Source organism: Chiloscyllium punctatum, chromosome 15, assembly GCF_047496795.1.
Source record: "Chiloscyllium punctatum isolate Juve2018m chromosome 15, sChiPun1.3, whole genome shotgun sequence".
Classification (NCBI taxonomy): Eukaryota; Metazoa; Chordata; class Chondrichthyes; order Orectolobiformes; family Hemiscylliidae; genus Chiloscyllium; species Chiloscyllium punctatum.
In genome coordinates, this window is record NC_092753.1 from 62,178,505 (window position 1) to 62,286,570 (window position 108,066).

The 108,066-nt window shown below is 39.1% G+C and overlaps 2 protein-coding genes across 8 annotated transcripts; one reads left to right on the top strand and one right to left on the bottom strand.

Annotated features, from left to right (window-relative positions):
- Positions 1-9,082: 9,082 nt before the first annotated feature.
- rabl3 (RAB, member of RAS oncogene family-like 3) lies at positions 9,083-29,518 on the bottom strand. The gene is made up of 8 exons (XM_072585291.1): positions 29,288-29,518; positions 24,260-24,351; positions 21,434-21,563; positions 20,086-20,200; positions 19,122-19,272; positions 17,998-18,069; positions 14,508-14,546; positions 9,083-11,708 (listed from the first exon to the last, which is right to left on the bottom strand). The coding sequence occupies exons 1-8, from the start codon at positions 29,331-29,333 to the stop codon at positions 11,640-11,642; spliced, it is 714 nt and encodes a 237-aa protein (XP_072441392.1). The 5' UTR covers positions 29,334-29,518; the 3' UTR covers positions 9,083-11,639.
- A 28-nt stretch (positions 29,519-29,546) lies between these two features.
- On the top strand, positions 29,547-80,077 carry gtf2e1 (general transcription factor IIE, polypeptide 1, alpha). 7 transcript variants are annotated; one of them, XM_072585285.1, is made up of 8 exons: positions 29,548-29,665; positions 32,487-32,585; positions 34,197-34,353; positions 42,116-42,425; positions 47,257-47,711; positions 68,188-68,389; positions 70,854-71,083; positions 76,992-80,077. In XM_072585285.1, the coding sequence occupies exons 5-8, from the start codon at positions 47,264-47,266 to the stop codon at positions 77,405-77,407; spliced, it is 1,296 nt and encodes a 431-aa protein (XP_072441386.1). In that variant the 5' UTR covers positions 29,548-29,665; positions 32,487-32,585; positions 34,197-34,353; positions 42,116-42,425; positions 47,257-47,263; the 3' UTR covers positions 77,408-80,077. The 7 variants fall into 7 exon arrangements, with proteins under 7 accessions (XP_072441387.1, XP_072441386.1, XP_072441391.1 ...); XM_072585290.1 differs by lacking the exon at positions 42,116-42,425; XM_072585284.1 differs by lacking the exon at positions 34,197-34,353.
- The last annotated feature ends 27,989 nt before the right edge of the window (positions 80,078-108,066 follow it).

The following is a 108,066-nucleotide window of genomic DNA, read 5'->3' on the forward strand; positions in this document are numbered from 1 at the left end:
CTTGTGTCCCTTCCATCTACCTTTCATAGTACAGCATCCACCACAAACTCTGAACATTTAGCACTAATCTCATTACACTCCCTAACCACAATCTCTGACAAAATCACTGCCTCAGTATTCCATTTGATGCCAAACTGATCTTCAGGTGCATACTTTGTCTTTACAAAAACTGTCTAAAACAAACCCTGTAAATTATTCTTCTATGAACCTACCTTATACCATCTGCAGCTGAAATCTTTACCGTGTCTTCTACATTCACACATGGTCATTTCCTTGCTATATAGGATCTTATTTTTCACCCTCTGCAAACTCATCCTATGTCACACAGTACCCTTGTGTTCATAGACCTGCAATGGTTCAATTTTCCCAAGCTCCTCACATTTTAAATTCTCAACCTTTTGTTTAAACCTTCTCCCTACCCTCTATATCACCATTTCTATCCTCTGACTGTAGTTTTCTGTTCATTCCCTACCTTGCACACGTTCAATAGGCCATTATCCATTTAAGCTGTCTGTTCTGGTGTTATTGTTTCAATGGGACTGGAGAAGGTTATCTGAAATGAAAACTATGAAGCATCTTCAACCAGCGAATGGACAGACTGGAGGTAATCTCATCTGTTAGGGAACCACGCACACGTAGAAGTTGCAGATTGTGTCAAAGCACTACAGATAAATGTCAAGGACATTGAGGATAGCAATAAGGACAAGTGGGGAGCTAGGGCCTGGATTGTCTATTTGTGCACCTTATGAGAGTGATGACTCAGTCTATCATGTGCTTATGTCTCCTAGAGGGAGATGTCTTTCCAAAGGTATTCAGACACAACCTGATTATTAAGGTGGATAGAGACCAACATGTTGTACTCAATCATGTTAGGCAATGGACACCAACCGAGAAGTGGGTGATCAATTATTTTTATCTACTTCTTTTACAAACAATAAATCCAGAATGAGTTCATGAAGACTATGTTTGGCAAGTGGCCAGTTTGTGAAGCAAGGTAATGAGACAGCAAGCTTATATGTTGTGTTATAAATCTGCTTTTCCAGAGCCAGAGGCAGAATGAATGTGCAGGTGCCTGAGTGAGGAGAGGGCACATTCCTTGTTTCTCTCCAACGATTCTTTTACCTTGCCTGCACGAACATTGATGAAGGGCTCTTGCCCGAAACATCGTTTCTCCTGCTCCTCAGATGCTGCCTGACATGCTGTGCTTTTCCAGCACCACACTCTCGACTCTGATCTCCAGCATCTGCAATCCTCACTTTTTCCTAGTTGATTCTAACCTTACTGCACAAACACCAGACAGCGCCTTCAATATAAACCAAGCAGTTGCTGAAGCATAAAGTTAGAGATCATCTACTGACATTTTAAATTGTCTCAAGTCAGAATCTCGAAGAAACCAGCATGAAATTGTCCGAGTCATCAACTTTCAGGATCTGCTTCTGATTCATGTTCTTTAGGGATGCTTAAATGATTCTGTATTTGTGACTTTCTTCTGTGTTTTGGAACTGTTGAATACTGGTATGAGTTAGAGCAATTATTATATTTATTAATCAGGTGTTAACTACAATAAATAATATTCTTTTTTATGTAAATATTAGAAGAAAACTTGTGTCATTTTCACAGCACTTAAGCATCCATTGAATTGATAATTGAATCCTTTAATTAGCAATCTCTTGTTTCAACGAGATGGGCAGAGAGAGGAACCATTGAGGAAAAACCAATGAGGTTCTGGGAACAACGGTGTCAGAGCAGGAAATAGCTCATTGTCGATATTCTTATGCCAGAATTGAACAGCTAAGACTTGAACCAGTCAGGGCAGTCTCAATCAATCAATTGCATCATAGAAACATTGAAGTTAGGTATAGGACAAGGCTATTCAACCCTTTGAACCTGCTCCATCATTCATTATGATCATGGCTGCTCATTGAGTGCAATACCCTAATCCTGCCCTCCCCCCTTCTCCCTTGAGCTGCAAGAGCTGTATCTACCTCCTTCTTGAAAGTACATAGCGTTTTGGCCTCAGTCACTTTCTGTGGTGGCGAATCCCAAAAGCTCACCATTCTCAAGAAGAAACTTCTCATGCCAATCCTAAAAGGTTGGCCCCTTATTCTTAAGCTTTGACCCCCTAGTTCAGGACTCCCCCACCATTGGGAATATCCTTCCTGTTTTTAACCTGTCAAGTCCCATTTGGACTTTATAAGCTTCTATGCAAATTTCCCCCAAACTCTAGTGAATACAATCAAACTCTCCTCCCAAGAATAAGTCCAGTAAACCTTCACTGTATTCACTCCAGCAAGAACATTCTCTCTCAGGTAAGGAGATGCAATATTCCAGATGTGGCCTCAGCAATGCCCTGTATCATTGCAGCAATACATCCTTGTTCCTGTACTCCGATTCTCTCATTATAAGAGCCAGCATACAATTTGCTTTCTTAACTGACTGCTGCACTTGTGCTTACTTTCAGCGATTGGTACAGGAGGACATCCAGGTCTCATTAAACATTCCCCCTCTGAATTTACATTATTCAGATAATAATGTGTCTTCTTATTTTTGCTAACAAAATGGATAGCTGCATATTCATCCACCCTATACTGCACATGCCATGCATTTGCCCACTCACTCAGCCTGTCCAAATCACATTGCAATATTTCTGCACCCTCCTCATGACTCTCACTTCCACCCAGTTTTATGGCACATGCAAACTTTGAGATGTTCCATTCAGTTCCCTCATCTAAACTTTTAACATATATTGTGAATAGCTGGGGTCCTAGTACTGATCTGTGCAGTACCCCAATTGTCACTGCTATTCAGAAAAAGACCCATCTATTGCTACTCTTTGCTTCCTGTCTGCTAACCAATTTTTATCCATCTCAATGCATTGGTCTAAATCCCATGCACTTTACATTTTACACTTTAATCTCTTATGCTGAAGTTTGTCAAAAAAACCTTCTGAAAGACCAAATAAGCCACATCATCAACCAGCACCTCTGATCAACTCTACTAGGTATATCTTTGAAGAATTCCAGTAGATTTGTCAACATGATTTCCCTTTTAGAGTCATAGAGATGTACAGCATGAAAACAGTCCCTTCGGTCCAACATGTCTATGCCGACCAGATATCCTAACCCAATCTAGTCCCTCCAAACCCTTCCTATTCATATACCCATCCAAATGCCTCTTAAATGTTGCAATTGTATCAGCCTCCACTACATCCTCTGGCAGCTCATTCCATACACATACCACCCTCTGCGTGAAAACAGCCCCAGCCTGTTCAGCCTCTTCCCTGTAGCTCAGATCTTCCAACCCTGGAAACATCCTTGTAAATCTTTTCTGAACCCTTTCAAGTTTCACAACATCTTTCCGATAGGAAGGAGACCAGAATTGCATGCAATATTCCAACAGTGGCCTAACCAATGTCCTGTATAGCTGTGACATGACCTCCCAACTCCTGTACTCAATACTCTGACCAATAAAGGAAAGCATACCAAACACCTTCTTCACTATCCTATCTAACTGCCACTCCACTTTTAAGGAGCTATAAACCTGCACTCCAAGGTCTCTTTGTTCAGCAACACTCCCCAGGACCTTACCATTAAGTGTAGAAGTCCTGCTAAGATTTGCTTTCCCAAAATGCAGCACCTTGCATTTATCTGAATGAAACTCCATCTGCCACTTCTCAGCCCATTGGCCCATCTGGTCAAGATCCTGTTGTAATCTGAGGTACCCCTCTTCGCTGTCCACCACACCTCCAATTTTGGTGTCATCTGCAAACTTACTAACTGTACCTCTTATGCTCACATCCAAATCATTTGTGTAAATGACAAAAAGTAAAGGGCCCAGCACCAACCCTTGTGGCACTCCACTGGTCACAGACCTCCGGTCTGAAAAACAACCCTGCACCATTACCCTTTGTCTTCTACCTTTGAGCCTGTTCTGTATCCAAATGGCTAGTTGTCCCTGTATTCCATGAGATCTAACCTTGCTAATCAGTCTCCCATGGGGAACCTTGTCGAACGCCTTACTGAAGTCTATATAGATGACATCTACTGCTCTGCCCTCATCAATCTTCTTTGTTTTTGTAAATCCATGCTGACTGTGTCTGATTCTACCACTGGTTTTGAAGTGCCGTGCTAGAAAATCCTTGATAATTGACTCCAGCATTTTCTCCACCACTGATGTCAGACTCATTGGTCTATAATTCCCCATTTTCTCTGTTAATTTAAATAGTGGGGTTACATTAGCTGTCCTCCAATCTGTAGGAACTGTTCTAAAGAACCTTGGATGGTTAGCACCAGCACATTCACTATTTCTAGGGCCATTTGCTTAAGTAGCCTGGTAGATTATCAGGACCTGGGGATTTGTCAACTTTCAATGTATCAATTTCTCCAGCATCGTTATTTTACTGCTACAGATATCAATCTTTTTCTCTTTACATTCCTATAGAAACTTTTAGTCAGTTCTTTCATTCACTACAAGCTTACTCTCATACTCTATTTTCCCCTTCTCAATCAATTCCTTGGTCCTTCTTTGCTGATTTCTGAACTGTCCCCAATCCTCAGGCCTATCCTGCCAATTTATAACACTTCCCTCCTAAGCCATGGCTTGGCTATTGCTCCCTATGCACTCGCTCACTGGACAGGAATAATCCACATAAGCTCACTCATTCACCGTTTGAATGCTGCCATTTACAACTACTGTCATTCCTTTCAGTAAACTTTAAATTATGTTATAAAAATAGAAAAATTAAGCCTTCATTCTCTAGATTTCAAAGATTAATGGATGATCTACTCAAGGCCTTCAGGATATTAAATAGGGAAAGACAGGGTAGATAAAGACAAACTATTTCCACTGGTTGTGGAACCAAGAGATACAGACTAAAAATTAGGGCCAGGCCATACAGGAAAGATGTTCGAAAGCAGTTCTGCATGTAAAGAATACTGGAGGTTTAGACCAGTTTTCCTTAAATGACAGTTGATGCAAATTCAATTGTTAGATTTAAATCTGAGATAGACAAATTTTTATTAAGCAAGGACATCAAGGTATATGGGCCCAAGGCAGCCTTATGGAACTAGACCACAGATCAGCAACGATCTTATTGAATGGCATTGCAGGCTTGAGAGGCTAAATGGCCTACTCCTGTTCCTATTTTCAAACACACTTCAGCCAACTCATTCCTCATACGATTGTTGTTTCCTGTATTAAGATTCATGTTCCTAGTTTCAGAATCAACGACCTCATTCTCCATATTGATGAAGAATTCTATCATTTTATGGCCGCTCATCCGCAAGGGGTCACTCACAACTATGTTACCAATTATTCCTTTCTCATTGCATATAATAACCAGAGATGGACTGTTCTTGATACATTGGTCAAGAAAAGCATCCTAATCTCCTTTACCATATTACGATTAATCTAATTCACCCAAGCTATATGCAGATTAAAGTCTCACATAATTACAAAGAGTCTTTTACCTTATGCATCCGATTTCCCATTTAGTGCCATTCACCACTACAGTTTGGCTCTCTATATACTACCCCTACTAATTTTTTTAACTCCTTAGCATATCTCAATTCTACATTGTCTGAGCGAATACCTCAATATTTATATTTTTTTTAGCCAATAATGCAACTCCCCCTCTCCGCAATCCCCCCCCCCCCCAACTTTTCCTTTTTGTTTGTCCTTCCTTAATATTGAATGTTCAGTTTCCATCCCTGGTCACTCTGCATCTCCATAATCCCAACTCATACCTGTTTACAACTATTTAGAATAATTGAATCCCTACAGTGCTGAAAGACACTATTCAGCCGATCAACTCTGCATCAACCCTGCAAAGAGCATCCCACCCAAACTCAGCCCCCTTCCCTACCTCTGTATAACCTGTATTTGCCAAGGCTAGTCCGCCTAGCCTGCACATTCCTACAGACAATTTATCTTGGCCAATCCACATAAGCTGCTCATGTTTGGACTGTGGGAAGACTCTTGACCACCCAGTAGAAACCTACATCGGCATGGGGAGAACGTACAGAATCGACAAATGCACCCAAGGCTGGAATTGAACCAGAATCCTGACACGGTGAGCCTCCTTTGTGTGCTTGATTCATTCACTTTTTGTTGAACTCTTCATGTGTCAGCCACAAAGCCTAAAGGCTTACCTTTTTAATGTTCCCTTCTCATGTGACCTTGTTCCCTAACTCCCTATATTGTGCTTTTTGAACCTCACTCCTGTTTTACCTATATCACTGGTACCAATGCGTACCATGGCTGCTGGCTGTTCGCCAACCTCCTTCAAAATGTCCTGTAATCACTGGACCCTAGCACTAGAGAGGCAACATACCATCCTGGAGCCTCATCTGTTGCCACAATGTGTTTACCCTAAAATTGAATTCCCTAAGACTACTGCATTCCCATATTTGTTGCGTGGGTTTCCTCCGGGTGCTCCGGTTTCCTCCCACAGTCCAAAAGATGTGCAGGTTAGGTGAATTGGCTATGCTAAATTGCCTGTAGTGTTAGGTAAGGGGTAGGGGTATGGGTGGGTTGCGCTTCGACGGGGCGGTGTGGACTTGTTGGGCTGAAGGACCTGCTTCCACACTGTAAGTAATCTAATCTAATCTAATCTATTGTGCAGCAGAGCCAGCCAATTTGGTTGTTGCTATTTTCCCCAAGAGGCCCTTCTACTCAACAGTATCCAAAGTAATAGATTGGTTTTTCAGGGGAATGACCACAGGGAATTCTTGCAATGACTGTTTAATTCTCTTACTCTACCTGGTGGTCACCCATTCCCTTTCTGCGTGTGGAGTCTTTCCTTGAATTGTGACCACCTCTGTATACATGCTATCCATAATTCTTACAGCTTTGTGGATGTTCCAGTGATCCAGTTGCTGCTCCAGCTCTGAAACCTGGGCTTCCAGGACCTGCAACTGGCGACACTGGAAATATTTCTGGCTTCCCACATGGACCAGAAAGAGCATACCATGACTTACCCCTTTAAATTAACTATTTGAGAAGATGTTCAATATCAGTTTCTCAAGGGCCTTTCGATCCTGTTCTTCGTTACTACAGAATGTAACTCTTAGAAACTAAACCCCAAAAAAGAAACTAGAAGTGATAAAAGTTGCAAATATTTAGTTGACCTTATCTACTACTTACCAGTCAGCTCTCTCCCTTACAGCCTCTATTCCTGCAACATGGCAAGACCACTCTGGCTTTCCTTAAAAGGTTGGAAACAAGAGGAGGAGGTACATTGTACCAAGACTGCAGTCATTGTACGATGACATTGGTGACTGTCAATAAGATTTGTGGATTTGGCAAGGAACAAAGGAAAAAGGTGGAGATGAAACCTTAGGGTAAAGATGTTGATAGCAATATTCAAGAGTATGTGAGAAGCAAAAAGAGAATAGTTCACTCTTTACAGTGTAATCTATTATCAGCACAAGGAATGAAGTTTGAATAGTTAGCAACTTAGTGATAGATTTAAGAGCAGGTGGTGTTTCTCAAGGAGGTGGGCCCAGACAGCAGAAGCAGATAGGGGGAAATGTGAAAAAGAAGGTTCACAGATGGGAGTGGATATTTTAACATGTCAGCAAGGGGAGGGGCTTGAAGAATGGTCTCCATGTACATTGTTGTCATGATTGGAAGACACAGGGAAGAATTTTTCATTTTGTTAAGTTTATTTCAAGGGGCTAGATTAGAGTGGTGCTGGAAAAGCACAGCAGTTCAGGCAGCATCTGAGGAGCAGTAAAATCAACGCTTCAGGCAAAAGCCCTTATTCAGGAATACAGGCAGAGTGCCTGAAGGGTGAAGAGATAAATGAGAAGAGGGTGGGGGTGGGGAGAAAGTAGCATAGAGTACAATAGATGAATGGGGGAGGGATGAAGGTGATAGGTCGGGGGATGGGGGGGAGGGGGGGAAAAAAGAGGGTGGAGTGGATAGGTGGAAAAGAAGATAGGCAGGTAGGACAGGTCATGGGGACAGTGCTGAGCTGGCGAGTCTGTTTCAGAACATGGTTGAAGATGTTTATTTCAAGATCATTCTTAGATATCAAATTGCCTTCAGGCTTTTAAATAGCTTTTTTTTGTTTATTTTCTTCCCAGTGGTTGAAATAGCTCTCTTATTTAAATCAGGATTTTTATTAAGAAATTGGAACAGGAGGACTTCATTCAGCCCATTTAGTCTGGTTGACCATTCGATAAGATTATGGATGATCTGACTGTGGCCTAATTCCACTTTCCTATCCCTTTAGATTAGATTAGATTACTTACAGTGTGGAAACAGGCCCTTCGGCCCAACAAGTCCACACCGCCCCGCCGAAGCGCAACCCACCCATACCCCTACCTTTACCCCTTACCTAACACTACGGGCAATTTAGCATGGCCAATTCACCTGACCTGCACATCTTTGGACTGTGGGAGGAAACCGGAGCACCCGGAGGAAACCCACGCAGACACGGGGAGAACGTGCAAACTCCACACAGTTAGTCGCCTGAGGCGGGAATTGAACCCGGATCTCTGGCGCTGTGAGGCAGCAGTGCTAACCACTGTGCCACCGTGCTGCCCTTCCTTGCAGATCGACCCCAAATGAGATCTAGCCACCTTCATCTTTTAGGTGATTTTGAAGTTCTCATATTATTGGTATCTCTAGATTTAACTATGATCTGTTTGTACACTGCTTTGAGAATTACCTGCTTCTGTTGCATGCAAATCTTCTAAGATTGGTTCAGACTAAATTAGGAGAAAGTGAGGACGGCAGATGCTGGAGATCAGAGAGTCGGGTGTGGTGCTGGAAAAGCGCAGCAGGTCAGGCAGCATCCAAGGAGCAGGAGAATCGACGTTTCGGGCATAAGCCGTTCAGAAATGATTAAGAGCTTATGCTCTTCGGATGCTGCCTGACCTGCTGTGCTTTTCCAGCACCATATTCTCAACTCAGACCAAATTAGTATGGCCCAAATCAGCTTCCAGTAGTCTTAATTCATTGTTTATCACTTTCTGTCAAATCAGATTTCAGAAAAATGGCTAATCAATTTATCAATACTGGTTTGCATCTAGTATATTAGAAATAATAAAATACAAATGACTTATCTAGTTCATAGTTGAGGTTAGTAAGTTTAATTTTAATGTCAGTTCAGAAACCAACGAACTGGTGTTTTGCAGCTGCTTTGGTCTCATTCCTCTGAGAATACCAGGTTCAACAAAAATATAATGCTGTAAGAACAAAGCAGTCATTTCATGCTTCTGTTGGCAATGCTTTCTCAACTGTTAACGTAGACATGATTAAAATTCACTTTCCCGCCTGGTCACAAGTAAAGCAGAGGGCATGAAGGAGAAACACGGGGAGCATCATATTAATATCTGATCATTGCCTAAACAATATTCAAAGCTGTATGGCAGTTGCTTTGTCCTGCTGGCTGACCTAGGAATGTTTGATACTAATAACTGGGTAGCTAAAATGGAAAATGATTCATCCCCCAGTGTATAAATACACACAAACACTCTAGCTATTTGTTGGAGAAATGAACCTGATTTGTTTCAAATGAGTATATTTTGCAGATTTAAAACCATATAAATTTCAAGTTAGCAACTTAGCTTTTCAAGAAGTTTAATTATAGAACTCCAGAATGTGCATTACAAACAATAGTTAATAAATAATTTTCTTACAATGTGCTGTTAGAAAACAGCATCAAGTTTTAATTTTCTTTTCTATAAACCATAACTCAAAAATCATACTCCAGATTTAGAAATAGAATAAATCTCAATTCCACACTGTGCATTCTAAGAGATTTCTAGAGGTATTATAAACAAATTTACAATATATATTTATGCCTGGTTTTGTAAGAGAAAGGGAAAACTTTAGAAACCATACATAGTCAACAAAAAAAACTGCACCATCAGTTTATCCAATTACAACAGATACACAGGATCTCTTAAATTTTGAATTGTTGGTATGAACTTCAAAACATAGGCATCCAAATATTACTTCTATACTTAAGCAGCCACTACAAGATGTTTTGGAGTTTGTTATATTAAACATTGGACAATTAAAGTTATTCAAAGTAAAGGAGAACCTGCATAGACACAACAGGCCAGATGGCGTCCTTGTGTGGTATAACAATTCTATTGTCAAAATATTTCTCCACCAGTTTTAGTCACAGGAATAGATAGTTAAAATCAGTTTTGGGAAAGAAATCATGACAAGCATGGAGAAGATCCTTCAATAATACCATACTAATAATCCAGTTCTGATGGGGATTGGGATAATATCCATCCTCCAAATACCTTTAGGCAATGATGGAGGTACAGTAATTGGGAAAAGCAGCGGAAAATATACAATTGCAAAGTTCAAAGAAATTCATCGGTTTTTCCTTTGTTTTTGAAATTTTCAAAACGCTAAATAATGGCTAAAGATACTAACCTACAGGCCGTTTAATCACTGACAATTTGTAAACATAATATTGAAGACATTGTTACTCAGAAAGAGCAATTACTCCAGATGATGCTGTGCTCCATGTCTAAGAAGGTAGTTAGCTGATTAAGTGATTGTCTATTGCCGAAGGCAAGATTTAAAACTATATTTGTGCACATGTTTACATACAGCATGCTTCAAATAATATTGAATCCACCACTCTAAAAAGCTTTGGTTGCTTATTAGAGATCTCTAATAAATGTTTACCCCTTTTTTCAGCCTGCAAACACCTGAGGAACATGTATTTTGAGTGTCACTGGTCCCTGGGAATTATGACTGAAGAGGTCTCAAGACAATTCTGGATAAATACAGAAACAGTTTCAGGCAGATACTTCCAGAACCGCATTAATTTTTGCAAATTTAACTTAAGGTAGCTATACGTGAAAAGGATCGGAACAGTTAACTTGGTGCTCTTCGCATTTGTGTAACTTCATAAAAGCTTCCAGAGCTCAATTTAACTTGAATAATTTGAATACGACCTTTATACTGCATATAATTTCATACTGCTGTTCGTTTGATTGTTAAAATGTTCTCACCATATCAACACATACAATATTTCAAGGACAAGTGTAATTTACAGATTGAAGGGGATACTTGAAACATGCACCTTTTCAGCAATATAGTGAAGAATTCAAATAATGCAAGATAGTTTTGCTGAAAAACATAACATTTGTCAATGCTTTTCATCCTGCACTCATCAGAATATTCACAAGATCACCAATATATGGGGGGGGGGGGGGAAAAGAGGGGATAACACATTATACTGAATTAGCAGAAACTACCAATTGGTTAGCAAATGAATGACTCTGATTGGTAGATGTTGTGCCATGGAGATGCACGCATTAGATGATGATTGACAGTTAACTGTCAAACCTTGTTTTAAATTTAAATCAAGCAGTTTGATTCTGGTCAATGCATTGCCGTCCCAGGGCAATGACAAAAAGCTTCAAAAATGCCTTCTTTCAGCAAGACCTGATTTCTGTGCCAACAAATGTATGAAAGCATACTTATGTTTCAACTATCCTCATATTGCTTAATTTTCATTGTCTTTTATAAAAAGCAAAAGTAGTAAACCATTCCTTAAAGAAAATTCTCTCCCAAATATTTAACTATACAATAAGTGTGAGATGTTAGGAGCTGAGCAGAAGGCATTTGCTGTTACACTTGCAAATTACTGACAATTATGCTCAATCGTAATGAAGAGTCTTCAAAGTGCCTGCTGTTCCAAATCGCTTTCTGTCTGCAAAACCAGGAATCTGAAAAAATACATTTTTAAAAAAATTATAATTGCAGTACTCTCCTGGTTTCTGTCCACTTTGAATTCAGTTGCCAATTTCAATTATTAAAACTGAACTTCCTCTGACATGACCAAGAAGAAACAAACATTCAGTAATGCAGAGGCTTCTGTTTCATGCAATCTTATCTATTGGCAAAGAAAGATTTTCCTCTTTAAGTAACTTTGGGTTGAATAATTCAGTTCTGGTGAGGCACTGGCACTGTTCAAGTGTGAACCACACCAGTGCAAGAATGAGCTGAACTTGTCTGATAAGTCAAGACATTTTCATGATAAACCAGGAACACCAGCAGGATGGGAAGTGAAACACAAAGGCTGATTTTTGAGTATTGTCTGTTTTTCCACTGAGGGAAGGTGTAGGAAGCATGAGTGGGAAGAAACCCACTGCACTAAAACACTGCCTTTAATGACCTCAGGACATCTTGATGCACTTTACATGAAGTCACTGATGCAGAGAACGTAGCATCAATTTATTTAAGACAAGCTCCCATAATGCCCATCTTTGTTTAAATGATTATGATTGAGATATAGGCTAGGACATCAAACAGAACTCTCCTGCTCCTAAGGAAGATTGTCACTATAGTACTATGGCAGCAAACAGGCAAATTTTCTAGGCACAAATGTCAAAAAGAAAAACACAGTAATTAGAGTAAATAAAATAGAGCCCTGCTTATACCATGATTAATATTCAACACACTTTCCTTCATAGTTTAACCTTTGATCTGATAAAGTACTTCATATTTTCTGCAGTCAGTACAGCATTCAGTAAGACAGAGCAACATGTCAAGGGTTTCCTGATAAATACTTGCATCTTGATACATTCAGCAAGCTATTGGATATGTGAAAGTATATGCTGGTTCACAGGAGTAATCAGTCTAATTAAATTCAAGCCAAATTCCTCAAATTATGAGGCAGCTTTCAATTAAGTTCAATGAACCTTGCCAGTGGTTTCTATGCCGATTCCCTGAACTCTGGCTTCCTTCACTGGGAATTTTGCTGATTACCCAAGGGCAGTATATATATATAAAACACATTATTTGCCTGTCTAGATAGAAGCAAAATCATTTGTAATAAAGTAAGTAATGTTTTGCTGAATTAAAAGGGCCAAGATGCAAAAAACACCATAGAGATAGGACAAAAAAACCAAATCACCATTGTTGAAAGTTAATAATTGTTTGATTATGATCAAATCAATCACATAAATAATATATTGGTTTAGTTGCTGAGAAGGTTGGAGGGCTAATTTACTTAGGAAATTGTAGCTTTCCTGAGCTGTTGATTAAACATATGTGATTACCACTCTTATCAAGTTAATGATCAACAAAAGCATTGTTGAGCTGCTCATAATTATAGAGGAAAGTGAGGACTGCAGATGCTGGAGAGTCAGAGTCAAAAAGTGTGGTGCAGGAAAGGCACAGCAGGTCAGGCAGCATCTGAGGAGCAGGAGAATTGACATTTCAGGAATAAGCCCTTCATTCTTGGTCAAGGGCTTGTGCCCGAAACGTTGATTCTCCTGCTCCTCGGATGCTGTCTGACCTGTTGTGCTTTTCCAGCGCCACACTTTTCGACACTGTTCATGATTACAGCAAAACGTAGTTATATTAAGATAAGCTTATTATACAAAGTAGAAAAATCATAACATGTTGCAAGAAAGAATATTCTGATACAGGAGTTTAGGAATATTGCTGGGGCATAGGACTGTCTGCTTTGCATCTAACCTGTGAGTGCCGCACTAGCAGTAATGTACTATAGTTCTATAATGTTGCAATTTAAGTTTCAGGAATTTTCATCCAATAAACAATTTCATATTGGTTAGAAAGTAGGGAGAGAGAGATGGGGGGGGGGATGAAGGTAAGAATGACAGGGAAAGAATGGTGCTCTATTGTTGACTTTAAAACAAAGAAAAACCTAAAATAAATTATTTTATTTTAGCATTCAAAATTTCTTTGCACAGTATAGCTTTCTGGCTCTTTGTTTTTCAGACATGCATTGATATCCAGCTAGACGGACTGACAAATTGCAGGATTCCCCAAGTTACTGCTGGGCACAGGCAAAACTATTTACTGACTTTAATCAAGTAAATTACAGAAGAGCTGATAAAGTATCAGGAAATGCAGACAGAACCTGCATTTGTATAGCAACTTATCCTCATCAGGAGGTTCAAAAGTGCTTCACAAGTAAATTACTTGACAAGTACTATGGTGTATATAAAACCAGCTGCCAATCTGCATGTAAGATTCTGCAAATGGCAAATGAGTAGAGTGACCAATTACTTGAAAAAAATGGATGATAGCTAGTATACCTAAAACATAGATTTTATTTGAAAAGTGGCACAGGGTCTTTTCATGCACTTGAACAGGTAGACTTGGATTCATACCTTAACTGACAGAAGTTACTGTAAGAGTGCAACCTTCATTAAGCACTGAAATGTAAGTGTAGATTATATGCTCAAAACCTGAATCATGCACTTAACAATATTCTAGCACGTAGTTAAATACGTGACTGGGCATGCCAAAGCATAGAATGTGACCTAGCACTGGATGCTATTCAGAAACTGAGGTACACTGCTGAAGCTTGCTCTGAAAGACTATGCTGAGCAGATTGGTTTGATCCTGGGGTTGGTACTGATTGTTTTTCAAATTCCCGTATTTTATTTGCTAGAATTACTTATTTGGCTGAACCACTATACTGGGGAGGAAATAAAGCAGGTAGAGTCTGGCTTGGCAGAGAATACAGTATAAACCTTAAAAGGTGTACAAACCTGGTTACCGTCACGTGAAAAATATCTCCTTTCTATTACCTGAAAATATGAAACACAGCAATTAAAATTACACATGACAATGATAAATGGAAATATGAAATGGAGGCAATAATGTGCTTCAATCACTTGAGAAAAAAAAGAGATGCAGCATTATGTGACAGCTTCAGAAAATTGTTTGCAGTGTGTGATTAAATTATTCATTACTTATATAGACACTTATCCTCACGATACTGTTTCTCCCAGAAAGAAACACATTTTTCATTACAGTGCATTGAACACCGCAAATGATTTGATGCAGAATTACAAATTGTAACAAATCCTACAAATTTGCATATTCATTTTAACATTACATCATTGCGACAGTGAAATTCAGAGACAGGAATAATAACAGATCACTGATCATAATGACTAACATCCAGATTATTAATACAAAATGGGGCATTTCCATAAATGTAATGAAAAGGAATTTCATACAGCTATTAAAAAATCAAACTTTTACTTTTGAAAAACATTTTACTTCCATCTTAACCTAATCAAATCATTTGTTTCACGAGCTGAAAACCTAAAATTAAATGAAATTGCTGCATGGTTAATCCAATGACACATTGCCCATACTATGTATTTATTGAAACTGGCTGCAAGATAGATGTTCCCAGTCATACCACATGATCGCATGGCTACTATAAGGCAGGAGGTACATTGGTATAGTATACGCATCTATCCCAAACACCACCTTTTTCATATAACAAACCATTTGGATGTATTATCGTTTGCATTTATAGTTATCCAAGTTACCAGCAAAGCAGTGCTCTCATACAACAAAAACGCTTTCAGAATGTTGTTGCCATTGGACCTGTTGATGGGGTTATATGGACCTCAAGGACAAATATATGTTCCTGAATGATCACCTGCATTCAAGGTACAGCTGCTCAAGTTTTGCATATGCACCTGCAATTTCTAGTATACCTGGTCATTCACTTCCATCAAGTACAACTGTGGTGGCAATACTCTACACTGGCCCAAACTGCCACTGGAGCTGACTCTTGTTGAGAGCATTGAAGGTTTAACACTGGCTCCCTCATGATCAAATCTGACCATGATTTTGTCAAAATGAAATTTCGCTTTTTGCTGTTTCACCTTGATTTTGTCACTCACATTTGCTACTAATTCTGGTTCCAGTAGATTTAATGCTATTGAAAGAGCAATTGAGATGCTACGTGACAATAATCTTTATACTGGATTACCTTACATGCTTTCAGTAGTTACATTTATCGACTGGAGGATTGCCTTGTATACATGTGTGCTGGATTTGCTCAATTTCCTTGATTCATTTGGTGCTTTCATTGCTGCCTTTCCATTTGACTTGGGATGATGTGGAGATGAAATATCCTGTTGAATTTCCCAAACCATTATGAAGTGGCTGAATTCTTCATTTGTGAACTGAGGTCTACTGATGTTCATCACAATGTTAGGAATGTTGCAACAGCTAAAGATGCTTTCAGGTATTCTACAATCTTACCAATGCTTGTTAAAGTCAGGTGGCCCACCTCCCAGTTGTCAGAATAGCTGTATAAGGTCATAGATAATCAGTCTCTAAGAGTAAACAAATCAACTTCCAGCTTCATCTATCATTTGTCTGAGATGTCCTATGGCATCAGCTGCTCTATACTATATTTAGCTTGGTACTGAGTGCAAACAGTTCACTGGCTGATATGGTGCTGGATTTAATTGCTATGTTTGGCTAGTAGTGTACATTTCTTGACTCAATTCCTTGGTGGCTTGCATGGATGCACTTTATAATGTCTTCTTTCAACTCCTTAGGATTCCTTTATACACCGTTTTGAGTTATCAGTCATCGGTTGATGCCCAATGATATTCCTATCACCATAGGAGTGCCCTTGATGGTCACCATTTCATCATTATATCGAGTCGTACATGGCGAATGGACAGTTTATAGTGTGTGGCTGCATCCTTTGCTTTTTCCTAACGGATTGCTGCTCTTGGCAACATATCTTATTAACACAGCAATATACAACTGTTTCCTTTGCTTATATGTAACATCGAGATGATATTTCTGAAATAGGAGTAGTATTCTTTGCAGATACTTTGCAGGCAGTAGCAACATGAGAAAAATGATTTGAAATAGCTTATGGTTGGGCTTAACTGTCATTCTGTCTAACAGGTTTTCATGAAAATGTTCACAAACAAAAGACAATGACACTCTTGATCACAGAGTAGTATTATTCCATTTGTGTTAACATCCTCTAAGCAAATGCAACCAGTTGTTGCTGCTTTGGGACAATTCGACTCCTGTCTCACTGGCGCAACATTGCAGGATGACTTCTTCATTTAGATTATAGAATTTCAAGATTGGCACAGTCACCTTTAATTGTTTGATATTAGTGAAAACAACTTCTAATGTCCTAATACTACTGGCAGTGAGTTTGCATGATGGTTCACACTCAGATGACAAATTAGGTAAGAATATTGGTAAATAGCTGATTAAGACAAACTATCGCAGTGCTATTACATCTGTTGGTTACAGCATCATTACTAGAGCTCTCACTGTTTTGGAATTTGAGTGAAGATCTTTCACTGTCAGTATATGAGCTATGTACTAGACTTCATTTGCAAATTTTTCTCGTTCAACTTCAGACTCACCTGACACCTATGGCTAGCAGTCATGCTAGACTTTGGTTGTGGTCAGTGGCTCCACATTCATAAATTAGAACCTTATCAATTATAGTTTGCACAATGTGGGAAGCTCCCATAAGGTAATTTCAATCTTACAACAAGTAACTCACCTCAAATTTCTAAAGCCTGTTCATCATTTACAAAGCACAAGTCAGGAGTGTGATGGAATACTCTGCAGTTACCTCATGTGTGCAGCTTCAACAATACTCAAGAATTTGACACCATCCAGGTCAAAACAGCCTGTTTGACAGGTACCACATTCACAATATTTACTGTCTCCATCATTGACACTTAGTTCTAGTGGTATGTGCTAACTTCAAGATGTACTGCAGAAATTCACAAAGTGTCCTTTGACAGCACTTTCCAAACTTACAACCACTACCACCGAGAAGCACAAGAGCAGTAGATACATGGGAACACCATCACTGCAAGTACCCCTCCATGCCACTCACCATCTTGACTTGGAAATATATCTCTATTTGTCCATATCACTGAATCAGTCCTGGAAACCCCACCATCATAGCACCATGACTGCCTACAACAAATGGTCTGCAGTAGTTCAAAGCAGTTTGTGACCATCTTCTCAAGAGCAACTAGGGACGGCTAAGAAATGTTTACCCTGACAGCAGCACCTACATCATGAAGGAAAAAAATATGGTTCTTAGGGCTGAGACTTCCTAAAGAATATGAATAACTTCATTGGAATGTCCAGCAAATAATAACGGCTCAACAAGCATTGATGCATTAAATAGGAACTATGAAATTAGTTCCAGCAAGAACTGGGAAAGAAACTTACTTTATCAAAAAAGCGGCTCAGTTTCACAGCATTAGAAGAACCTGCAGCCAAATACCGTGGATTGGTACAATCCTAAAACAAATAGTAGGAAATACATGAATATAACAGCAGTCCAACAGTAATAATTTAAGTAAAACCAAAGTACTTTGGATGCTAGAAATTTAAAGTAAAAACAAAACAAAGTAAAACATGACAGGCTTAGCAACATCTGTGGAGAGAGAAACCATAATGTTTCTAGTCAGCGACCTTTAATCAAGCTTCTCATGCAAGGTTAACAGACCCGAAACATTAACTCTGTCTCTTTGTCTCCACTGATTCTGCCAGCAATTAATTATCCAACTTTATACAAGTTAGTTTACATTATATTCTCACTTCTCACTTTAATAACACTATTTTTTTTTCGGGAGCACTTAGAGAGTAGCTATAGTTCTTTACCACTTCTTTTAAAAAAAACTATTTTGATCATAGTATATTAATTCAACAGATGCAAAAACACATTTCTATATGAAATTGCTGACAACTACAATGTCCTGATGCAATCCAGCATGTGATACTGAGTTTTCTTGAATGATATAGGCCCATGGTTAGCTGATTTCAACTGGGACAACAGCAAGGTCTGTAAAGTTGGCCTCAGTCAGAGGAAGAGTAAACAAAATCAAGCAGGGTATCTAATACAAAACACAATGCTGGGAAATATATAGATGGCCAGGAGCAGGCAGGTGGGACTAGTTTAGTTTGGGATTATGTTTGGCATGAACCAGTTGGACCAAACTGTCTGTTTCTGTGCTGTATGACCCTATGACACTTCCCTGAAATGCATTTTTATTTTATTAGTGTTATAAATTTTAGATTTGAAATCATTTACTGTAATGAAAGCCTTTATTAAGAAATCAAACACAACTCTAATCTTTACACCATATCAGAGCACTCTCATTCCAATTTCTTAACTGAAGACCTAACAAACTATTTACAGCTTTCTTGGACACAATGTCAGAGACCCAATTTAATCTAACCCATCCGTTACTATATCATAATTACATGATTTTGTTAAACATAGAATCATGGAATACATTTTTATCTTCACTCCTATAAGAATCTGAATCAAAAGCATAAAAAGGACACACCAGATTAATTTCTTCAGCATTGAAATCTTCTGCCAAGAATGCAGTCCTTGTCAAAACTTCATTCCTTTTAGTTTCATGAATTTGGTCCAACTTAGTACCAATGACCAATAATGGAATCTGATTATCTGCAAACTGTTCACGATCATAGTCCCTTTGAAAACAAAAGATAAAATTTTGACTTCTATATGACTCATGTAAACTTGAAACTATAAAATTAAAAAACTAATTTGATGCTGAGTAAAAACTGTGAAAGGATTACATTCAGCTTTTCCCACATCCCACACTGGTTCAACTTTACTTTCATATATGACTGAGTGCACTTTTATCTATCCAATGATTGCACTTCTTATTTTAATTCGCCAGCTGACGACAAGTCCCTTCTTCCAACACTCTACACTGGCTGTAGATTCCTCTAATGTATGGTTACTCACTTTATATCCCCCTTCAACACAAATCACCTTCCAATCTAGTCTCTGCAATAATAAATAGTTTCCATGCCTCAACCTCCATAGCTCCACTGATCAGAATCACTTCTGTCATCGTTTGCTCAGTTGTCTGAATTTTCTTATCATTGGCAATCCTCATCCTTTTGCAGGATTTCCTAGGCAAGGGATGTAATTCCCTTAGGCACTGTCCTCTCTCCATTCATGTTTCCTCCTCCTACTCATGCTTCCCTTTTTCCCCAATTCCATATCCTCAATTCCATTCTGCCTTCCCAACCTCTCCCCTCAAACAGATTCCAGATTCCCCCAAATCCAACTGACCTGAAAATAACTAATGTAACTGTGATTATCCATATGCAAAGCAAGATCAACCTAGGATTTATTAGGTTACTCCTTATCAAGCTGTAGTTTAATTCAACAGTACACTTAAACTCTTAAAGTCATCAAAAAGAATTATTTCAGTAGATCTACTGATTTTGCTTGAAGAACAGAGAGAGATTATAACAGAAATAGCAACCTACCCATTCGTCACTATAACTCCAGTAGGAGAGGAATCCTTATTTAAAGCTTCTAATGACCATCTGTAGAGATTCTGGGATGACTTTTTATTTGTACAGTCGTGCACTAATATTACACCTACAAAAACCAAAAAAGATAAAACATCAAAACCCTTCTGCTAATTAAACCAAACACACAGAAAAACAGACCTCGCCTTGTAATCTGTTAAAGTATGACTATTTAACAAAAAATATTAATTTATTCTTTAACTCTAAAAGTGAACATTAATTAACAAGTATTTACAACTCTAAGTGTCCTTTCTCTTAAAAGGTTTATTATCCACCTCTAACTCTATAACAAGATCCTAATTCAATAAAACCCCTATTAAAATTTACAGCAACTTAATTTTCAAAACCAGATAGCAGGTTTCAAAACCAGACAGTGGCTGTCGTCTCTGGTGTCAATCTTCCTCTGTTTATAGATCTCCCTGGGTCGTCTTCGGTCTTCTGCTGCAAAGATGTTTCATATGAGAAAGGTACCTTTGACAGAGTGTGGTGAATAGCAGTCTTTCAATGGCAATTGGTGCTCTTTCTAGCTAACTGTCCAAAATGCCTGCTGTTGTTATACCTAAATATCAGATTGTCTCATTCGTTCGACGTTGTCAAAACAGTAAAACTCAAATTCAACTGGGTTTCAGTATCTTGGGGCATAATTTACCTGATTGGTTAAATTCAAACTGCTGTGAAAACAACTGAGGTATCTAGGTTACAGCAAAATATTACATCTTTCAATTATCCAGCATATTCTGTGACTGCTAGTTAGTCACATGACAGATGCTTGCCAGCTTTCACACTCTCACAGGTACAGTACATGCCTTCAACTTCATAACAATAAAAAAAAAGGGCTAGGTTGGAGTTAGATGAAAATATTTCAAAACATTGATATAACTGAATGGTTCATAACATATTTCAGGACAAAAGAAAGCAGTCCTAATTTGAACCAACATCTAAAACAGATTTGACTCCAAAATATATAGTAAAGGTCCATTTATAGCCAATTTCAAAATAACAAAATAATTGCATCACTAAAGGATTTGTACAATAGGGCTGAAATGTAACAAATTGGAGTTTCCATCTGGTATTGATGGAAACTTTTGGTCTAAAATACAACTGGTTCACCAGAATCCACATATTAATTTGAACATTTTTAGTTAAAGATAACATCAAGGATTTGATGGACAATATTGCTTCTTTGGTGAATATCCTATAATTTTAAGACAAACAGTTTATGCAGCACAATGCAGATTAATAGAAGATTGAGGTTACACATAATTACAGACAAAAGTACAAAAAGCAAAACTTGCTTCCATACCATTCACAGAGTTGTAAAACACAGCTCTAGTGCTTTTAATACTGCTGGCATTGCCCACAGATCCACCAACATCCCAAAGTTCAATGTAATAGGTTTTCTCAGCTGGAGTGCCTTCTTTATAATCATGAACCTGAGTTATAGAAAGAGAATAAAATGTATACAAACTCCATAAAAGTCACCAATTTCTAGATCTGAAAAGAATTCATTAAAATCAGCTAATATAACTAGCTTCATAACCACAAAATACTTTTTAATGAATATTCCATGAAAACATGATACAGTCCAGGTATAGTAACATTTGATAGTACGTCACCATTCTGAGGAAACAATTCTTAAAAAATGACAGTAAAATAATTATATAAAAATCTTAGCAGATTTTGAAAAATTTGACAAACATCTGTCCTTAAATACAGAGCTGGCAAAGGATCAGAGGATTGCAAATGTTACATACACTTATTCAAAACAGGGGAGAAGAACAAACTTGGCTATTATGGGCCAGATTAACAATTGATGGTAGGGAAACTTTAAAAGTATCCAGGATTAAGTTAATTCCACCTGAACAAGCATGGATTAATGAAGGAGCTCCATCACAAAGGACAAGATATGTCTGACTGACTAAATTAGTATCCTTGTGAAGATAACAGAGAGGAAAAATAAAGCAAGTGAAGTTAATATTGTATAAATGGGCTTTCAACAAATTTTTGTTGATATATCAAAGATTAGCATACAAAAAGTCTGTCTTCACTTCTAATTCTGCAACTGACTTTCAAAATATGGGTTTCCTTAGAGGTCCCTCCCTTTAGCCAAAGCTAAGCAAATCTTACAACTTTGCTTAAGCTGTCATGATCATGGTCTTCTCAATTTGAACATGAGCTCCTTCTGCATTTTGTGCGGTGAACAATAACAACATGCTGCCCTCTCTTTTCTCTTTCTTGGATCTTTGCAGACTGACCTTCTTTGAGGGGTTAAGTGATACTTAGGGAGAATCTGCCACCCAATCCTACAATGGCTTCCAAAGGACTCTTCCCCTCTCAGGAGGCAGCATGTGGCTCAGTGGTTAGCACTGCTGCTTCACAGCACCAGGCACCCCGGTTCGATTCAAGCTTCGGGAGACTATCTGTGTGGAGTTTGCACATTCTCCCCGTGTCTGCGTGGGTTTCCTCTGGGTGTTCCAGTTTCCTCCCACAATCCAAAGGTGAATCGGCCATGCTAAATTGCCCACTGTGTTAGGTGCATTAGTCAGGGGTAAATATAGGGTGGGGGATTGGGTCTGGGTGGGTTACTCTTCGGAGGGTCGGTGTGGACTTGTTGGGCTAAAGAGCCTGTTTTCATACTGTAGGGGATCTAATCTAATCCTCTGAAGTCCATCTTCATGGGAAAGTGAATCATATGGATCTTGTGTCGAAGTAGACATGCTGAGTAACTATCTTATGGACCTCAACTCTATTTGATGTTGGGAATTAAATAGATAATTTAAAGTATAATCATTTATGACACCTGACATTCTAAACAATACCCCTGTTTCCATGTATCTTGGAGACCAAAAAGCTATCTGCCTTCAGCAAAACAGTTGAGGAGCTCAGGTCATTGTACCTTCTTCCTAGTAAAACAACCTAGTCCCTCAGTTAATCTTTAACAAATAAGCTACCAGGCTTCTCGTTAGCAGAGTTCAGAACAAGTTACATGGCCTCTTTCATTCCTCCAATTTACCCTAAGTTAAAGACAGCCCCAAAACATTACAACAAAACATTAGAAAACTTTGAATTTGTAACAGCTCTCTTTCTTTGTTCTTTTAGTCCTTCTCTCCAAGTCATTCCTTGCTGAATGCTAGCTTTTGACAGTCTCCACCACCAAGTGTTATGTATTGAGATGCTTCCAAGTTCAACAAACTGCTACTCAAACATTAACTACTTGATTAGTTTAAAAGGTATTTCTCTCTGTAGTATTCAGGTATGCATACATTCTGCATATGCCACATTTCAATGTTTCAACTATTTTTAGAAGAGTGTGCTTCTTTATCTTTCTAAAAGAGTTTTGTATCTCAAGTCTAGCTTTTCTTCCATTGATTTCTAGATAATTATATGTAAGCTGTTTTACGTGAGTAAGACTTGTTAGACCTTGACAGCAAACAAAACCCTTCACTTACGTTTACTGCCCTCTAAACAATCTAATTTCTGAATTCAAACTGAGAATGAGTCATGTTAGGGAATATTTCCAACATTCATCCACACGTTTACTCCAAGTTGGCAAATGAAACCTGAGCCAAGAACATTCCCATTATAAATGTTTTCTTTCTCTCTTCATTCACGGGATGAGAGGATCTCTGGTCAGGCCAGCATTTATTGCCCAGGGGTCTGGCTCCTGACAGAATAGTCGATTTTTCTGCTCCTTGGATGCTGCTTGACCTTCTTTTTCTTGCACCATTCTAATGTGCAGCATCTTTCGCTCAGTTGTGAGTCAACCTAAGGATGGCAGTTTCCTTCTTTAAAAGGACATTAGTGAACCAGATATGTTTTTCCGATAATGGATTCATGGTCATCATTGCACTTAATTCCAGATGTTTTAAAACAAACTCAAATTCAAATTCTACCAACTGGCATGGCAGGATTTAAACATTATCTGAGTCTCTAGTTTAACAGTCCACTAGGCCACTGCCTCGTCTTATGCAATCAGTCAGTCAGTGAGAATGCACACCTGCATCCAGGACATGTGAATCAAGGCAGTTTTCTTTGTTAAAAAGAGTTAAGCCTGTGAACCAATAACTTACTTGAAAAAAAAAATCAACTTTCAAATTTATGAGCAAACTCTGTCCTCTCTCAGACGTACCCTCACATCAACTGAGCATCCAACTGTCCATGATGGATTTCCCAACACCTGGTTGTGGCACAATAAATGGACAAGAGATGACTTTCCAACTCCTGAAAAATTAACAGAGTTAATACTGAAATCAGAAGTCAAATAGTTCAGTCTATGGCGGTCAGAGTTATGTTTAACAATAGTGCTAGGTAATACTCTACCAACATTTCAATCAAGTGAAAACTTTTACTGACAAATGCAGTTAAAGGTGTAGAACAGACACTATCTCCAAATAAAACAATTATGAATACAGTTTTATTTCTTAAAAATAGGGGTAATTAACCAAGGATTCTTAGACAGCACATTCCAGGTTTATGACCACAACCATCTAGAAAGACTAGAACAGCAGATAGATAGGGAAAGATAAAGTCAACATTGTCCTAATGGATCATAGGCTGCTCTCTTCTTTACAGATGGATGACTCGTGGTGAGTTTAACCTGGTGACACCATGCTTCGGGGAGGTTGTGAAGATGAGATTTTCATGGTGACCTCAGCCAGTATGGGAATTAAACCTGTGCTGTTGGTGTCACAAACCAGATGTCGAGCCAACTAAACCAATGGGAAAACCATCACCATCTCACCATCCTGACGTGGAAATATATCGCTGATCCTGGAATTTACTCCCCAGTGGCATTATGGGGGTACCTATACACAAGGACTGCAGTCGTTCAGATGGCAATTTACTACCACTTTCTCAAGGGCAACAAGAGACGGGCAATAATTGCTGGCCCAGCCAGTGACACCAAATTCCTTGAATAAGGAAAAAGTATCCTTTATCGTCTTTAAGAAAAAGCAATCAACGCTCCTTATTGTTTGCTTCACCTGCATGTTTACTTTCAATGTCTTGAGAATAAGAACACCCTGGTCCCTTCAGATATCAGCACTCTCCAATCTCTTGCCATTTAAAAATATTCTGCATTTCTAATTTTCCCACAAAAATGAATAACTTCACATTTTCCTGCACTATATTCAACTGGACTTATCTTGCCCATCATTTAATGTTGAAATTAATTTTGCACCTCTTTGTATCCGGTCACATTCCATCTAGCTGTCTCATCACATTTGGAAATATTATTCAAAATTATTGTTTTGGATAGTACACAGATCAGATCCAAGTGTTGATCTTGGTACCCCACCAGTCATGGAACGGGTATGTTTCTGGAGTTCCCCCGCCCAAAACCCCATCTCGTTAGGTGCTTAATTGTTCACTAACATTTAAGGCTTGATATGGGAGGGCTGCAGAGCTTAGATCAGATCTGTTGATTGTGAGTTTGCAAAGCTCTGTTATTGCATGTTGCTTATGCTGTTTGGCACATAAGTAGTTCTATAACTTCACCAGGGTTGAAGTCTCACTTTTAGGTATACTTGAAGCTGTTCCTTGCACGTCATCCTCCATTACTTATTGAAGCAGGATTGACCCCTCTTAGCTTGACAATAATGGTAGAGGGGGGGATATTCTAGGCCACTTCGCCACAGATTGTGGAGTTGCATACAGCCCTAATGCTGATAACTCAATTGGTTGCCCTGTTTTATGTTGCTAGATCTGTTCAAAATCCATCTCACTTAATGTGCCAGTATTAAACAAAAGGTATTGTCAACGTAAAAGACTTTTGTCTCCTTTAGGACTGTGTATTAGTTGCTCGTACCAAGACTGCCATGGAAAATACATCTGTGACAGGTAATTTAGTGCAGATGAGGTCAAGTAAACATTTCCCTCACCACCAGCTGCAGACCTAGTTTTGCAGTTACATCCTCTAGGATTTAACCATCACTTTGTATTGGTGCTGCTGAATCACTCTTGTTGACAGGCATGCGAAGTGCAAATATTAAAACAAAAAAATGTAGATGATGGAAATCTGAAGCAAAAACAGAAATTGCTTGAGAAACTCAACACCATCAGGTAGCATCTGTGGAGAGAAAGCAGTGTTCATGTTTCAGGTCCAGCAATCCTCCTTCAGAAGTCTATGCTTATGCCTACCACATGAAGGACTTAGATTGGCGGGGAGAGGTTTAATTGGCAGGAGGTTTCTTTCCCATGTTTGACCTGATGCCATAAGACTTCATAGGGGTCTGGTCTTGCTTTTGAAGATTCCGACAGCATCCCCCACCCATCACTGTGTTGCCACATGTAGGCCAGATCAGGGAAGGATGTCAGATTACATTAGCCCCAAAATCTCACTGTTCTAATACTGGAAAGTAGTTATTGTGCTCATGTTTCTCCTCAATTACATCAAAGCAAGGGCTCTCAAACATTATAATGACCAAATAACATTTTTGGTGGCGTTTAAGAGGACTGGTTATCTCAGTGGACCAGATATAGCATGTTGTTCTGGACAGTGTCAACAGCACAATTTTGATTTTCTTTTTGGCTGAAGTAGAGGTGGGAACTGTCTCAGAGTGGAAGGCAGGGACAGTCACTTACAAAAACTACCAGGAAATCAGCTCAGAATGAACCATTAGGAGACACTGAACCATACACCTGCCGACTGGCTGAGCACACATGAATGAATGATATTGATTGAGCAATAATTTTTGGCCATAGCACAAGGAAAAGCTCCTAATTCTTTTTTCAACAGTGGATTTTCCTATGTTGATGTACAGCAGTACAGAAGCGTAAAGGTTTCAATTGAAAGTCTAAAGTTCTATCAATACCACAATCTCGTCTAAGGTTTTCTACTCAAGTTTTTGAAGTTGAACTTGAATCTTTGATTTTCTATTCACGATGCGTGTGCCAGGATTTGGCCAAGACGGATATCAGGGTTTAGTTATTTTAGTTTGTTGAAAAGGTACTGAATTTGAATACCATAAAACACTACATTGGTGAGAGATACTGGATTTTACTGTTGCTTCAGAATACCTCAAGATTTATCAACTTCCATGGTATTCAAGAATTCTTAAATCCTTACTATTAGATTATCCAGTTGTAAACAAATTAAACTCAGCTTCTCTTACATTATAGCACTGATCATAGTTCAGAATGCCACACGTTGTAAATGTTTTGGGATGGCAGGAGGTACATAAATATAATTATTTTCTCTTTGGTTCCAGATTAAGTTTATCAAATAAAAATAAGCTTCCACTGCATAACCCATTTAAGCAATTTGAAACATTGTACAACAATTCTTAACTGACTGTGAAGTACAAGTATATAACTTAAGCAAATTAGAGAATGCTCGAAAGATGAACATTCCTGATGAAGGGCTTTTGCCCAAAGTGTTGATTTTCCTGCTCCTCGGATGCTACCCGACCTGCTGTGCCTTCTTGACTTGAAAGATGTATGGCCTACTCCTAAAGTGTATATTCGTTAGATTTAAATATTTCCATATTGGACATAGAATTGCAGAAAATAGGTCAGGTTATAGAGCTAGTGTCATTAGAGTTGAACCTAATGTAGAAGATCTCAAACACAGAAAAGGATATGGTCAATCTTTGTGGATCATGAAGATCAGAAATTCATTTAAAAATGAATTTGCATTTATTGAAGAGTCAATTCTACTTCTAAAACAAAGTGAGAGAGCATGGCTCCTAAGATATATTTGAAAGACTTGTAAATGAGATATCATTCACAATATCAATATTCCAGCAATGGTACCAAGGGTTTAACAAGCAGTTCTGATATATTGATAACATAAGAGTCATTCTTGATTACTGGAAACACCACACTTTATTAAGAGTGCTTTTGACATTAGAGATTAGATAATAAAACAGAAAATATTGGAGAATCTTAGCTGGTCTGCCAGCGTGTGTGAATAGAGAAAGAGTTAACATTTTGAGTCCAATGTATTGTTTCAGAATTGAAGGAAACTGGAAAAGAGTCAGGTGGTATGCTGCAGAAAAAAGGAGCAAGGAAGAGCCAGTGGAATAAATAGTAAAGGTGCCCCAGGGTAAAAGACAAAGGGAGTGCTAATAGTAGAGAAGATTTATAGATGAACAGTACGTATTGATGGTCGCGGTTAATAGCAGAAATCAGGTCAGATCTACTTAGAGTAAATCCATGCCAGAGCAGACTTGGGAGTGGTAAATCAAAATGGAAGGTAAAGTTCATGGTCTGAAACTGGTGAATTCAATGTTGAATCCTGAAGGCTCCAAAGTGCTCAAGTGGAAAATATGGTGCTATTCCTTCAACTTGTGTTAAGTCTTACCGGAACACTGCAGCAAATCTAGGACAGAAATTTTAGCTTGAGGGGACAGTGCTGCATTGAAAACAAGCAACCAGAATGGTAGGACCATTCCTGTTGAAAAGATGGAGGTGTTTTAAAAAGTTACCTTGTCCACTCTTGGTCTCACAATTGTAAAGGAGATAGCAATGTGAAAAGTCATTACAGTAAACAGGTTCAAAGCAAGTACAAATAAATCGCTGGTCCACTGGGAAAGTGTGTTTCAGGACTTCGATAGTGAGGAAGGAAGAGGTAAAGGAATTAGTGTTACATCTGCAATTACATGCAAAAGGGGTCGTTAAGAGTGTTCCGAGTGAATGCTGACAAAAGAGGGGAAACAAAGATGTTTTTGGTAGAAGCATCTCATCAGAGGTGACGGATATAGCAGAAGGTGATGCTTTTCATGCAGAAGTGATGGGTGGTAGGAAGTGGAAAGTTAGGACTAGGGAAATCTGTTTGTTTTGGGAGTGAGGGGGAGGGGTGGAAGCAAAACTGCGGGAGACAGATTGGACATGTAGTCCTGATGAAGGGCTTTTGCCCGAAACGTCGATTTTACTGCTCCTCGGATGCTGCCTGAACTGCTGTGCTCTTCCAGCACCACTAATCCAGAAACAACTCAGGGCCTGTAACCCAGGAGCGAGGAATCTTTGATTAAGGAATAAGGAAAGCATTTTGAGTCACACTGGAGACATTTCTCTCTCCACAGTTGCTGCCAGATCGGAGTTTCTCCAGCACTTTTTGTTTTCATTAAAACATGTTTATTGCTTTGTTTGAGGATGTGCCACGTTGAGTCCCAGATCCAGGCCACTGTTAGAGAGTTAATGGAGTGTAAACCTTTACCTGAATCCCCCAAAACCAGCACCTTCACCCGCTCCAAGGACGCCATCGCACAAACACGTTCAACCCAGACCAACCCTCAGGTTACCGTTAAAAACTTTAAACAAATACTCGCTTGGGTATCTCTGGAGCAGAAGGTAATCGGTCAGCTTTCGCCAGCCGCCACCTGAACCTGACGACGGAGCTCCACCCGGAGCCAATCACCCACTGACCTCGGCCCACAACGGGCCCTGCGTACTGGCGTCACCACGCACCAGGCCCTACGCGGCGACGTAACATCCGGGACCGCGGTACGCGTTGACGTAAGCCCTTCCTGCTGCCGAACGTGAGCCGGTTAACGTGGTAATGCGAGTGCTCGAGAGTGTCTATTTGTAACCGACAGTAAGTATTTATTTAAATATTAAAATTATTTTAATAGTTCCTGTCATTAATATATTGTAATGTGATCGTCAGAATTGCTCGGCTTCGTTCACACTGCTGTGAACGGTCAATGTGTGGTTCTTTAGTTGACCTACATTATTGGTCATTAAGGTTTGTTGAAAGATACTGGTTTTATTTATTTCATAAATTTAATTTTTTTTACATGAGGGCACCGTCTTGGAGACGATTCTGTAATGTGAGATACTGTTAAGGCATTGATATTTATACAAGTTTCAATTTGGACTTGGATGAGATGGCTGTGGTATACAGTAATTTCTGGGGAGTAAACTATTTTTAAGGATTGGAACACTCGGGGGGGCTGGAAGATCTCCTAAACAACCACAGCAAATACCCAGTGGATTATACAGCTTTTGAATGAACCTTGAGTGCAACTCACCTGGAACTTTAAAAGTAAATTTGAATGTCCCTATTTACTTTAAAGTAGACAAACACGATAGGAATCACTTTGTAATCTTGTGTCTTACGATCTTATACTCCACAACCACCTGATGAAGGAGCAGCACTCCGAAAGCGAGTGCTTCCAAATAAACCTGTTGGGTTATAACCTGGTGTTGTGTGATTTTTAAGTCCCATACTGGCGCCTCCAAATCATTTGTAATCTTCATACACGTGCAGAGATCTGTTCTGATTGTGCCTGATTTAAATGGTTGGAAGGGAGTAAATTCTATCTTATATTAACAAAGTTTTCAAAGTGTAGTTCTATGTTGTTCTGGAGTAGTATTAATTCTGATGTGAGGTGATCTAGGCCAACTTTCCATAAATACTTTGCATCAATCTTCACAGTACTAATAGCATTCCAACATCATTAAATATTCAAGGGACAAAAGGACTAGAAGAAAAAGTGTTCGGAAAACCCATGGGACTAAAGAGTGATAAGCATCCTGAATCTGACAGGATAGATCCTCAGATATTAAAGGAAATAGTTACAGAGATAATGGATATATTTGATAGTAAATGTCCAGGAATCCTTACATACTGGAGAAGTCCCAGAGGATTAGGAAACTGCCAATCTTTATCTAGAAAGGGAAGAAGTCAAAACCAGGTAATTGTAGGCCAGTTAGCTTGATGTCTGTTATTGTGAAAATGTTAGAATTTATTACGAAGGATGTGGTAACAGAGCATTTAGAAATGCACAAGATGATCAAGCGAAGTCAGCATGGCTTCATGGAGAAATAACTAGCTGCCTCTGTGGAGAAAAATAGATATTATTTCAGGTCAACATGGGTGGAAGATTCTGATTAAAGGCCACAAATGGTAACTCAGTTTCTCTTCCACAGTTGATGTTTAACCTATTGAGAATTTCTGTTCTTTTCTCTTTTATTGGGACTTTATTAAATTTTAAGTTTTTTTAAAGCATTTACCTTATATTTATGCTTCTTGATCTAATGACTTGTAGACCAGTTCTGATCAATCATATTCTAACAATTCATTCTATCTCTCTGATTCTCACTTTCACTTTTCCATTTCCACTGAAGTCTCAAATATAACCTCCGCAATCCCTATTATCTTTTCATTGAACTGACGGTACATTTTTGGAACTGCTTTATTACTTTTCCTAAAGTAGGATGCTTGAAATTGCAACTGTCACAATTTTTGCTTAAAATGTCAAAATTTGTTTATACAATTTGAGAAAGAAATATTGAAATTGTCCAGTCATTTCAAGAGTAGGAGAAGACCATCTGCTTATTTAAGTTCAAAGCAATTTGGGGCGGCACGGTGGCACAGTGGTTAGCACTGCTGCCTCACAGCGCCGGAGACCTGGGTTCAATTCCCGCCTCAGGCGACTGACTGTGTGGAGTTTGCACGTTCTCCCCGTGTCTGCGTGGGTTTCCTCCGGGTGCTCCAGTTTCCTCCCACAGTCCAAAGATGTGCAGGTCAGGTGAATTGGCCATGCTAAATTGCCCGTAGTGTTAGGTAAGGGGTAGATGTAGATGTAGGGGTATGGGTGGGTTACGCTTCGGCGGGGTGGTGTGGACTTGTTGGGCCGAAGGGCCTGTTTCCACACTGTAAGTAATCTAAAAAAAATTTAGAGGCAATTAAGAGCATGAGAGCTGAGAATTTAATAAAAGCTGTACAGTCCTTTTATAAAATTTTAAAAGTTAAAGTAGAAAAAGAGTCCTATTGTAATTGAGCATTCAAGGTTACCTCTGAAGAGAGACAGTTTTTGTGTATTTCCAAAGTGAGATGAGAGTTGAAAGAAGACAACTTACAAAATATTCTTATTTCGCGCACAGGTCCTAAAATTTTAAAGCGTTACTTGACCTATGCAAATTTAATGCAACCACTTGAGTTTCTGAAAATGAATCAATTATATAATGTTAAGTCGAAAAATACACATTTACATGAATTGTTAATTTGCTAAGCACTTAAATTCCGCAGGGTCTGAAAGACTACTGCTATGATGCTTTTGGCCTTTTAAGCCCCATAAAAGTAAATTTAACTAGTTCCAGTGCAATACTTGCATTTGGTTTAGTTTACTTGACAAAAAGAGATGGTAGCTTCTTATTAGTGTGGCAAACCTCACATTTTATTATCCTGTGTTGTAGTTTAACTAAAAATAAATACTAACTTCTTTATTACTATACAAAATAATATTGGGTTCTAAAGTCATAAAACTCTATTAAGGTGGTCTTACATGTATAGAAATTAACAATTCTTTAATTATGTATTTTGTGCCTCTGCTTTTGTACTTTTTTAAGTATTTCTAAAATTTTTGCTTTTCAGTATTGTCAAAGGAACAATATTATCTTAATTTCCTCAGGTGAATTAACATTGTGCTGGTCTGCTGGATCAATCCTTGATGCAACCTTTTGTCTGAAAATTGTACCAATCTGTGAAGTGGCACGACCCTAAAACAGGGGTGGGTTGAAGGATAATTTCTTCCTTTAGTTATTTGTTGCATTCATTATATTAAAGATTGTCTGTTTGCTACCCGTAGGAAATAAACTTTGGGTTGAAAGAAGTCCTCCTATGTCCACATATTGATAATGGGATGAACCTTCATTTGTTGCCAAAGCCTTGCATGAACCTTCTCTGGAATATACAGTCTAAGTCGATAGAATCTGCATTATCCGCTGTTTATCTTGTTATGGATTTTGTTGGACTGCATTTGACTTTGTACCATTTACAATTTTTATGTATGTCTATTTAGATAAATACATTGTTATGATGCATTGAAAGTTTGTTGATTCCATTTAGGGGGAGGTGAAGACCTTGTGGTATTATCACGAGACTTATTAACCCAAAGACCCCAGGTAATGTTTGGGATCCAGGCTTGACAGAAAATGGCATTTAAATTCAGTAAAAGTCTGGATTCAAGTGTCTAATGATGACCATGAAACATTGTTGATTGTCAGAAAGGCCATCTGGTTCACTGATGTCTTTTAGGAAAGGAAACCACCATTTTAGACCATTAGACATAGGAGTGGAAGTAAGGCCATTGGGCCCATCGAGTCCACTCCACTATTCGGTCATGGCTGATGGCATTTCAATGCCACTTACCTGCACTCTCCCCATAGCCCTTAATTCCTTGAGAGGTCAAGAATTTATCAATCTCTGTCTTGAAGACATTTAACATCCTGGCTTCTACTGCGCTCCGTGGTGATGAATCCCACAGGCCCACCACTCTCAGGCTAAAGAAGTATCTTCTCATTTCCATTCTAAATTGACCCCCTCTAATTCTAAGGCTGTGCCCACAGTTCCTAGTATTCCCGCCTAATGGAAGCAAATTCTCAGTGTCCATCCTTTCTAAGCCGTGCATTATCTTGTAAGTTTCTGTTAGATCTCTCCTCAACCTTCTAAACGCTAATGATTGTAATCCCAGGATCCTCAGCCACTTATCGTATGTTAGGCCTACCATTCCAGGGATCGTGTGTGTCAATCTCCGCTGGACAGTAATTTTACCTGGTCTGGTGTACATGTGACTCAATAGCAATTTGGTTGAATCTTAAATGTCCTCAGGGATGGGCTATAAATACTGGCCTAGCCAGTGACACCCACATTTTATGAAATGATTCCAAACTAATATGGTATACATATGTAGAGGAAACCCTGTTACTAATGCACCCATATGGTGTATAAACTCATTCAAAATTAATTATGCCACATTTTAATAATAATCAAAATTTAATTGTATTAATAAGAATTGTATTTTGTGGCTAAGTATTGATGAACTTTGTTTTTAAAATTTAGAATCTGTGGCATGCCTTGATTAGATCTGTGTAAGATTAGCTGTTATTCTACATATTACTATATGTATTGGCATTTGCTACATTGCTCCCCTGGAGATAATTTTATTGATGGCTGAGAAGCAAGGCATTTTTTTCTTCTAATAATTATTTTTTGTGTTGAGTACTGAAGCAGTGTCTGCCCAAGGATGTTCAATGCTTATAGCTTTCAAAGCAGTCTCTGTGATTTCTAGGGGTTTGTCTTCCCTGATGGCTTTGGCATCCTGATTTTAGTTTGTTTTTAGGTGGATTTTCTGCTCCTGATGGCGTTGAGCTTGAAAATGAAAATTGCACTTAAGCACAGTGGCATATCTCAAATCCTTTGACCAGAATTCAATTTTGGACAGGGGGTTCATGATCTAGCTCCTGCCTCACCATCAGTTGAGATGCTTAAGTGACCAGGTAAGAACCACTTAAACGCTTTAGTCCACTACTGCATGGATTAACCCAGGCACAGTGTCCCCTTTGTCATCTGCTTTTGGGTTGCTGTGGGCAGTTCATCGCCTCTGGGAGGGGTCGTTTGATCAAAGGCGATCATTGTCTGGACAAAGGAGTGGCGGTCTGGCAAGGGACTGCTTGCTGAGCATCACACCCAGCTGTTGCTTCTGATCATTGCATGGTGGGTCCATGATTCAGTGGACCTTCTTTGAAAGTGATAGTGCAGGTTTCTTGCTGGCTTTCCAGGATCTTGTGAGTCTCCCAACACCTAGCAAGAGTCCATTCAACATTTATGACTTTACTTTTGCATTTTTATAAAAAGTCCCCCTTTCTTGAATTATGATTTTGCTGGCTGGGCAAGCATTTGTTGCCCATCTCTGTCGCCCCTGAGAATATGTTGGTGAGCTGCTTCTTGAAACACTGCAGTAGGTTTGGAATAAGTAGATCCACAATGCTGTTAGATAGGAAGTTCTAGGAGTTTGACCCAGCAACTCTGAAGGAACGGCAATATATTTCCAAATTAGGGTAGTGAGCAGTGTTCATATGTATCTGCTGTCCTTGACCTCTCGCTGATGGTGGTTTGGGAGGTTACTATCGAAGGACTTTTCATGAATTTCAACAGTACATCTTGAGGTTGATACACACTGCTGGTACTGTGTGTCGGTAGTGGATGGAATGAATGTTTGTGGATGTAATATCAACTGTATAGTTTGTCCTGATGAAGGGCTTTTGCCCGAAACATCGATTTCGCTGCTCATTGGATGCTGCCTGAACTGCTGTGCTCTTCCAGCACCACTAATCCAGTATTTGGTTTTCAGCATCTGCAGTCATTGTTTTTACCCTGTCATGAACAGTGTTGAGCTTCTTGAGAATTTTCAGAACAGTGCACATCCAAGCAAGTGGAGGTTATTATATCATATTCCTGACTTGAACCTTGAAGATGGTGGTCAGATTGTGGGCAATCAGGGAGGAAGTTAGGCACCACAATATCCTGTTGTGATGCTGCTGGACTGAGATGATTGGCCTCCGATATCCACAGACTGATATGGCTCCAACCAATGCAATGTTTTCCACAATTCCCGTTGAATTTTGGTCTCCTAAGACTCATGATACTCTTGGTCAAAAGGTGCCTTGATTTCAAAGGTAATTGCAGTTGTCTAAATGAAGTATGTAATAAGTTCTGCAATCAGGTAGTCCAGGCAGAACTCAAAATGAATGTTGATGAGCAACTTGATGCATAAGTGTGCTTGACAGCACTATCAATTTTAACAGTTATTTCTTAACTGATAATTGAGAGTAATCTGATGTGTGATATTTGACTGGGTTGGATTTGCTAAGCTTTTTTGGTCTGAGTGTGCATATGCAATTTACCACTAGTGTGGGTAGGTTGCTACAACTTGGCTAATAGTGAAAAAGGTTCTGGAGCTCAAGACTTCAGCTGTTGGTAGTGCAGATAACCTCATTATATTCATTCTTGGATGTGGGTGTTGCTGGCTAGGCTAGCATTTATTGCTCATCCTTAATTGCCCAGATGGTAGTTAAAAGTCAAATGTAGGCCACAACAGGTAAGGACAGCAGGTTCCTTCCCTAAAGGGCATTAATAAAACAAATACATTTTTCCAACAATCAGCAATAGGTTCTTAATCATTATTAGACTGTTAAATTCCAGATTTTCTTTTGTCAAATTCATATTCTATGATTTGCCAATGTGAGATTTGAACCTGAGTGTCCAGAGCATCACATGGATATGTGGATTAATAGACTAATAACAATAATACAACTGAGCAATCGTATGGTGTCAACATGTTGGAGGGTGTCCTCCATGTGAAGCTGGGACTATCCTCAAGGACTGGTAATTATTATTCCTTTGTTGTTTTTTTTTAACACTGAATTATCAGTGTCATGCTGGATTGCTAAGTAGTGTAAGTTTAATATATTTGGAAATCGTGAATAGTTTTGCTGAACCGACAAACTTATTTTGTGTGGTTGCAGAGAACCTTATGTACACAATCCAAGCAATAACGTGGCTGCTGTCATGTGGTACAATTCTGATGCTTCGTTCATTAGTATAGTAGCTGTTAAGTTTTAAAAATCATTCATAAGGCATGGATGTCACAATATTTATTGCCTATCCCTAAATGCCCAGAGGGCAGTTGAGACTCATCCACATTGTTGTGCTTCTGGTTGCGTGGTCACCACTAGACTCTTAATTTTATCCTCGAAATATTGGATTATGTGCGCTATAAGTGGGATTATGTCTATGTTGTTTTTGAAAACTACACAGAAACAAGAATTGAACAATTTGAGTTTCATTATTAAGAATCTATATAAGGTTTACAGGCAGTCCTTGGGTTGAGAACGGGTTCCATTCTTGATTCCATTTGCAAGTCAAATTTTAAGTCAATATAGTAGAGGACAATATGAAGGAGCCATTCATAAGTACAGGAAATGTTCATATGCCAGTCTTTAAAAATACATCCCTGTATGGGATTGTGCTCATAAGCATCAGGGTTTGTAAATTGGGTACCTCCTGTGATGGCTTGATAATCCTTCAGGGTGGTATAACCTTCTTGGTATACCAAATACACTGATATTGCACTCATTGTGTCTACCGTGGATGCACTTGAAGTGATCTTTTATTTATTTATTTATAGAATTTATTGTCATGTGTACTTTTACAAGAAAAATAAAATGAAAAGTGTTATAAGTCACTCTACTGTAGTGCCTATATTAATGACAGAAATTTTTAGTAAATTAATAAATAACAATAATAGTAAATTTAAGGCGTAAGTTAATCAAAATCCATTTAACGGTTCCTGGTCTCTGAGGAAGTTGATCAAAAGATTGTTGTCTGACAATTGGAAATTTTGAAACGTCGTTGGTGACTTGGAGAAATTCCTTGCGCATCCTCTTTGTCTTCTTGATGTCATTGTTGATCCCTGGCCAATACATGATATCCTGTAGAAGGCAGTCTGAATTGCTCCGTGCCAGTATGTACCTGATATAGCTCTGATGATACTTCCTAGCAAAGAGCTTGATGCATTTAATTATACCTTTTGAAATACCTAGTTCTATATGGCCAAAAATGTGTGTGTGACTGGCATCTCTTATATCATGTCACACCATCCTTTGATGATAATTTGCCATTGTGCATACAGTCGTGGATCATTATCTGCTTCCTGAAGTTTGTTGACTTTAAGTACACCCTCCAATTTGATATCCTTAATGTCTATTTGTAAATCTTGTGAAATTTCTGCATTCATATTTGGACTTAGTAGTCTGCTCACTGTATCAAAAATAAGGATCTTTGTACCAAGTTTGTAACAGCAATGAAGTCATGGCCCATACATTTTTTTAAGAGGTTGTTGCAGTCTAGTGGTGCACTTGTCAGTGGTTTGCGTCAAATCATTTTCAGTGGTTTATGATCAGTTTCTGTTGTGAATTGCTTACCAGACCGGTATGGAAACGTATGATACTGTTTGCCAGAACAAGTGTTTCATGCTTTATGTTGGAATAATTTGGTTTTACTTGTGATAGACTATTCACTCTAGATTTGCTATTTTGACAATGCATGCTGTAATTTCTTTGAGATACATAACTCCCAGGATTGTCATCTTTCAGAGGTCGGAGAAGTGTAAGATGCAAGTTCTGCTGATGATGTTTGTTTGAGTGATTTGAGCATGTGTTGATTGTCCTGCTGCCATACACATGGTGTGTTTTCCTTAAGAGTCGTCTTAATAACTAAACTTTTTGGTGGGCATGGCCTTGGAAGTTAAAAACAAGAGACATTTTTGGAAGTTTTTTTGAGTTGCTATGTGATGTCCTGAACCTTTGCCTGGTTCAGGGCCGATACCATAACCTGAGTAGATCTGGCCTATATTCACCTGATAACTTCAACAAACAAAGTTTGTATCTTTATGGTGAGTGACTATCATTATTGAGTATAGATTTTGGTTTTCCCTTTTTTAGTTTTATCCATCACGGCAATATCATCACCAATACAGACATTTCTAGGAATTTTTTTTTATCATGCCATCCGTATGCTTCTGGAAGAAATGTTGACTGACAGTCTAAAGGTTCATCTCTGGAATGAATATGGTGTTTTAATGATAATGATTTCTTTGCAAAATGAACCAACCAATATCTATGCAGTGGGGTGGTTTAGTGTGTGTGGACCAGAGATGTTCCCTAAAATGTTCTGCATGTTGGCATTCTGTCTCCTTGATGTAGAGGAGACCACATCGAGAGCAACAGATGCAGTAAATGTAGTGGGAGGATGTGCAGGAAAATCTCTACTGGGTTTGAAATGATCCTTTAGGGCCTTGGACGGAAGTGAAGGGGGGAGGTGTGGATATAGGTTTTGCACCTCGTGTGGCAGCAAGGGAAAGCGATGTGTATAGAGGGTGGGTAAGTGAGGGGTATGGACCTAACAAGGGAATCAGGAAGGGGATGGTCTCTGTGGAATGTAGATAGGGGTAGAGTCCATTCCCTTCATGGCTCCCTCATCAGGTATGTACCCTACCAACCCACCGTTTATACTCAACACCTTCCCCTGCCTCTGAACGAGGTATAAAACCTGTGTCCTCACCTCAGTCCAAGGTCCTAAAGGATCATTTCACACCCAGCAGAGATTTACCTGCACATCCTTCCACCACATTTACTGCATCCATGTTTCTGATGTTGTCTCCTCTATACCAGGGAGACAGGACGCCAACTTGCAGAGCAGTTTGGGGAATATCTCTTGGACATACTCACCAAACCCCACGGCGCTGTGGCCAACCACTTCAGCTCCCCCTTACACTCCCTCAAGGACATGCAAGTCCTGGACCTCCTCCACCCCCAAATCCAAGTCACCTGCCAACTGGAAGAAGAATGCCTCATCAAACCACATGGTATCAACATTGACCTCACCAGTTTTCCAAAACTCCTCATCCCCACATCACCACAGATCCAACTCTCCAACTCAGCACCACCCTCTTGAACTGTCCCACCTGTCCATTTTCCTTCCCACTTATCTGCTCCACCCTCCTCTTCGACCTATAACAATTATCCCCCACCTGCATCCACCTATTATCTTTTCACCTACCTTCCACCCCAGCACCACCCCCAAACCCCATTTATCTCTTAGCCCTCTTTACCCTCCACATTCCTGATGAAGGGCTTATGCCTGAAACCTCGATTCTCCTGCTCCTCCAATGATGCCTGATCTACTGTACTTTTCCAGCACCACACTTTTCAACTCTGACTATCCAGCATCTGCAGTCCTCACTTCTTCCTTGTATTTGTCTTGGGACAAACTTAATTGCAATTGCTAATGAATTCATAATCTCCCATATAGCACATGGGATTTCACTCACCTTTTCAGCTTAAATAAATGATGTAAGTTTCAAGAAAATGTCATGACTTTATGCAAGTGTTTCAATCCTATGGAATTGTTTATTGTTTGTTCAAGATATCAGAACCTTGAAATAAATAACAAGTAGAATGAGTAATATATTTACTTGTTCAATGTGTTGGAATTTCTCCATATTCTCTGAATGATGAATTCCTTTTGGAATGTCGTGGCCCAGGATCTAATGAGCATTAATAGCATTGTAAATCATTACTAAGGGAACTTGGCTCATTTCAGAAAAGCAAATAGTCTTTCAAGAGTGGATGTGACATCCAGCATAGAAAATAACTTGGCTTTTGTGAATTTGGGATTCAATTCTTCAAAGTTGGAATTTTGGGCATCACTTTCTCTAAAGATGAAGATGCCTTTTTGTTGGCTGGATTGTGCCATTTTCTTTAGCACTCCTGTAATTTAACTGCACCAGCCTGTACTGATGTACACAATGGATATTATCTTAATGTTCCATATTGTCCAACTCACTCTTGAGTTTTTTTTATGTCAGCCCTGTGCTTTCTAGAAGGATTATTGGAATTGCACTTTTCTGAAGTGCACAATAGCATCGACTTTGACATTTCTTATGGCATGAGTGTATTGTTGCAAGATCTGACAAGCTCAATGCAATTATTTCTGTCCTGTTGTGCTGTATCTTCACAGTGTTAAGTTCCATACACAATGATGGTCCTACTATTGGTGATTCATTTGCGTCCATTAGACAGAATACTTATGATTTCCATGTGTGGTAACTGCACTATACCAATGCATTCTGTGCAGTGACCATTTTGTAGTCATTTTGCTGTTGCAGATTGTATAATTGACTTCCAATAATCCATCTACATATCCTTAAATGCTGATTGTCTGGTGGGATGTTTTCATTAGCTCTCAACTTTGAGAGCATACCTTTACCAATTTTCTTATACCAATATAGTGGCAAAAGCTTCAAACTGTTTGACTTTGTCCATTTTCTTTTATTAGAGGGTAGTTGCAGTCTACCCACATACCCACAACCATGCAGTCTGATAGAGAGAGGCAAGATATGCTGGCCCAGCCTATCTGCCCTGAAGAAGGTGGTGGTGGGCTATCTACTTGATTTGTTGCTGTCCTTGGACTATAGGAACAATCACAGATGTTACGGTCAGTGTTTCAGGACTTTGACCCCGCAATAGTGAAAGGAATGGCGATTATAGTTTCAAAGTAGGCTGTTGTGTGACTTGAAGGGGAACTTGCATAGTGATATGCTTCTGGGATGAAATTGTTATATTCAGTATGTGGAAAGCATGTTCACCTTTCGCTCTGAGTCTTTACCTGATCAGTCTTGCTGCTAACCTTGTATATGTGTTTGCCTTTATTGCAGGTCTCCAGTGCACTCCCTGTTGTTGCTGTCAGTATGCTGCACATGCTTTTATTTGCTTGTACCCTACTGTAACCTATGGTAGTACTTTTAGAATCAAAGTTTTTGGTTAGATGAGTCCATTATCATTTTGAGCTATCTGACTTGAAAAGATCTTGGAACACAGAGCAGTGTTTCAGTGGGTGTAAAGCACGTAACCGGCTTTTGGCATCTTGGCTGCTAAGCCAGTACCAGTAACTGTACCTAATGCTTATAGAACATAGAACAATACAGCACAGAATAGGTCCTTTGGTCCACGATGTTGTGCCGAACCTGGCTACACTGGCTTCCTTATTTTTGACATCTTTTAGCAGTCTGTCAATATCTTCTTTCTCCAGTTAATTCTTCATGTGAGCATCAAAGTTATGACAAGCTCCATCAGCTGCTTGGATGGCACAACCTTTAAGAAATAGTCATCCTTGTCTCTGTCATAGCACCACTGACAGACTGATCAATTGATTCTTTTAACTGTTGACTGCAAGACATCAGTTTTAGATGGTGAAATCTAATGTTCACTTGTACACAAAGCTGATCCTCCAGCATTTCTCCCAGAAGGGGGTCTCAGGTAACCATCAGAGACTTGAAATGTTGACTCTAAAACCTGTTGTTTTCAGTGGAGATCTTTATTTTTATCCCTGTTGCTTATCGGGTTTTGCAACAGCTAAATCTAAAAAGCAACAGTCATCCTTTTGCTTAAAAACACAAGTTCTGAAAGGATGTCTAATGTTCTAATTCATGCTAGAAATTTGGTTGTCCCCTTCCTGGTAATCTGTGTTTTACAAAAGTTAGAGATATTTGGGGATTTATAGAAGCACGACTAAAAGCTTAATTTGTGTGATGATTCAACAACTCAGCTGCTGTGCTTTTTTTTGTAGTATCTTTCCCTATACTGTTTTCACCTGTGGCTCAAGCATTTTTTGTTTTGTGCGCTTTCTGTTTTTGCACAGGAATAAAACCCCAAGGTTGTCTCAAAGGCCCTGCAGCTTCTACAACTCAGCTTGGAACTGATTTGCTTCTACACAGACCACTGATGTGGCCAGTTCAAAATCAAGTATTCACTGTTTTGCCACCACTGTTTAAATAGTGACTTGCTTTCCTGGGATCCTGGTGTAAATGTAATTTCAAGCCTTGCCTGAGTCTTTTTCTGTGGTCTTCAAGTTTTCATCGCTGCCTTCATTTTTTAAGAAAGATCGCCATTAATCATCATGTCAATTCTTGTGTTTCTTAATGCAGAATTGCTACTATTATACTGAATTGGTAAGTAGCATAGGTTCAATTCATGAAAATCTCAAAATTAACTTTACTTAAACTGACAACTTGCATTACAGGAGAACTTTTGTATGCATCCTTAGTCTAGCGTGTTGCTCTTTGGATTCAAAGGTTATTAGTCATCTGGTGCTTGGTTCAGAAAAGTACTCAGATGTAAAGAATACATTCTTGTGGTACAGTGATAATATCCCTATTCTTGGGCCAGAAGGTTCTAATCCCATCTGTCCAGATTACTCAGCTGTTAAAGCAGCAATACATAAACTCCTACCAGTACTGTCAAAGATAAATGCATTTGTGACAGATTGATAAAGATGCGTTCAAGTAGATTTTCCTTTGTACTGGATCTCTCACCTTCTGCCTCAGTATTTGGTAATATTTTATTTAAGACTTGACTAGTTCAATCATTTATGATTCTGCTGGACCACTCTTGGTGATAGAGATTGAAACTCCCTCACCCATAATACATTCTGTGGCCTTGCTACTGCTCGTGCCTCTTCCAAGTAGTGTTTACTGTGGAGAGTCCATATTCATTAGTTGAGGGAGTATGGTAGGTTTCAACAGGAGGTTTCCTTATCCACTTTTGATCTAAGTCCTTGAAACTTAATGTAGTTAAGAATTGTGGCTGCGGATTCTCAGGGCCACTCCACCCTGACTCTTGCTGCTTCTGTCAGTGGGACAGGACACACTCCAAGGATGTTGATGTAGGTGTCTGGGGAGATTGAGGTATTACTGTCAGGCTGTTGCTTGTCTAGCCTGTTGGGTAACTCTCCCATATTTTAGCGCATCCCCAAATTATGTTAAGAAGGACTTTGTAAGTTGACTGGGCAACGAGTACCTTTGTCATATCTGATGCAAAATTCAAAATGAATGGTCTGTCCTGTTTTATTCCAAAACTTGGATCTGAATTCTTGTTGTTTGTTATTAGTCTGACCCTCTGGATTACTAGTCTAGATTTCCAATAATTTAGCCAAGATGCTACCGTCCCTTAATAGCTATGACATAGTTGATAGCATTCTTGTCTCTGAGCCATGAGATTCTGAGTTAAAGTTCCATTCCAGTGCTTGAGCACAAAAATCAAAGCAGTGTCATTCCTTGGTGGGATGTTAAACTGGGATGGAGACTTCTTGCTTGCGTGGCATTATAAGAAATAAGCAGAAGAGGCATAAATCTCCAGTACCCCTGGTCAGTGTATGTTTTTTAATCAATATCTCTCAAATAGATTATCTAGTCATTATCATCTGCTGTTAGTGGGAATATGCTATGTGCACATTGGTTGCCACATTTCCTACATTATACCAGTGATTTGTGTGGAGAGAGTACTTAATTATCTGTAAAGTACTTTGAGTTGTCCATTGGTCCTGAAAAGGGCTGTGTAAATGCAATTCTTCTTTTAATACAGTCCATTTTTAATGTTGTCTTGCGTAGCATTGTTTCATTTGAACACCATTTATTCTTTGGAACCTGTTTTTCATTTTTGCAAAATGATTTTTGTTTTAGTGCTATTTGCATGCTGTGTTTGCGTCCACAAATCAGAATTCAGTACTGTATCCTGTATCCCACACAGGCACGCACTTTTGTCATGGACCCTTGCCGGGGTTAGAGGATTTGAGCTATAGGGAGAGGCTGTTTTCCCTGGAGCTTCGGAGGCTGAGGGGTGACCTTATAGACATTTACAAAATTATGAGGGGCATGGATAGGGTAAATAGGCAAAGTCTTTTCCCAGGGGTCAGGGGGTCCAGAACTAGAGGGCATAGGTTTAGGGTGAGAGGGAAAAGATATAAAAGAGACCTAAGGGGCAACCTTTTCACACAGAGGGTGGTACGTGTATGGAATGAGCTGCCAGAGGATGTGACAGAGGCTGGTACAATTGCAATATTTAAGGGGCATTTGGATGGGTATATGAATAGGAAGGGTTTGGAGGGATATGGGCCGGGTGCTGGCAGGTGGGACTAGATTGGATTGGGATATCTGGTTGGCATGGACGAGTTGGACCAAAGGGTCTGTTTCCATGCTGTACATCTCTATGACTCTATAAGTGGTCTTGTCTCCTCCTTTGTCATGTTTCCTGGCTTGTGCTCTGGCTTTGGATCTCAGCTTTGTTCTGTCTATCGGGACCCATCATGCTTCATCTTCCTGGTATTGCTTTGCCCAGCCTTGCCTTCCTGACCTTTGTTTTTACTTTAGGCTTCAGGTCTGGTCTTTGTTTTGCTGCTGGTTTCAAGCCTGGTGGTTGCTTCCTTCTTGAATTCAAAAATAAGACTCCATCTATTGGCATTGGTTAGTCACTGCAGGCAATCCCAGTGCCATCAGATGAAACCAGCTTAGTCCTAACAGTACTCATAGTCATAGAGAAGTACAGCACAGAAACAAACCCATTGGTCCAACTCATCTATGCCGCCCAAATATCCTAACCTAATCTAGTCCTATTTGCCAGCAATTGGCCCGTATCCATCTAAACCCTTCCTATTCATATACCCATCCAGATGCCTAATAAATGCTGCACTTGTACCCTGTAGAATATTAATTCCATTTTCTTTTTACATTTTTTTACATTTCAAGTTATTTCATTTACTGGTATAGGTATTTAGCAGTTCAAAGTACAGATGGCATTGTAATTTCAACTTCAAGGGCAAGGGTATAATGTTTTAATTCTGCTTCACTGTTAAGAAAGTTCCTAATAAACCCGTGGTTTTCAGGATTGCAGCCCTAATTTTAAGTAAGGGCATCCTGGAGACTGATTTTTAGCCATCAATGGAAGTTTGAGAGTTAACACTCAATTGTGGAGCCAAGCACCCCAGACAGTTTATTCTGTTATTTATAAACTGTGCTCATGATACCCAAATGAGAAGAAAATGCTTCACATATGTTTTGCGATAGAAGAATCCTTCCTTTTTCCAAAATGAATGCTTGCTACCTGAGTTTGATAATATCACTCCTGAATCTATCATTTTTTAAGTCTGTAACATCTGAGCTGGAAGGTTCATTTTCAGACGTTTCATCACTATACTAGGTAACACCTTCAGTGAGCCTCTGGACGAAGCACTGCAGATGTTTCCTGCTTTGTGTTTATATTTTTGAGTTTCCTTGGGTTGGTGATGTCATTTCCTGTTCTTTTTCTCAGGGAGTGGTAAATGGTGTCCAAGTCAATGTGTTTGTTGATAAGAGTTCTGATTGTAATGCCTGTCTTCTATGAATTCTCGTGCATGTCTGGCTTGTCCTAGAATGGATGTGTTGTTGCAGTCAAAGTGGTGTCCTTCCTTATCTGTATGTAAGGATACTAGTGAGAGAGGGTCATGTCATTTTGTGGCTAGTTGATGTTCATGTATCCTGGTGGCTAAATGACATTAATTTTGCTTGACAAGCAAAATTTACAAAATACCATGCAAGAACTGTAACAAACACTACATTGGACAAACAGGCAGAAAACTAGCCACCAGGCTACATAAACATCAACTAGCCACAAACGACATGACCCTCTCTCACTAGTATCCTTACATACAGATAAGGAAGGATAACAGATCCATCCTAGGTCATGCCAACAGGGACACGCACGAGAATTCCTAGAAGCATGGCATTCCAACCAGAGCTCTATCAACAAACACATTGACTGACTTGGACCCTATTTACCACCCACTGAGAAAAAGAACAGGAAATGACTTCACCACAAAAAATGACATCACCAACCCAAGGAAACCCAAACCTATAATACAAAGCAGGAAACATCAGCAATGCTTCATCCAGAGGTTCACTGAAGATATTACCTAGTATGGTGATGAAACATCTGAAAATGAACCTTTCAGCTCAGCGAGCAAACCTACATCCAGAACCTCAACCTGAGCTACAAACCTTCTCAAAACTCACTAAAGTATCTTCCTTCTATACCCATTGCCCAACATGAACTCTACAACTCTGACTAGCACCAGCTTCTCAAGAAAAATCACTACATTTATCTCGTCCCTTTCACAGCATTCAAAACTATCTGAGACGTCCAATGTTTTCTGGAGAATAATGTATATCCTTGCGTATTTGATTTTCCTTTCTTTTATCCATTCACGGGATGAGGGCATCACTGGCTAGGTCAGCATTTGTTGCCCATCCCTTATTGCCCAAAGGACAGTTAAGAATCAACCATGTTGCTGTAGGTCTGGAATCACATGTAGGCCAGATCAGGTAAGAACAGCAGTTTCCTTCCCTAAAGGACATGAGTGAAGCAAATGGGTTTTTTCAACAATCGACAGTGGTCATCATTAGTTCCATCTTGATTCGAGTTTTGTTTTTTATCGAATTCAAATTCCACTACCTGCTGTGGTGGTATTCCAATCCAGGTCCCCAGAATATATTCTGGGTTTCTGGATAATACCAGTAGTAATATCACTCAGCCATGCCTCCCCCAAAGGTTTCTATCCTCCACAATGAGGTCGCTGTCAGTGTTGTGGCTTTCAATTAATTTACTGTTTACAAAGTTGAGTATAATTTTAAAAATTTGAATCATCACAGGTTATAGTCCAACAGGTTTAATTGGAAGCACGAGCTTTCAGAGTGCAGCTCCTTCATCAGGTGGTGACAACCTGGACTATAACCTGGTGTTGTGTGATTTTTAACTTAATCATCATTGCAGGTGACTAGTTCTGACAACAGTAATGCAAACCTTGCAATTTGATTTTCTTAATAATATAGTTAACAATCTGATGGTATAGTTTGGTCAGACTTATTGTCTGTATACCAGGCTACCTCACAGTAATAAAATTTGTATTTGTATGTGTACTTAAAATGTGTGAGTTCTTAATTTTGAATGAATTTTCTTTTTGTAAACCCAAAGGTCAAAGATGACTGATCCAGATGTTGTGACTGAGGTCCCTGCAGCTTTGAAACGTCTTGCCAAATATGTTGTGAGAGGATTTTATGGGCTGGAACATGCACTGGCCTTGGATATTCTCATTAGAAACCCCTGTGTCAAAGAGGAGGACATGCTGGAGCTGCTGAAATTCGACCGCAAACAACTGCGAGCAGTCTTGAACACACTGAAAAATGACAAATTTATTAAAAGTAGAATGCGAGTTGAAACTGCTCCAGATGGTAAAACTACAAGGCATAATTATTACTTCATAAACTACCGCCTTCTGGTCAATGTGGTGAAGTACAAACTTGACCACATGAGACGTAGGATTGAAACTGATGAACGCGATTCCACCAACAGAGCCTCTTTTAAATGTCCCACCTGTTTCAACACATTCACAGATCTGGAGGCAAATCAACTATTTGACCCAATGACAGGTACAGAAACAGTTTTGTATTTAATTGTTCAACATTCTATCATTTTATTTTAACCAAGTAGTTTAGGGTATCAAGACTTCTCTGACTAATGAGTAGCTGACCGTCACAAATAGGAAGTTCTGATATTAATTCCCCATTGTATGTTGAGTTCACTGAACATCAGAGCAATGCTGAGGATTAGTATGAATATTTTAGGTTCTGGAGGGAAAACCAGCTCAGATTCTTGAAGTCTGGTTGAAATACTTGTCTTTGAACAAGATTAAGTTGGCCTCTGAAGCACTTCAGAACAAAAGAGAAAATAATCACTTTTCATGCTTCAATGATGATCACTTAGAGAAGAGAGGGAAAGCAATGCTGGGTAATGGAGGAAGGAAAGTGATCAATTCTAATCGGGTGTATTGTGTACTGATTTCGATGATATAAAATGTTGAACGTTTAGTCGTTAGACTCAAGTATGTTTTGGATTTCAGATGAACATTTCTGATTTTTTTGGTGAACTGTCAGTCTTGATTCTACTTAATTTAATAAACCATTTAAGGAACAAGGGAAGGCTTTTGAGCTCATCAAACCTGACTATCCTTTCAGTTAGGTCAGAGTTATCCAGCCTTTTCATGTGAGTAGCCTCATTTCAATTTTTTTCCTCATTGAAGGGTGGTGAGCAAGCTTTGGAAAAATAAGACATTATAAATTTATGTCACTATTATTAAAACACAGTAAATTTTTATTTGCCATTTTCAAATAAGACTAATTTCTGTAACTGTAATATTGGCTTTATTGTTTGTGGTACCTTGTGTGTAAGCACTCACCATAGTGTTCCCTTATCTGCCCCCATATTGCACTCATTCATATGGGACTGCTACCTTCTCTCATCCTCCATTTCCCTCCTCCCTCACATGCTCACTTATTCATAGTCAGGCAAGAATTGCTCAGGAAATGCTCAGTGTCCACATGAAGCCTCATGTCAGGTCAAACAAGGGCAAAGAAACCTCCCAACTGATTACACCTACTGCTCCCTTAACTGATGACTCAGCATTTTTCTCCATGTTAAACAATACTTGGAAGAACTAAGAGTAGAAAATGCAAGATGCCCTGTGGGTGGGAGATTTCGGTGTTCATCACCAAGAGTGTCTTGGTAATTTCACTACTAACCAGGAAGGTTGGATCTGAAGAACATTGCAGCTGTGCTGGAATCCTGATGAAGGGCCTTTGCCGGAAACATCAATTTTCCTGCTCCTCGGATGCTGCCTGACCTGCCGTGCTTTTCCAGCACCGCTGTAATCCTGACTCTAATCTCCAGCATCTGCAGTACCCACTTTTGCCTGTATTTAATGGTATTGACTTCGATTGATAATACCCTCTATGTTGTATGGTGCTATCACAGTGCTGAATGGCATAGATTTTAAACACATCTAGCAACTCAAACCTGAGCATCTATATGTTACTGTGTATTGTCTACAGCAGCACTATTGTATTTTGCAGAATCTGTAACCTCATTGCCAAGTGTATTCCCTACTCTACCATTACTATAAAATTGTAGAAGGGCATGTCCAGTGCCAGAGATACCTAAACATAAGTTGTCAACCTGGTGAGATTGCATGGGAGTACTTGCATGCCAAGCAGCAAACAGAAATGGCAGAACTGAGCGGTCCCACAACCAAAACCTGTAGTCCTGCCTATTCAGCTGTGGATGGACTTGAACAATTAGCCAAATAACAGGAAGAGATGACTCCACATCTCTCCCCCATGGTCAATGATGGGGGATCCCAGCACGTCAGTGCATCAAAGCCAGAGATACCCAGTGAATGATCAATCTTGGCCACCTCATGAGGAGCCGGCATCACAGATGTTGGTTTAACTCACTCTGACATCTTCATTTGCTTTATCAATGACCTTGCTTCCATTCTTAATGCCAGCAGATGGAGCTGTTCATTAATGATGTGCAATGTTCAGGACCATTTGTGTTTGCTCACTTGCTGACGTAGTCTACATGCAGCAATACATGGTCATCATCGAGGATTGGGCTAGTACGTGACAAGTAACATTTGGACAATGCAAGTTCCATGTAATGACTATCTTGAACAAAACAGAATCTAATCATCTCACCTTGATAATCAGTGACATTACCATTGCTAAATTCTCTACTAACAACATCCTGGAGGTTACCACTGACACTCAACACCATTGTAGAAATGCAGAATGTTGATGTGCATATACAACATCATTGTTAGGCAAGTTCCTGAAGTGTACTTTAAAATAACAATTGCATGATGTGAAGATACAATGCTAACTCAGACTGGAGTTAAAAGCTGATTTGTTTTATTATTTTAGAGTTCTTTGACACCAATCACATGGAAGTGAGTGTTTTTGGGACACTGCACATGTTACTTTATTAAATAGTTGAATAGAGTTCTGAATAGATGCTCTGCTAATAAGGCACGTTTGTCCAATGGCCTGGCCTAAGCACTTGCTTTTAGACCTACTGTGGACAAGAGGGAGTTGTGAATTGAATTATTTTCCTGTTGATCTTTTCAGTCCATGTTAGGACAGAATTTTTCCATTAGTTTGTGTTTCCATTTTAAAGTGTGATGGTGATGTTGACTGAAACTTTTATTGTGAAGTCCAATTTAAAAACTAACCCACAGGGTTTCTTCAGAGTTAATTTTTTTTGTGCTAAAACCAAGAATTCATCACTGATCAGACCGTAGGGTAATGGTTTGCAACATAATTTTTCTTTCTCTCTCTCTCACACACATACTTCCTCTCACACACACACACACACTCCCCACACCTGCTGTCTCACTGACGCATACATGCACACGCATCCATTGTTGCAGAGGGCAAGGAAGATGTTTCAAGGATGTTTTCAAAGTTTCCATGAAAAGGAAGTATCCTTATCAATATTAATCTGGTTCCAAGTGGCCACCCAGTCTGGAGAAAAGATGTCAGTCATCTCTAATACGCTGGAGACGCCACACACAAGCAATGCAAAATATATAAGGAAACCTGGTTAGAGTCTATGAGGATCCAGCATGAGACTACTTTAACTGCAATGTGTTCTTTGGAGCAAAGTAATATTTTTGAGGTATTTGATACAGTATATTAAAATTAAGTGTGGGGGAATGCTAGCTTCCTTAGTGAGGTTATATAGAAAATAATTTATGTTCAGATCCAGATATTGTATACTGAAAAAACCTAGAAGATTGGATGCCGTTTTCCTTGTTCAGGACTTGTTCATGAGAAATACACAGAGATGAAAATCAGTGTTCATAATTCAGTTACCACTAAGAAATAGAGTTGACCCGGAAGAATTGTGCTTAGTCCAGTGTCTGCAGTAGTCCTATCAAAGTCTCATTTTTGCACTAGCCATTTATTGACTTCTCAAGATACAATTGAATATTTTTTCTGCAAACTACAGTTGAAATGATACATTTTGTTTTGAATAGTGGATACCGATGCACAATATTTTGAATTCTTGAGGTGGTAATCAATAGAATAATAGAATCCTTACAATGTGGAAGCAAGCCATTCGGCCCATTGAGTCCACACTGCCGCTCCAAAGAGCATCCGACCCAGACCCACCCTATCTCATTCACTGTAACTCTGCATTTCCCATGGCTAATTCACCTAACCTGCGCATCCATGGATACTGGGCAGTTTAGTTTGGCCAATCAGCCTAATCTGCACATCTTTGGACTGTAGGTGGAAAACCGAGGAGACAGAAGAAACCCATGCAGACATGGAGGACATGCAAACTCCACAAAGACTGTCACTTGAGGCTTGAATCAAACCAGGTCTGTTGCGCTGAGAGGCAGCCATGCTAACAACTGAGCCACCGTGCCATCCTTAAATAATTTAAGCTCATTTCACCTGCCTCAAAGATATAGCAAATCACAACAAAAATAATCTTAATTTAGGAAGGAAAGCAATTGGAAAAAGAGAAAAAATTGCTGTTAAAATAAAACGTGTTCAATTAAACAGCAACATAAATGAACCTCAATGAAAATAAGAAAGAAAAAAAGAAGTGGAAAATACAGAAAGACACAATAGATGTGGAAAATTCAGACGGTACACCTCTATTGTAGATGCATTTTTATTTTAAAGCTTAATTTTTGAGTTTCCGTTCCTTGTGCATGGCTTCCTTGGGCAATGTTTCAGTAAGCAAAGAGGTGATTAAACGGAATATTACAATGATGGCTTTCAATTTGTTCTTTTGTTGATTTAAAAAGGAGATTTCTTAGTGCTGTAATTCAGAAGTGGAACTCAGTTTGGACTCATCTCTCTTTTCATTCTCTTATTCTTTCTAGAACATTTTGGTTTCTACAGCAGTCTGCTTTGGAAATTATTGTTACTTTGAATAGCCAATAGAGGGCAATACCACACTGCTGGTTAGAAAGTATTCTGGAATTTCTTGTCAGAACCTGCATTAGCAAAATAACTTATGCAGTTACTCAACTAAGTAGAAAATATTTAACTCATTGAATCACTTATCTGCATTCTTGACATTTAACTCATTTATACTTTGAAGAGATAAATTTGCAGGGTTATTAGTGAAGAGGAGGGAATGGGACTAATTCGACAGCTCTTTCATAGACTCCTACAGTCACGATTGAATGATTTTCTTCTGTGCTGCATAATTCTATGCACTAACAGATCTTTTGTGGGGGTGTTCAGTGAGTCAGAGGTTTTGTAACAACAGGGATGTTGTGCCTAGTAGTGCTATCAGGCTTCCTCATTTGTCACCATGGGGGTGGCAGTATTGGCGTAAAGAATTTTGGTCCCAGCCAATCACAATTTATGTCGGTGATTTGGATTTGGGGGCTAACTGTAATGTTTCCAAGCTTGCAATGTTCAAAACCTGATGAGAATGAGAGTTGAGTATGCAAAAGGGGTTTTTGACAGGTGGAGTGAATGGGCATGAGTGTAGCAGGTGAAATTATAATGTGGATAAATGTGAAGGTACATATCTTACCCTCTGTTCTTGTTAATAATCTTCTCCTTCTCCAGTTCACTCTGGCATCTATTACCTCACTCCCAGTTCACTTCCCCCAAGTTCATAGTGATACTCTTGTTAAACCAGAACCAATTGTCCTGGGGAGTGGGCCATTACTTCATTTACAAAGGACAGGCATAGCAGCAGTTTTTATTACATCTTCAGATCAGGTTATATAAGCATTATGTGGATTAATATGTACAATCTGCATGCGACTACATAAAAGATGCAGCACAGAAGTAGACCATTTGCTTCAAATAGCCTTCATTTTTGTTCCACAAGAGACTCCTCCTACCACTCTTCAGATAATTGTTTATTTTTCTGAGCACACACACACACACACACACACACACACACACACAAAACCATGGAAAAGCTATAAAAAGACACATTGTCTCTAAACTGGCTGAGGGGACAAAAGCCTCCCACTTTCCAGCAGCTGATCTTGTACCTTGGAGGTTACAGTTCTTCAGGTACAGATTCAGGTCATTTAAGTTCGATGAGCATTTCTCCCTCTGCTGACTTGGGCAGCAAATTCCAGATGGCAAAGATCGTCTGAGTGACAGGTTTTCTCTCATGTCCCCTCTAATCCTCCTAATGCTCCCTTCTGTATCTTGCCCTCTGAAGGCAAGCATTCTACATGCTTTTTTATTTAACCATCTCAACTACCTGTCCTGCCTCCTTCAAGGACCTGTGGACATGCACTTCAAGGGTCTCGCCTCCTTCACCCTTTTTGTTATCCTCGTCTTAATTGTGTATTCCCTGACTTTGTTTGCCCTAACCAAATGCTAACTTCACACTTCTCTGTCTGTTCAACCAAATTAAAAATTGCACAATAACAGGTTATAGTCCAACATGTTTATTTGGAAGTACAAGCTTTCTGAGCACTGCTCATTCAGCAGGTAGCTTGTACTTTCAAATAAATCTGTTGGTCTAAAACCTGGTGTATGTGATTTTTAACTTTGGCACCCCTCACCAGTCCAGCACTGGCCTCTCCACATCATGTTCAATCAGCCATTGATATAATTCTGGAGTTGACAGCCATCCTTTTCGCTGTTAACAGTTTTTTTGACATCTGTAAATTTTCCAATCATGCCTCCCACAGTTACGTTTAAGTCCAAATCGTGAACTTGTACAACAAACAGCAAGTAACCCAACACTGAACCAGTAGAACGCCACTGGAATCTACTCTTCATTCACAAAAACATCCATCAACTATTACATCAAAGAATTGCAGAAACTGGAGATCTGAAACAAAAAGAAAACAGAAATTGTTGGAGAACCTCATTGGGTCAGGTAGCGGAATCAAAGTTAATGTTTCAAGTCCAGTCATCCTTTTTCAGAACTGGAAGCAGCTAGCAGAAGATAGTACTATAGCCAATGAGGGCGTGGAGAAAAAGAGCAAGTGGATAGGTGAACATAGAGCCTAGAGGGAGGGAGAAAAGGGTAGGCCAACAAAGGGATTGTGTGATGTAAGCTAGGGAAGAAGAGAACCTATAGGTAATGATGGGGACTATGAGTAGTTGAAATGGGTTGGTGTGCTGGAAGCAACCTGTTTCATGACAGGACCTGGGATTGTGGACGTAGGTAATCGACATGGAAAAAGGTGTTCATGCTCTAAAGTTGTTAAATTTGACATTGAGCCCTCAAGGCTGTAAACAAAAGATGAGGTGTTGTTGCTCCAGCTTATGCTGAGTTTTGCTGGAGCACTGCAGTCGGCCTGGGACAGAAATGTGGGAACACCGGACTGTGTTAAACTTGGGGTCAATTTTACAGACAGAACACAGTGATAGCTGTATAAAACATGTATTTGTGGTTTGTCTCTCCAGTGTTCAGAAAATGACATTGTCCAGCACTGCTGCCTCATAGCGCCAAGAATCCAGGTTCTGTCCCAGCGTTTGGGTGACTGGATGAGGTTTACACGTTTTCCCCATGTCTAAGTGAGTTTCTGTTGGATGCTCTGATACCCTCCCACGTCCAGAGCTGTGCAGATTAAATGGATTGGCCATACTAAATTGTCCATCGTGTCCAGGGCTATGGAGGCTAGGTGGGTTAACCATGGTAAATGCAGGGTTACAGGAAAAGTAGTGGTCTGGGTGAGATGCTGTTTGGAGGCTCGGTGCAAACTCAATGGGGTAAATGGCCTCTGTCAACACTAGGGATTCTATTCTAAGCAGAAAATGTGAGTTCTGATTGATTGAAGTGCAGCTAAATTGCTGCTTCACCTGGAAGGTATGTCTAGTGTTCTGGTTGGTGAGGAGGGAGGAGATAAATGAGCAAGTGTTGCACTTTCTGTGATTTCATGGGAAAGTGGAGAACCCCCACAGCACCTGATAACCCAGTCTGATCACTTAGGCAGATGTCTGCTTGAACAAAAAGTTTCATGTTGTGGAAACCAACAGCATGCAGGGAAATCTGTACTTCTGGCTTTCCAAACAAAACCCTTCCACTCATGAAATCTGCGGTAGTCAACGTTTAGGTCATTGCATTATATCTTTAGACAGTTAACAGTTAGGTTAGGTTAGATTAGATTAGATTAGGTTACTTAGTGTGGAAACCGGCCCTTCGGCCCACATCGACCCTCTGAAGAGCGACCCATACAGACCCATTCCCCTACATTTACCCCGTCACCTAACACTACGGGCAATTTAGCATGGCCAATTCACCTAACCTGCACTTCTTTGAACTGTGGGAGGAAACCAGAGAACCTGGAGGAAACCCATACAGACATGGGGAAAATGTGCAAACTCCACACATACATACTTAGTTAAAAAATCTTGATTCAGTAATAAAATTATGGAAGATTGTCTCTTAACTGTGTCGACGAAAGGAGTCAGAGAGATGTACAGCATGGAAACAGACTCTTCAGTCCAACTTGTCCTTGCTGACCAGACATTCCAATCCAATCTAGTCAAACCTGCCAACACCCGGCCCATATCCCTCCAAACCCCCCTATTCATATACCCATCCAGATGCCTTTTAAATGTTGCAATTGTACCACCCTCCACCACTTCCTCTGGCAGCTCATTCCATACACGTACCACCCTCTGCATGAAAAGGTTGCCCCTTAGGTCTCTTTTATTTCTTTCCCCTCTCACCCTAAACCTATACCTTGTAGTTCTGGACTCCCACTACAGGGAAAAGACTTTGTCAATTTATCCTATATATGCCTCTCATGATTTTATAAACCTCTATAAGGTCACCCCTCAGCCTCCAATGGCTTGTCAAAAACTATAAGAAAAAGTAAACCACATGCTAATATGAAGTAACTAAAATGAGCACAGAATGTCATGGATTTCTCAATGGTGTTTGAAAATACATGTTCACTAATTTTTGTGACAGTAAAATATGACAGAAATTTTGACAGTGGCTGTGTTATGGCCTAGTTTTAATGTGAAAATGTTTATCATTTCTGAAATTTATGGGTAATCTTTTTCTTTGCTGTAGCTTAGCCCCACGGCTGTAATTTCTTTTTGAAATTTAAGATATGTTTCAGAGCTGGACATTTGCACAGGATTATCATTGTCAACATGCAGAGCTCCTAAAAATCACCAAGCTCTACAAATAAGTGCCGTAATAGTTTTCCCTCCTCTTATTTGGCTGATGACCATCTGTACCTTTCTTTGAACAAATTTTCAAAAGGATAAAGTGGATGAAAACACAGTAGGTAATCTTAACATTTTGATATCATTAGCTACTAATTAGCGCACTTTAACTAACCGTGATTTAGTTTAAAACACTGCAAGTTTACCCTCCTGTAAGATGAATTTAAATGTCAAATCCATCCGGTACCAGCTGCCACATGAATCGGGAGAAGCTGTCTAGGTGGCACAAGGAGACAATTGGTAGGATCATCTCTGGTTATTTCCATTGAGGCATATCTTATGGAGAACGTGGCTGCTGATTTAATTAGATTTCAAGAGATAAGCAATAACTGCAATTTAATTGTCCTTTCTTTCGGAACCTTCTTTTTGTTTGTAAACTGTTCATCCCTGTTGTTACCCTTCCTGTCTTCCGCCATCCCCCAGACAAAAGCAACGATATCCTTAATTCCTAGTGGCAGCGCAAAGGATCATGTCAGTTATAGAGTCATAGAGATGTACAGCACGGAAACAGACCCTTCGGTCCAACCCGTTCATGCCGACCAGATATCCCAACCCAATCTAGTCCCGCCTGCCAGCACCTAGCCCATATCCCTCCAAACCCTTCCTATTCATATACCGGTCCAGATGCCTTTTGAATGTTGCAATAGTACTAGCCTCCATCACTTCCTCTGGCAGCTCATTCCATACACGTGCCACCCTCTGCGGGAAAAAGTTGCCCCTTAAGTCAGTTTTAGATCTTTCTCCTCTCGCCCTAAACCTATGCCCTCTTGTTCTGGACTTCCCCATGCAGGGAAAATCCTTGTGCACTTGTCCTATCCATGTCCCTCTTGATTTTTTGCATTTTAAGAATTTTAGGGTTAACCCCAGGCCTTTCCAATAGGATCAGGGTTAACCCTAAGGCTTTCCATAGGTATGTTAGGAATAAAAGAAAGATGAGAGTTAAATTAGGGCCAATCAAGGATAATAGTGGGAAGTTGTGTGTGGAGTCAGAGGAGATAGGGAAAGCACTGAATAAATATTTTTCGACCGTGTTCACTATAGAAAATGAAAATGTTGGCGAGGAAGATACAGAGGTACTTGCATCTAGACTAGAAGAGATTGAGGTTCACAAGGAAGAGGTATTAGAAGTACTGCAGAGTGTGAAAATAGACAAGTCCCCTTGACCGGATGGGATCTATCCTAGGATCCTCTGGGAAGCAAGGGAAGAGATTGCCGAGCCTTTGGCATTGATCTTCAAATCATCATTGTCTACAGGAATAGTGTCTGAGGAGTGGAGGATAGCAAATGTGGTTCCCTTGTTCAAAAAGGGTAGTAGAGACAACCCTGGTAATTACAGACCAGTGAGTCTCACTTCAGTTGTTGGTAAAGTGTTGGAAAAGGTTATAAGAGATAGGATTTATAACCATCTAGAAAAGAATAATCTGATCAGGGACAGTCAGTACTGTTTTGTGAAGGGTAGGTCATGCCTAACGAATCTTATTGAGTTTTTTGACAAAGTGACTAAACAGGTAGATGAGAGTAAACCAGTTGATGTGGTGTATATGGATTTCAGCAAGGCGTTCGATAAGGTTCCCCACAGTAGGCTATTATACAAAATGCAGAGGAATGGGATTGTGGGAGACATAGCAGTTTGGATCAGTAATTGGCTTGCTGAAAGAAAACAGAGGGTTGTAGTTGATGGAACATGTTCATCTTGGTGTCCAGTTACTAGTGGCGTACCGCAAGGGTAGGTGTTGGATCCACTGCTGTTCGTCATTTTTATAAATGACCAGGATGAGGGCTTAGAAGGGTGGGTTAGTAAATTTGCGGACGACACTAAGGTCGGTGGAGTTGTGGATAGTGACGAAGGATGTAGTAGGTTGCAGAGAGACATAGATAGGATGCAGAGCTGGGCTGAGAGGTGGCAAATGGAGTTTAATGTGGACAAGTGTGAGGTGATACATTTTGGACGGAGTAATTGGAATGCAAAGTACTGGGCTAATGGTAAGATTCTTGGGAGTGCAGATGAGCAGAGAGATCTCGGTGTCCATGTACACAGATCCTTGAAAGTTGCCACCCAGGTTGACAGGGTTGTTAAGAAGGCATACAGTGTTTTGGCCTTTATTAATAGAGGGATTGAGTTCCGGAACCAGGAGGTTATGCTGCAGCCATACAAAGCTCTGGTGCGGCCACACTTGGAGTATTGCGTGCAGTTCTGGTCACCACATTATAAGAAGGATGTGGAAGCTTTGGAAAGGGTGCAGAGGAGATTTACTCGGATGTTGCCTGGTATGGAAGGAATGTCTTAAGAGGAAAGGCTGAGGGACTTGAGGCTGTTCTCGTTAGAGAGAAGAAGGTTGTGAGGCGTCTTTATAGAGACATATAAGATAATCAGAGGGTTAGATAGGGTGGACAGGGAGAGCCTTTTTCCAAGTATGGGGACGGCAAGCACAAGGGAACACAACTTTAAAATAAGGGGAGATAGATATAAGACAGATGTCAGAGGTAGTTTCTTTACTCAGAGTAGTAAGGGTATGGAATGCTTTGCCTGCAACGGTAGTAGATTCGTCAAGTTTAAGTGCATTTAAGTCGTCATTGGACAGGCATATGGACGTACTTGGAATAGTGTAGGTAGGATGGGCTTCAGATTAGTATGACAGGGTGGCGCAACATCGAGGGCCGAAGGGCTTGTACTGCGCTGTTATGTTCTATGTTCAAAACAAACTAAAGTTAACATCAATTAAACATTATTTAAGTTTTCATACAATAAACTATAGAAAAGTAGTTGATTGATGACTATATGCATCCAAAAACCCCATGTGATAGCTCTAGATTACGCTGTACTCTCATTAGGAATGTACGCTCATATATGAAATATTCCATGCTTCTTGAAGCTGTTCTCCCTCTTCCACCAGACTGAATCTTCCAGTGTCCTTTCTAGAGGGAGGCGGGGGGTGTGGCAAAGCCTCTTCAATCTTCTGAACACTGTCAAACTTGAAAAGGTTCACAAAAGATTTACAAGGATGTTGCCAGGGTTGGAGGATCTGAGCTACAGGGAGAGGCTGAACAGGCTGGGGCTATTTTCCCTGGAGTGTCGGAGGCTGAGGGGTGACCTTATAGAGGTTTACAAAATTATGAGGGGCATGGATAGGATAAATAGGCAAAGTCTTTTCCCTGGGATGGGGGAGTCCAGAACTAGAGGGCATAGGTTTAGGGTGAGAGGGGAAAGATATAAAAGAGACCTAAGGGGCAACCTTTTCACGCAGAGGGTGATAGGTGTATGGAATGAGCTGCCAGAGGAAGTGGTGGAGGCTGGTACAATTGCAATGTTTAAGAGGCATTTGGATGGGTATATGAATAGGGGGATTTGGAAGGATATGGGCCAGGTGCTGGCAGGTGGGACTAGATTGGGATATCTGGTCGATATGGACGGGTTGGACCGAAGGGTCTGTTTCCATGCTGTACATCCCTATGACTCTATGAAATAGATTTCAGTAGCAAGTAACTTTCTGGCAACTCCTTGTTCTTGAAATTCTTCGTAAGACTCATCTTTTCAAACGGGGAATCTCGCCATACCTGAATTTCATTTAATAGTTAAGTATAATTCATAAGAATTAAAGGGATTAAAGAATGTGGGGAGAAAGCTGGAACAGTGTACTGGTAGATAATTAGCCACAACCATATTGAATGATGGAGCAGGCTGTAAGGACCTCTCCTATTTTCTAGATTTGGAGGTGTTGGGAGGTGTTGAACTGGGATGTACAAAGTTTAAAAATCGCACAACACCAGGTTATAGTCCAACAGGTTTATTTAGAAGGACTTTTGGAGCACTGTTCTTTCATCAGGTGGTTGTGTCCTACTTTCTATGTTTCTCTGTACAGCATTATGTGATTGAGCATACACACTTGGAGTCTGAACAACGTTCTTGCTTATTGATCAAGAATGTAGACCTTCAGAGCCCCTTAGGAATATCTGAAATGATTTCCACAGTTCGGCTTCACTTCAGCCTGAAAGTATTTTTCCCCTCTCTTGCAGTAATTCCATAAACAGACCAGAAACTAGTTTTGTAAGTCTGAAGAGTAGGAGGGAAGCTCTAATTAACCTTTTCATTACATTGACCTGTCCCACACAATCCTATTAATGTTTAAATTGAATCCTTAATCTTTCATAATGCTTTTGCATATTATTTATCCCAGCACATTAAACTGTCTGTCTGTTTGTAAAGGGATAAGCAACTGTTACACGTATTCCATTACTACAAATATTCCTTTTTTCAAAATTTTGCCCATATCTTTGCCCACTTCATGCAGACTTTCAAATCTAGTTTGTGTGCAAGAGTCTTGCAGTCTTACTGAACTGTTTGTCCTATTGATGGAATAGTAGCTCTACTTGGATTATTTGGTTCAGTTTGCTATTTCCCTGGCAATCCTGACATTTCAGTATCCATGTGGCGCATACTGGTTCTGAGATGCCATGACATGCTGGTGTAATCATACTGTCCAATTGGATATTGAATAATACACTGTCGCAATACAAAAAAAATCCCCTTAATGCTTCATCTTGATACATGTAAATTATCACCTTAGTGAAAGAGTGTGAAAACAAATTCTTGGCTGACTATGAATAAAGTATCCAGGCAAATATGTCAAAGTTATAGAACCTTGCATTTCTGAAGGAACCAGCATTTTAGCAGAATAGCTAAATACCTCCTGTTCAAACAGTTCCATTCCTCTTAATTTAGCTAGTTCCTTTTAAATGTTACAATTGAATTTACTAGCATTACCTTATCAGAGAATGTATTCCAAATTGGAGTACCTAATGTGATAGCATTTATTCTCCCACCTCTAGTTCTTGATAATTGCTTTAATTTTGTATCATCTACTTGCTGACCTCAAAATTGAATCCTTGCATCTAATTGGTAGGCAGGTGCTGACTGTGGATGTCAGCAAGCTGCCAAAAAAATCACATATTTTGAAGCTACACTGAAAAATTAAGGTTTCTGTTTCTATTCGGGAACATGTGATAGGCAATATTCGGTAATTTGTTATTTGCTCTGTGTGTGCGCTCTGTAGAGTAAATAAATTTAGAAGGTGATAAAACATACCCCTGTTGCTGATGCGACAGCCATTCTGCATTTAGAAATTGCTTATTTGTCTGCACTTGCTCTGCAGTAACAACAGACCAGTAAAATCTAATTTTCTATCTAAGCTGATGTCATTGATTCCTTACCATTCACAAGTATTTGAAAATGCAGCAGAGCTCAGCTGAAATGCTTGAGATTGAATACCCAGGTATTAGACTTGAGCTCTAGAACCTACTGAAATAATTGTTACCTTGTTTTGTTTATAGCATGTTGAATAAATTTGTTTCATAATAATAACTAAAATGTTCTAATTATGTGGCATTAAAATGTTATGGAGCAGTTCTTCATTTGCTGAAACTGAACATCCCTATTTATCATTTAAACACAGCATCCTTTCTAAAATCAAATAGCACATTTTTTTGGTTTTCTCCATTCCTTTGCCAAATGAGAGTACATAGTTCTACACAAAGTTATATTTTTTATTTGCAGTTGTACTGGAGCCCAATTCAGGCTACATCAAACTTGTCTAAATTCAATTTCTGTAATGTTGCATTGTATTTTGTGATTGAATTGGAATCTGTCACCATATCCATGTGAGCAAAGAGTCTTGTGGCTTCATGGTAGTATTCCTACCTCTGAACCAGAAGGTCTGAGTTCAGTCTCACCTACTAGAGATGTCATAACCTATCCAAACTCGTTGATTAAGCAAAATATGGTGTCCACACAACACAACTCCCAGCAAGAAGCATGAATTTGGAAGCTGAATTTCTTGACCAATATCATCTTAGCTCTTCATACAAACATCCTTAACTTTAATGATACTAAATCACTACAGAGAGGCAGGACAAAATAAAGGATGACTGTTCTAGGTTCATCCATCAATCCCTGGCAATGATGAGTGTTTTATGTATTTTCTAATCAATCTGTTTCATCTATTTTCTAATCAAGCAGCAGGTGGGACTTAAACTTAGGGATAAGGGCACTACCACAGTGCTACAAGATCTGTCAATAGGATGAGTTTATTAGAGGCTATATTACTGATTTATATCAGTGCATAACATGATAGGTACAGTTATATATTTTCTGATCAATGTGTTCAGAGATATTTAGACACTCTTCTGGAATAGATGAGACCCACACCTTCTGACCCAGAGATAGTGATACTACTACTGCTATACAAGTTTTTAAATATTTTTAATCTACCTGTTCAATCAAATTATGACACACCTTTGGACTGGGTTCAAGTTCTCAGGCCTTTCAGCTCAGAGATAGGGACACTATCACTGTGCCTCAAGAACCACACATAGAATGAGTGTCTTAGAAATTTTCTAATGTTGATATACATCTCTGGACTATGTGGAATTGAATCTGGACGTCTGGCTCAGAGGTAGGGATATTATCAATATTCCACAAGAGCTCATACTGTATCTATTTATATTCAAAAGTGCTCTTGCCCACAACTAAAGGGCTTCTTTCCCATCACTAAACCATCTGTAGTACTTTTTATCTATTATCCACCAGCCCAAATCACTGGTGTTTCCAATTGATCAATTTACATGCAAAGCCTGATAAGGGCTTAGAACAACATTCTATTTCCAAACGTTGTCTGCATAATTGTAGCTCTACACAGGTTCAGAGTGGTACTTCTCAATTCTTTTAAAAAATTAAACTATCCAATCATGTCATTATCCACCTCTGAAGTTGGTGGGACTTAAACTTGGGTGTCTTAGTTCAGCAGTAATGACTCTACCTTTGTGCCACAAGAGCCCACGATGAGAGTTTTATAATCTCTAACTTCCTGTTCAGAGATGTTATTAGACACTTTTGGAGCAGATAGGACTTGAACCCAGACCTCCTGGGTATTTTCCAATCAGCTTCTCCAAAGTTGTTATGTCTTAAAAACTATTTTCTAATCAACCTGTTCAGAGATGTTATTACACCCCTCTGGAATAGGTGAACCTTGAACCCAGGTCTTCTGGCTACCACTGTATCACAAAAGTCCCCAAGCTGAGTGTTTTAGAATGAATTTGTTTAATGGAAGCAGCTGAGATCCTTTTTCTTGGCATAGTCAAAGCTGCCTTGAAGTATCCAAGGTTTTGAGGTATACTCTTTCCATTTTCCCAGAAGTTGGGATTGCTAGAAATTTCACTTTAAGGACACCAATTGGTATTTTTAAGGGATTCTACCTCCATTAGTTAATGTTGAACATTTCAATGTTCTCTGAAAATTTTATTATTATACTATAAGAAGTTTATTTTATATTTGAGAGACTGAAATAGGCTACTGCTGGTTTGTCCAAAATGTATGTCACTGATGTGCAGCAACAAGACCATACTAGAGAGGAGAAAATTCTCACCTCACCACTTTCCTAATATCAAACAGCCAGACTGACACTCACATGCACAGCATGACCTGTCATAAGCTTGAGTAGCAAAAATATTGTTTTAACAAGCAACAGTTGATTAGATATTTCATACTAAAGGGGCTGGAAACAAAGAAAACCGGCTGAACATGGAATCCAAAATGGAACTAGAAACCACCCCATTGTTTCTCTTAGGAAGATTATTCTTCTCACTAATTGCAGCGAGACAATTTTGTGGTGACAAACCGAAGTGGATGTAGTTGGACTTGTAGGTAGTCCAGAGGATTTTCTGCCCTATGTTGTCTGCAGACAAAAGCTTTAAGACTCATTAATGTTGAGCACTGAAGTACTGACCCTCTGTTACTAAAAACATCAAACGCCCCTATCCGCTGGTATTCTTTCAAATTGTCCTGGTGAATGCATGATGAAAAGCTTTGACGAAACATTTTTTTCAGCAATACTTGAAAGTACTGTTACTGGATCTTGTGAAATTCAAGTTTTGTTTGCACTTAAAATTGCTAGATGAGTGTGTTGTACTGATTCCACTATCTAAATGGAATGTATATGCATATCTCATTGTGCTTGTGTATAAGCATGTTCAATGCAAGCTGATGGGTATTTCAGATTCTTATTATTTTAGAGATACTGTTAGAGTTGTAGCTTAATGCAGTTTATTCTTTATGCTGAGACTCTCCAGATGGGAAAGAAGCAGGATTCTCGGCAGTCTGGGTTGCATGTCTTGGGGTTTGTACCATCTGTTTTCCGTCCCTCTCACTTTGTTATGCACATGAGAAGGACTGATGCTTTCATTCCTGTGGAGAGCAGCATCAAGGGGAGCTCTAGTACGTGCAGTGTCTTCATTTGACAAATTCTGGCTCTGTCCTAAAATAAATGAAAGACAGATGGCAAAGTGTATAACTCACATCCTGACAGACTAATGTGACCTGTTATCTGCTGGTCTTAAGTATAATGTTATACATTCTAAGAGCTTTAAAAGGCTGATTGAGAAAAATATTCTATTTTTCCTCTTAACTGAAAGCCATTTTCAGCTTTCACCATGAATGTATTATTTCCATCCTGCTTTGTAGTTTCACTGCACTTCATGTCAATGTGCAAAAAGCTGCTGTTTTGTATTGTTTTGTTTTCCACATTTAAGTTCTCCAGAAATTTGCTAATAAATTTGGTAGTGCTGAAATTGTTTACTTCAATGATGATCAAGTCAACAAAAAGTTCTGTTCACTGCCAACAGCCAATTAATATTATAATTACACAATTTGGATATATTTCAGTAGATGCAGTATTTCTCAATAACTGTATCTGCTCTGATTCATGTGACAAGAGGAATGTAAATGTTTCATGAATAGACCACAATATTATTCTAGAATATGGGAAAATAAGATGAACAGAGTTTTCTATTTTTCTGTGTCCTCTCGCAGTCCTTCTTGAGACTGCAGTTTAGGATTCAATAAACCCACAAACATAGAGGAGAATAACTGTGTTTATGTTGCCTGTCTAGCAATGGCTTAATTTTAAAATTCTGATCTCTCTTTATAAATCTGTCCACAATGTTGCCCCTCCCTAGTTCAGTAAATGTCCAACTTCACATTTCTCTGAGATATCTGCACTCTTCTAGTTCTTGCTATGGAATATCTTGCTTTCTCCAATATTAGCAGCTAGGTCTTTGCTCAATAGGTCTTAAGGTCTGGAATCGCATCTCTTAAACCTCTCCATTTTGCATCCTTCCTTTTCGATATTTCTTAGGACCTACCTTTTTTTACCCCTCTAGGTGAAGATTGAACTTGTGGCCTCCATATTCCATACACACCTAAACTGTTCAGACACATGCAGATCTGTAATAGTTGCACTTGAACCCAAGTGTCCTGGCCCAGAGGTAGGAATGCAACAACCATGTCACAAGAGCTCTCAAGAACGTACCTATTTGACTAAGGTTTTGACCATGCCTTTATGTTACCTTTTGAGGCTATTTTGCATTGCTTTATAATGCTGAACTGAAGTATATTGTGATTTATGCTTATTTATCAAGTTTAAACATAGATTTGTTTTGACTTGCTCTAGTGTTACACTCCAGTAAGAGGTGGGGAGAGGAATGTTTTGTACATTCAAGATTGTGAGTAGCAACATCTGACTGTAGAGCCACATCCTAAATTTTAGGTACACCTTGAGCAGTAACCAAGGTTTTGAAACCTTTGAAACTTTGATCGTCACCTCCACACCCCCTTTCTCCCTCCACTGATGTTTTAATCAGTGGCTGGTAACTCTAATAGGCCTGAAATAGACTGTTGTATGACAAAGCCCAACAGTACCAGCTGCTAGAAGACTTTACACGAGTATATCCTATAGTGGCACATACAACAATTAAAACGACGTGTGTTTTAAAAATTCAAGAGTATACAAATAGTCACTTACTAGTATGGAATTTGAGCATTGCTGAAAAAAGACATGTTCTGTTGAAGCTTTCGTCTTGCACTTGTCAGGACGGGTTGAGGTGTTGCCATAGAAAATGCACCAGTTAATGACAACTGACAGTTAATTGCTAAATTTAAAAAAGTAAACAAGGCAGGTTGACTCTGGTTAAGATATTTCCTTGAGAAATGAATGAGAATACATATCACCTATTTTGTTGACTTGAAACAGATGAAATGGATATACTGTGCATCATCTTTCTCACTGCAGAGAACAGGTTATCTAGTACTAATATGTTTCTTAGAGTCATAGAGATTCACAGTACGGAAACAGGCCTTTTGGTCCAACTTGTCCATGCATACCGATCATCCTAACCTTATCTAATCCCATTTGCTAGCACCTGGCCAATATCCCTATGAAACCTCCCTATTCATATATTCATGCAGATGCCTTTTAAGTGCTGTAATTGTACCAGCCTCCACCACTTCCTCTGGCAGCTCATTCCATAAAAGTGCCATTGTTTTGACCTTTTTTTTTTCAAAGTTCCAAAACAATGCAACAACATATAAAATAGTAATTGCTGCTCTTAGAATTTGAGGAAATCGTCTCCAACTCTGAAAATACCTCAAAAAGGAGAAGCTCTTACAGCGACAATTTTTTCCTGTCCTCCATCTTGAAATACCCAGAATCCAATTTCTTGCTTTATTACACAAGTTTATTGAGCGTCCAATTTATGCAAGTGTGACAATGTGAGCCCACTGACAATTCTGTATTGGATGTCAGCATAATTCTTCTCTCATTTCAGATTATGTTCTCTAATAACATTCTAAGCAAAGTCTCCTCTCTTAAAGTCCTAAGAATTGGAACCCCATCTCTTACACTATGCTGTAGCCATGTATTGATCCTCTCCATCTTCCTGTTCCTACTCTTGCTAGTGTATGTAAGCAGTAAGCTAGTGATTACTAACATTGGGGTCCTAATTTTTAAGTTCCAGTGTAGATTCTGAAAGTTTGACTGTCGATCCTCAATTGCTGTCCTCTGTACCGACATGTTCTACAACTTCTAGCTCACTCCTTTCCTCCTGCAGCATATTCTATATCCTCTTCATGATATCATTTATTCTGGCAGAAAGTGAGGACTGCAGATGCTAGAGATCAGAGCTGAAAATGTGTTGCTGGAAAAGCACAGCAGGTCAGGCAGCATCCAAGGAGCAGGAGAATCGACGTTTCGGGCATCCTGAAGAAGGGCTGATGCCCGAAACGTCGATCCTCCTGCTCCTTGGATGCTGCCTGACCTGCTGCGCTTTTCCAACAACACATTTTCAGCATCATTTATTCTGGCACCAGGAAAGCAACACACGTGCTGGAGTCAGCCTGACTATGACAGCTACATTTCTAATCTTTGTAGTTGTTTTCTGTTGAATTCTTTGACCTTTGGTTGCATGGTTTAAACTGCAATCCTTCAACATGTCATCATTCCTTCGCAGCAGACTCCAGTATTGAGAAACTATTGAATGCGGCATACACATCAAATACTTCTGTATTGCTTGTTTCTTCCTGAGCTTGCAGATTATCTTTTTGGAAATAATGGAATTATTATGGAATAAAATCAGCTAAAACCTTAGGTGCAGATGTAAAGAAGTCAAACATTAAGTAAAAGCAAGGAAAGCAGTATGAAAAAGAGGAAACTGCAGGATTTAGTTTTTGAGTAATTAGCCATCTATATTTTTATGGCTTTCAAAAGAAGAACCACTCATGTAGCACACCTCAACTCTTGAAGCCTTCAAGACTGCTGACTTGATATCATTATATGTGTCCTGACTCTCCTGATTTATTTGTAACATCATGTTCTCTTGATCTGTGAACAATGTCACTGGATCCACTGTTTCCCATTGATGAACTTCAGCATAATTATCAGAAGCAGAAAAACAAGTGGTACAGAAATTTTTAGAGTTAAATTTTTAATAATTCACTGACATCATGGCATTCATAATGTGGTGAATGTTAATAGCAAATTCTTTTCTGTCCTTGTAGGAACATTCCGATGCACCTTCTGTCACACTGAGGTGGAAGAGGATGAATCTGCATTACCAAAGAAGGATGCCAGAACACTGTTGGCAAGATTTAATGAACAGATTGAACCAATCTATGCTCTACTGCGAGAAACTGAAGATGTTAATTTGGCCTATGAAATCCTGGAGCCAGAACCAACAGAAATTCCGTCGCTTCGGGCAAGGTTAGCTTGGGATTTAAATTTTCTTTATAGTTTTATTTTATCAAAATAAAAGTGATTTATAAATCTTGTAAAGGTTGAACTTTAAGCAGCTCTTACTTATGAAGGCTGTACTTTTGACTCATCTCCCCACATAATCAGACTCTCTGTACTATAAATCTGTTATATTCATAGCACAGTATATGAATATCATTAGGTTAAAAATTAGGAAAGTAATTCAGCTGAAAGTACATGTATAAGACTGACTTTAGTGGCTATCATCATCCTGGTTTAGTATTTCTTTTTAAATTATATGCTAATTTTTATTTGAATGTTTCAGTATGTTCAAAGCGCTACGTGGCAAGATTTTTAAATAGAATCTTGTGTTTAGTCACTTTAATTTGGTTAGTTCTGGGTTCAAATTCCATTCCAGGGTTTAACACACACCAGTGCTAAAATTCCAGTGCAGTTCTGAGATAGTGCTGCATTACTAGAGGTGCCATCTTTCAGGTAAAGTGTTAACCTGAGGCCTTATCAGTCTGTTCTGGTGTAAAAGATCCCATGGCAGTATTTCGAGTAAGAGCATGGGAGTTGTCCCTGGTGTTCTGACCCATATTCAAAAGCATATTAGCTGTTCATTAATACATATCTGTTTGTATGGATTTGCTGTGTGCAAAGGACTGAAGAAATGCTTACAAAAGTGATCACTGTTTAAAATACTTCATTGACTGTAAGTTATTTGAGACCTCCAGTGGTCATGAAAAGTGCTATACAAATGCAATTGTTTCTTTCTTTGATTATATAGGCTGATAAGTTTTATCTAATCATTCCATGACACCTAGTTATGTAAATAATGTGTCTTTGAGTTCTTGTCTGCCAGCTATCAAAACAAATGGAAAAAAAAAGACCATTTGGCCCATCAAATCTTGTATGAACTTTATGCTTTGCTCACAATTTTGCTTCAGTTCATAGATAGTGCAGACAAGTCTGTCAGAGCACAGTGTAGATATGAGACATCTGTAGAAACTTAAAACTATTATAGTAATGCTATGTACTCCCTTCCTGACAGCGCTGAGAGTCTACCACATGCAGCACTTCAAGAAGGTGGCTTACTACGTACGACCTTTTCATGGGAAATTCTGGCCTTGCCAGTGAGGCAGACATTCCCATAAAACAATTGAATTGAAAATTGGGATTTTTTTTTTAACAGTTCAATATGAAGTAGTTATGAGTTCTATTTTGCTTGATGTTGCTTTTGTAAATCATCATATTTTATTTGTTCTGTTTCAACTTGAAGAACATCTACTTACCACTTTCCTTCATTTTCTTAAAAATCATTTTTCTGTTGATTTGATTTTGTCAATCACTGCATTAGTTGCCTTTATAGATTTTCAAGTTAAGGTTTGGAGAGCAACCTAATTTGCTTTCTTCAATCTACCCAGCATTTTCATCCCTCTGTAAGAGATTGCCATCTTCTCAAAATTATCCAACCAAAGATTTATGGAAGTTCTGTAAAATCTTTTATCTTGTTGATCTGCTCATTGCAAAAATTTGAATGTTTTATAAACCTAAGGCAGATATGTTCCAGGTATATAATATTTTTTATTTCAATATGTCTTCAGTATCTTATGTTTGTGAATTTTTAGCAGGTCTTTTGCATTTCACAATTTCACATTACCTATTATCATATCTAATTCTAAATATTCCCTTCACCTTAACTTTCCCTCTTGTATTCCACTGTGTAAGCTTTTAGCAGTTCTGTTAATCAATCTATTTACTCATATTTCCCCCTTTCCCTAAATGTCCATTGTTCTTCTTTGTGCCATTTATTTATTGGCTTGGCTTAATGAATAGCATACTTAACCCTGAATCAAGAAGCCACAGTTCACACTTCACTTTTAAGATTTGAACGTGTAATATGAATAATTCTTCTAACCTTTCATTAAAATATTATGGGGACTTTTCTTCCAATTTGATCAGGAAAGTGTAAGAATCCACAAGAGTTTTTAACCAAAAGAGGAAAAATATTCAGGTTTTATCTGATTTTTGGTAATTTAGTTGAAAACCTGTATGTATTATCAATATTAATTCTAATGAATCATGTGCAACTGAAGCACATGCATTTCCCTTAACTTAATCACTGTTAAGGCAGTCAGAACAGCATTACAATTCAAATCAAGGTAAAAATAAATGCAATTTAATTTTTTTTTAATCAGTTCATGATTGAACACATAAAGTGAAAATGAGCAGAAGTCAGAAAATAGCCTGATTGTTAAAGGCATGCATTTTTCAGCAAGAACTGTTTAAAAATTCTATACATGGAGTCTTTTTTTCTAGGCTCAATTTCTTCAACATGACACTAATAAATGGACACAGGTGCAGCAGCATAACATGTTTTTCCATTTGTTTTTCATTCTTTGTTTATACATTTCCTTGGACTGTTTGTTGTATATTTATAATTGGTAATATTTACTGACTTTCTTTTCAGTCAACGAGCACTTGGTGCTGGCAGTGGAGCTACACACCTTCAAAAAGAATCGTGGGCAAACAAAGGACCTACGTATGAGGATCTCTACACTCAAAATGTCATCATTAATATGGAAGAACATGATGCTCAGCATAAAATGGTATCTGATGGCAAGCCAGCTAAAGAGAGACCAATCTGGATGAGGGAGAGCACTGTCCGAGGAAGCTTTAAGGATTTAGAAGAAGTGGAAGGTGAGATATCTGTTTGACTTTGTCTTTTCTTCTGATTTGTTTGCAAATTTATCAGTGAGTACTGACTGTACTGAAGCATAGAATGTGGCTTGTTTTAGCTGTTCAGTGTAAGGATTACGCTTTGTTAGCCAATTCTTTTAAACTTCCGTATTAATTTTTAAAGATATTTTTCAAAAAGTATGTAAGTTATTCGAAGCTAAGAGTCTTCAGTATTGTGTTACAAAAGTTAATGACAAATAGGAATCCAGCAGCTTTGTTTATAATTATAGTCATTCATTGGATAAAACATAAAAGAGAAAATGCTGGAAAATCTCAGCAAGTCTGGCAGCATCTGTGAGGAGAGAAAAGAGCTGACAAAGGGTCAGTAAGCTTTGACAAAGGGTCAGTTAGACTCAAAATGTCAGCTCTTTTCTCTCCCTACAGATGCTGCCAGACTTGCTGAGATTTTCCAGCATTTTCGCTTTTTTGGTTTCAGATTCCAGCATCTGCAATAATTTGCTTTTATCCATTGGATAAAACATAATGGCCTGGAAAATGGTGTTCCATAAATTATGCTATTTTATGAGTGAAGTCAAACATGGCTCAGTGCTGGCACTCCTGTCTCTTTATCAGAGGTTGAAAGTTCAAGGCTCATGCTCTAGTGCAGTACTGAGACAGTGCTACACCGTCAGAGTATTGCTTTTGAAATCCCTGGCGTGTCAGAGGCTGAGGGGTGACCTTACAGGTTTATAAATCATGAGGGACATGGATAGGGTAAATAGACAAGGTCTCTTCCCTGAGATGAGGGGAGGACATAGGTTTAGGATGAGGGGGAAAGATTTAAAAGGGACCAAAGGGGCAACTATCTACGCAAAGGATGGTGCATATATGAAATGAGCCGCCAGTGGAAATGGTGAAAGCTGATACAATTGCAATTTTTAAAAGGCATCTGGATGTGTATATGAATAGGACAGGTTTAGAGGGATATGGGCCACTTGCTGGCAAATGGGACAAGATTAATGTAGGATATCTGGTCAGCATGGAAGAGTTAGACCAAAGGGTCTGTTTCCTTGCTGTACATCTCCATGACTCAATGTGGCAAAATTTTCAACACAAGGAGAATACTTTGTGCAATTAACTGCTGCATTTCCTACATTATAACAGTTATCACAGAGATTGATGGAGTGCTCTATGTCTCACTCTAATCCCACTACTCTAAAGGCCTCCATGTATGTTTAATTGTTTTGCTCGATTCCTGTTATGGCAAATCATCTGCTTTCTTTAAACTTAGAATGAAAAAGTCCATCAACCATTTAAAAAATTAATTTATCGTAAAACGAAACTTATTTCACTCAGATGCAAGACTAGTTTTATCACACTTAATTTCTAATGGGAAAATATAAGCCACTTATACAGAGCACTTTTGTCCAATAAATCTTAGTTCTTGGATACAAGAAGTATACAGTTTGAGATGTTTAGATGGCTGTCAGTCTGATCTTGCACAAAGACCAATGTCGCTAAAACATGCAGTTTTCAAAATGGACCTTTGCAAACTTTATTCAAGAAATAAGGGTGAACACTTTCAGAGGCTCCTAATGCAAGAGCAGCAGAACCAGGCTTCCAATTATCACACTAGACCCACAATGAAGGTACTTGATAGAAACAGGAGAGCTGAACTGGGAAGCTTTCTTTCACTTTGACTTTTCACCAGCTACCCCATTAAATCATCAAAGCTGAAACTGGGACCCAATAGTCATAGTCTGAGTCTGTGGTTTCTATTTGAAAAAAAAGCAGCTATCAGAAGAAAAATGTCTTGATCAAAAGAGTTCCAATGTGCTGTGTTGACCTCATTTAAAAAAAAAACAAATCAAGGTATCCCCAATCCTCCAAACTTAAGCACATTGAAGTAATACGTAAGGGGCAGCATAACCTCTCAATGTCTGAAAGCATTTTATAACCTATGAAATGCAGTCACTATAATCTGTAGGAGGCATGAAAACCAATTTGTGCGTACCAAGCTCCCACAAACTGCATTATGCAAATGGACATATAAAATTGTTTTAGTTTTATCAACAGAGGAATAAATATTGATAAATATTAGGCAGGATACTGATGGAAACTCTTCTCTTTAAAATATTAATGGGATCTTTTATATACATCTGAGAGGTTTAAAATTTCATTTGTAATATATACTTCCATTTGCACAACACTCCTGTAGTACTGTACTAAAGTGTCCACTTAGATTTTCATGTTGAAGTCTTTTGAAGTGGGACTTTAAACTCTCAACCTTTTGACTCTGAGGTGAGAATGCAATCAACCGAATCATAGCTGACACTGAAAGACTTTTAAAAAATGAACTAATTGCATTAGTATTAGCTTGATCAGTATTAGCTTGAATCATCAAATTTTAACTTTCAAAGCCGTGTTGATAAGGTGGCAGCATCAGCAATGTTGAATTAAGTCTAGATGGTGTGGCTGCATTTATCATAAGGGGAGTAGTACAGCAGGCTAAAGCCTTTGATGTTTAGATTAGATTCCCTACAGTGTGGAAACAGGCCCTTCGGCCCAACAAGTCCACACCGACCCTCCAAAGAGTAACCCACCCAGACCCATTCGCCTACATTTACCCCTGACGAATGCACCTAACACTATGGCCAATTTAGATAGCCAATTCACCTAACCTGCACATCTTTGGATTGTGGGAGGAAACCCACGCAGACACAGGGAGAATGTGCAAACTCAACACAGACAGTCACCCTAGGCAGGAATCGAACCCGGGACCCTGGTGATGTGAGGCAGCAGTGCTAACCACTGAACTGCCGTGCCACCTTTGTGATAGTAAACAGCTTCTTCAGTTTCAGTATGGGTGTCTTGTAAACCAGTGGTGATCATGTTGGGTGGCAAGGCATCCAATGAAGTTTTGTCTGGGGTTGATAGGCCCTCAACATTAAATTACCATAAAAGCAAAGAGTTGCTCAATGTTGAGACAGGTGATTCAGGGTGACTGGGATTGCACAAAGCAGGAATTCAGAGTGCTTTCATTTTCTTTTGGAATTTCATCTTATGGTATATATTTGCACATATTTAGCAGCAAACGAGTTAAGAGCACTTACTGGCCATTCAGCCACTCGGTCCTACTCTGCCATTCAGTAATCTGATAGTAAATTCAAATCTGCATTCCCACCTATGCCTGAAAGTCACATTTGGACCCCATGGTTGTTCTGTGTGTCTGGATGAAGAGCAGGTTGTTGAAGGTAAAGACGTTGTGGTTGAGGATCAAGCAGATGAGTTGTAGGATGGTGCCTGGAAATTGGCAGTTGTTGGTGTTGAGTACTGAGGCTCTTGCAACAATGCCATCATCATAGTGTTTGCTGGTGTAGAGTGGAGAAACGTCCATTGGGATGAGGAATGTTCCTGGTTCGACTGGTCTGTCGGTGCTGAGTTTCTCTAAGAAGTCTGTAGGGTCACAATAGAAGCTGCAGGTTCCTTGTACTTTGTGTTTCAAGATGCCCTCAACATAGGCAGAGAGGTTCTCACACAGGGTCCCAGGACGCCCGTAAGCCAAAAGATAACCTCACGATGTTGCACTTCTCTAGCTTCCATCCTAAACATGTTAAAGAAACCATCCCCTACTGTCAAGTCCTGCATGTACACAGGATCTGCTCAGACAAGGAGGGACGCGATGGACACCTAAAGATGCTGAAGGACACTGTCATAAGATCAAGATATGATGCTCAACTCATCAATTGCCTGTTCCGACATGCCATAGCGAAAAACTGCACTACCTCCTCAGAAGACAGACACAGGACATGAACGTCCAATATTCCCTCACAGCAGATAAACTATGCCATTTTCTTCGCTGCTTTCAATATATCATTGACGACTATGAATATCTCTCCAAGAGCATCCCTGCATCTCCACTTCTCACCCTCAAACAACCGCCAAACCTTAAACACTATCATTCACAGCAAACTCCCCAGCCTTCAGGACAACATTGACCACAATACCAAGCAACCTTGCCATGGCAATCTCCGCAAGACGTCAGATCATCAATACGGACACTACCATAACATGTGGGAACACCATCCACCACATACACAGCAGATACTCAAGTGACTCGGCCAGTGTTGTCTACGTCATGCGCTGCAGGCAAGGATCCCACGAGGCCATGCAGATGCTGTGACAACAGATGAATGGACACCACACAACAATCACCAGACAGGGATGTTCTCTTCCAGTCGGAGAGCACTTCAGCATTCAAGGCTATGCAGCCTCTGTTCTTTGGGTAAGCCTCCTCTGAGGCAGCCTTTGAGATACACAACAACATAGAATTGCCGAGCAGAAACCGATAGCCAAGATCCATACCCATGAGCTCACTCATTCGTAATCTTGGGTTCATGGCTGGCTACATGTAATCCCACCATACTGTTCTGTATCTGTAAAATCTTCCTTACTGTCCTGTTTTGACACTATCACCTTGATAATTTAGTTTCCTGCCTTATTCAGTTTGTACAGTTTGTTTGGATTACTTATTATTTTGGTTAGACATTCGGTATACAACTCTTATGCCTATCATATTATTCCAGCCATTTGGTTTGTCTCCAGCACTGCCTTATTTTTAATTTTTAGTAATTATCTCTCTGCCTTAATTAATCGGATTACGGTCATCCCTTCACTTGTTGTTCAGCTGTTGACACTGATCTCTCTGCCTATAAATTCTGTGTCTGTGTGCTTTTCTTCACTACCTGACAAAGGAACAGTGCTCCGAAAGCTTGTGATTTCAAATAAGCCTGTTGGACTATAACCTGGTGTTGTGAGATTTCTGACCTTGTAGAGATACAAACAATGCTGCACATTACTAAGCTGTATTCCCATTTCTAAGTGGTAGATATATCATTTTGCACTCAGCAAATGTTGAGGCTATTGTTTAGTTCCTAAGATTTGCATTTGCTAATAAATTATGCTGAACATGATCAGTTTGCCCAAAATTGTTTAAAATTAAAGCCATATGTGTGGGCGGCACGGTGGCACAGTGGTTCAATTCCCGCCTCAGGCGACTGACTGTGTGGAGTTTGCACGTTCTCCCCGTGTCTGCGTGGGTTTCCTCCGGGTGCTCCGGTTTCCTCCCACAGTCCAAAGATGTGCAGGCCAGGTGAATTGGCCATGCTAAATTGCCCATAGTGTTAGGTAAGGGGTAAATGTAGATGTAGGGGTATGGGTGGGTTACGCTTCGGCGGGGCGGTGTGGACTTGTTGGGCCGAAGGGCCTGTTTCCACACTGTAAATAATCTAATCTAAAAATATGTAGAATACTCTTGAATATAGCAGCTGAGTCACCTGCTGCATAGGTGGGTAATAGCATCTCTGAACAGCCTGATTAGAAAATATCTAAACTAGGCAGGGGAAGAGTGGTCTTGTGGCACAACGATTGTGTCCCTACCTCTAGGCCCAAGTCCCATCTGCTCCAGCAGTTCATCATAACGTGTCTAAAAAGATTGATTAGAAAATATGTTTAAGAGGCAGATTGAAATTCTCCTTTTAAAAATAAGTAATTTATTTTCTATTTGTTACCGTTATTTTTATCATTGACACTGGGGTGGCTGTTCTTTTCTCTCTGTTATCTCACTGCTCTGGTAAAGCAGTGTGTTGGTGGGGATGTGAACATTTTGGAGCAGCTCATTGACTTTAATAGAGCAGCACTTTGGACCATCCTGGGACAGATTAAGCCAGAACTATCTAAATGAGGAAGAAAAGACTGCCAGCTCATTAATGCTACATATTTGCCCTGTCGTTATCTTTAAAGTTTATAAGCAGCTGTAGTCATGCTATTCATATTTGGACTGTTGCTATAAGTGTTAATGAACTGTGTGGAATTACCTTTTTGGAAAGCCATTTTTAAAAACACTTTTTCACTGCTATGTGTATTGTAGGTAATAACGATGTTGAGTCATACCATGACCGTGAGGGAAAAGGGAATCCATTGGAAGCAAATGAAGAAGTCATGCAAACCTTGCTCATCCATGAAAAGAAGAGTACATCTGCAACTGTGGCTGCAACTGCTGCAATCCCAACTTCAAATGCCAGTGATTCAGAGAGTGATACTAGTGAATCAGAGGATGAATCACCTCGACCACAGGCACCTACAGTGTCATTCCCAGTGGCAGCAGCAGAAGAGGATGAAGAATTTGAAGAAGTTGAGGATGAGCCAATTGTGATGGTAGCAGGTCAGCCATATTCATATAGCCAGGTCAGCCAGTGCGTTGAGCTAGTGACACAGATGACTGCTGAAGAGAAAGAAGTATATATTGCCATGGGGCAAAGAATGTTCCAGGAGATGTATGACTGACCATTGTCATAATACAATAACATTTTTAAAATCATCATTGTAGATTTTAAGGTTTTACTAGTCAGTGTTTCAGTAAATTTAATTGTATCTGCCAAATTGTTATGAGATAGCATTGCTTTCCAAACAAAATTACAGGCTGGATTTTGGAAGTATTTCAAATCATAAGTATTATTTTTAAGAGATTAAAAGGCCGCAGTGCCTGATAATTTTTAAAGCTATGGACTTCACAGGATTCTTGTTTTTATTGCATTGTTCCCTCCTTTCTAGGTGACACTTAAATTAATGAAACCCCTTTGAGCTAGAATAATTGAATGAGGCAATGATATGTCCTGTTCAACTAACAAAAAATGTTTTGTTGGATAGTGGACTGGCCCTTGCCAGGTGGAAACATGTTTCCCTTGTGCTTCATCAAGCTTTATGGATAATTACCAATAAAACTTGTCCATCTGTGACAACGGGCAAATTATAAATGTTGAGCAGCAATGGGATTCAAGCTTGGAACCTGTTGGTTAGAAATCAGTAGCTTATTCACTTGCACTACCAAACACAGCAGTAAATCATAGAATCAAATGAAATATTTGTCCCATGGTACAAGATTTGTGTTTGGTTCTTTTTAAAGAATACTTTGCTCTTAGTCTTGCTTATTGCAAATGTTAAAACATAGAGACTTGTTAAAACTGGGTGAACTATATCACTGCAGAGGAACTGTAAGTTAGTTGTATTTCTGATATTTGCAGGTAAAACAAATGTAGATTGAACTTGTAAAATATTTCATTAAATATTATCAATCTAGTTGCTCCTGTGGTTCAGTATCCTCCTGCCATGCAGAACAGAAATGTTCCAGATTGAATTGTCACCTGTTGCTGAGTTAGTTGATCTCAGCTGGAACAGTAGGTAAGATGCTTAATTAGCTGCAGAGCCCCAGTTTAATTATCTAAAAACCAGCTAACGCTTTTGCTTCTGATCCCTACTCAGTTGTCTCTACTGAAAGTGTGTACATCTAGGTGACAGGTGAGGATTACTACCAGTTGAAATGTCCTCTGTGGTCAGACAGCTGCAAGTATTCAGAGTCAAGGTGCAGATACTTAGTGAACTTCTAGTGAAATGTTACCACTAGAAGTTATCAACTTCAAAAAAAGAATTGATCACATGATTTTGTTTGAATCTAAGTGAAATTAGTAGCTTTTATTTGAAATGAAAATATTTTAAGTGTAATAAGTATAGAGTAGTGCAGTTTAAAATCAGCTGGACAAGTGCCAAACCATTATGACTCTGTCATAAGTATCAGGGACAAAGTTTAAATTCTTAGACTGTGAGAAAGTAGTCTTAAATGTGTTTTGCCTTCTCAAGCTCCAGCGGCAGAACTTCATATTATGTTTTAAAATAGTTCAGTTTTATTCTCTTGGTATCTATGCAGCAGATGATTAGTGTAAAGTTAATTTTTAAAATAGTTTTAACAGATTTAAATACTGTAAACGCAATGCAGCAAATACTCTGATCAGGCAGCATCTTTGGAGAAAAGAAATAAATCTCGCACATTAACTTTGTTTTTCTCTTTGCTGTCTAACCTACTGAGCGTTACCAGCATTTTATACATTTAATTTCAGATTTCCAACACCTACAGTATTTTGCTACTGTTTTAGCTATTCTAATTTTTCTGTTACAGAGAATGAAATGTACAGCTTTAACCTTCATTTGTGTGTTCCCTCTTGTTTTCATTTAAATCAGAGTCAACGTAACACAAGTCCTTTCAAAACTCATTATAGCCCATAGCTGCACATACCATGTTACTGGGAAATCTTTTTGAATACCAGACAGATATTGTAATTGCGGATCTGCATTTTGGTCCTGCAGCCAGGTTAATATGACAGCCTATTAAAAAGAAAGGAAATCTCATCGACTCTTAACCTTCCATCTCTAGAATCTACCACTGGTTTGAGTGAAACAAATGAGGATAATGGAAGTATACACAATGGAAAACTAGAGGATGTATTTGCCAAGTCATAACTGTTTCATTAACATTAAAAAAGCTTTTCTAATGGGGAGGAGATGACGTATCATAAAGAGTATTGTCTTATCATGCAGTGTATTCTTATTACTGTTTGTCAGCCCAGTGAGTATGTAAAATAGATTACAATGCTGTAATCTAATTCAGAAGGTTCAGGTTAAAACTAAACTTTTTTTAATCCTGGAGTAGTGATGTAACCTGAATCTTGGAAACATGTCTTCAAATTAGCACCCTACTATCTGTTTTTGTATCATCTATTCTACACAATTTAATTTCTGTGTAATATTAGGTAATTTTCTGAAGCTGGTAATGTACTTTGTCTTATGACGTATGACAGTCATAAAAAGGCATTGATGCCATTTCTGCCAATTTCGAAGAAACTCTTGCTTCATGGCAAGGGAACATTCTTTTCTGATCTTATGAAATGTTACACCTGTGCAGTGAACTGTATGTTCTTTTCATGCATGAACTAGCCACTATTAAGTGCTGTTAGCAATGCAATATTTATTGTATGGGTGTCTACAGTCAGTGATTTGCAGACAACAGTTATTGTTTCCATTTGTCACAAATATTAGATATGAAAGGTTGCATTTAGCCTATCCTGTTAATTCAACAGCTTAAGTCAAATTCACTTATGATTAAATTTGTTTTGCATTAAATAACCCTTTTGTGTCGTATATATGTATTTAATTGGATATGACTGAATTATTCATTTTTTCTCACAGAAATTACTTTTTGGAGTTAGTTTTCCACTATTGACATCTATGGAATAATCGCCTCCATTGTGAATTTTCTAAGTTTCTTTCACTGGTGTGCAAAAGTACTTGAAATAGTCCATTGGTGCTATTCTGATTGTGAGCTTAATGCCTAAAGGGAATAAAAACTGCAATAACAATTGCTGATCATAGCAGTTATTCAATTAATTGATCAATGCCTCAGGTTTACTTTGTTAAGGGGAAGGAATTTAGACCAGGCAAGAATCAAAAATCCAGGCAAGTCTGATGTGCACTGGAAAATTGATGTGTGCTGGAGTAGGTAGATAACCTACTAGCAGCATCCAGTGGCAAATATCAAGTACTGCAATGACAAAGTCAATTGCTGCTTTTTACTGCAGTCGTGGGTTTTACACAAACTAAATACACGTCACAAAGTCAATTGAATTTTTTTATGCGGCCAAATTGAATGCCTTAGTCTCATTCCATTAAAAATTATCCCTAATACTGTGCATACGGTGTACAAATACCACTTATTACAATTTTAGATTGTACCATACTATCAAGTGAATAAATGCAAACTGGTTTTAAAATCATAAAGGCATATTTCTGACTTCCTTCCTGATATAAAAAATGAAAGCACTTGGCCTCCAACACTGGACATGCATCCTGACAAAAAGAATGTTGGAAATACTCAACAGGTCTGGCTGCATCAATGGAGAAGGAACTAGAATTAGGGTTTCAGATTCTCTCAAACGTGACTTCTCTATTTTTCTCAACCAGCATTATAGAACAAATCAATCAGTTGTGCTTAGTCCTGTGCATAAAGATGATTTACCATTAGAGATGTACATGGATCCACGAGTATTGAAAATTTATTTAGAAATTCAGGTGTGTGGTTTTTTTCTTGATGTGTAAGCCAGAAGATTTGTTCTGTTATCTAGCTTCCTCTATATACAAAATCATTGTTTCAAGTATACTAGATTATGGAGGAAAGGATACATACTAAAGCACTGTGCATTCTCAGGCTGGAAAGAAATAAAGGACTAATTTGAAAAAGATGTGGAGAAAAAGACAGCCTAACTTCACCTTGTGTCCAATATCATTAATAAATTCATACTCAGTTTAACATTGTCTCTCAAAAGTGGTGAATTATCCACAGTTAGAAATAAAATTGTTCTATTTAAGAAAATATCCTTTTAGAACCAAAACCATAACCAGTGTATTTTACTTGGTGCTTTCTGTTCAGTTTTATTTGGAAATAAAAGTTTTGCATTATGTTATTGTGTCAGTAATTATTTTGGATAAAATCTCATTTCACCTATTTTTTTTTGCTGAATTAAAACCATTCTCAAGTAATACAAAAAGAGTTTTGACAAATTTCATAATATACAAGCAGAAGTAGGGGTAGGGAGATCCTGCATGAGGGGGGAGAATCTTACAGACAAAGTAATGATATAAGAAACCTTTTTAAAGAGACTTGGTCTGTTGAAAATAAATTTAGTGAGATTGATATGGTAGAAAAGAAAAAAAGCGGTATAATAAAGTGCTAGAAAAACTCAGTGTGGTTTGGCAGCATCTGTGGAGCAAAAGCAAATTCTTTGGCTCTGTATTGATAGGCATGAGAAAGAAATCTCGAGTGACTTTTGTATGCAAAAGAAAGAACTTGACTAATAAAAGCTTTACTGAGGAAACTATTAATGGAAGGGTAATTGAAATGTTCAGGATCAAATGAGATGCAGTTCAACAACTGAAGGTGGTTTGTGAGGAAGTAGCAGGCGATTAACCATAATTTTGCCTACTGGGGTCACTGGCAGTACAGATGACGAACAGATCATTCTTACTGTACCCTGAAAATGTAAAACCTTGCAAATTAAATTAAGTTAGCTTCAGTTAGAAAGCTTTTAGGCTTTGAAATTTGTCTGAATTTTGGATACAGCATTTAGTGATTAGAACAAGAATATAATAGGTCATAATTTGCTTTCAAAGTACTAATGAATCTTAACTGGACAAATGACTATTTAAATTGGAATATCTAAAAGTTTCTGACTGAGATGCACCACTCCCCCATCAGCTTGACAAAAATTGCATCTTCCATCACCATGCATTGAAAATATGAAGTTGCTACATTTGCGCCATCAATCTGAATTAAAATCAACATAGATTGAAAGAGCAAATATTGTTTTCTAAGAACCATTTTAACAATGTATTCATGTTAAATACTGTACTTCCAAAAATTTGCTATGCAGAAAATTACATAGTCCAAAAACAGAAAATTGACGGCAGATGTCATTAAATGATCTGCTGCAGCTAATGATGACGTGATCCCTCTATAGGTTGTAAGCTCTGACAGTTGTAAGCTTTAACTATCTTCCAAGGTTTTGTTCATTATTGTTTTACATACATTTACGCTGTTGAACACAAAGACACTTTTTAGGTTGGTAAAGCTTCCATCGAGAGAACAGCAAGTAATCTTTGAGTTCAGTAGTTTCTTGGCAGCAGATCTTCCATGCTAGAAGGGAAATAACTTAGAGAATTATCAAATGGAATAACTGATCATTCTTTGAGTACAAAAGTTCCTTTGATTGCTGAGTTGTAGTTTGATGTTGCTATTCTGTTTTAGATTAATCACTATATCTATTCCTTTTATTATTTAAAATACAGGAGAACCTCGATTATCCGAATACCAATTATCTTAAAATTGGATTATCCAAAGGAGATCTCAAGGTCCCGACAGAAACATTACATCAAAGACGTGTGTCCAACACTAGTCGTGTCTTTTGTTCACAGTGATTAAAAGTGCTGCCAAAAACAGTCCTGGACTGACGGGAGCACAGGTACTGTCTCTAAATGACTGACCTGACCCCCGACACACACACACACACACACTCTCTCTCTCTCTCTCTCTCTCTCTCACACTCACTTTCTCACTCACTCTCTCCCTCTCCCCCCACACTTTCCCTGGAGTTCTACACAGGCATGTACCCTAAACCCCCTTCCCCAGATAATCTGTCCAACATTGTCCTGTACAGGGCAAAGGTGGCACATCAAAGAAATGCAGTAAAAAGTTGTGTGTGGGTGCATGTGCACTATTTGGAAACTCATTTCCCCCCAAAAGGTAGCAGCAGCAGCAGCAGCAGTCTTGGTGTCCAGTCCAGCTGCCCTGGAGAGGGAGCGGAGTCAAATAAGTTGGGGATGGGGGTAGACGGAGGTGGTTTTGGGGGTGGGCGGGGTACGGTGTCTCTCGTGCACTGTGCTGCTGCTAGTCTCCTGAACAGGGAACAGACTTAATAGAAAACTCCAAAGCCCAGAGGAAAGGCATTGAATCGATTAACCAAATAATCAATTATTCAAACAAAATAGTGCTCGCTCATGTTCGGATAATTGAGGTTCCTCTGTATACAAGTCAGTTCTCATCTCTAATATACTTTTAGGGTGAACATTTTATTTTTAATTTCTAAATTTATCCATCTGTTTTACATGTTTCTGAAGACACCTTTCCAATGACATTGGAGCATAGTGTGATCTGTTTTCAGGTCTTTTAATCCCCGCTGATCCAATTCTCATGTCACATTAAATCTGTTGTTAAATAGAAGAGATTGACATGCTGGTTCCTTCCTGTAAAATTAGGCTGGTTATTGAATATTGACTGACCATTAAACAACAATTCATGCATTCTAATTTGTTCCTCACCAGCCTTAATAATAAACATGCCAGGGTATTAGAAGTGGTAATATTAATACGTAATGTGCATCATTCCTAGCAAAACTAGATGGCAGATTATCAAGTATGATGGTGAATAGTTTGAAGAGAGAATTTGGTATAATGAGATTGCAAATCACCGCTTACAATGGCAGAGATAGAAAAATACTTAATGGTCTCTGGTGTGAGTAGATGAATAGAGGATTGACATAAAACAGAAGAAGATTTTTTAAAAGGAGTAGGACAAGACTCTTTGTGTCTTGGGTTGAAAAATGTGATGCTGGAAAAACGCAGCAGGCCAGGCAGCATCATAGGAGCAGGAGAATTGATGTTTTGGGCTGAAGCCCTTCTTCAGGAATGAGGCTGGTGTGCCAGGCGGGCTGAGATAAAAGGTAGGGGGAGGGGATTTGGGGGCGGGATGCTGGGAATACAATAGGTGGAAGGAGGTGAGGGTGAGGGTGATAGGCCGCAGAGTGGGTGGGGGTGGAGAGGTCAGGAAGAAGATTGCGGGTCAAGAGGGCGGTGCTGAATCCGGGGGTTGGGACTGAGATAAGGTTGGAGGAGGGGAAATGAGGAAGCTGGAGAAATCTATATTCATCCCGTGTGGTTGGAGGGTTCCTAGGCAGAAGATGAGGCGCTCTTCCTCCAGACGTCGTGCGGTCAGGGTCTGGCGATGGAGGAGGCCAAGGACCTGCATGTCCTTGGCAGAGTGGGAGGGGAAGTTAAAGTGTTCAGCCACGGGACGGTTGGGTTGGCTAGTTGGTGTTTATGTATCCTGGTAGCTAGTTTTCTGCCTGTTTGTCCAATGTAGTGTTTGTTACAGTCCTTGCACGGTATTTTGTAAATGACATTAGTTTTGCTTGTTGTCTGTATAGGGTCTTTCAAGTTCATTTGCAATAAGTCAAACTAAAGTAATTTACAAAATACCGTGCAAGGCCTACAACAAACACTACGTTGGACAAACAGGCAGAAAGAAAACTAGCCCTCAGGATACATGAATACCCAACTAGCCACAAAAAGATATGACCCTCTCTCACTAGTATCCTTAGATATGGATGAGGAAGGACACCACTTCGAGTGGGACAACATACCCATCCTAGGACAAGCCAAACAAAGACACGCACGAGAATTCCTAGAAGCATAGCATTCCAACCGGAACTCTATCAAAAACACATTGAGTTAGACCCCATCACCACCCCCAAGAAAAGGAACAGGAAGTGACTTCACTGCAGGAAATAACATCACCACAGGAAATGACAACACCAACCCAAAGAAACCCAAGCATATAAATAGAAAGCAGGAATTTTCAGCAATGCTTCACCTGAGGCCCACTGAAGATGTTACCCAGTAGGATGATGAAATGTCTGGAAATGAACCTTCCAGCTCAGCAAGCAAACCTACATCCAAAACCTCAACCTGAGCTACAAATCTTTTCAAAACTCGCTAATACTTGCTCTTGTTAAGATCGATCAATTCTACACTGGAGAAACTAACAAAATCTACAAATTCTGTCAGCCTGAGTATTTGAATTAACTCAAATGGTGGAATGAGGTCAGGCCAGCTAAAGATAATTAGAGTTTCATCCTTTTCGCTGGTTGAAATTGCTTGGGGACCTTATACTCTACTGCTCTAACTTTGGCAGGAAGCCTGCTTATTGCAAAAGCAAACCTTCACTGAAGGTTTGGCAGGACAGTTGGAGAAAGTCTAACAAAATAACACCCTATCACCACCCTCCCTTACCTACATCTTTGTACAGTGACCAAAGTGCAGAACTCAGAACAATAACAAAAATTGACTACTTAAAACGGGTGAAACTGCAAGTCTTGGCAGAGAGTTATAATTCATTATTATAGCTGGATTGGTAACTGAAAAGCTAAGGGTGAGGTGAATGACAATGAAACAAAATGATTCCAGGGATGAAAAACATCAGTTATGAAGATAGATTTGGAGCGAGGCAGTTGTAGTCATTGGACTATTAATCCAGAACCCCTGGCTAATGTTCTGAGAAGATGGCTTTGAATCCCACATGGCAGATGATGAAATTTGAAATTAATAAAAATCTACTGATGACCATAAAAACATTATTATTTGTTGTTAAAGAACTCACCTGGTTCACTAATATCCTTTAGGGTAAGGAAAAGTGCTGTTCTTACCTGGATTGGTCTACATGTGACTCCAGACCTACAGCTATGTGGTTGACTCTGTCTTATGGCAATTAGGGATAGGTGATAAATACACATCCCATGAGCAAATTTAAGAAGATTGAGAAGTTGGGAATATTTTGATTGGAGAGGTAAAGGCTAAGAGGAGATTTGGTCGAAGGTTTCAAAATTATGAGGATGCTGGGCAGTGAAGATTAGGTTAGATTATAATCTACACTGCCAGGGCGAAACTGTTCCCTCATGAAATGATTGAGATTGTGAAGGCCCAAATCCGTAGTAACTTGTGAAAGAAGCAAACATGATATGAGAACATCTTTTTCATACAGAGTAGTCAGGATCTAGAGCACCCTTCTGGAGGTGTGGTGGAGGCAGGTTCAATTGAGGCATTCAAGAGGGTATGAGATAATTATCTAAATAGAAACAGTATTCAGATTTATGGGGAAAAGGCAGGAGAATGGCATGAAGTCAGAGTGCTCATTCGTAGTTGCATATATGGTGGACTAAATGGCCTCCTTCTGTAGTATAACAATTCAGTGATTCTGAGAAGAAAATAGTGCTTTAGTGGGTAGATCAAAGGGGAAAATGTGGGTTTATAATGGGATTTAGAAAATGTAGCAAAAATGTAGTGTATTGATAGGAATGTGAGGAATGAGTGTAAACTTGAAGGAGTAGGGAAAGCAATGGGACTAAGGGATGATTTGAAACAAAGCAGATGAGTCATTCATTTCCCCACAATTCATTGTAATCTTCAGTGGCTTCTTTCCTGGCCACATCATGAAGGCAGCCATCACCTTTCAGCGGAGAAAAGGGCAGAAAAGACAACAATGTGCAGTTGACAAACGAATTGCCCAAAATATCAATAGAAATCTTGGCATTCCATGTTACAACAGCAGAATTTGATGTATTCAATCACCATAATCAATAAATCATTTTGCATTTTGTGACATACCTCCTCAATTGTCCCATTATTACGAAACAGCATGTCTGCTGACTCACCCACAGCAATTATACAGAATTATATGTATTAAAATCCTTGAGTTCGTGATACTGCAACACCCCTGTACATTTATATCAATGGGCAGTGCTCTACAGGAAGACACTATTATTTTACTTGGCATTGTTAACTCCCTCAGCCTTTGAGAACAACACAGAGGACAAACTATTTCCTCTGATTAACTGTCGGCAAGGTCATGGGCAATTCACCAGTGAGTACATGAAAATCCTCCATTTGGAAGCACATACTGTTGTACAAATTTGGTGGGGGCAATATTTTAGGTTCAAGGGGGTGCTTTTTTCTCATTGCAGGCTTTCTAAACCTGATGACATCTCCAAGCCTATGAAAAATAATATTAATTATCTGATAAATGTAGCCCATCACTGCTCCTTAATTAATTCTGCTTGGATTCCTGAAGTGATCCTGACCATAAAAGTTGAGGTCATGGTGACATTCATTTCCACAGCTAAGTTGTTGTTGAAAATGTGGTTGTAACTTGAAGCATACCTTACTTCCACTCCTATGTCTTATGGAGCACGTGCAGTTGCAGGAAATCTGCCTAGAAAACATCTTACCTTGGGGGTGGGACTATTATTATCAGCAGAGATGTATTTAGGGAGTGGAAATGATAAATATGATAATGATAAATTTAAAAGGAATATATCCTCCTGCGGGAGAAAGTAGGGCGTCAGTTAAACATACAATTTGTCAACAGTACCACAATACAGTTCCATCATAGATTTCATCTTGAAGAGTCTGGAGTGTGACTTAAATCCTCCATGATCTAACAAAGAGGCAAGAGAGCTGCCATGTGACAACACAATAGATCAAGGAGACTGGGGCATGTTTTGGTTTTGCACATAAATTACATTGGTCAAAGTTTTAGTAGTCTTTTAGACATGAATTTGCTTTGTGATCCAATTACGCAAGTCTCCAAGAGCAAATATGCAGGAAAATCTAGGCCAGGACACTTAGATTGATATATGTTTGGTTACATTGGATAGCATCTTCCCAGCCACTGTACAATATGGGAAATGATGTCAATGTTGGGAGAATCATGTGAGATCAGATTAAGGAGGTTCCTGATATTGAGAACAAATCATCCCATTTTCCAATCAAGTGTTGAATGACGCAACAAGGTTATTCCTAGTGAACGGAGAGAGACCTATCTGTAGGCATGAATGCCCTCATTATTATGTCAACTCTGCTTATTTATATCCAGTTTCCCCAATATCTCACCTATTAAACAGTGACAATTCCCAACATGATGGTCAGAGCAGGTACCTGGCAGCTCCAGCTTACTGCTTGCTCCTCTGGCTCTTCATCTTAGACACCAGGCACAAACATTTCAGGGCACGCTCTATAGGGTAGTGACTGCATGCAATTCCCATCCACCAAAACCTCCAGGACCCCATCAGCAAAGCATGGTGCCAGTTTCCCTCTGATATTTCTGGGGCAATTGACAGGAACCGTGAAGGATAACTACAGACTGCCAGAGCTTGACCAAGTGTGTGGCTGGCCATTAAAGATAGCAGATGTGCCAGAAACCTGGGAGGTTTTGGCAAGGGTCAATATTTCTGCCTGTGGTGTGTGGGAGAATTCGATTAGGAGAGTCTGGGAAGATAGTGTAAGAAAACTTGCCAGGCCCCACAGTGAAAACTCTTTATGAAACTCACCAAAAATGACAGTTAGCCAATTTCTGGTATGAATTAGCCTGTAGGATTTAAATGTAAGCACAACGAAGAGTCAAATCCCAGGGCAACATTTTCCTTTGTTTACAAATATTTCAGAAATGATTTATGAATAACTAACAAATATTTCCTAATTTGCGCTCATGCTTTATTTCAAATTAATAAGCTTTCTTTAAATTTAAATAAAATCAAAATGTTTAAATCCTTTCAAACAGGATGAACTAGATTTTTATTATTTGCATCAGGTCTTGCTTGTCAATGAAGTCAAAATAATCCTATGAACAAAACTGAACATGAAATATAACCTGATAATGCTGCAATATATGTTAGATAAAAAATTGAGAAGATTACAGAACATAATCTAGATTTTATGATTGTGAATCTATCAAGCCTATAATGCACAGTCACTAGCATCATATTTTATGCTTTCTTTTTGGAAAATTGTACAACATTGTTATTTTGTCCTTATTTTTTTCTTTGGGTTTAATTTTAAAATTTAACAAATCTTATCTTAGGGTTGACAAGAATGATTTATTTCACTGCAGCAATCTTATTACAGATAAATTGCTACAAAGGAAAACACGAAAAAGTTCTCCATAAAAAAAGATACAATGGATTTTGGAAGCCATTCAAGATACTGTTTGGCTGTGAAAAGAGCAGTAGACGTTCAACTGTCACATTAGTTTAGTTAAGGTTACCCTCTATGAGATTAATAAATATATCTTTTCAAGCCAGATTCCTTCAAATTGGAATCTGTCATATCTAGATTATATTTATATGCATTCAATTACTACTTAACATCTGCAGCGGGAAGATATTTAATATCTAGTTTACTAGAAATAAGTCTTTTGCATGATTCCAGCTTTAATTCTATGCTGAAAGAATGGCAGGACTGGATGTTAAATATTCCTGGTTACAGGGCGTTCAGCAAAGGAAGAAAAAAATAATGTTATTGGTTAAGAAGAGCATTGCAATACTGGAGAAAGAGGATGCTTTGGAAGGTTCAAGAGCAGAACTAATTTGGCTAGAGTTAAAGAACGATAAAAATTGCTTGGTGTAGTCCACATGCTACCTGCTAGTGGAAATAATATAGAAGAACAAATCAAGGGGCTAATTTGCATCAACATCTGATTAATTTCTAATCTCACTTCATTTCTCTGCTGTTTCCTATTTTACCAGGCTGGAGAATTAAAAAAGAGACAGTACCAATTCCTAGCATGAAAGTCTGAGCAGGGACTTGGAGACTCTGCTTGTTCCCTGTTCCTTTATCTTGGACAGCTGCCACCAGCATCTTACTGTACACTCCGTGGGCAGTGACCACCTTGAGGAAGTCAACTGTAGCAATTGAAGACAACATGCTGAGAAGGTTGAGTTGGGTCAGTTCGGTGGGGGTTGGGGAATGGTGTGGAGGCCCAGCTGGAAGCAGTGATCTGGCCCAGTCCAGTGGAGGAAAGGGATTGTTGGCTCCGGTAGGAGAGAAGGGGAATCGGTCCAGAGTGGGAGTGTATCAGGAAGTGGGAGAAGGGGTGTTGGGTTGAGTATACTGGCAGGGGAAAGGGGTAGGGCAGAATGGGGCCAAGTTCTGCAGTATGTCGTGTCGGGGTCTGGAGGGTATAAGGGATGTGGGGATGGTTTAATTTGGGGTGTGTGAGGTAAGCATGGAGTCTTTGAATAGTTAAGCAGTATTGGAATATGTGTTAGGAATAATAGCCTAACTTTTCCAAAGTAACTGTTTTATTTAATTTCTTTGCAACCCTCTGAATTGTCTGATTGAAATGGAGACTTTTGGAGGATTCCAGGCTTAGGGGAGTTGACAGTGGAAAAATCAATTTCCCAGATGATTCCTTCGGATTCTGCTATGATGAGGCTTCTGCAGGGTCCCTATGTGCCTCTCCTATTTACACTGACATAAAGACTACCTGGCCATATGCTATTCTGGGCCAGTATTTTGAATCCAAAATGACTCTTATTCAAAAGTTCCTAAGAAGAATCATTAACTCTGTATTTTTCTCCACAGGTGCTGCCAGACCTGCTAGGTTTCTCCATGATTTTCTGTTTTTATTTCCAAATTGCTGTATATGCAGAATTTTGCTTTTATTAAAGCAATAAGATTTGTTGCTGGTATACAAGAATATTGCCCATATTAATGTAGTGATTCCTGTGGCATGCACTTCCCTTTCATAACAGCAGTTTAAATCTGGTGCCATCTCAAGGAAGTCTCCTGGTTGGCATCAGCATTGAGCAGGACAAGCCACCAATCATGTTGAAGTATTTTTACAGACAGCAAACCTGGAAGTTAAAAGCAATTTTTAATTTAATTTCTGAGATTTGAATAAGAAAGAAGCTAAAATATAGACAAAATAATTTAATAATATTATTTTATAAGTATAGCAAAGTGAAGAAACTTGATCTTCCACAAGTATCAAATTAGGTCCTGAGGATTGGCCAGGGTGTTCAGCAGTGATTATGAGATTAGTCTACTGTTAAGGAAGGATGAACAACTATAACTTACGTAAGAATGTGTCTGTGTGTGTATCTGGCTGTGTGTGTTTGTCTGTGTGCATGCATATATGTATATGTATGTAGTCAGCAAAAAAAGTTGACATGATGAAGAAATTAAATGGTGTTTCAAGAAATGCTTTAATTATACTTGACAATCAACCACTAAAACTGAAACCTGATTAATTTCATCTTCGTACATTTGTAAAATGAAGGGGTATTCATTTGAAATGCAAACATTTAAAAATGATTTGTTTTATCTACAAATTACTTAGTCTGAAGACTATTTTAAATTTGTTTTACTTTCTATTTTTATGCTCCAAACTAATCCTCAATGCCATTTATCTGTTATATAGGAGTGTGTTACTATTATTAATCTAATAAGAAATTAACTAAAAGGGCAGAGTGGGAGCATATCTATTTGATTTAATTTTGACCTAAGTATGATGCAGAGAATACAGGATTATGCTAATAATGTATTTTTTTAAAAAATCAATGGCATGGTGAAATGATTCATTCAAATTTTAGTTTGCTGACGTTTTGCAGTTAGAAGAATGCCAAAATGAACCATATGAATTTCAATGCACCTTAACATGTTTTCCTAGCAAAATAAAACCAGCTTAGATCCATCAACTTTAGCATACGATGTCAAGTTTCTCACAACATTGCTACCTTTTTTATTATTACATCCAATTCTTTTATTTTGAATGTAAATGTAGACTCCATACTCATTAATATGCCAATGTCATACTCCCTGCTACTACCTAATATTATTGGTTAGACTGGAGGGATGGGAAGGAAGGGTGGAATTGACGTCATCAGCAGCATGGTTATTAGTAAAATGATTTTCAAATAAATTAAGTGATTTATGTTTCTTTGTGTGGTCATTTTACTTTGATGAACTGCTATTTCCAGCACGGTTGTATTTTTATTCCAGCTATATACCATGTTTATACCATATTAAAATATACTGTATTTAAAAAATTACAGAGCTACATTATACATGAACTAATTTCCTAAGTAATTGCTGTGAACTTCATTGGTATCCATAATTGCATTTTAAACCCAATGAATATTCTCTAAGGATTATATAAGTGCTACATGAATTATTTTGGGTGGCTTATTACTTTTACAAATGCAGCATTTTTGTGGAATGATATATCATCAACATTTCAAATTTTATCACAATGGATTGAACAGTATCCAATTGATCATGTTCAAACTGTAAACATAACATACAAATACTGGAAAATCATTTTAGAAAAAAAAATTCATTTCTTATTATTCCACAGGAAGAGCGCTGTCCTGTCAAACTGAGGCTGGTTGATGGATTGACAGATTCAACCTTCAACCTTCAATTTTGTCCTTCACTCCCTCTGTTCATCTTAGTTTGGCAAATCACACATGTGCATATCATTCTTTTACTTCCTCATTAATAATACTAATTGTCATCATGATTATCATTATAGTAATTCATTGTTTCAGATTGTTCATCCAAAGCAGATAGAGCTACAGATAGTACCCTGGGCATCCAGATATGAATATATTATGACGCAAAACAAATCTCTGTTTGATCCCTGCTAATTAAATGGTAGTAAATGTATTCTTCTAGGATCAGACAGCTGCTTTTTTTTAAATATTAAGGAGAAACTAGTGGTTGATGGAGAATATGTTTTTTTTTGTCTCATTCCATAGAAAAAATATGATGGAATTCAGAGCTTGAACAGAGAACTCATGTTACTTCTCTCCATATTAATTGAATGCAATCATTTTAGGCTGTTTCTGTATGGAATATTAAACACAGCCCATTATGAGACTGTGTTACCCAGATCAGACTGGTCACTGCACTGCAAATGAATATAAATTTATCTCAGAATTCAAGACAATCTACCTGACAACATACAGAGTTTTGACTTGGTTGTTCGCCCTTAGATTGGATTTTTAAAGTTGCAAAATGCTTCATGCAAGAAGAAAAATAAGTTTATTGTATATTTCATTTCTGCACACTTAATGTGCACTAAATACTAAAACAACAGATAAAATGTTAAATACTTACTGCCTGAAATCTACATGATGTATAATACATATTAGAGGAAAATTTTGCATCTCCTTCATTCTTGATACTAAATTCCCATTCTCCCCAAATTCGTAATGTTTCCACTCTGTTTACAGCACATTCCACATCACAGATATTATGAACTTTCAGTCTTTGAGCCACACCCAAGTTATAAGTGCTCATTCACTTAAATTCAAAGAAAAAGGAACAAAGAAGAATAAAGAACAGTGTGGCATAGGAACAGGCTGTTAGGTTAACCAAAACTGTGCCGCTCTAAACTAAAAACCTTTTGCATCTATGCAGTCCATATCCCTCTATTCCATCTCTATACTTATATTTGCCAAGATGCCTGTTAAAAGTTGCTATTGTATCAGCCTCCACCACCTCCTTTGTCAGCATATTCCAGCCACTTACCAATATCTGCTTAAAGACTTTGCCTCTCACATCTTTAAGCTTATCCCCTTTTACCTTAAACCTATATCTCCTCGTAATTAACATTTCTACTCCACACCTCTCATAATGCTATAAACTTCTGCCAGGTTGCCCTTAATCTTATGATGTTAAAGCGAAAACAAACCCAGTTTGTCCAATCTCCCCTGATAGCTAATACCTTGTAAACCAGGCAACATTCTGGTAAACAGTTTCTGCACCCTCTCCAAAATCTCTACATCTTTTTGGTAGTGTGGCGACCAGAACTCTACACAGCTTTCATTGCAAATGTGACCTAACTGAAGCTGTAACATGACTTGTCACTTAGGCTTATACTCTATGGCCCGAACGATGAAGGCACGCATGCCATATGCCTTCTTGACCATCTTATCCACTTACATTGCCACGTTCAGGGAACTGTGGACCTGTATGCCTAAATCCCTCTGTATGTTGGTGCTCTCAAGGGTTCTGCAATCTACTGTATAAAATACTGACTACTTTGTACTATTTTCATTGATATTTGCTATGTATGACTTCAGGAAATTAACATTCGTTCTATCAGGTGACACCTTTGCTCAGATAGGTAACAATGGATAGACTCTCATTTGACCTAATTGTTTTTGATCCAGCAGAATGGTCTCCAATGTACAGTAACACCTGGTATAAAAGAAACTTGAATGTGTATTGCCTGTGGTTTGTAGAAATAGCTACAGAAACCTACTTCAACCCATTCTATGCAGTGGGCCATGCAGGATTGGGTCATTAACCAGTCACTGATCTCATTTCATCTGATGATCTCCCCTCCAATGCCTTCAAGCTTATAGTTCCCCAATCTCACACAGCCCTTTCTACCTCCTTCCTCAATCCACAAACAGGGCTGCCTGGACAGACCTATTGTTCCTGCCCCACATCCATCTCTGACTCCTCTCTTCCTTTCCTTCACATTTCTCTTTCCATTTCTGGGGATAGGCTGGCCACCCAATATCCATTACAAACTGACTGACTCCTACAGTTATCTTGACCGTACATCCTCGCACCCTACTTCCTATAAAGACTCCATTCTATTCTTCTACTTTCTCTGTCTCCATCTCATTTATTCTGATGATGCCATCTTCTACACGGGGGCCTCCAAAATGTCCACCTCCTTCCTCAAGTGAGGATTCCCCATCAAGTGGTTGACAGGACCCTTAGTCGTATCTGACACATCTCCCACACTTCAGCTCTTATGTCTTCTCTTCCCTCCCATAATGTGATAGGGATCCCTGGATGCCACCAACATATATTCCTCTCCCCTCCCTTGTCAGTCTTCTGCAGGTACTGTCCCTTTTGGGACACCCTGGACCACTCTTTCTCTAAATCCAACACCTCCCCACATTCGCAAGGCATCTTTCTCCTGCAATCACAGAAGGTGTAACGCCTCACTATTTACCTCCTCTCTCTTCAGTGTCCAAGACCCCAAACACACCTTCCAGGTGAAGCAGCAAATTAACTGCACTTCACTCAATTTAGTCTACTGTATTTTCTGCTCACAATGTGGTTTGCTCTAAACTGGGGAGAAGAAACACAGACTCGGTGACCACTTTGCAGAACACTTACATTCTGTCCACAAAAATGACCCTGAGCTTCTTCAGTACACTACCTTGTTTCTTGGCCAACACCTCTGTCTCAGGCCTGTTGCAGTGCTCCAGCGAAGCTCAGCGCAAGCTGGAAGAACGACACCTCATTTTCCACTTGGGAGCTTTGCAGCTTTCTGGATTCAATATTGAGTTCAACAATTTTAGAAACGGAGCACCTTCTCCCATCTCCTTTACCTAACCCTCACACACCAGGCCTTGTCATCACATGGGCTACAACGTTCTCCCCGTGTCTGCGTGGGTTTCCTCCGGGTGCTCCGGTTTCCTCCCACAGTCCAAAGATGTGCAGGCCAGGTGAATTGGCCATGCTAAATTGCCCATAGTGTTAGGTAAGGGGTAAATGTAGATGTAGGGGTATGGGTGGGTTACGCTTCGGCGGAGCGGTGTGGACTTGTTGGGCCGAAGGGCCTGTTTCCACACTGTAAGTAATCTAATCTAATCTAATCTAAAACAACCATTCCATTGTCAACCACTAATGGCCCCATTAGCAGCTATTCATTCTGCTTGGCTGACTTCTACCCATTCCTTTGTCTGCCCACATGTTGTCTCTCTGGGCTCTATCTTCACATATCATTAAGTCCTTCCCCCTCTGTCCACCCTATCTTTAGCATATATTTTAAACTTTTCCTAGCTATAATCAATTCTGAAGAAGGGTAACTGACCTGAAATGTTAATTCTGATTTTTGTCCATAGATGCTGCTGGATCTTCTGAGTTTTTCCAGCAATTTGGTTGTCTGACCAGTTTGAGCCAAGTTCATTAAATTTTCAATAAAAAAGAATCATCATTATTAAAAGGCATTGAAACTCAGATCTACATCTCAAGGCTGATGAGTATGCTTCTGGAAATTTCACATATGGGGATGATATTTCCCCACAAATTAAATAGCTTGAAAAACAATGAGGCCAGGCATGGAAATATACAAATGAGATGTATTTCGGGCTACAATGTTTGAGCAGAAAAAGAAGGGAAAATAGATTTTTGACAATAAAATCAGATAATCTCTCTTTTTCCTCCTCACCTCTCAGAAGACAACATTCAGTGAAAGTCAAATTGGAAAAAATATCCAACCAATGGGGATGCAAAATATTCTATTAATTTTGCTGTTGCTGAGAATGCAAGTCATTAATTAAACAGCCAAGGTCACAGGTTAAAACTTAACGCATCAAGGACTGAAAGAACTCTTTTAAACTGCATATTTGTGACCTTAGAGTCATAAAGTCATTCAGTTCTTACAGCATGGCAAGAGGCCCATTAGCCCATCATGAATCTGCTGGTCATCAAACATCCATCTATTCTAATCCTATTTTCCAGCACTTGGCCCATAGCCTTGTGTGTTATGGTGTTTCAAGTTTCTTACATGTCTTGAGGATTCTCACCTCAACCATCATTTTAAGCAGTGAAACCCTGATACTCATATTCCTCTGGGTGAAAAACTTTTTGATCTGGTCTAAATTTCCTGCTCTTTACCTTAAAAACTGTGGTTAATGACCCCTCTGCTAAGAAACATGGAAAGATAGAAAATAGGTGTGGGAGTAGGCCATTTGGTCCTTTGAGCCTGCTCTGTCATTCAATAGGATCATGGCTGATCCCATCCCCCTGAGCCTTCCTGGCTCGAAAGAAAATAACCCTGGCTTATCTAGTCTTCCTTTTTAAACTGGCCAATCTCCCCATTTTAAAATCTATACCTATGTTTATGTTTGTGTTCCATGTTCTGATGACCACTTCAATACACCACCATGTTCACTGGCCAACCTCTCTGTCTCAGGCTTGCTTCAGTGCTTCAGCAGAGCTCAGTGCAAGCTGGAAGAACAGCATCTCATTTTCCACTTGAGAACTCGACAGCCTTCTGGACTCAATACTGAATTCATCGATTTTGGGGCCAGAGGCACTTTCTCCCATGTCTTCACTCCAACCCCCACACATCAGGCCTTGTTATCACACGGTCTGCTACTACACATAACTCATTGTTAGCAATTAAATTTCCCCATTAGTAGCTATTCATTCACCCAGTCTGAGCATTATCCACTCCTTGTCGATCCAACTGTTTTTCTTTCTCTTTGGGCTCTGTCCCCAACTATCATTTACTCCTTACATCTTTCCCCCACCCTACCCTCTGCATAAAAAAAAATTTACCCAGCTCCTATCAGTTCTGAAGAAGGCTCGCTGGACCCAAAACGTAAACTGATTTCTGTCCACAGATGCTGCCAGACCTGCTGAGCTTTTCTGGCAATTTCTGGTTTTGCTTCCAATTTCCAGTAAGTGCAGTTCTTTCCGTTTTTATATGTTGGCGTAGGTCATGGTCATCGGTGTTACGAATGCAGTATGTGAGCCTGAAAGAAGGTGAGGGATGAGAAATAATGGGCTCATTTTCATTTTTGTTTCTTTCATCCAAGTCATGAGCACCCAGGTGATCATTTTACACAGCCTGCCTCCACATCTGGATCCTGTTGTTGTCTCCGTACTGCTTTCAGGGGATGGGCCTGATTCTTATTAACACATATCTCAGAATGAAAACTATAAATCCAGGGTTCTTTCCCCTGAGACAAGTTTGTGGCTTCAGGAATTTCCTTGACTCTGCATTCAGGACCTGAGCTGAAAATCCAAGCAAATAATAGTTTGTGAGATCTGTGACGATGATGCTCCTTTAACAAGGTTATGCTGTCCTTGGCTTTTTCTTCAGAGGGGTCGTAAACGCATAGATTCTGAAATGGTTGGGTCTATCTACCTGAAGAAGCTTTTGACCAGCTGCATCACTCCTGGAATATCCATTTTACACCTGTTCAAAATAACCAGTAAGGTAAGGGTCTGGGCTACCTTCTTGAGATTTTTTGATGGGGTCTGGCCTGCTCCTTAACAGATCAGCCATGCAGCACCAATCCAATAATGACAGCCCTTAGGCTTTTGTTCTTAGACTGCTGAATGAAATTGCAAGCACTGATTTTTCTCAACCGCAATTGCTTTCAAAAAAAATAAAGAGCCTGGGGACTTAAATGTCTTGACAGTTCCACTGAATCATTTTTATGCTTATTCATGTTTACTTTTAACAATTCCAAAGGGCACTTAATTTCTCCCATGTGGATTTGATCTCTCCGATTAAACATCCCTGGACCTATCCAAAAGAGTGTCCGACCTTTCCAAGTGACTTTGACACATTTAAAGCTTTGCTCAAATGTCCAAAGGCCAGGAGTCATGTTTTACACAGTTCACAAATAGAAATTAGATTTGTTTGGAGGCATTTTCATTTCTACACAAGGAACTGCCTCTGTAAACCACTCGTGCAAACTACAACCTGAGATATTTTCCCATTCCAGCGAAAATACTGAGGGCCATGTTCAAGGATTGGAGTTCACCATTTTGGCTAAGTCAGTGGCCCCCTTCTGTCCCTACAGAGGGCCCAGCGACCAACATCAGGGATGATCATGGTAAACTTAGATTGAACAGACTGTATTATATTTTTCATCTAAAGAAATCTAAACATGGAACGGCTGCAGTCACTTAAGTTTAATGAAATATTGATCCCAAGCCTTCCTCAATTTGAATTCTCCTTGTAAAGGAAAAAGTTGCCTTCAATCAGCAACAAAATTGCTGCAGAGGGAGGAAAATCTATCATTGGGACCACTTTGTGCACAGGAAGGGAAAATGTGTCATCTCTTCAGCATGCACTGTGGGGAGGTAGTGGAAAATGGAAAACGAGATCACAGTTGTTAGGAGGAGTTAGGAAGTAAAAAGATAATTCACAGTACGGTGTACTGGGACGGTCTTCAACATTCAACCTGATTTCATGGACTCCAATCAATGATGTTTCCCTGCCAACCTTATGTGCAAAAGTTCACTTTCCAAAGATGAACATTTAGTTCCTCCTAAAAGTGATTTTCAACCTGAAGATCAGTTCAAGTACAATATAGTTTATCTACTCATATGTCAGATTTGTCACTTGAGCTTCAGCTCCATGAACACATATTCTGGGGATACATTTCTGGAGTGAGGGGGGAAATACTATTGCTGAAGCAATTTCCTCCATTATATATGGGGATCTCTGGGTGGTGGTGAAGTGGAGGATTTACAATGCCGCAGAAGAGGAGCAATTTTGCTTGGTTAGCGAGGTTAGGGATTCTGCATTTCTAGGCCAGATTTACAAGAGAAAACCAATCCAGGCTTTGGAGATAGTCTTCATGGCAGTTATACATGTGACAGATATATTGGAAGAGTTCATTCACCATCTCTGCGATACCATGGAGGAGGAAATTCAGGCCGTGCAGAAAGTGCTGCAGTCCAAGAGGTAACTGTATCAATGGAGCACAGTGAGTTAAGACATGACAGGTTCTGACTGAAGGTGAAGTTCAGGTCAGTAACACGTCCTCACCTTTGAAGAAAGTGCTCCTTTAAAAAGAAATAATTTCCTGACAAAGAGGACATTCTAGATGCACCACATTCTAAGGAGTTCCTGAAAGTCCAACTAACAGCACATACAAGACTGAATGACATAATCCCAAATATTCCAATCATTGGCATTTAAAACTTGATGTCAGTATCTTAACTCAAGTGTTAGTTTGCCTGAAATCCGCCAAAAAAATCAACACTGGGCTTAGAAATTTTCATTCTCAATCTCACAGATCAGATCAGTTTGGCTGTAGTACACAATGCTGCTATCCATCAGACTTCCTTTCATTTTGAAATTATCTTAAAGAGAAAAATTTAAAATGAGCAGTACATCATAAGTTGAAAAGTACTCCTTTATAAGTCACAGAAGAGTTTATTTAGTGTTTATTTCTAAATATGTTATCTCTAACCAATAAGCTGCAAAAATGTTTTAATAACTTTGTCTTATTTTCCTCAAAGGAAATTTCTAGGGCATGCCCAGCAGTTGTTTCATGTGAAAATGTATTTTCTCCAAGTCCATTTGCAGCTGCACGTTTGAGATAAGGGAAATGTTCCTTGGTGTGAATGCATTAGCTATTTTTGTTTGAAAACCTCTGTGAAGTTGCCAGGGTTTCGAAATTAAATAGAGAGTGGAGTTGAAATGATGACGCATTTCAGTTAATTAAAAGCATTTGCACAGAAAGTTACACTTACAATTACAGTGGGCTCCAAAATGTCAATAACTGTTTTAAATCAGATGTTAAACCCAGTGAGTTGAAAGGATCGTGATCCCATAGAAATAAATCCCATGCCTTTATGTGTCATTGTACTTTTAATTTACCACGACTACTAACTGTGCTTTTGTAAACTGGAAGCATAGAGACAAAAGTAGGCCACTCAGCTTTCAAGTGTATTCGGTATTCTATCAGATTTGTATGTGAACTCAATTTACTCTCCTTCCTCCATATACATTTACTTACTCAACAAAAATCTATCGATCTCAGTCTTCAGAATTTTAATTAACTTAACACCGCTGCAGTTTGAGGGCAATAATTCGAATCATAGCCTTATGTGTGAAAACTATGTTTCCTGATTTAATTCCTAAATATCTAATTTTGTCTCCATTGTTCTGGATCCCGCACTGAAGAAAACATCTCCTTTCTATCTACCTGCTACAACTTATTCCCTTTAATGGGAAAGATAGAAGAAACATATCCTGATCTCCCTGGATGATAAAGAACATAGTAATTAAAATAAAGAAGGAAAAGTGTGCTTATGACAGGTGTTCAGTGGGAAATAAAATTAAGAGGCAAGAAGAAAATTGAACGTTCAGAGTCATGGAGTTATAGAGTCATTGAGATGTACAGCACAGAACAGACCCTTCAGTCCAACTCGTCCATGCTGACCAGATATCCAAAATTAATCTAGTCTCATTTGTCGGTACATGGCCCACATGCCTCCAAACCCTTCTTATTCATATATCCATCCAGATGCCTTTTAAATGTTGTAATTGTACCAGCCTCCACCACTTTCTGTGGCAGCTCTTTCCATACATGCACCAGCCTGTGCGTGTAAACATTGCCCTTTGGGTCCTTTTTAAATCTTTCCCCTCTTACCCTAAACCTTGACCCTGAAGTTCTGGACTCCCTCACCTCAGGGAGAAGACCTTGTCTATTTACCTCATCCATGCCCCTCATGATTTTCTAAACCTCAATAAGGTCACCCCTCAGCCTCTGACGCTCCAGGAAAACAGCACCAGCCTATTTATCCTCTCCTTGTAGCTCAAACCCTGACGTGAAAAAGTATATTGGAGAAGCAAAGAGCAATTAAGAGAAAAGATTGGCACCTAACATAGAAAGGTGCCCCAAAGTCTTCTGTGGCCATCTAAACAATAAAAGGGTAGTAAAAGAAAGCGTGGCACCAATTAGGGACAAAAAAGAGGACTTACACCTGGAGGCAGGAAGCATGGTCGAGGTGTTAAATGGACATTTTGGATCCATTTTTACCAAAAAGAGAGATACTACCCAGGTCATGCTGACAGAGGAGGCACCTTAAATCACTAGAAGGATTGAAAATTGATATGGCAGAAATGTTGGATAGACTATTGATACCTAAAGTTGTCAAGGCACTGGGACCAGGTGAGAATGCATTTTGAATGATTTCGAAGGAAGTGAGAGTGGAAATTGCAGGGGCACGGTCCACAATCTGTCAGTCTTCCTAGATTAGGTAAACATGCCAAAAAACTGGAAAATTGTAAACATTACAGTCTTGTTCAAGGAATGTTGTAAGAATGAGCCCAGCAATTACAGACCAATCAGTTTAACTTCAGTAGTGCGGAAGCTTTTAGAGATGATATTTCAGTGTGAAATTAGTAGCTACATGGAAAAAGGTGGGTTTATTTAGAGGAATTAGCATGGAATTCCCAAGTAATTTGCTGGAGATTTTGAAGAGGCTTGAATAGAGGCTTGATAATGGTAACACTGTTGATGTGGTATACTTGGACTTCCATAAGGAATTTGACACAGTGCCAAACAACAACTTGTCAGGAAAGCTATGGGTCATGGAATAAAAGGATCAGTAGCAACACAGATACAGAATTAGCAGAGATGGGAAACAAAGAGTACTGGTCCACTGATTTATTGTTGGCTGGAGGAAGGTTTGTAATGGGGTCCCTTAAGCTTCGGGATCTTTGCATTTTCTAGTCTTCATTAATAGCAAGATCTTGGTGTGTGAGGGTAATTTCAAAGTGTTCAGATGCCACAAAAATTGGAAGGATTATAAACTGTGATGTGGGCAGTAAAGAACTCCTGAAAGAATGATTGGACAGGTGTCAGGTGCATTTCAAAGAGTTTCAACCAAGAGAAGTGTGAGGTGACTCATTTTGGTAGGAAGAACATTGGTAGACAATATAAAGTACAGCATTAAATTCTACAGGGATGGAGGAACAGAGGGACCTGGTATATATGTATACAGGTCATGGAAAGTGGCAGGACAGGTAAAGGAAGTGGTAATACAGTATCTTGGCTTTATTAATTGGAGCATAGAATGGAAGAGCAAGAATGTGATGTTAAACTTTTGTAAGACACTTACAGTCATAGAGATGCACAGCATGGAAACAGATCCTTCAGTCCAACTTGTCCATGCCGAATTAGTCAAGTCCCATTTGCCAGTATTTGGCCCTCTAAACCCATCCAGATGCCTTGTAAATGTTGTAATTGTATCAGTCTCCACCACTTCCTCTGGCAAATCATTCTATATACGCACCACCCTCTCTGTGAAAATGTTACCCCTTAGATCCCTTTTAAATCTTTCCCCTCTCACATTAAATCTATGCTCTCTAGTTTTGGACTCCGCTACACAATACCCAGCTATTATGCAAAGGCAATAACCTTATTCTACACGTTAATGCCATTCAGGAGGAAGCTTTGTTAGATAGCAATCCTGCAATGTTAACCATTGAATCTTGAAGTCATGTATTTTAATGAGTGATTGACGATTAGGGATATTTTCAGCACCCCACAGACAGATACAACAAAAAGCATTTCAGCACAAATGGGATAAATCTGGTGGAGGCTCACAGTGAGAATCTTAAAAATCATTGTGCACAAGCAATATTCATTACATAAATATTTTATAAAGATTTCTGTTCAAAAAATTCCAATTCTCCTATACATTGTCATAACCCACTTGGGACAACACATTGATACTTGAGCTCTGCTGTTGCTGGGGCTGTCACAGAAATTAAAGGCTTCATTAACTTACTCAAAATCCCCAATTTACCTGCCTGGCAAATCCAGTATGATAGAAAACATTGACCAGTTTCTGTAATTAACAAGAAACTACTGCTCTTTACAAATTAATCATTTCTAACTACAAGCAAACAAAATATTTCTGCTAAAATTATAAAATGAACTTAAAGTCTATCTTTTTTTTAAACCCTTACACACCCAAGCACACAGATAAGAATAAATTTTTAAAAAAGCAAAGCTTTTCTGGTTGGAGAACAAACGTTAAGGGAACACATTTTAATAATGTCAGTTCACAGGATACATTGAGATGTCCTTTTGCATCTTCTGAGTCCTTTTGATTTCTATCCTTCTTCTTTCCAAATCATTTCAGTTCTTTACTGTAGACTCATGGAATTTGGCATATTAAATGTTCAGCCTGTCAGCTAGAGACAGCAGTTTTTTTATAGGCCAACCAAGAGCGAGATTAGCTAGCTATTGTTCAATTCTTTGCTACTTCTCTACAAGGAGAGAGAGGCTGGATTTTTCAGTGTCTGAAGGGTTTCACACACAGATGGTCCCCCTGTCTAGGAGCCAATTAGAGAGTTGTTGTTATGTTGAGAACTCCAAACCCACACAACCTATCTCAATTTGTGACTCATCATCTTGTGACATGACTGTGTCTGCCCCCAATTCACAAGCCTCAATCTCATTTTAAAGGTTTTTTTTAAAAATCAGGGTGGCCAACACTGGTTCATTCCTTAGGATGACCTTCAGCTTCTCAAAGTCTGCTTGATATTCTGCTGACCATACCACTCTTTTGTTTTCATAACAAATTCTTTAAAAGTGCAGCCATCATGCTGAAATTAGACATACATTTCTGGTTAAACTCACACGTTCATAAAAATCTCAGAACTTCTTATTTAATTTTAACCATGACTTGGAGGTGCCAGTGTTGGGGTAGACAAAGTTAAAAATCACACAACGCAATTGGGTTATGACAATGGAAAAGCGCAGCAGGTCAGGCAGCATCCAAGGAGCAGGAGAATCGACGTTTTGGGCATGAGCCCTTCTTCAGGAATCAGGTTTCCTGAAGAAGGGCTCATGCCCGAAACGTCGATTCTCCTGCTCCTTGGATACTGCCTGACCTGCTGCGCTTTTCCAGCAACACATTTTCAGCTCTGATCTCCAGCATCTGCAGTCCTCACTTTCTCCTGGGTTATGATAATGTATAGGATTGGAATCTTTGGAGCAGATATCTTTATAAAATATTTATGCAATGAATATTGCTTTTGCACAATGACTTTCAAGATTCTCACACAAGGATGCCCTCATAAGAACAGGGTACGATGCTCAACTCAGCGACTGCCAGTTCCGACATGCTACAGTGAGAAACCATAATGACCTCCTCAGGAGACAGACACTGACTGCAACAGATAAGGTACCCCTCGTTGTCCAGACTTCCCGGGAGTTGAACAACTACGTCATGTTCTTCGCAGCCTTCAACACATTATCGATGAGGATGAGCACCTCGCCAAGACCTTCCCCATGCCTCCACTTCTTGCCTTTGAACAAACCTTAAACAGATCATTGTGCGCAGCAAACTGCCCAGCCTTTAGAACAACAACACTGTAGACCCTATCACGGCAGCTACTGCAGAATGTGTCAAAGTATGAACAATGATAACACCATTACACGTGGGGACACCTCCCACCATGTACGCGGCAGGTACTCATGTGACTCGGCCAACGTGGTCTATCTCATACGCTGCAGGCAAGAATGCCCTGAAGCATGGTACATTGGCAAGGTCGAGCAGACACCACGACAACAGATGAATGGACACCATGCAACAATCACCAGGCAGGTGTGTTCCCTCCCAGCAGTCCAGGACATTTGGCCTCGGAACTTTGGGTGACCATCCGCCTAGGATGAGCAACCACACAGAGTGGTTGAGCAGAAGCTGATAGCAAAGTTTGGTATCCAGGGGAATAACCTCAACTGGAGCTTTGGGTTCATGTCACAATACAGGTGACCCCCACTGATGATACACTCTCGCTCACACACACACACACACTCTCCTATATACTCACACACCCATGCAGATCTTCTCTCTTTCACAAGGTCTCTCTCTCATATGTACACACATACACAGCTGCACTCACACCCACACATGCACCGTCTCACAGACACATACCCCATCACACTTTCACACGCACTTAACCAAGTTTACACACACATATATACACACACACTCTATCAGGTGCACTCACACATGTACACATTTACATGCACACTCACTCTATCACTCCTACATGTGCACACATATAAACTTATGGGGTGAATTTGTTTTTGCAGAATTGCATTTTATTTTGCTCAAAAACTGCATGAATCCATGTAAAATTCTGTAAAACTATGCAGACGGGTTTGTCAGTCTGAAACAGCATTGGGACACAGACAGACTTCACACCTATTGTTAGAAAAGATGAACTATCTTGAGAATGTAATTTAAAAGAAGTTCTGGAATTTACATATCAAAGAACAGAAACCAACATATCCAATTTCAAAAGATGAAAGATTTAATCTAAAATTGTTTAATGCATCACATCTCCATGCTCTGGATGCCTTTAGCTATAAATTCTGTGATCATGATCTTATACTACACAACCACCTGATGAAGGAGCAGTGCTCCAAAAGTTAGTGCTTCCAAAGAAACCTGTTGGACTATAATCCGGTGTTGTGTGATTTTTAATTTTAGAGAGTTCTATGAAATCCTTCACTTATGCTGCTCTTTGTAACATTTACATTTTTACCAAATTTATTGTGAAGTCAGCTAACAGTAGTTCCATAAACAGGTCCTTAAATTACCTTATATGCACATATTACTGTATATTACAGCATAATCTAAATAAAGTTAAAAATCACACAACACCAGGTTACAGTTCAACAGGTTTAATTGGAAGCACACTAGCTTTCGGAGTGACGCTCCTTCATCAGGTGATGGTCACCTGATAGGTGATAGTCACACTATCACCTGATGAAGGAGCGTCGCTCCGAAAGCTAGTGTGCTTCCAATTAAACCTGTTGGACTATAACCTGGTGTTGTGCGATTTTTAACTTTGTACACCCCAGTCCAACACCGGCATCTCCAAATCATGATCTAAATAAAGTACATAGTTAGGTACTTCAGCTGTGACTTGATTCATAAGTGGTTGAAATGTGGCTCAGTTAGTTTATAACCCAAATAACATGACTTGACATTGGTAAACTCATTTGGTGTGACAAAGTAGATAGCTCTTTGAGACACTGCCAAACCTATCAATACAATTTTCCAACCAAGGATTTGGATACCAATCTATTTTTGTGACTATTTTTCTACAGACTATACAGAATCTAATAGATCAATCCAATTTAAGAACCAACATGACCGGTGAACTCTGATTACTTTGGCTAAGTTCAATCAAGTGACTTTTCAGCATGTATTGAATCTCTGTTTCCATTCTGAGTTTGTTTTTCAGAACTCAGCTGATAAATTTGTTGTTTTTCATTACTGGCTCACCTTTGACTCTTGCCTCGACTCTATAAAATATCCAGGCATATCTCTATTGAATTCCTTATACTTTCTAAGTAATCTTAGAAGATCTTCCCATTTGTCTTCCTCTAAATATGAGAACACAATGTCTAACTATCCCAATATTTCCATATTAGCTGATGAGGTCATAGTAGGTTCACTTTGTGAACTATATGCTGCTTCTACTACAATCTTATTGTCTCTTTTATCCTCCATTATTCTTACCACCTGGCACACGTGTTCCTCCTTATCGTCTTCCCTACCATATGACTTCAACATATTTATGTGACATAACTGATTCTTCTTCCTACAATTATGAATATTTATCAAAAACATCATTTTAATAACTCACCTAACTCACTTTTACAGGTTCACCTTGTAAAGGCAATGATACCAATATTTTGTCTTCTGCTCGAAATTTCTAATTGCTGAATATTTATCCACCCATTCTTTCATTGTTGCTCTTGTGCTATTTGACATGCTCCCACAAGTCTTTATAGAAATATGGACTTCATAATCCAACATTGAAATTTGTCTTTTTGTCTTAAGAACTTTTCTTTCAGTGATTTTAATGGACCTCTTATCTCATGGCCTTAGATCAAATCAAATGCAGTCAATCTAGCAGATGTGGAGAATCTCTGTCAGCATTATCCTATTGATATTCATGACAGTAGGTCTTAATCGTGGTGTTGAGAGTCTGATGGTATCTCTCCAAAGCTCCTTGTGTTTGCAGATTATATGCAATTCACTTCAATTGTCTTATACCCAAACTGCTGAAAGTATCTTTGGATATAAGATTGGTATCTTGATCAGACTACATTTCACTTGGTAGGCCATGACAAGTAAGAAACTGAGTTAACTTTTCCACTGCTACATTAGCTGTAATTTTCTTTAATGCAATAGTTTCTCAGGTTGTTATAGCCATAATGATAAGAATGTACTGATGCTTTACTTTCAGCTTTGGCTATGGCCCTACACAAATTGGTTCTTCAATAACTTGCATAAGTATTAAATTTGCTGGTTTAACTACATGTTGAAGTCTTCCTACTATTTGACATGTATTACATGTTTTAAAGAGAGTTTTGAGAAGATTTGTAGCTCAGGTTGAGGTTTTGGAT

Coding starts and splice junctions, on each gene's coding strand:
- rabl3 (XM_072585291.1), bottom strand. CDS start 29,333: ATGGCGTCCTTGGAGCGGGTGAAGGTGCTGGTTTTGGGGGATTCAG. Junction 21,564..24,259: donor GATGCTCAGTTGATGTGAGG/GTACGTCTGAGA, acceptor TCTATAACTCAG/GTTCATGATTATAAAGAAGG. Junction 11,709..14,507: donor TTTCACGTGACGGTAACCAG/GTTTGTACACCT, acceptor GTATTTTTTCAG/ATTCCTGGTTTTGCAGACAG.
- gtf2e1 (XM_072585286.1), top strand. CDS start 47,264: ATGACTGATCCAGATGTTGTGACTGAGGTCCCTGCAGCTTTGAAACGT. Junction 68,390..70,853: donor ATTCCGTCGCTTCGGGCAAG/GTTAGCTTGGGA, acceptor CTTTCTTTTCAG/TCAACGAGCACTTGGTGCTG. Junction 71,084..76,991: donor GGATTTAGAAGAAGTGGAAG/GTGAGATATCTG, acceptor TGTGTATTGTAG/GTAATAACGATGTTGAGTCA.